The sequence below is a fragment of the Eschrichtius robustus genome, chromosome 7, assembly GCF_028021215.1.
Source record: "Eschrichtius robustus isolate mEscRob2 chromosome 7, mEscRob2.pri, whole genome shotgun sequence".
Classification (NCBI taxonomy): Eukaryota; Metazoa; Chordata; class Mammalia; order Artiodactyla; family Eschrichtiidae; genus Eschrichtius; species Eschrichtius robustus.
The window spans coordinates 2,326,289-2,470,467 of NC_090830.1; the positions used below are offsets into that span (position 1 = coordinate 2,326,289).

General features: G+C 38.2%; 1 protein-coding gene, 1 long non-coding RNA gene and 1 pseudogene across 2 annotated transcripts; 1 reads left to right on the forward strand and 2 right to left on the reverse strand.

Moving 5' to 3' along the window:
- Nucleotides 1-15,590: 15,590 nt before the first annotated feature.
- Nucleotides 15,591-39,572, reverse strand: LOC137767847 (uncharacterized). Its single transcript, XR_011074571.1, has 4 exons — nucleotides 39,495-39,572; nucleotides 22,841-22,961; nucleotides 17,218-17,312; nucleotides 15,591-15,714 (listed from the first exon to the last, which is right to left on the reverse strand). It is a non-coding gene; the product is annotated as an uncharacterized lncRNA (long non-coding RNA).
- Nucleotides 39,573-52,717: 13,145 nt separating this feature from the next.
- Nucleotides 52,718-97,068, forward strand: TMEM26 (transmembrane protein 26). Its single transcript, XM_068548826.1, has 6 exons — nucleotides 52,718-52,914; nucleotides 71,018-71,096; nucleotides 75,218-75,331; nucleotides 77,001-77,221; nucleotides 93,702-93,778; nucleotides 96,554-97,068. The coding sequence occupies exons 1-6, from the start codon at nucleotides 52,724-52,726 to the stop codon at nucleotides 96,976-96,978; spliced, it is 1,107 nt and encodes a 368-aa protein (XP_068404927.1). The 5' UTR covers nucleotides 52,718-52,723; the 3' UTR covers nucleotides 96,979-97,068.
- A 15,136-nt stretch (nucleotides 97,069-112,204) lies between these two features.
- On the reverse strand, nucleotides 112,205-115,877 carry LOC137767656 (macrophage migration inhibitory factor pseudogene; annotated as a pseudogene).
- Nucleotides 115,878-144,179: the final 28,302 nt, after the last annotated feature.

Genomic DNA, 144,179 nt, shown 5'->3' on the forward strand with positions numbered 1-144,179 from the left:
TAAATTTTGTCACATGCATTTTTAAAATCCAGTCACTCATTATATTTTTCTCTTGTATGCTGTTAATTTAGGGAATTGACTTTAATGAATTTTAAAAAAATATTGAACAACCTTGTTTTCCTATGATAAAATTCCTTAATTATAACACTTTCCATTTTACATATCACTGACTTCAATTTGCTACCATTTTGTTAATGGTTTTTGCTTTTATATAATAAGCAATTGTGGCCTGAAGTTTCCTTGCAAAACCTTTATTTGGTTTTGGAAGCAGGATTATACTTGTCTCATAAACTGGGTTGGAAAAAATGATTGTATAGATTGTTATTTTTTCTTCCCTAAATGTTTGACATTCACCAGCACAACATCTAGCCGGAAGTTTATTTTGTAAGAAAAAATTGTACTTACACAATTTAAAGAGATATAGGGCTACTTATTAATAGATATCAGGCTTTAACAGACTATTGGAAAGCTTATGTTTGTCTAAGAAATTGTCTATTTTATCTAAACTGCTGAATGTGTTGTAATTAAGTTTTTCATACTACTTTATTTTTAATATTTTTACTGTCTATAGTGATGTGTCATCTTTAATTTCTGATACCAGTCATTTTTATCCTTGCTCTTATTTTCCTGATCAGTCTGGATAGGAATTTGTCAATTTCATTGGTCTTTACAGACCTTAAGACTTTGTGCTTCATGTTTTTTTATTTCTCTTCTGTTTTTAATTTCCTTCATTTCTGTTTTTATATTTTTATTCCACTGCATCTGTTTCTTTTGGATTTAACTTTCCCTACCTTTTCTAGTTATAACGTGGAAGGTTAAATATTTCTTCTGACATCTTTATACAGGCATACCTCATTTTATTGCACTTCTCAGACATTGCATTTTTCCCAAATTTAAGGTTTGTGGTGACCTACATCGAGCAAGTCCCTTGGTACCATTTTTCCAACAACATTTGCTCACTTCATGTCTTTGTGTCACATTTTGGTAATTCTTGCAATATTTTAAACTTTTTCATTATCATTATATTTGTTCTGGTGGTCTGTGATCAGTTACCTTTCATGTTACTACCATGAATCACTGAAGGCTCAGATGATGGTTAGCAGTTTTTAGCAAGAAAATATTTTTAATTAAGGTACGTAAATATATATATATATATATTTTTTTAGAAATATTATTATTTTTTAATTAATTTATTTATTTCATTTTTGGCTGTGTTAGGTCTTCGTTTCTGTGCGAGGGCTTTCTCTAGTTGTGGCAAGCAAGCGGGGGCCACTCTTCATCGCAGTGCGCGGGCCTCTCACTATCGCGGCCTCTCTTGTTGCGGAGCACAGGCTCCAGACGCGCAGGCTCAGTAATTGTGGCTTACGGGCCCAGTTGCTCCGCGGCATGTGGGATCTTCCCAGACCAGGGCTCGAACCCGTGTCCCCTGCATTGGCAGGCAGATTCTCAACCACTGCGCCACCAGGGAAGCCCCGTAAATATATTTTTTAGGCATAATGCTACTGTACTATGTAATAGTCTATAGTATATTGTAAACCTAAGTTTTATATGTACTGGGAAACCACAAAATTCACGTGACTCACTTTATAGTGATATTTGCTTTATCATGATGGTCTGGAACCAAACTTGCAATTTCTCTGAGGTATGCCTGTACTGTGTTATTTCTGTCTGGCTGCTTTGGGATTTCTTCTTTATCTTTCAGTTTTCGAAAAGTTAATTATTATATGTCTTGGCATGGATTTTTTTGGGGGTTGAATTCTACTTTAGGTTTGCTTAGCTTCTTGAATCTGTATGTTTATGTGGGTTATTGTCTCACAGGTCCCTGAGACTCTTTTTATTTTATTTTCACCCTATTTCCTCATTGTTCAGACTGGGTAAATTCTATTGATCTGTCTTCAGGTTCACTGATTCTACTTTCTATCATTCCCATTCTATTATTGTGTGTATAGTGAGTTTTTTTTCATGTCACATAATTTTCAGTTCTCTAATTTCCATTTGGTTCTTTTTTAAAAAATAAATTTCTATTTCCATGCTGAGATTTTAGTTTTTCATTTGTTTCAAGAGAATCTATAACTTCTCATTGAAGCATTTTTATGGTGGTTGCTTTGCAATCCTTGTCAAATTGTTCTGGCATCTGGTTCATCTTATGCTGGTATCTGTTGGTTGCTTTTCTAAATTGTACTGTGATTTTTCTGGCTCTTGATATGATGCACAATTTTCGATTGTACCCTAGACATTTTGGGTATTATATTATGAGACTGGTTCCTGTTTAATCACCTTTTATGTGAAGGTCATGCCCCTGTTAAAGTATACCTCAAGGTCTGGGTGATTGTATATGTTCAGCTTCTTGCAAAGTCTAGTCTACTCCACTGTGGCAAAAGTAAGCACCCACTCACACTGCTCTGTTGCTGCAGGATGTGGTTGGAAGCTTGGCTCCACACTATGCCCTACTGACACGAGGGGAAGGAGCATGAGGGGTAAGTGGACTGTCAACTAACTGCCCCACCTCATACCACTCTATTCTACCTCCTGGATGCTAGGTGTATGTGGGGGCTCAGGTCCTCACTAAGTCTTGCTGACGCCAGGGGTAGGGTGAGAGTGGAGCACTTATGAGCTCCAACTGGCATCTCACTGTCAGTCTCTTTGATGTCGAGTAGAGGTGGATGCTCAGCTCCCAGTGGGCTCCAGTACCCTGGCGGGGAAATTGGAGCATTGCCCTCTTCATCAGGCAGAGGATGGATAATCATCTCCCTGCTGAGTCCCTCAGACATCCAACAATGACGGAGGGATCTGAGTGCTGCCTGCTTTTGTCTGGGCAAGGGACTGGGGTAGAAGATCAACTTCCCACTCCATGGCTGAAACTGCAGGGGTGCAAGGTGTGACTTTTTCCCCTGGGTGTTTGGCTGGAGTAAGGAGGGTATTGCCAAGAAGATTTCTAATGTTAGGCTACATGTTTTCTGGCCCCTTGGCTTGGGGAGAGCAAGCTCTTCCAGAAGCTCTTTTGGTCTGTGCCTGTTGCAGTTTCTGCAGTGCCCTGTCTGGGATATATGGGCAGTAATAAGGAGACATGGGGAACTCACCACCATGTTATTCCTCAAGTCTCGGGGTCCCTTTGCAGCCAGACTTCTTTACACCTTTCAGAGAAGAAAGATTTAAAATTTGTAGAAATCACAATCAACCTTTCTTATCTTTTACTTCACATATTGCACATGAACTTGGTCAGGGATTCATTTGGCTGCCAAACCTTCCTCGTCAAATCAGACCCGAGAAGATCAAGGGCAGACCAGGTTTAAGTCATCGTTAATCTGTTAGAAGAAAGTGAGGGAAGAAACCTTTCCCCTGAGTAACCAAGGCAGAATTTTTAAATATGTCTTTAGATGATAAATGATAAGTGAGAATATTTGATCTACAGACAAGTGTAATATTTCCTCTAGATTTATATCTCCCACGTAGCACAACCACATTCAGTTCATGAACACGTCTAATGATAAATATCCCTTCTAGGTTAATTTTTCTATATCTAAAATAGTGGCCCAGTGGGAAGTGATGATCAATCCATTCCCCGATGGCTTCAGGTAGGAAAATTACTGAGTTCATCATCAATCTCACCCTTTAGTCCTCCAGGGAAGATTATCTTTGTAGAACACTGTAAAGCTAAATAAATTTAAAAGATTATCAAAGAGAGATTATAAATCTAAGCAGAAGTTCTCAATTCTGGGCACCCATTAGAATCACTTGGGGAATTAGAAAAAATAATACTAATGGGTTTGCATTGCCCCAGATCAATTAAATAAGAATATTTTGAGTGGGGCCTGGACATCAGTATTTTTTAAAGCTGTCTAGGTGATTCTAATGTGCATCAAGATTGAAAATAACTCATATAGGCAGGGGCTGTTTTCCTTGACAAGGGAATTTATATGTTATTACAAATTGCACTTACCATACCAGATAAAACACACTGAATAGATGTTCTGGTTATATGAGACAGGCAGCTCAAAAGCAGTCCCTTTAAAATTGTTCCTCCCAGCTTTGCTAGTGGCTTATTCTGCTACCAGAAAGTCCTTTCAAACCAGGAATAAGAATGGACAATGCTCTAAAAATATTTTTCCCCAACAGGTAAAGAATCAAATACCGTGATTCTGGAGAGATGGTTGCTCTAAAGTTTAGATCTCTTGTACAGAAGTTGTGTTATTATATAGTTATTATATAGTTATTATATCAGGCTCAATCCATTGGATTCCTTAATTTTGGGACCCACAACATGCTGATTTACATAACAGAAACTTTACCTTTCAAGAAGTACCTGCAAGTGAGCCTACCAGGCATAAAGCATTGAAACTGTTGGATTTACTGTGAGTGGGCATTCCCTGAATCCACTGCTCCTGGTGGGTAGTTCATCTTGGACCTGGCAAACCAATCTCATTTTGTCTATGGAGAACATTTCTAAGCAAGAGTTTTCATTTTTGAAACTTCAGGGTTTCTGGGATGGTTACCTATACGGGTGAGTTAGTCACGCCTGGAAAATGATGAAGGACTCTTACGCAGGGGAGTAGTGTTGGGCTGAGAGGGATGACAGCAAGAATGTACCTTTCCTTAATCTGGAAAGGGAGAAGGGAGGGTGCCAGTTCCTGAAGCTAGGTACTGGTCCAAAGGTTATATAATCATGTGTCAGGGCTTTCATAGGAAAAAGCAGGCCTCTGCATTGGTAGAATCTTGTAAGGAGACATGACAGAAGTTTCTGGATGAGATGAATATTAGTATTAGGGTAGAGGCATTAGAGGCTGTTTAAATCACCTTTCAGAGAAGGCAACTCCTATGGGTCATTAACTTATTCTCCCTTAGGGATATAGACAAAGGATTGGCAAGCAGCAGACAAAGCTATCTCCTTTTCCTAAGAGAGATAAGCCTGTTGACTCTGATAAAACGGATCTCTCGTCCTTAAGTTCTGATAGTCTGTGTTTCCTTGAGTGGTCTATCATGGACCCTGATAAATTAAGAGGGCCTCCACAACTGATCTCATTTACAAAATTCTACTAGGATTTTACTCTGTTCAGGTTCTCCTTAATAACTATTAATACAGATGAGGTACCTGCAGCAATTGGCTCTGGTGTCAAGGTATTTTTGAGAATATCATGTTTCTTTTGATTTGGGGTTTAAGACTTGGGATTTTCTATTTACACAGGTCATTTTTTTTCCTGGCTTAAAAAACAATGGTAAGGCTCAAGAGTGGCACAGGATTACCCAACCTAGCTTCTAGAACCTACAGGTCATTTGGTAACTAGTCAGCATACACATAAGTAACCCAAATGGTTAAACTTAGTTGTGCACATAGGTGCAAGCAAAAGATTCCTTGGCACCTGTGCCACCCTTAGATTTCAGGGGAGGAGTGGCAGCTGTCTTAATATTCTAGAGATAGCGTCGGTTCAGTTAACAAAAATTTATTAAATGCCTCTGCATGCTAACATATATAGAAATGGATAAAAGACGGTCTCTGTCCTTTAGAAATTTACAGCTGACCATTATCTTTCTATTTTCAGCCAAACTTGACTGTGAAGAGCACCTGCAGCTTCACAAAGTGCTAAAAGGAAGTTTAACTTCTGCTTCATAGTTTACCAACAATTACATATTTACTATTAAAGCCTTTCTATATAAAGAACCCTACAAACATTCAAATTATATGAAGAAGGCTCACCTTACCAAGTGCATAATTATAACTGGTGGCTCTTTAAGTCTTAGCAAGCAGCCACCCACATTTTCAATATTTATCAGCCACCTCTGACATGCTGTGTCCAAAAGGAGCAACAGACCCATTGTCTAAATCTATAAGGAGCTACATCACACAAGCAGCACATAAAGCTTGCTGCATGATTGATGTGATCTCCAAAAATATCAAGTGATAGTAAGCTAAAAATAAAAGTTCATGATGGGTACATATAATGCTTGAAAATAGTTGATTCATTCTCACTGAATGATAGTTCCAACATTACAATGAAGATGTGTATTAGATGTTAAAGCAGAAATTGAAGGGAAAGAAACTTCATTTGGACTTCATAAACAAATGACTGGTGAAGGAATGTCAGCTGCATTACATTACTACTTTCCATATTGGCTAACTAAATGATGTGCTCATTAGCTTATTGGGTTAATAAATGAGAGGCTAAAAAATGTACACGCTCTTACAAGTGAAATATTTACACAGAGCCAAAGGAAGACTGACTAATTTGAGTTAGATTTAAACCCTCTGTCTTTTGTAATGATTAATACCATGAGACAATGAAAGAGTAATCAGCTTGTAATTCTGACTCACCAAGAGAACTTGGGAAATTCTCTTAACCCATGGGCCTGCATCTCCTCATCTGTAAAAGGTAAGAAGAAACTGATTCTTGGGGCTCTACCTAGTTCCATGATTCTGTGCCATCAGATAAAAATTCTAAGGGGTTTATATTCCTAACTGAATCTTACATATAATAAAATTGGTCTGGTGTTTTCAAAGTAGTCTTGTAGGATCAAGGTCATTTAAGGACTGAAGTATATCCTAGGCTGAGAAACATTCCAGGGCCAAGACCCATGATATAGCTGCAGCAATTAAATTGCTGAGCTCTCCACGAAAAATGGGGTTGATGATATATTATCATGGGATATAATAATGTAAATGAAAATGCTTTGCAAACTATATAAATGTCGAGTGTTAGACATTATTATCTTCTCCATTTATTGAGGGACCAACTTACAGAACTGACTTCAACAAGGCCATATAATAAGTCAGGGACAATTTGGAAGAAAATACTTTTACTCTGACATTCCTTCCTTTCCTTCATCCCACCAATATTTATGGAGCTGTTTCTAAGTTTAAAGTACCAGTGGGGAAATTAAAGAGGTGTCTAGGACACTACTATTTTCAACAAGTTTGCAATCCAGTAAATACGCATGAAACAGCAGCATCTGTTTTTCTTTAATGATTTTATGTATAGAAGATGATTTTTCTTCACCAGGTTTTAAGCTCTTTGAAGTCCCCCAAAGACTTTTATTTCCTTGGACTACCTTCACTATGTTCAGTGGACTATGGGGCATATTGATCCTAAAAATAGTCTTTGATGGGAAAATAAAAAATCACCTCTGTGATAGGATTTAGACCCTCTAAGGGGCTAAACAATATAAGTTCTTACCATTATTTATGTTTGACGCTTTCTCTAGTGCAACTCAAAAAGACATCTAGACACTTCGGATTCTATAACTTTAGACTGATACTGGACCACTAACAACCAAAAATAATAATACAAAAAATAACAACCAACTTTTACTAATAATGTGCTAATAATTACTAGGACTAATAACGTGCCAGGCACTGTGGTCTGTGTTTATATTCACTATCTTATTTATTGTCCACAATAATCTTATTAAGTTGGAACTTTTTTATTACTCCCATTTTACAGGTGAACAGACCAAGGTTTAGAGATGATAACCCAAATCACATGGATAGTGAGGGTCAGAACTAGACACCGAATCTGGTCAGTATAGCTGCCAATACCCAAAGGGGGGCACCATTTCTGGAAGCTGAATCTACCTGATTTACCACACTAAAAAATATCTAGAATTTTAAATCAGTCTAGACCAGTGTTCTCAATGGAGGACAATTTTGCCACCCAGGGAGTATGTGACAGTGTCTGGAGACATCTGTGGATGTCATGACTTCACATGTGCTGATGTCATGACTTCACATGTGCTATAGAAACCAGAGATGATACTGAACGTCCTTCAGATCAGAGCACCACCCCCCTGACCCCCAACAAAGAATGATCTGGTCCAAAATGTCAATAGAAAAATCCCGACCTAGACCTGTCTTTCCATGCCAGGGCGGTTCTGAGGTCAATCAGGGACTCCCTTCTAATGGTTCAGGCAGTCATCGCGAAACATGACCTAAAAGGCCAGCACAGGAGCTCAGGGAAACGTAAAGAGGCAGCACATGTTCCCAGAGCTTCTATGAAAGGCAACACGATGTGGAATATTTTTTTCCCAGAAGGTAGGAAGAGCATTCTCCTTTGATACGTATTATTTTTTGGTGAAATCTGAAATTTGTAAAGGTCTCATTTATAGTTCATCTCTCCCCAACTACCCTCCACACTTTTCATTAATTTAGAACAATGTCCTATTGTTTTTTAAAATATAAAATCTAGCTGAAGATTATATTCAGCTGCAACTAACACAATACTGTAAATAAACTACTTCAATTAAAAAAAATTTTTTTTAACTTAGTGTTTATTCATTTTTAGTACTTTTTTTTAACATCTTTATTGGAGTATAATTGCTTTACAATGGTGTGTTAGTTTCTGCTTTATAACAAAGTGAATCAGCTATACATATACATATATCCCCATATCTCCTCCCTCTTTCGTCTCTCTCCCACCCTCCCTATCCCACCCCTCTCGGTGGTCACAAAGCACCGAGCTGATCTCCCTGTGCTATGTGGCTGCTTCCCACTAGATATCTATTTTACATTTGGTAGTGTATGTATGTCCATGCCACTGTCTCACTTCATCCCAGCTTACCCTTCCCCCTCCCCGTGTCCTCATGTCCATTCTCTACGTCGGCGTCTTTATTCCTGTCCTGCCCCTAGGTTCTTCAGAACCTTTTTTTTTTTTTTTTAGATTCCATGTATGTGTTAGCATACAGAATTTGTTTTTCTCTTTCTGACTTACTTCACTCTCTATGACAGACTCTAGGTCCATCCACCTCACTACAAATAATTTCGTTTCTTTTTATGTCTGAGTAATATTCCATTGTATATATGTGCCACATCTTCTTTATCCATTCATCCGATGATGGACACTTAGGTTGCTTCCAGGTCCTGGCTATTGTAAATAGCGCTGCAATGACCATTGTGGTACATGACTCTTTTTGAATTATGGTTTTCTCAGGGTATATGCCCAGTAGTGGGATTGCTGGGTCATACGGTAGTTCTATTTTTAGTTTTTTAAGGAACCTCCATACTGTTCTCCATGGTGGCTGTATCAATTTACATTCCCACCAACAGTGCAAGAGTGTTCCCTTTTCTCCACACCCTCTCCAGCATTTGTTGTTTGTAGATGTTTTGATGATGGCCATTCTGACTGGTGTGAGGTGATACCTCATTATAGTTTTGATCTGCATTTCTCTAATGATTAGTGATGTTGAACATCCTTTCATGTGTTTGTTGGCAATCTGTATATCTTCTTTGGAGAAACGTCTGTTTAGGTCTTCTGTGCATTTTTGGATTGGGTTGTTTGTTTTTTTGATATTGAGCTGCATGAGCTGCTTGTAAATTTTGGAGATTAATCCTTTGTCAGTTGCTTCATTTGCAAATATTTTCTCCCATTCTGAGGGTTGTCTTTTCATCTTGTTTATGGTTTCCTTTGCTGTGCAGAAGCTTTTAAGTTTCATTAGGTCCCATTTATTTTTGTTTTTATTTCCATTTCTCTAAGAGGTGGGTCAAAAAGGATCTTGCTGTGATTTATGTCATAGAGTGTTCTGCCTATGTTTTCCTCTAAGAGTTTTATAGTGTCTGGCCTTACATTTAGGTCTTTAATCCATTTTGAGTTTATTTTTGTGTATGGTGTTAGGGAGTGTTCTGATTTCATTCTTTTACATGTAGCTGTCCAGTTTTCCCAGCACCACTTATTGAAGAGGCTGTCTTTTCTCCATTGTATATTCTTGCCTCCTTTATCAAAAATAAGGTGGCCCAACTACTGAGCCTGCGCGTCTGGAGCCTGTGCTCCACAACAGGAGAGGCCGCGATAGTGAGAGGCCCGCGCACTGCGATGAAGAGTGTCCCCCGCTTGCCGCAACTGGAGAAAGCCCTCGTACAGAAATGAAGACCCAACACAGCCAAAAATAAATAAATAAATAATTATAAAAGTGTGTGCATTAAAAAAAATAAATAAATAAGGTGACCATATGTGCGTGGGTTTGTCTCTGGGCTTTCTATCCTCTTCCATTGATCTATATTTCTGTTTTTGTGCCAGTACCATACTGTCTTGATTACTGTAGCTTTGTAGTATAGTCTGAAATCTGGGAGCCTGATTCCTCCACCTCCGTTTTTCTTTCTCAAGATTGCTTTGGCTATTCGGGGTCTTTTGTACTTCCATACAAATTGTGCAATTTTTTGTTCTAGTTCTGTGAATAATGCCATTGGTAGTTTGATAGGGATTACACTGAATCTGTAGATTGCTTTGAGTAGTATAGTCATTTTCACAATGTTGATTCTTCCAATCCAAGAACATGGTATATCTCTCCATCTGTTTGTATCATCTTTAATTTCTTTTATCAGTGTCTTACAGTTTTCTGCATACAGGTCTTTTGTGTCCTTAGGTAGGTTTATTCCTAGGTATTTTATTCTTTTTGTTGCAATGGTAAATGAGAGTGTTTCCTTACTTTCTCTTTCAGATTTTTCATCATTAGTGTATAGGAATGCAAGATTTCTGTGCATTAATTTTGTATCCTGCTACTTTACCAAATTCATTGATCAGCTCTAGTAGTTTTCTGGTAGCATCTTTAGGATTCTCTATGTATAGTATCATGTCATCTGCAAACAGTGACAGTTTTACTTTTTAAAGTATATAGTTGAAGTCTTGCCTATATTTGAGACTCTTTCCATCTAACAGTTATATGGCTTTATCTATGAGTAGCTAAGATAAATAGCTATGGCAATTTCATGGTAGTTAAAGTCACATTTCTTGATAATCTCTAGATTTTCAGGGACCATTAGAGATCCCTGTGTGAATCTTGAAATAATGAAAAGTACATTTTAGCAAATATTTTAGGTATTCTACTATTGCTGCATTGATTTAGAAACACATTTCTAAATCAATTTTTTTCCCTGCAATTTTAACTTGTAATAAAATGAGTCTTAACAAAAGTGCCCTTTGCAATCTAAATGCTTAGTTTGAGAAACAGTGGGCCAAATTGAGAATTAATTAACATTTTGAAGCCATAAGTGCTATATTGCTTAATCCTAAATTGTACTTCAAATAGGGATCGATTTCTACACCAGAGCAAAAAAAACCCTATTTTCTCTTTCCATGCTTTTTTTTTAAATAAAAAATATGGATGGCATATCTTTAGACAATAAGATTAAATAATGCAATCATTAAATGTTTTTGATGAGGCCATAATAATATCCTATTACAGAATCCATGTTCTCGAAGTCATCTTTAAAACTTGGAGAAAACAATCATTACTGAATAAGGAAGACAGAAAACCAACCAATACTGAACACATTAGTATAATTTAGTATTCATAAAACTGATAACAGACATCTATTTCTAAAAATCCTTAAAGCACAGGTAATAATGGAGCCAGTCAGCAATCTGCCACTTGCAATTAATCACTCTCTTCATATTCACAACATTCAATTCTTCTTGCTATTTGAGAGAGTAATGATTAATTGATAAAAGTTTAACAAGTGCACTAATAGCAGGTGCTCCTAATTGCAAAGTCTTCAGAATGATTCTCCCCAAACCTACTTTATGTTAATTTGTACAGCATGAGTCATAACACTTTATGATTTTACTTTTAAAACGACTTTTCTTTTAGTCACCCTAATTTAATTAAGAATTTTAACTAGTTACATGTATCAAGAACACCAATGAATTTTAAATTTGTGAGTTTGATTACCATAAGAGATTAACAAGAGGACTCATAAAAATGCACGGCTGCCAATTAGAAGCACCAACACTGTGTAAATTAGAATTTGTTAATTGGTTTAGCAAATGTAAATTCGATTTTTTGAAATTTTATGAACTGAAAAATTGATTATATTTTTGTGAGCCTCCAGAAATATCTTATTAGTAATGGTATTTGTTTCAGCAGTTCCTGAGATTATGCTTGTATTTTAGCCATAAATATTTCTATTTCATTTATTTCAAAAATATCTGATTATAGAATTCATTTTTCATCCACACATGTTTGCCCCTCACCATCTACGCTATTAAATGAATATTTAAGTACACATTTTGCTTTCATCTGTCACTCCTCTCAGCAAGACAGATAACATATGCATTCAAGGTAAGGTTTGTTATTTTGTACTATAATACTAAAGTGCATGTAATTAATTTAGTTTCCTTAAACACTATGTGTTTATGACAAAACCTACAGATGCTTTTATAAAGATGAATACTGAAACAGCATTTCAGGTGTGCAGATTAATACTGTTTGCCTCTAGGAAACAGACCCAGGAATCTTGTATTTTATGATTATAAGAGAAGCAGAAGCTGCACGTCAGTATGCACTGTGGAATGGCAGGGTCTCTCAGCAATGTAAGATTAAAATCCATTCTCGGCGACAAACAGACACAGTCTGAGCACTAACCTCCCATCAGTTACTCCCAGGCTGAATTGCAGTCAAGAAAACTGAGGGCAGAATTGAGGACAGGCCTAAAATAGTCTTATGGCAGAGTCTACATACTGTAAGCGAGGAGCTGGGGAAACAGTGCATTGGATTGTTCTGTGAACTCAGCACTCCATTTTCCAGATAATGTGACTCGTTTGATAGTAACCACAAACACCCTCACTCGGCCCCTTAACTACTCCTACCCCTCCCAGAACTGTTTTTGAAAATCACAATGCATGATAATCTCTCCTGAAGGCTCCAAATTTAGCAGAAAATTATTTGGGTGTTCAAAACCTCTCGCATTGATGCATTATCCTAAATTAGTGTAATTAGATTATTCTATCCATGATTAGCTCCCGAAGGGGATAAAACACAGGATGAGCCCAGAGGGAAAAGGAATCACGAACTCAGTGCCTTCCCCTTTGATCAATGTGGGTAGGAAAGGACTTGACATTTACAGAGAACACGCCTCATGCATATAGTTCCTCATCATCTTTAAGCAGGAACTGGGACCCACACAGCCAGATACGGGAACCAAGTAGCAGAAGGAAGGCATGTGACCTGGGAGGGCTCCTGCAGGAACTCAGGGTTAAAAGAGATGGAGTCCCTAGAAGTCAGCTGGGTCACAGGGAGCCGAGCATTCCCGACCGCCAAGAAACAGGGTGGCTTTGATTTTTCACCCAGATCCCTTCCTCCTTGTTACACTCACCCTTCCCCAACATGATCTTCATGTTATACTAGTTTAAACGAAAGAAAAAGTGGAAAACCACCTCAATTTCCAAAAACCAAAGATTGTTTAATAAATTTAGATATTAGGGGAATATTATGCCACTATTAAAATAATAATGAAGACATAAATATAGAGAGAGAGACATGGAAATATGTTCACTACTTCTTAATTCATTGGTTCACCGAATATTGTTGCATGCTTGTTATGTGTCAGGCTCTGATCTAAGTGTTTCAGCAGTAAAGAAAACAGTGAGAGGTTCAAAAAGTTAAAAACTAAACAAATACATAGTGTAATTTCAGGAATGATAATTGCTATGAAGAAATATAAGGCAGGGTAAGGAATGGGGGGAGTATGTGGGAATGACATTTGAATAGATAAAGAGATAAGACCATTCCCAGCAGAGGGAAAAGTCAGTGTGAAAGCTCAGAACTGGGAGTAAGAAGGCCAGACACATGGGGGGAAAGAAAGCCTAAGGCTGAAAAGGAAGCAAAATGAGAGGTGGGACAAAGAATAAAGATTGCAATGGTGGCAGCAAACTGGAGATGCTCTAGCGCCCTCATTTAGCTATCCTTTCCCAGGATGGTTCCAAGAAAGCAACCATTGTCTGCCCCGAGCTTGTGGTAGTTCTGGGTGTAAGAAGGCATCTCTGGACGGTGTGCTCTACACGTGTTAATAACCAGGGGTGTCAAATGCGTTTGTCTCCTACCCAGTGGAGAGAGTGCAAGGACGTCTGCACCCTAAATATGTGCAATTAAAAATAAAACACTATACAGGCCAGACAGATACACCCGTGGGCTGTACGAGGCCTTTGGGCTGGAAGTTTTTTCCCCCATTTTAAACCCATTTAGTGAACATTCCAAGACTGACTGTGCTGGAGAAATTGGGAAAACGTGTGTTGCAGTCTAAGGAAACTCCTTGAGTGGGAGACTTTCTCTGGGAGCAGCCCAACTTTCTGATTCATTGCCCTTTTCCCTCTTTTCTAGATGTACCCTGGGACATCTTCTCTAGTAACAGAAGTCCTCTGTAAGTTTCACCACTTTGAAGCTCCCCTCATAATGTGGTATGGGTAAACTTTATGGTCTGCTCCTAGCCAATCCAGGGACTCAACTCTCAACTCTCCAGTTGAGGTATTCTGGGAGAGTCCTGGGCAAAACCATGCCACTTGAAGCTACAATTTCTTAAGCTATTAATAAGGAGAATAATATTTATCTTTTCCACAGGGCAGGGTGATGGTTGATTAATAAATGCTTAAAGGATGCTTTGAAGATTACAAGTGTCAGCTATTACAGTGATTATTATTAGCTGATCCTACAATCCAGAATTAAAATGAGCACCAGGTTACAGCTGACTCTTTCATCTTCTGTACATACGTTCTATCCACTGGAGGAATTAAATTTAAGCCCAGCATAATTAATTAATGTTTATAAAGCATGTTTTTAGTCTCAACTGCTCTAAGTGCCAAGCGCGGTTATAAGAAACACCACAGCTTTGGTTTGAACCTTGTAGTAATGTTACATTCTGATTGACTTCATTTACATCACAGATCAAGTACTCAGGGGCTCATTTCTACTTTCTGTGCAGTGCCCGGCAGCCTGCTGGCATATCATAACTATCCAATAAAAGCAGTAATAAAGTTGTAATCTCCTTTCCTTTTCTCTTGATTTGCCTTCACATATTAAAAAAAAAGTAGACTAGACAGGAAGAAAGATGCTCTCTTATTTTTGGCAAAAGATGACTCAAAATCTTTGCTAATGGGAATATGGAATCTTCTTTCTCCTGCTTACCAATCAGGAAAATGAAAATTATTTACTCTGGGATGTCTGGCTGTAGCACTCTTAAATCATTTATAGTCCACTAAGTGCTTTGAATAATGGAGGAGCTAGGAGGGCCCCTGATTTAATTTGATCTCCTGTGTTTCTTTAGTATCTTTGTGCTTTCTTACATTTAGGGGAATAGCACGGAAGAGAGAGTTAAGAATGATTTTTTTTAAAGAAAGCTATTAAAAGCTTTTACAAGCTTTAATAAAACCTCTCTGCATGCAGGAAGGCCAAATCTCCAGGGATTTGGAAAAAGGCACCCTCAAAGTTAAACATTTGAAGAGCAAACTAAATTCATGACTTTAACATCACTTCCTTTCTTCTCTCACCCTTATCCTCCTTGTAAGATACAACACTGGGTCAGCACATTCTTTAACCCAAAATCTCCAACAGACTGCAGTATCAAATTATAACAGCACATATTTGTCTGACATTTTAGTTTATAAAATTCATATGTATTGGTTTTCTATTGCTGCCATAACAAATGACCATAAATGTAGTGGCTTAAAACAGCAACTTATTATTTCATAGTTCTGTAGGTCAAAAGTATAGGCACAGGTTGAATTAGCTGGTTCTCTGCATCAAGTTTCACAAGGCTGAAATCAAGGTACCTGTAGGGCTGTAGTCTTTTCTTGAGGCTCTGGGGATGTATTCACTTCCAAGCTCATTCACTGTTGCTGGCAGAATTCAGTTCCATGTGGTTGTAGGACTGTGGTACCCATTTCTCTGAAGCTGTTGGCCAGGGATTATTCTCTAGTTTCACTGGCCACCCACACTCCTACACTGACGGCTTGCTTTCTCCATCTGCGAAGACAGAAATGGTAGATCAACGCCTTTTCAAGCTATGAATCTTTCTGTTCTCCCCTTCTGCCTCATTGCTTGTCTGCTTCCCACCTGAGAAAATTCTCCTCTTTTAAGGGCTCAAGTGATTAGATTGGGCACAGCTGGATAATCCAGAATCTCACCATATCAAGGTCTGTAACCTTCATTATATCTCAAAGTCGTTTTTGCCATGTAACATAACATATTCACAGATTCCAGGGATCAAGGCATGGACATCTTTGGGGATAGGACATCTTTCTGCCTATTATTTCATGGAATTATTGTACTAGGCAAGGAGAACACTATTATCCCAGTGTTACAGATGAAGAAATGCAGGATCTCAGTAGTATAAGTGATTTAACCCAGGTCACAGAGCAAGTAGATGGCAGAATCCAAGGGTAATGACTAAAGTCCTTCTGTTATTTTCAGTTATTCTTCGCTTTCAATAAATATTTAAAGGGTGCTTTTTAAGAGTCAGGTTTTGCACTAAGCCTGGGAATAAAGGGGTGAAAACTGAAATTTCTGCATTCAAGAGGTTCACAATCTTCCAGGCTAAACTGACAAATATACAAGCCATTTTAATGCAGTTTGTAAAGGCTTAATAAAGAACACAGAAAGAGCACAATCTCAGGGAAGGAAATGAGTGGGCATTAGGAAAGACTTCCTGAAAGAGGTGATCCTTGAAAAGGCTTTTCAAGAACAAGTAGGAGATCATCAATTAGATATCCAGGGTTTAGTGGGAAAAGCAGGTGCAAAGTCTTTGTGGCAAGAAAGTCTAGGTCTCCTTTAAGAACCGGCAAATGGGATAAAGGGCACAGGTGAAGAAGAATTAACAGAGAAGCTGTAAGGGTGGGTAGTACTACATTGTGAAAAACTTAAAAAAAATACTCCCCTTCCCACCATGGTAAGGAACAGTTGAAGCATTTGAGCCAGGTTTGACCTAATCTAATGAACATTTTAGAAAGGTATAAAATGAGGAGATTCAATTAAATGGAAGCTGAGATGCTGAACAACAGTGACCATCATATTCAAGGCACTTGTTAATATTTTGAGGTTTAAAAATACAAATTATACATTTGTCCTTACATTTTTTCATCTTATGTCAGAACTCTTTCGGTTGCAAGGAGCAGAAAGCCAATTCAAACTAACTTTGGCCAAAGAAGGAGAATCTATTGATAATCACAGGGATAAATGGTTTCAAGGCAAGCTGGATGCAGGAGCTCAAATTATGTCATTAAGGGTCTATCTCTACCTCTGACTTCTGACCTTCTCTTATTGGACTCATTTCAGAGAGCTTTCTTTCATGTTGTACCAAAGATGACCGGCACCAACTCTAGGTTTACATGGACTTCACAAGTAATAATCCCAGAGAAAAGAGCATGTCGTGTCTCCCAGCATCCTTATGATTCAGAAAAAGGGTTTGGTTTACCCATGCCCAGCCACGGACCACTCTGTTCACAGGGATAGGGTAACTCAATAGCTTACCCGAGTTATACATCCACCTCTGTAGTAGAAAAAGTGGAGCCATCCTCATGTGTTGGAGTGGGGCTATTTTTTGAAATAGGGAAATGATAGATTTTCTGAAATAGAGAATGGTAGGTGAATATAGCAGATCTCCATTACACCAGTGCATACAAATCACCTGAGGATCTTGTTAAAATGCAGATTATGATTCAGTAATGTTGGGGTAAGATCTGAAATTCTGTATTTTTAATGAGCTCCCAGGTAATACTGCTGCTGCTGCTGCGTGGACCACATTTTGAGCAGCAAAGCACTCTACTATCTATTGAGGGAGCCAAGGTCAGCATGTGGAAAGATAACCATAATGATAAAAAGTACAAATGGTAATTCAAGATGACGACAGAAGGCATGTGGAAAAAGGGAATGTCACACAAACTGTAAAGGCCATAGGTAACTTAGGATTTCCAAGAAGAGAGAGTTTCCTTAAGCTACATCAGCAGTTTTCAAACCATGGTCTGCAGTTTGACATGGGACCTTTTCAAGAGGTCCATGAGGTCAAAACTGTTTTTTAATGATAATCCTAAGATGTTATTTGACTGTTTCCTGTTAGCACATGTAGTAATGATGCAAAAAGCAATGATGAATCAAACATATGGCACCTTGGCATGAATCAAGACAGGGGCATCAAATTGTATAGTAGTCACAGTATTTATCCTGACCGTGTTCTCATGAAAAGAAAAGAAAATGGCACTTTCACTTAAGAATGACCTCAATGAAGCAGTAAAAATTATTAATTTTTATGAAAGCCCAAGCCCGGATTTTATTCAGTCTTTTTAATACTTTGTGTGGTAAAATGGGAATTATACATAAAACAGTTCTGCTGCATCCCAAAGTATAATGGTGTCAGGAGGAAAAGCACTTGTGTGATTGAGTTATAAGCTGAAGTAGCCACTTTTTTTAAATGGAAAATATTTATTACTTGAAAAAGTGACTAGCAGATAAACTATGTTTATTCTAACTTGGGTATCTGAACATTTTCTATAAAATGAACAAGTAAACCTACTTCAAGAAAACAAATGATAGCATTCATTTTTAATGATAAAGTTTGAGCTCTCAAACAAAATTAGAACTTCTGAAAATGTTTAACAGTCACCATGAGCTTCACAGCATCTCAATTTTTAAAGGCTTTTCTGATGAGAATGAAGCTATATTAATAAATGTGATTTTTTTCCACATTGCTGTGTCATCATCTGGGTGGTTTACATAATTCAGTGACTCAAATTTTCCAGATGGCCAATGCATAATGTTACCAAACTATGCATGGTTAAAACACCCAATGAAAGTGCAAGACAGACCTATAGATTTAACTATAACATGTAGAAAAATATCATTGATATGGTTTCAGATTCCATATTGCAATAAACCTGTAACAAACCACCACTTGTTAGGTTTGAGTGTAGTATCAAAGAAGAATATCCAGAAATGTCAAAAAAAAAGCTATTAAAATATTCTTCCCATTTCAAAACATATAGTATATCTGGGAGGGCCAGATTGTTTTCTTGTACTTCAACCAAACGTATATTGCAGCAGACTGAATGTAGTAGGTGACATAAAAACTCAGCTATATTCTCTGAAATCAGACATTAGAGGCATTTGTAAAAATGTGAAACAAAGTCACTCTTGTCACTAATGATTTTATTTATTTATAGCTTTGGAAAATATAGTTATTTTTTCCTAAAAGTATGTCATTTATTTTAGCATGCATTTTGATTTAATGTTATTTTTAATGGCATAAAAATAGAACTTAAAAAAAATTTCCATTTCAAGTGCTCTAATTCTGTAAATATTTATTGATATAATCCACGTAAAAAAAGCTCTTGGGGTACTTAATAGTTTTTGAGAGTGTAAAGTGGTCCTGAGACTAAAAAGCTTGAGAATTACTAAGCCAGGCTTATCAGAAAAACTTAAGATTGCTAGTTTTTTACTGCCATTTAATTATGGGTATATTATAATAGAGCAAAAGCATGAATCCTCACTCTTAGAATAAGCTTCTGTCATCTAGTTGGGCAGAAGCTTAGGTAATTTCTTAGATATGGTATTTGGAATAGAGTCTATGCTTTTAGAATCTATCAGACAAAAAATAAAACAACCTCCCCAGAACACCCTTAAGTAAATGTAGTTGGTCTTATTTAAATGCCACTGAATACAATGCGGCATTAATGTTTGCCCCTTTGTTTAAAATGTGATTCTTCAAAACAAAATTTAGAGATCAAGTCTCTCACATTTTTGAAATAAATGCTATTTGGCAGGGCTTCCATTTGTCCTAGTCTTTCTATGGCTTTTTGGGATGTCAAAACACCCTTAAACAGCTCTTTAGGGTTAGAAGTTCTCTTTTTTTTTGGCACTTTGCCTTCCCTTCTAATGCTACTAAAGGTTGGATGATTAGAAAGTTGACCGATAGATATATTCCACCCAAGGTTATCACCTCGAGATGAGGTTATGAAACTCCTTATATGGACGGCCATATTCCCTCTACCTGAAAATAAAGCTTTAGAAAAATAAAACTTTAGGGCTCTGTACAACAAGGTTTGTACCACTTATTATATTCCAAGTAATTTTCTAGATGCTTTACAAATGTTGACCCATTTAAATCTTGTAACAAGGGCCAATGAAATTGAAGGACATAGAGGTTAAGTTACTCATTCAAGGTCACACAGCTGTTGCATGGTAGAGAGTCCAGACAGTCTGACTCCAGACGCGTGTCATTAACCAGGATAGTATGCTGAAATAGTGCTTTAATTGGGGATAATTTTAAAAATAATATTTCAAATGAAGAGTTGCTTGATTTGGGTGGACATAATCTTAATTAAATTTACTTGTGCTTTGGACAAATAGGCTTATGCTTATAAAACTTCTGAGAAGAGATTCAGGAGCAACTGAAGGCACAGGGGATAGAAGTTGCAATGATTTGGAGCTGCCAGAAATCTAGTTATGCTGCTTAAACTCTGCCAGTAAAATACCCAAGAATGGCAGGAGTATGAGAACCCTGGTTCTCTGGTACTAGTGACAAATGCCTTTGAAATTTCATGCTTTCTTTTGTAAATGTTCTTGAATTCTGCAAACTATAGTACTATATTTTAATACAAAAATCATGTTTTAAATGACTCCTCATTGAAAATAAATGATACTCCAAGAAGACCCAGTTACTACAATTCTTTGTTGCTTGAAGTGGTTCCTACCATACTGTCCCAATCTTAGAGAAGCCTGGCTCCATAGAATACTTCTGGAAGGCCCTGGAGGATTATCTCCTTTTTGTATCTCTTCTTCATGCACTATTGTCCAGGGACTCTATACAAGTCCGAACTTGGTTACATAGCTCTAAAATAAAATGACAGTAAGAGAGTGCGGGGAGCGGGGTGGGGGTGGGGGACTCTGTAAGCTCGATAAGTTTGGCAAAGCCATTGAATGGTCCCCCTTTCATTGCTCCTTTTAATTTAAACCCGTAGTTATGGAGTCAAATATCTAAAGAGACAAGGCAGGCAACAAGAATGAATGAACCAAGCCAGGTAGGAAATGTTGGGGACTCGGGCACACGTGCTATTTAACGTGGGCTGCACCACATACCTCCAGCCCAGTAAGAATGGGTCCAGATTTGCCAGGTATCCTGATTTTTTAAAAATTAGAGACATAAGGATTTCTATTATTATCTAAAATATTTTTAATTTTAGTAAATAATTCCATTTTATAAAATATGTGGCCAACCAAAAGAGTTTCAGGCCTATGCTGTACATTCTTGTTTAATGTACAACATTGAAAATATTAAAAATATTTTATTAAATTTCTATTATTTCTATAAAACTATTTTTAACACTTTATTAAATTTCTATTACTTCTAAATTTCTAGTATTTCTATTATCTATTAAACTTCTATTATTATCTACAATAAAATATTTTTAATTTTAGTAAATAATTCCATCTTATAATATACGTGGCCAACCAAAAGAGTTTCAGACCTTTGGCCTATGCTGTACATTCCTCCCAGAAACCCCATAAATGTGCAGCATTCACAGTGCACAATTGTTTACGTCTTTGGTTGGAAGATGGACACTCTCTGGCAGTGTGTGTTTCAGGGACAGTGTGAGAAGAGAAACTTTTGTCCTCTGATCATATTAAAGTTTTTGTTTCTGACTACTTACAAGTCCCAAGAGGGAGAATTAAGATGACTCTTCTTAAACAGGATAAAGAATGACCTCTTTATCACGTTTATGGTATTATCCTCTGAGGATCACACATTTCTTTTGCTCTTTCTTTAGTGTAAAGGGGGAACAACTGTTTCCCGTCCTCTGAAAAAGTCTTCTTGTATTTTGAAATAGCTATTAAGGCTCTCCTTGCTCACATCTTTGCTCTCTTCAGACAAAATAACCCCACATCCTTCAACATTTCCTCAAGGATTTCTTTTCTTCTTACATTTTAATTATTTTCATTATAAACCTCTGGACCCTCTCCAAGTCTCCCATATCTTGCTTGTAATGTGGTCACAGTGGAATGACTCGTCCTCATAAAATCTCAGCCAAAACTAAGTACAGATAGAAGATTATTTGCAGTTACTGCATGTTATGTCTTTGTGTGACTGTCAAATGGCATTGCATTTCTGACCGATACGTTAACCTGTAATCTGCTCCAAGCCCCGTATCATTTTCAAAGTTTTTATGCATAGCCAGTTTTCTTCTTATTCTCATGACATAATTTGTGACATTTACTGCCTTATCGTTCATCCTATGTAATTTTCTTTCTGTTTACTCTTTTCTCTATACCCAAAGTGCTGGAACTTTAATGCCAACATCTACATAGTGCCCAGTACACAACAGGTCCTTAAGATATGTTTACTGAGTGAAATAACTCAAATACGATTTAGGCAATATTCCCACTAAAAAAATTTTATTGAATCTAGTAGAAGTTTCTGGTACCTTTTTCCAAACTTGACTAAAGATCTGGATTCTCTTTAGAGAAAGATCTGTATATAAGTCTTGGCTCCTGATTCTTAATACCTATTTGACTTGGATAAGTTATTTAAATTCCTTAAGCCTTTGTGTCTAACCTATAAAATATGCATAACAGTATCTATCTCAAGTTATTGTGACATTTATATGAGACATTGCATGTAAAATAATTGGAAGTGTTCTTAGTATATAATAAATCCCCCCCAAGATGCTAGATTAAGAAAAATATACTGTCCCAAACAGAGTTCTATATCTGAATAAGTTAAAGAGGAGATTATTTCATCTCCAGTTTTCTCTTCTAAAAGGTCTTATGCTGGAAGTTATTTCTGGACTCTAAGAATCCTTGTTCATGGTATTCTCTCTTGAGACTTCACTTTCTCATCTTTCTGCTCAAATTGAACCCAAGCGTAAATGTTTAGTCCCAGTAAAATACTCACTACACAATGTTAGCATCTCAAAATCATCAGTAGTTTTAGCTTCATCTTTTCCTATATCTTCATGAGCTAAAAATCTAAATGGAAGATAAGAGTCCACTGACACAAAAAGGAAATGTATAACTGCTATTGAAATACTTTAAAGAAGAATAAAAAATTTGAGCATTCAAAGAAGACGCCTGGTCCCAATGCAAGGAAAGAAGCAGGTCTTACCCAGACTGTGCTCCAAAGAAGGTGCTGGGTAAGTGTCTCTTGGCGGATGGTGGTGGTGATGGTAGTGGTGGTGTTGAAGTCGTGGACAAGTTCCCATGTCACAGAAAACAGGGTGTAGCCACTAGAGGAACAACAGAGTGTTAAGTATCCCAGTGAGTATCAGACTACGGCAAATCTTTAGGAATGACAGGAGAAGCAAGAGGAGATGACAGTACAGAAGTGATTCACAGCAACAGGAACGTAACAAACCGTCAGACTTCATGGATGTTAAAATTCACAGTTCTAAAATGGTCACCAACTTAACTCCTGAGGTGTGTGTCTCAGCAGAAATTGTAGTTTAAAGTGAAGATTTACAGTTTCTTTAGCAGGAGGTGAGCTGCTCAGGAACAAAACTTTTATAAGGCTTATTAGTTGTCAACAAATAATAGCATTTAGGAATGTCATCCGTTAGCAAAAGTGGCTATAAGGTGATAACTCACATAAAGTTTATATTAAGCTTAGGATTCATTAGAATAATTTTTGTAATCCAGATGACCTTGCAAGCAATTTTCATTTTTAGCCACTACAGTGAATCATTTCATTTCCTACTCAGAACTACTTCAAAATTATAATGTGTCCCAAGGACACACTGAACTTTATTTTTATACCTTCTCCGTGAAAAAGGTTGTTGACAATGAGATAAATAAAATCATAAGATCCTATAATCATCACTACTACTATTAGGCTCACTGATTAGGATAAATCAAATAATGAAAAGATTACATTTTTTCATATTGAGGAATACAACACCTTTGAAATTATAATATATTACTAGCCTAAACATTTGTGCCAATTTGTTGTCTATATTGACTTGGGATGACTGAATATAAAATGCCTCAAAAAATAGTGAAACTAACACAGGTCTAGGAATCAAATGAAAGAATTTTGTATTAGTTGTATCATTTGTTACCTCTATACCATTTGTTAGGCAAAAACGTTGAGCCTCATTTTTCCCTTTAGTTAAATGGGAATGACTTCACAGTGCTATTTACTAGTACAAAGGTGATAATGAAGTTCACTTAAGACTCACAAGGGTTGAATGCACACATGTAAGGCTCAGCTACTACTACTATAGCTACTAATACTACTTTTACTACTATTACTGCTATGACAATGGCTACCACCACTGCTAACAGCATTATTCTTTCTTGGATTTGCTTCAAGCAGCTATTTCTCATCCTGGGTTTGCATATGATTAATATATATATATATATATATAAACTACGTATGTACATTCCTCTCACACCTATATAATTAAAAACAATGAAAGATCATGGAGAATGTGGTAATACACTTTTATGTATTTATTTTTAATAAAATTAATACATATCCATTACAAAAAATGCCAAAAAATAATATAGCGTTTTAATGTAAATAGTAAAGTATTTGAAGAAACAGAAGAATGACTGTCTTGTATAATTCTCTCCCAATTCCATTCCCCATTTGAGTCTGTTTCTTCAGTCTGCTGCTTTCAAGGCTAGCTGTTTTAGGAATAGAATATATACATTTTGAATGTAAACTGTTCCATACGAGGTAAGTTTCTACACAAGTAAGTTAGCAGGTAAGGGCCTTCAAATACTTTGCCTTTTAGTAAAAAGACAAAACTAACTTAAAATATTGTCATTGACAGACAGATTTTGAGTGCCTGTTAGACACGGTGCAGAGTACTGGATACACTGACAAGTACAAATTCTCAGCTCTACTTTTTGCTAAGCTTCTTGCAGACTGTTTTTCTCTTCTATCTATGTTGACCATTATAGCATTCCTCTTTTTATTTTTAATAGATTTTACGATTATCTTACAGTTCCAACTTTGTAATTTATTTCCTCTGGAATGTGTTCCTTATTACATATATGAAGTCAATTCAATTACAGCAATCAAATGTACCTAATTTTATTGCAGGTTTCCCGAAGATAGTGATTTCCATCCATCTTAAATGGAGTAGCTGGAGATCTGAGAAACAAGGTAAGGTAGACAGGGCTATAAATGAGCCTGCCAAAGATTATCCAAGGATTATCCAAGTGGAGATGATACACCGAGGTAAAATCTGGTTGCTGATACTGACAGGACTAAAGCTATGTTTGGTCTGCACAGGCAGGGGTCATCAAAGAGTAGGGCATCAAGAAGACATAAAACATGCTTTCACTTAAAATTATAGCTTAAGCATTTCTCCATGTAAATTTAAATGACTATATGATAATCATGGAGGTACCATTTACCACTGTTGTGTTACAGTGTTTCTAATGTTGCATTATAAATAATGGCTATGTGGAACGCATAAAGATCTCTACATATTTGTGCTCATTTCATTAGAGCAGAGTCCCTGAGGTAAAAATTTAAGTCAAAGAATATGAAGAATGTAATGACTACATACAGTATTGCCTAACTGACAGACTCACAACAGTTTCACTTACAGCATGGATGCTTGAGGGGACCCATCTCGCTGATTCCTCCACCTCCCCTCCGACTCCTCACCCCTGGTTTGGTTAATACCCAAAATATATAAAGATCCAATACAAATCAATAGCAAAACAACAAATAAACACCCCCCCCCCGACAACAATATGATTTAAAATGGGCAGAGGAGGAACTGAATAGAAGACATACAAACGGCAGGTACAGGAAAATGTGCTCCATATCACCAAACATCAGGGTCCATGGTGCATGAAAAGGCACATGAAAAGATACTCAACATCACTAATCATCTGGGACATTCAAATTAAAACCACAATGAGATATCACTTCACAGCTGTTAGAGTCGTGATAACAGCCACTGTCTAGGATTGGGAAAAAGAAAACCCTTTTGCCCTGTTGGTGGGAATGTACATTGGTGGTTCCTCAAAAATTTTAAAAAGAACTACCATATGATCCAGGAATCCACCTTCTGGATATATATCCAAAGGAAATGAAAACAGGATACCAAAGATATATTTATACTGCTGTGTTCGTTGCAGCATTATTCACAGTCGCCAAGGTATAGAAACAACCTAAGTGCCCGTCAACAGACAAATGGATAAAGAAGTTGTATATATATGTACAATGGAGTATTAACCAGCCATGAGAAAGAAGGACATCCTACCATCTGCCACAACATGAATGAACCTTGAGGGCATCATGTTAAGTGAAAAAATTCAGAGAAAGAAAAAGACTGTATAATATCACTTATACGTAGATTTTAAGAAAGCCAAAACCCATAGAAACAGAGACTACAGTGGTAGTTACCAGGGGCTAGGGGGTGGAGGAAAAGGTAAGATGTTGGTCAAAGGGTACAAACTTCCAATTATAAGATAAATGAGTTCTGAGGATCAAATGTACAGCATAGTGACTACAGTTAATAATACTGTATTAGATATTTGCTAAGAGAGTAAATCTTAAATGTTCCCATCACAAAAAAGAAATGGTAATTATGTGACATGATACAGGTATTAGCTAATGCTATGGTGATAATCATTTTGCAATATATAAATGTATCAAATCAATATGCTATATGTCAATTATATCTCAATAAAGCTAGAAAAAATATTTCTATTTTTTCTCTTGTGAATTGCTGATTAATATGGAAAACCTTACACAAACCTTAATAGTTTGTTTGACGTTTTATATAGAAATTATCTCAACCCATTGTCATACTTGTATAACATTGCTTCCAGATTTTTTTTGGCCTTTTAATTTGGATTATGTTTTCTTTCATTTATAGAATAAAAAGTATTTTATGAAATCAAATTAATGGCCATTTCCTTTATTGTTTGTTTTATTTCCATTAAACAATGCAATTAATCACAGGTAATAATGCAAGGTCACTTAAATAACTCTAAACTAATACTACTACCATCACCAGCACCACCACTACCATTTTAGTTTGGAGTATACCAAATAAAAAGTGAAAATCTGTCTTCATCCAACATCTCCCCTCATCCAAACCCAAAGCAGAGATAACAGCCAGCAGTTTGATGTTTATCCTTCATAGCTTTTCTTTTACATGAATTTACAATCTCCTTTGCCCTCATCCTTCTCATCCTATCAGCCAATGAGCTCAGTAGATGCAACTTTCAAAATACATTTTGAATTCTCCATTTCTTTTTGTTTTCTTTTCTGGTCTGAGTCATCATCCTCTCTTGCAACAGCCTAATAATTGGTCTCCCAACTTCCACTCCATCTTCCCAACAATCCATTAACTTCATAGTTGCCCACAATGATCGCTGAAAAAATATGCTTTCCTTCAAAGCCATTGAGTGGTTTTCCATTACAATTGGGTTAAAATATACATCTTTAATCAGCTTAAAATGCCCTGCAGGGATTGGCTCCTGTCGGTTGCTCCAGTCTCCTGCTTTGACTCTTTTCGCCTTACAGCACTATTTTTATTTTTCAGGTCCTTGGAGCTCTTTCTCAACTCAAGCCACATACTGTTCCCTCTCCTTGGGGTACTCTTCCCTCCCTATTGTCTATGCCTGACTAACTCCTACTCATTCTTCGTGTTCAATATTACTCCTTCTGATTTGTCTTCCCACAGTTTCCCCAATCTAAATAGTATTTCTCTTTTTGCACTTTTCATTTTTCCTAATAATATGAACACCAAGTATTAATAATCATTTGTCTACTTAGTTACCTAATATTTGTCTCTGCCAGTAGACCAGAAGCTCCATGAGAGGTTCTAGTCACTTAGTGGAAAGGAAATATTATCCAGGATTAATTAATTAATTAATAATAATTATTAATTAATTAATATTAATTAATTATTTATAATTAATAATTATTATTTATAATTATTAATAATTAATTATTAATTAATTCTTTAATTAAAAAGTTGAATGAATTAAATCAAAGATACACATTTAAAAATTTTCATAGTAAATATCAGATTATCTTTCAAAAGCTGTAACAATTTAGGTTTCCACCAACAGTATATGAAGGTACTCTTTTATCCCCATGCCCTCATCAATAAACTCTTTCCACCAATATGACAAGCAAAAGATTGTATCTCACTGATGTTTAAATTTGCTTCCTTGATTATTAGTAAAACTGAAAATTTTTAATCCATCTTGGATTTATTTTAATGCATGATATAAGAATTAATTTATTTTGCCGATCCTGTTGTCTGAGTGCCATTTATTGAATAATTTTTCCCTTCCTCTTTGGTTTGTTATGCCATTAATCTTTATCATATTTTTGTGATGTCAATGGCCTTATAATATAATAAATTCTTGTTTGTAGTAGGATCTGTGTCTGAGATATCTATTCTCCTCTATTCATTTGTCTCTTTATTGTTGCACCAGTGCCATGCTGATTAAATTAACATAACTTAAAAACAATCATCCTCATTAATCTTCTTTTTCAAATGTAAAAAGGATCCTGATACTCTAAATGATGTCTAAAATGGTTTTGTCAAGTCAAAAATTACCGACTGAGATTTTGATTTGAAATTCACCTTAGGTAGGTTTCCTTGGGGATACAGACATTATGATGGAGATCTGCATGCAGGTAGTTTATTGAGAATGCTTGTGGGAATAACACCTGTGAGAGAGGGAAGGCTGCAGAGGAGAAGTCCAGCTATGATGAAGTTACAACAGAGGCTCCAGACGATCCCATCAGAGGCTATAGGGCTAGGATGATTCTTCCGGATTGACCAGAATTAAAACAAAGGGGCTACATTAACCAGGCAATAGATACAGGTTGAGGGAGGTCTAATGCGCAAAGGCCAAGGCCAGTTCTTAGAGAAGGACTCAGCTGTGAGCTGTCAGGCATCAACACTCAACCTCTGGAAGTGACAGTCTTGATCCTGAATGGGGGTATGGGCGGTGCACCCACAGCGTCCACTGCACAAGCTTCACAATACTGCTTCCTTTTCCAGGGAAATGATTAGCCTTTCCTTTTATTCAATTTTTTTACATCTTAAATAACTTTTTGAGGCTAAAAATACAAAAGAAGACAATTGGAAAAATTGACTAACTTTTCTGTACAATGACTGCTAGTCAAAAAATAAACTCAGTAGACTGGAATAATGAGCCCAAATCAACAAGGGAACTTAACAGAAATAAACAACCATCTTTTATTCAACATTAGCTAAAAGTATAACGTGGCCATTAAAAAAGACCAATTCTTTCCTTTGCTTCACTTAGGTTTTCTAAACTCTTTGCATCCCCCTTGGGTGACGAAGTAAACGTTAAGAGCTTCCTCTCTTTCTTTTTCCTGCTAAGTCTGCTTGTTTTGATGTAGCTAACAACAAACACCCAGCATTTGCCTGCACAAATATCTGCTGAACATCTCTTTCATCTCAGTATATTCATTATCTTTCTCCCTCCAACCCAGTCCTCCCTTGTGTTTTCTTGGGGCATCTCCAACTGTTCTCCCTCATAGCCTAGTTTCAGTTTGTGGTCAGGATTTACCACGTCTACCTGCCTCTTGTTTTTATTCTCAATGATACGGACAAAGTTCACATCAATGTCATTTGTTGCCCGGACTAATGTTGTAAATTTCTAATTGATTTCTATATCTGCAATTATTCCTGTCTATAACCAATTATGTCAGCGACAACACCATCATCGCCACCTACGCTCAAACTCATTGATGCTTTGCTATCATTCGTAGAACAATAAAATCTAAGTGTGTTAATATGGAATTCAAAGCTCTGTGCACTCTTGACCTCACCTAGAATTTTGTTCTACAGCCCCGCTTTATTGTACCACTTGCATTCTCATTCTTCTTGTTGGTACTCCTTTTCTATGTATCGTTATCCATCTATAAATATAATTCTCCCTCTGTCCCTCTCTAAAGACAGTATATTTATCTTCAAGACTCAGCTCAAATGCTACCTCAGGGAAGTAGTCTTACATTTCCACAGCAGAAATTAATTGTGCATCCTTCTATTTTCCATAGTGGTTTGTTTATGCCACTTTTAACATGCATATTGCTTTATTTATGTTTATAAATATATTTATAATATATTTTATGTGTGTGTGTTTTCCTAACTAGACTGTGTTTTAGAAGGCAGATGTTTATTCATCTCTGTATGCTTCACAAAGCCTAGCCTAGTACGAATCTTCACTGTGCAAAATATATGATTGTGGAATATAATTCTGATGTTTAAAACAACAGGGATGCAGTTCTTTCATTCATTTGGTCCTCACTGGACTGCTTCTAGAGCTAAATTGTCCAATATGGTCACCACTAGCAAAATGAGGCTATTTAAATGAATCAAAATGATATGAAATGAAAAATTCAGTTCCTTGGGCACACCAGCCACATTTCTCACACACTACAGCCACATGTGACGAACGGCTATTGGACTGCACGGCTATGGAACATTTCCACCATCACAGAGAGAGAGTGCTGTTGGACAGCACTGCTCCAGCACGTATGCAACAGAAAGCTTTCAGCTGTAAGTAACAGAATATACAACTTGTCTTAATTTGGGTTCCTCGAAAACAGACCCTAGACAAGGTCTTAGACACATGTGATTTATTTAGAAGGTGATCCCAAGGTCAAGGAAAGCAAATTTGAGGGGGAAAAAAAAGTGAGACAGGAGGCCTCCCTGGTGGCGCAGTGGTTAAGAATCCGCCTGCCAATGCAGGGGACACGGGTTCGAGCCCTGGTCCGGGAAGATCCCACATGCCCCGGAGCAACTAAGCCCGTGCGCCACAACTACTGAGCCTGCGCTCTAGAGCCTGTGAGCCACAGCTACTGAAGCCCACGCACCTACAGCCTGTGCTCCGCAACAAGAGAAGCCACCGCAATGAGAAGCCCTCGCACCGCAACGAAGAGAAGCCCCCGCTCACAGCAACTACAGAAAGCCCATGCGCAGCAATGGAAGACCCAACGCAGCCAATAAATAAATAAATAAATAAAATAAATCTATAAAAGAAAAAAGTGAGACAAGGAAGGGAGACAACCCAGCAAAAGGTGAGTTAATAAGTGGGTTTCTGCTGTGGGCAACCTGGACTCTGTTGGAGCCCTTCGAGAAACCGTGTGGAATGCATTTCAGAAATGGGCCACCAGAGTGGGGGGAGATTTAACCCCCCAGCTCCACTAAATCCCATTCCCTATTGATTGAGGCTCAGGGGGAAGGGACTTAAAATTCCTCCTCACCTACCACGTTTAGCACAGGACCTTCAAGAAGAGAAGAGGTTCAGGCACCTGAGGTGGAAAACTATCAGAGTGCTGGCTACGAGCAGATCATCTCAGGTGGGCAAAAGGGATGGGCAGGGGCTTCAAAAGACAGTGCTACACTCCTAAATAGGGCTTAGGCAATAACAAAAATGGATTGCCCTACATAAAAATGGCTGCAACATGGAAAAATGAACACTTGTTAATTCAGTGGCTTCATGATAAAGGAGCCCTGGGTTGGTGGTTCTACAATAATCTTGGCTTTCCTCCTAGCATCATTTCAGGTCGTCTGCAGCACATCCAAACATCACCCCATGGGCGGGAATGGGTGAAGCCTGGTCTCAGATCTTTTCTAAAGAGTGAAGAGGACTTTTCTAAAGGCTCTCCTGAAGACTTCCTCTTGATGTTAGTGGCCAAGATTGCATCACATGAAGGTGGCAGGGTAATAAAATTGCCATGATTGACTTAAACTAATCAACATTCACCTCTTGGGTCTGGGGGTGGGGCTGCCTTTCTTGAGCAACTACTACTACACCCTCCAATATCTGAACAAAATAGGCCTCTGCTGGCAAAGAGAAGGCGCAATTGGAATGGAGATGTGTATGGGCTACGTGAGCAGGAGTCTGTCACAGGCATAGGTACCAAGTTTTGAGAAGGATATTAACAAACTCAAAGGAATCTGGAAGAAAAGGACCAGGATTTCCAGGGCTGGAAAATGCATCATATTTTGAGTAGAAAATGGAACGAGGTAAATCCAGATCTTGACGTCATTAAACAACCGAATTAATCAACCCTTGAATTTTCCTCTGTAATATACAGAATAGAAAACTTAAAGGGTATTATGATAACTATCATTATTGAAGAAATACCATTGGCTAGTAGATCAAGTTTAATTCTGATGTACCAGGGGATATAGCTTGAATCAGTGTGGGAGTTGTATATTTTTTTCATATATTTTACAGTCTTTTCCCTTTAGCAATTAGAGCTGTTCATAATAATATGATAAAGTAGTAATATCCTCACCAATATTTAAATTGAGCAAAAGTTGAGTGATATTAACAATGTACATTCCAATAATGCTTTATGTTTCTAAGTATAATTTCATTTGACTACTCTTAAAATGCTATAAGGTGGTAGTGTGTAGATACTATTACTTCTATTTTCCTATGGAAGGAATGAAGTTCAGCAAGCTTAATGATTGCTCAAATCGTGCAGCTAATAAATGGCGTAGATGTGACACACTCAGATTTTCTGACTCAGAAGTATTGACAACTTCTAAAACTTTATAACTGTTAGGCTATTTAAAAAGTCTTATGTAATTAAAAATAATTTCGTAATAGACCTGGATTTGACTCTCGTTCTGCTTTATTTCTTATAACTAGCATTATTTTCCCAGGAATGCCCATCATTAACCACTCCATTTCTCTCTTCCCTTGATAACTTAAACTTACATTTCTTATAGCCCCTGCTGCTATACTTTCATGTCTTACAGATTCTGCCTGTCTTCTCCTTTAGCTGAAGATGCTTTATTTGGTATTACTCATTATGTAGATTTTTCCCCCTTTCCCAGTATTCTATGGGGTCCAGTTTGTGAACAGATAAAAACACAGCTAGGGGAAGTGCCCTTGTTTCTCTCCTTGATCAATCTGAATTTTCTTTCTTTCATGGAGTGGTCTGGTTTATTTCATGATTCGTTGGAACATAATAAACCCTCTCTTTCCCTTCCTTTGTATGACATATGAAGGATTAGAACTGCTGTTCCAGTTACCCTGTCCTCTGTTCTTAACTTCCTTACTGGGTGGAGGTCAGTGCCTCTGTACAGCCAGCACTCCTTGAGTTCTCTTCAAATCAATTAGGGAAGTCTAATCTGAGTTGTGGGATCTTTTGATTTAGTTCTGGATGTTGCTTTATGGCTCTAATTTTTATATTAGTGCAAACATACTATTTCTCTAGTTCTTGAGTTGGAATTTTTTAACAATCACCAGAGCTTCAAACTTTGCAGGACTTGAAGCAGCTATAGGTACAGGAAAAAAAAAAAAAACTTCCCATCTCCAATATGCTTGATGCAGGGGTTCCTTCAACTTCTTACAGGGGTTACTTTTGAGCTAAGAAGAGTGATTGTTATACTGTACTGGTGATTTTGATATGTGTTATTTGGGGACTAATCCAAAGAGTACCTAAGAACCTTTAACTCCAGGTATATAGCAAAAAACACATGAAAAGATATAGATTAAGTAAATGACTTTCCAATTACTGCAGTGATGCTTGCTTGTTTCTTTTTTTTTTTAATTTTTTTTATTGCATTTTTATTTATTTATTTATTTATTTATTTATTTTAATTTTTTTTTTTTTTATATTTATTTTTGGCTGTGTTGGGTCTTCGTTTCTGTGCGAGGGCTTTCTCTAGTTGCGGCAAGTGGGGGCCACTCTTCATCGCGGTGCGCGGGCCTCTCACTGTCGTGGCCTCTCTCGTTGTGGAGCACAGGCTCCAGACGCGCAGGCTCAGTACTTGTGGCGCACGGGCCTAGTTGCTCCGCGGCATGTGGGATCTTCCCAGACCAGGGCTCGAACCCGTGTCCCCTGCATTGGCAGGCAGATTCTCAACCACTGCGCCACCAGGGAAGCCCTCTTGCTTGTTTCTTAATGTTCACTTTGATCTGCTATTTTCTACTAACTGGTGCTTTATTTTACAGTAGCAGTAACAAAAATAATAGTAAATAACAATAACAGTTACTGAGAGTTTACTATGTCTGAGGCATGATTCTAAACATTTTACATGTATTAGCACAAAAACTTGGTTAACAGAGTACCACTGGTATCCTCATTTTACATATTTGAAAACTGAGGCACAGAAAGATTAAGTAATTGTCCTAAGTCACACAGCTCTAAATGGTGAAGCCAAGACTGCCAGTCAGCCAATCTAGCTCCAGAAAACCGTACACTTATTCACTATACTATTATATTATTATTATTAACTGTACTCACCATGTTGGAATTTTTAGAGGTATGGCAGGAAAGCACAAAAGAAACTTGCGTCCTAGACTGTATTAATGCGTTTTTTATTCCCTTCAAACAAACTCCTGCTGTTTCAACTTGCATGTTTATGCATTGGCCAACTTTATTTCATTTTTATTAATTTCTACACTTTGCTACCTACCTAAAGTGTGTATGTGTATATGTACATATATTAAAATAAATTGTTAAAGGAGATATTCTTGCATAAGTCCTCTGTTTAGACCTCTAAAATCTTTGAGGTTAGAGAGTGTGCCTTGTGAATTTTCTGAAAGGTTGACTTGACCTGTCTTTGAAGGAAGCCCAAACCAGGAAGTAAGAGAGAGTGAGAGGAACAAAAGGAGGATTCTCAGTAGTTGTATGGACAATGAAAGCAAGTGAATAAGTGAGATAAACGGTTTAAAACACAAGTACTAAAAAAAAAATAGTTTACATAGTACCAATATTCTTATCTAGGGAGAAAAAATTGGGAATGTTAGGAAATAAAAGCTAGTCTAATGGGATTAGAAATTTAGGATTAATTTTTATAAATCAGAGAAAAAAGAAAAATTAAATTTCTACAAAGAGCTATAGATATATGCAGGAAAGAAATTGGAATCATTACTATGGAGCTTCAGAAAAATGAAGGAGAAAGGAAGGAAAAGTCAAGGAGATGGATAGGAAAAAAATGTGACAAAGCAGTGAAAAAAAAAAACAAGAAAGAAAAATACTGAGGGTGCCATATGATCCAGCAATCCCACTACTGGGCATATACCCAGAGAAAACCGTAATTCAAAAAGACACATGCACCCCAATGTTCATTGCAGCACTATTTACAATAGCCAGGTCATGGAAGCAACCTAAATGCCCATCGACAGACGAATGGATAAAGAAGAGGTGGTACATATATACAATGGAATATTACTCAGCCATAAAAAGGAACGAAATTGAGTCATTTGTTGAGATGTGGATGGATCTAGAGACTGTCATACAGAGTGAAGTAAGTCAGAAAGAGAAAAACAAATATCGTATATTAACGCATGTATGTGGAACCTAGAAAAATGGTACAGATGAACCAGTTTGCAGGGCAGAAGTTGAGACACAGATGTAGAGAACAAACATATGGACACCAAGGGGGGAAAACCGCGGTGGGGTTGGGATGGTGGTGTGCTGAATTGGGCGATTGGGATTGACATGTATACAATGATGTGTATAAAATTGATGACTGATTAAAAAATAATAATAATAATAAAAAAAAATTGAGGGTGCAATATTTACAAAGACACTCCCGTGATTTTTAATGACTAAAAGCCACAGATACGTAAAATGTGAGAGAAAGGCAGAGTTGAGTCATTCCCACAGCTGGCTGCTGAAGGAAAGGCTGCAATGTTTCTTTATTATGACAATTGACCGGCCAGATAAATGATGATTCAGTAAGTTACAGGTGTGGGAAATGGAGTGGAAACGTACAAGGGACTCAGCAAACTGTAAACCTGCATTGGCTTTATCAGTGGACTCGTGTTGAGTCCATCTACTTGATGAACATCCTTATCAGCCAGCAAATATAAATGACTTATGGGAATAATATTTCAAGGACTAATGACACAGCTATATCTAGCATTCTTCTAAGATCTGGCTTATTAAATATTAAATATCAAAGCTGTAAATTATAGTAGCAGCTTTATATAACTAAATTAAATTCAAACAAAACCTAATTTCCTTAATCATTGGCTGTAATCCTCCAGGAACATATGCTATTAACTCAACTACAAATGGCACTGAAATTGTATGACTTAGTTATTTGATATCAAATTCTAATCCAGGGCACACTGCTCTGTAAATCTCCTATAGGGATTTTAATACTTCTACAATTATATTGGCTTTTTACAGAGTAATCTTTTCATACTCTTATTTCTCAGTCCTTTATCCCATTTCTTTTTATTTTTTCTCTTTTTTTCTCTCAGAGCATACTCTAGGTCAATTTTTCAAAACAAACTTCTGTGGAATTAAAAAAAATTATCCCAAATGATCACCAGAGTTAATATAACCTAAGATTCTGCACAGAGAAATAATTAAACTTAACTGGGAGTATTTATAGATCCAATTAACTGTCTATGGCCATGTATGTCGGGGCAAACCCAAAATAGTAAAAAAAAAATAAAAAAAAAGTGATCCATATAATTCGGCTCATTGTCTCCATGGCCAAATGTTTACCTTGGAGTTTGCTCAGTGATGTAGTGCACTGTGTCTACTGTAATTACGAACAAATGGCTTAAGTGAATTTATTTTGTGCTCTTCTTGGACAAATGTTACCCATTTTTTGAATAGTCCATTATGGTCACAGACTAAATAATACATGATTAAGAATCTAAAATTGCTTAAAGTAAAAGATTTTGAGAAGGAGAGAAGAATTAGTTCATACTATGGGGATGTACACAGCAGTACACAGATGAGAATCCTGGCAAAAGTAGATGCCTGGGAGGTTTGGGCTTCTGTTCATAAGCAGTGATGTGATGCATGGGGCGATTGGTCTTGACAGACACTTAGAAGAAGGAGAGTAATTAGTTCAGGTTTTAACCCTAGATGTCAGCCTTCCTCAGCGTGAGGATGGGGCAGTCCAGGACTGCCTTGAATCCAACAAGATGGTAATTCAAGATAGTGGGCGTCAGCAAGAGGAGATGGTTGCCTTCCCAGAGAGCAAGAGGTCATAACTATTCCCCTCTGCATCTAAAGGCTGAAAATTCTTAAATGTTATTTTCTCCAGCTCAGACTTTCCCAGCCTTAAGGTTTTTCCAGACTCATTTTTGCTTGCCTATCTATATCTTCACTTGGATGCCTAATAGGAAGATCAACATGAAGTCGGCTCCTCTGACAGTCAGGGTCTCGTCATGGGATATCTGGCATCCTTGAAGGTTAACTTTTGTCTAAGCAGGCAAGTTTAATGAGAAAACAGTTTACAGAGGTGTGGGTAGAATTAATGGAGCCAATACATGATGCTGAAGTACCCAAGGACTGGTAACATTGGGAAGCTGTTATCTCCTTTAAGCCTGCATGTAGGGACAAGGGCAAGGAGCCCAGAGAAAGATTTGAGCCACAGAACAGAGTCTATTTGATTGAAGCAGTAATCCCAGAAGGCAGTCACTGGCAGAAATGAGGTTAGACAGGAAGGGATAAGAAGGAATAAATTCTCCTATTTTTCTTTTCTCCTGTCTCCTGCTGTTACCTCACATATATACCCATCTATGGAATACACACATTATCTATCTATCTATTGGGGTGGCCAAAAAGTTCGCCTGGGTGGCCTATAGGGTGACCTATCTATCACTTGGGTTTTTCTGTAACATCTTACGGAAAAACCTGAACGAACTTTTTGGGCAACCCAATACCTATCTATCTATCTATCTATCTATCTATCTATCTATCTATCTATCTATCTATCTATCTACCTATCTATCTATATTGATCTCTTATCCATATAAATCATAGAGACAAATTCCTCATTCATATATATTTATATAAGCATGTATATATGTATGTATAAGTCAACTTTGGTCTATATTTTAAGTAAACATAAGAATCAATGTCTGTACTGGTTACTGTAGATATCTAGGCTGGTTGATCTTTACATGCGGCAACTGGCTTTGAACTCTTACTTCTAATAGGGTCCCTCCAATGCCTAACAGCGGAGTGCCCAAAGGCTGAGTCCTCAACCCTCAACTCTTTCTCCTTATGTTCTATTCTCAGAATTCAACTACTGCCTTTATGCTACTGTGGGATCTGACCTCAAGGCAAGTCATAATTCATAGGAACAGTATTTGATTAGGAGTGCAGAATTTAAAATGAGGTCTCTCTTTTGCTATGAAAAGGTATAGAATTAAAAATTAAATGGACTCACTTTTGCCCTTTCTTGATGAAAACTGAAGCAACCCAAACAAAATAAACAAAAAAGAGAAAGGGAGCAGGTGGTCCCTCAAGCTAGCAGTGAACGTCTAAATTACCTTCTTAACACCAGCCTTGGTTTGCTCTGGAATCATGAGTAAGTCTTGATCGAGTGTGGTTTAAGTCATACGTAACTCAAATGTTCCCAGGTCTCTTCAGCTTGTGGCTCTCCAGCTTATAGTAAAGTCACCAAAGGAGTCTTTCCTCAAGTCTCCGAGAGCCGATGGCTGTCAGGCATGATGGATACTCCCTCCGCCCTGTCTGAGGGTCAGTGCTCTTGAGACAGACGATCATCTCCACAGGTGCCAGGACTGCACTCAGAGCTTCACTGCCACTTGCCTCGGACTCTCTGGTTCTCTTCTTTCAGACAGCAGGAAAACGCCTTTCCTTTCTCACCCCTGTGCTTACAGGGCATGTCCCACGGTGGAGTGGCTTGGCTCCCTCGTGACAGCCGGTTGTAATACTCACCCAAAGCATAGAGGTGACTCAGGGCTGCAGGACTTACCCAACAGCCTCACAGCACCCAGGACCTCTCCTTCCTCCCCTCCTTGGGCTGCTCACCTGAGTCTGACCCACAGAGGCAGAATCCTTCATCCAGCTTGGTAAGTGATTTCTCTCAGGGGCCCTCCTACGCTTTGTCTCCGAATTTAAACTCACGACCTCCAACCCCAAGCCGCATCAGGCTACATCCCTGCTGTGGATGAAATTCAAGTCCTTTGAGACTTAGGGGTCCCACAGAAGCCTGGAGCGTGGCTAGGTCTACGAGTTTGGAATGTACAGAGTTGGGGGTGACTGTGGAAAAGAAAGAATGAACAGCCTCTTTCTTTCTGAAGTCAGGAGAGCAAGTTTCAGCAGCTCTGTACAGCGTGGGGCTGGGAGGGGGTGGGGCAGGGGCAGGGGGATAGAGAGGGAGTTGGAGGTGTGCGGGAAAGGGAACATGCTGGCACACTCCGTGCCAGCGTGTCTAAGCCTCAGCTCTGCCCTCAGGATTCCTTGATAGGTTTCTGTGGCCAGCCACGCCGACGTTTCATTCCTTGTAATCACTTTTTAGCTTATTCCATTAAGGATATTTTCATCTGTGACTAAATTTTTCAGCTCTTAGTAGTTTGAGAAAATGGTAAAACTTGTCTTGAATGCCCTTGACTCAAAATTGGATTTGGTTGATTCATAAGAGACTATTTGTGAAACTTAATCTTGAGTTTCTTATAAAAAGTACCACTGTCTATTAACCTACTCCCGACTGTTTCATCATTCATCACTCATTTTACCAACCCATCTCAGGGAATTTGTTGTTGCTGTTAGAAGGGCATCAATTTGACAGGAGTTAGTAACTTAGCAGGAGCTGTGTTGAGATACGATTTTTCTTAAGGCTCTATGGGAAACAAAGGCAGCATTGGTATAATTGTTGGATCTTGGGCTTGTTAAAAAATTCCTTTTTTTCCCCCCTACATTGGGGACTTTTAAAAAATGCAGCAGTAAGAATTGCAGTCAATTTCATGCTCAATACAAAATGTTATGAACTGAAAAGTTCTGGAGGTTTCAAAGAAAAGGAACACACGGCACGTTTTAAAGGCATAAAGCTTACCTATTCCATTAGGTAACTTGGAGAGTATACCTTCAGCCATTGCTGCAAAGTCTCCACAATTTCCTGAAGAAAGTTACTCCTCTTCAAACCACAACTGCTGTTCAATAAAAAGAAAAGATGCCGTAGTCATGGTATTTGCGCAATATTTCTGCGTTATCAACTTCTGACTCAGAAAGGAAAACAAAAAACAAGAAACCCTTTAGTTTCCCCAAGGAAAGTCTGTACCAATCTATTAAATGAATCTATCATTGCGCCTACTGGAGAGTTTAGAAATAGTGTCAGAGAAAAATTGTTCTGCTTTTATTTACAGCTTCATAGGTCATCTCCAAAAGCTATGAAGGCGGTACGGTGAAAAACTGAAACAGTGAGGGATGCCGTAGACCCCACTCTGCTTGGCTTTTCTTTAGGACTTACAGCATAAAGGTGGTAATATTAACATTGAAAATATTTCAAGAGCTCTCTTCAACTTTGTCAAAAAAGTAGTTTTGCCCAAAGAATGAAAACCAACTCCTTACAAATATAGGGGCCTTGCAACAAATTAGGGTCCTAGAAGTTGTGTGATTAAAAAACACACACATACACAGAGACACCAGACACTGTGTTTGTTAGTCTAGTTTATCTTCTAGGCATGCGTCGATTGCAAACTCCTTAGACCTAAATCAAATCTTCTACAACTCAGCAGGTAGCACAATGTCAAGACATCAGGATAACCAGGCCATGGCACCTGCTAGCCCTGCCGACAGCCAAAGCTGACAAGTGAAAAAGCGTACACTCTCCCCAGTGAGGGAGGAGTAACCTCCAGGTAAGCCTATATGTATAGTTGGGTTTCTGCTAGAACCTCCAAATAAACTTTTTAAAGTCAATGTTTTTTGTCATTACAACCCTAAAGATTCAGAGGAAGAAGTCCCCTAGCCCCACCCCGGAACCTAGGTCACTCGCTAGCATACTACCTGCATCTTTTCCCCATTGTGTCGCAAAGGCTCAGCATACGGTAAGCTTTCCATAAAATGGACTGACCTTCTCCTCTCTTTCCCAGTCATCCCCCTACTATTAGCAACTTTGCCATGCTGCCCCTGAAACAGCATGGGAAGATTCAGCAATTTATAATTTATAATCCAGCCCTCAAAATATCAGGAAGGGTATTTTGGGTCTACGCCCAGCCTAGAAGTTTAACAGAATGGATTAGCACATGCAGACAATTATTGGACTGATATACTTTGAATAAATTCCCTCTTCTGTGATAGTAACAAACGTCCTCAGGTAGGGCTGTGGTCATTACATTAGTCAGCTCAGGACAATATACCACATACTGGGCGGTTTAAACAACAGCCATTTATTTTCTCATAGTTCTGGAGGCTGAAAGTCTAAGATCAAGGTGTCTGCAGGGTTGGTTTCTAGCGAGGCCTCTCTTCCTGGCTTGTGGATGGACACCTTCTTGCTACGTCCTCATATGGGCTTTCCTCTGTGCATGCACAGCTTGAGCGAGAGACCTCTAGTGTCTCTTCCTCTTCTTATAAGGACACCTGTTCTATCAGATTAAGGCCCTACCCTTATGACCTCATTTAACCCTAATCACCTTCTTAAAAGCCCTATTTCCAAACAGTTACATTGGAGCTTAGGGCTTCAGTATACAAATTTTGAGGGAACACAATTCAGTCCGTAACATTCCACCCTCATGGTACTTAAGTTATGACTTATCAGTGAGAAGAGTAAATATCACTCAAGGGTTTTCCGTCCTCTTCTGGGAAAAGGCTTAGTGTGTTTTGGCTGTACATAGGACAATTGTGTCATGTTATGTATAAGGATGACATTGTTATTTACCTTATTTGGAGATTAAATATGGCTTAAGGAGAAGTATATAGATGACAAGTTGACAAGAGGTGGACTTGTGATGATTAATTTTGTGTGTCAACTTGACTGGACCATGGGGTGCCCAGATACTTGGTCAAACATTATTCTGGGTTTTTCTGTGCAGGTGTTTGGGGTTCAGATTAACATTTAAGTGGGCAGACTGAGTACAGCAGACTGCCCTCCATAATGTGGATGAGCCTCATCTAAGCAGCTGAAGGCACGCATAGAACAAAAGGCTGACGCTTCTACAAAAAAGAGAGAATTCTCCTGCTTGAGAGCCTTCAGAGTGGAACCTCTGTTCTTCCTGGTTCTACAGCAGGCTGCCATTCTTCAGACTCCAACTGGGACACGGACTCTGCAGATTTTGGACGTGCCAGCCTCCATAAGCACATGAGTCAATTCTTTATAAGTAATACATACATACACACATAATACGCACATACATAAATCCTTTTTTTCCTGGAGAACTCTGACTAATAGTCATTCATGCATTTCAAAGGCTGGCTATCGCCCACTTGTCACTTAATCATGTATACACACATTTATTGTAAATGTTTCCCGTGTAGTCATGTTCAGCTTTTGTTGTTGCAAAATTTAGGAATCAGACAATCCTAGCCAGAGTTCCCACAGTTCTATGACTCCTAATTTGAGTCAGAAATTTGAGTGGTTACAAAATATTCAGATGACTGCAAAATATTTCCTTAATTCTCTAACTTACCAGCTGCATGAACTACGATGAATTATCTGCTCTGGAGTCCAGTTCCTCATTTGGCAATGGGGATAAAAATACATCCCCTTTCTATACCGTGAGATCACTTTAGAATCTCATGGGATGACTCGTAAAAGCTCTTCTAAAGCTACAAAGAGTCATCACATCACTGGGTGTATTACTATTACTGCATGACACGCATATGCATTTGTAACTGTGGGTTTATTTTGAATTAAAAATTCCCAAACCTTAGGAAACAGGTCTTATCTCTTATCATGACAAACACCTTAGGTTAAATGAAGGATGGTTACCAGGTGTCTCATGTGCTGCTACCCTCCCTGCCCACTGCCCTGGCCAGCATCCAAAGTCTACCGGGGATGCACTTTACCACTGAGCTTGGGAAGAGCTTTAGAATTCTTCTAATGCCTTGTATTCCTGGCAGCCACTACCAGTGGACCTGAGTAGGCACACAGGTGGATACCTTGTTGTCATCTCTGAATTAGTTATTAATTAATCAATTCTGTGGGCCCTATGGACCTGCCAAAGGAATGTCTAGATTACTGTTAATTTATAAAATGCAACATAGAGCTATGGAAGAGTGAGGAACATGTGTCCAACCTTAATTGCTGCATTTAGCAGCCATCAACTTTGCAGCTGTGTCCCACAGCCTCTGTGACCTTTGTGTTCGGAAATACAGACATGTCTGCTCTCCTCTGCAAATTTCTTTACAAATTCTGCAGGTCGTGGGAGCTGTCTTTGTAGAAGAGAGTTTTTTTGAAAGGGAACAAGAAATCAGAGACACTGTGGCAAGAGAAGAAAATAGGCTAAGTTATCCACCTTCCTCACCAACCCTTACTCGCCTTCCTCCCCAACTAGAGGCACAACTAGTCCTTCTGGGGCTATTTTCCCAATTCTTCTTCAGATTACACAGAAAAAAGCAGAGTTCTCTGATTAAAGTTAGCCTAAGGTTTTATGTTTCTTTTTTCACTGAGTCATACAAAAGACACAAAACACATTCAGCTCAATCAAAATCTAACCAATCATATAGCGTTATTAAACATAGCGTCGACCGAAAGAAAATATGAACTCCTTGCCCAGGAAAGATGAATGCCAAGAACAGAGTAATTTTCTGGCTTTGTCTTTCATATCTATAAATTTTATTTTTGTGCAAGTCACTACGTTCCTGAATAGCTGTTGATGTTAAACATTGGGGGAAATTTACAAATGGGCAGTGAAATGCATTAGGGATTACCAGACCTTAGCTAGCCACACTCCGTGAGAACCTTACCCACATCTGTTTTTGACCTCCAGAGTACATAAAACACTTTCTTTTCTCTTCTCTTATTCAATCTCCTTATTTTTGTGGCCAAGTATATATTGGATGCAAAAACTTTTCAGACCAAAACTTGGCATGTGAACTCTTGATTTGGCTGCAGTTGGGTTACTACCAATTTGCAAAATAAAGTATGAATAATAATCCAAGCTGTAAGAGTGCAAGTAAAGTAAATCTTTACCATCTTATCAGGGAATATAAATCATTCTGGCACATACGTCAACCTTAATTTCTGTGTAAAAGTTCCAGATGTAGTTATGATTCTATTTTATAAACATAACCAACTTGTTAGGAATAATGAGAGCGAAAGACCCCATGGATCTCATGAATGGCCCTTCCTCATGAACACAATCTGAGCCCAGAGCCTTGGAATTCGATTGAGTTCACTTGACAATGTTGCCTCTATACAGGTTTTCCTGGTCTCTTTGTTCCTGTCCCTTACTCAATTAAACGCCTTTTCCCTCTACTTATTTTCTGCCATGTATATGCCTCCTCTTGACCTACAAACAATAGATTAGCCTTCTGGGGTGCAATCAGGGCCAAAAAGGGAATTTTTTTTAGAACACATATCTGCAGTAATGATTTAGGATACCAACCTCCACTACTTTTTGTATTTCAAAGTAGGCTTCAACATGAAACTCTTGCTATGGGTTTTCAAACCTAAGCTCTTGGTCATATCAGACTCCCACTGCAGCTCTGCCTGCCTGGCACCTGGGCATCACCACGTCTCTGTCCACTGTGTGCAGGTCTTGCGTAGACTGGTCAGACCACCTAGGATTCTCAGCCACAGTCAAAGTTGGCTCTCCTTTATTAGGTACCACTCACCGTGGTCCAGGTGCATTACCTTCTCCAGTGCCCCAACAGCCTGTTAGAGCAGAACTCTTAGAATGAGGAAAGGGAGGCCTAGATTCACGTACTTGCCTGTAGTTACATAGTTAGGTCACTCGGTACCTAAGCCCTTCACCGGGAGCTGCTTCTTCCCCGGCCATATTAGAAGCATCAATTCTGACCATTCCTCCCATTTCTGCAATCCTTGGTCACTGAACAAAAGGTATTGCCACTCCATCTCCTCTCCTTGGTGTTTTTTTTTTTTATCCCCTACTGTTCTTCAATTCTGTACCCCTGAACAATCCCAACACCCCAGGTGCATTCTCCTGGCACCCCATCGAGCTTCTGCCTTCAGCTAAGTGTCACCCTCTGTCAAAGTCAATGTCATCTGGGTTGAAGGTCTTCTGCCTCTCTTAACCCTCCATACATCTCCTTTCTTTACTCAGAAGCTTGACACATGGATTGGTTTTCTTTTCTAACAAATTTAGTTTTAAGAGACTGTGACTTTCTCTTATCCTTACAGGAACATCGGCTTTCATGTCGCCTTTGTTTTCTTCCAGTCTGCTGACTTCCTCCTTTCCCTGTTTGCCCTGTAACCTTTACAGCTGAGGTCCGAACAGCAAGTATTCACCATCCCTGGTTCTCTTAGATCCCCACACTCTGCTCACCCTGTCTGGGAAAACTGAACCCCAGATGAAGGCTACAACCTACTTTCTCTGTACCCTCTCTACAGCTGGACAGTTGAAGGCTGCCAGAGGAAGCTGCATATTCCTGCATGTTGGTGCTAATGCTAGCTTGGAATGTTCATTAACCCTTTACTTGCCTTTGACTAGAGTCCCCTCTCTTCTCCCTCAGATACAGGCCCAAGGCTTTACCACAGTCCTAAAGATCCCCACCCAGCGCCCTCCCCTCACGGTCAGCACGCGGCCTCACACCCTACTTCACTGTGACGACACGTCCTCGACCCTGATCTCTGTCAACTTCCCGTCTCCTTTCAGATTTTGCCTTATCTAAACCCACATGTTTCCTTCCTTCCTTGCAACCTCAGAGGACAAGAGGTCTCTTCTCTTCTCCCTTCCCCCTCTCTCTCCATTTGGCTAACTCCTCCCTCCTCTGTTAAGGCATCTCAGATGGTCACTCTTCCAAGACGGGCTCCATCGAGCTGGTCCCACAGTTGGGTCAGGTGACTCCCGTCTACCCTCGTGCTTCTGACGTGCTAGTGTAAAGCTGCTTAGGTGTTTGCTGCCTGGACCAGGCTGGGAGGTCCCCAAGGTCAAAGACCTGACCCTGCTCACCTTTAAATCCTCAATATAGTGCAGGCCTGTCACCTAAAAGGGACACAGTTTTACTGATATGTTTTTGTTATCAACTTCCTTCCTTAACTGAGCTGGATGTGTTTCCGTAACAGTCTAGACAAAAAAAAAAAAAAAAAAAAAAACAATCCCCCCCCCCCCCGTAAAAAACCCACCAGACTAACAGACTCAATAAGGACGTCCTATGCTTTTACATCTCATTTCTATTAAAAAGAAAGATTTTATAGATAATGCAGTATATAACATATATTATGTGTGTATATATATATATTTATACATATACACATACATATTCATAATTTTTCTATTACTTTATGTGCAATAAAAAATATCTTTTGTTTTCCATTCTTAACTCTATTATAAACTTTAAATAAGTCACCTGCCCATTCTGGGCCTCAGTTTGCAAAGTGAGGAGGCCGGACTTGGTAAACTCAGTGAACTCTTCAGTAATGAGATGATTGTTTGATGACAATGATAATCAAGCAGAGACTCTAGGCCTGGGCAACAGCAGAAAAATAATTGACTCTGCTATTCGAAAAGTATCTTCAAATTATCACATAATAATTCCCTTACCTGACATTTCTAAAGTGAGCTTTTGAATTTATAAGCTGCTTTCAAATTAAATGAAATAATCAGATAAATTCTTATATTAGTATATCAATTTCCTTTTTGAAAATACACTTTTAAATTTTATAATAATTTTAGATTTACGTAAAGTTTGCAAAGATAGTGCAGACAGTTCCTGTATACCCCTCATCTGGTTTCCCTCTTGTTAAAATCTTACATTACTACCAACCAAACTCTAGACCTCATTTGGACTTCACTAGTTTTCCACTGTCCTTTTTCTGTTCCAGGATCTCAATGAGGACACCACATTCATTCATCATGTCTCATTAATTTCCTCTGGGCTGTGAGAGTTTCTCAGTCTTTGCTTGTTTGTCATGACCTTGATGGTTTCGAGAAGTACTGGTAGGGTATCCTGCAAAATGTCCCTCAATTTGAGTTTGTCTGATGTTTTTCTCATGGTTAGACTGGGGTTATGGCTTTTGGGGAGGAAGACCACAGAGATACAGTGCTATTCTCATCGCATCATATCAAGGGAATGTATACCAACATGACTTGTCACTGTAACGTGAACCTTAACCTCAGTGTCCTTTTATGGAGCTATTTCATATTCGGTACCTCATGTGACTCTTTTAAGGATCACGGCGTATGCAAGCCTGGCATCCCCAGCTCCATTTTACAAAGGAAGACCCTGAGTTGGGGGTTGGAGCCAAGGCATTATGACTGTCACCCTATCAATCTCTCCCTAGCCCCCTGACAATCCCTTCTAAGTCACACCTAAAAGAAGCATTTATAAGAAGCGTCTTACGATGCTTTCCTGTACACACTCATTTTAGTGCTCCTGTGGTTAAGAATTTTCATGATTAAATGCTACATGGTATCTTCACGACTATAGCTATAATCCTAGGCTTACCTGGACAAATCCAAAATGGATCAACACGTCCAATCAACCAGTCAAGTAACCAACTAATCATTATTTAAATTCACATTTGGAGTGAACTTTCTTTTTTCAAACGGATTACTTGGTGTTTGATAGTCATACTTTATTTTCTGAAGGATTCAAGCCTTCTTACCAGACCCCAAAAATCTTTAAAAGAAAGTTGTTTCTTCATCTGTAAAACAGGCTTGTGATTTACATAGAGATACAATATTTCGGGTGTGTATTTCAATATGATAGGAAAGGGGCCTGATAACTGTCCCTCTGGAGACACTCGTAACAATAATAATCATTGGTATTATAATGATAGCAATAATAATAATAGCTAACATATTTAGCTCTTACTATGAGGCAGAATCTGTGCTAAATGATAATCTCATTTCATCATCAAAATCTATGGGCTAAGTGCTGCTTAACCCATAGATTTACATCCTCATTTTGCAAATGAGAAAACTGAGGCTCAGAGAGATAAAGAAACACCAAAGTTTACACAGGTCATATTCTTGAAGCATTTACTTTGCTAGGGCTGCCATAATAAAATACCACAGACTGGCTTAAAGAACAGATATTTGGGACTTCCCTGGTGGTCCAGGGGTTAAGACTCCATGCTCCCAATGCAGGGGGCCCGGGTTTAATCCCTGGTCAGGGAACTAGATCCCACATGCCGCAACTAAAATACCCCGCATGCCTCAGTGAATATCCTGCACGTGGAAACGAAGATCTCACATGCCCCAACTAAGACCTGGCACAGCCAAATAAATTTTAAAAAAATTAAAACTAAAAAAAATAAAAATAAAAAAGAACAGATATTTACTTTCTCACAGTCCTAGATCACAGAGAGCAGTTTGCTTCTGTCTGAGGCCTCTCTCCTTGGCTTGCAGGCGGCTGCCTTCTCGCTGAATCCTCACATGGCCTTTCCTCTGTGCATGTGCACTCCTGCCATCTCTGTGAACCCAAATTTCCTCTTTTTATAAGGACACCATTCAAATTGGATTAGGACCCACCTTAATGGCTACATTTTAATTTAATCACCTCTTTAAAGATCTTATCTTGAAATCCACTTACATTCTGAGTTACAGTACTAGGGGTTGGGACTTTAACATATGGATACTGGGAGAACATAATTCAGCCCGTAACAGCAGTCGTGACTCAAACCCAAGCTGCATGACTCCCAAGCCAAAATCTTAACTATTTAGCTATCCTGGGAGATGAATCTTACACCTTCAGGGTAGCAAAACCACCAGCATTTTTAGACTTACTTATCATCACAGCCAATCATGCAGTGTTTCCACTGATCTGTGATCTCCCTCCACGTGATAGAATGAAGCACTGAGCTCATACCAATAACATTTACTACTTTATTACTTACCCCATCATTTACAAGCAGCTGGCCTTAGAAGAGGACTCAGCTATGCTACCAGCTGGGGAATAACATATTTCTGTTTTGGGGTGTTGCTTATTCAGCCCTCACTCGTATCTTCATTTATTTATTCAACAAATATTTACTGAGTGTTTGCTATAAGTTGGGCATTTTTCTAAGCACTTTAGAAATATCAGTCAATTTAATCCTCATAATACATGAAGGTATTATCATTATTCTTATCTTACAGATGAGAAACCGGGGCTCAGAGGTTAAGCAACTTGCCAATCACTTAAGAGGTGGTGACAAGGCTTGAAGAAGGCAACTGGAAGGCAGCCTCACTCCAGACCCTTTGCCTATACTTCAGATTTCTCTTCCTTGCTAGCTGTTAAAGTGTCTGAAGATTGATAATTACCTCTGACTTTTCCTTTTTTTAAAATAAGAGTAATTATTACAGTTATTAGTAACTTAGCAAAGATCTGTTTTCCCTCTACTATTATATATAATGTGAAATAGTTGCAATTAGAGTTCCTATTTAATCCTTATGTTTCAGAACAGTAAATAAATCTGTGAGTTTTCTGGTTCAAATTTGTGATCTAGCAGCTAAGACTTCACCTTTGAAATAAAAGAAAAGATTTTTAAAGCTAGAAAGGATGCAATTAAAACAGTGCTAGAAAGCATGGGGGGACAGACCAAGTATTTTGAAGAATTTCAGGAAGCTAGAATACAGATAGGATAGGGTCAATGGAGAAAGCAGAGCAGAAGAAAACAGCCTAAGAGAAAAGAGGTGAGCACAGATCTTTCCATGAGAGCTCCTAAGAAGCTAAAGTCATACCAGCGAGCGTAAAGAGTAGCTGTGCTCAAGGTATTTATTCAATAACTATATTCAGACCGTCTATATGGGGGACCATCGCTACTCCTTACCTAGAGCCCTCAATGATCTCGAGTTAAAATCTGAGAAATGTTCTTTAAAGAAAGAGGGGGGTGGGCTGGGTGAGACTCCTAGTAAGGGTGTAAAGAGAATCAGAACACTCTTGGGGGTGGATTTGGCTCTTGCAGCAGCCAGGGCTGGGGGACGGGGTAGAGGAGAGAAGTCAAGGCACCTCTACCAAGGCCTGAGTGAGACGCACTGAGCACTAGCTCTCAGAGGCTCAGGGGAACCCTCCTTACACTGACACCACTGCCTGCTTCTGTGTGTGTGCGTGTGTGTGTCAGAGTGATGTCTGAACAGGATCAAAATGGGGCTATGGGAGAAATGAACATTATGAGGAGGTTGTGGCTTCTGAGACCAACCTGAAACGTTGATGGCTCTGGATGCAGACATGACTTTGGATTGCATCACTATTGGGAAGCCATAGGTGGGACCATAATTGCATGCACACTATTTGGATAGTATCAGGCAGGGACATCTCTAGCACTGTAGGTGGAGGAGATTTTTTTAATTGCTCAATGCTTTTTTCTTTTTAAAAGATTATTGGACTATTGGTATGAAGGTTTCAAAATATTTTTCACAGCTTCCAGTTTTCTAAAACGGGTTTAGGAGAAAATTAAAAAGAACTAACCTTAAAGTTCTCGTTAATGACAGTTTTGTTTTTCAGATCCAGAGACAACAGAACCTATACTGAATCTAAACCTTCAAAACAGAGAAAAGCAAAGATGTGGGGAAGATGTCAGATTGACCTCCTTTCTTTTTTGCTCACCTCTTCCCCTGGAGAGCCCTTCTCAGGAGACCTGAGAAAGAGAAAAGCAACCCCCTAAAGCAGGCAACTGGTCTGGCACTGTCAGCCAGGTCTCGGTCTCCTCCTGGTGAGCACAAAAATTTCACAGCACGTCCACATCAAGCAAGGCCACTCTGTGAGCGTGATGGATCAAGACGAAAGTAGGACCACTCTACAATCATGTCTGAACACAGACAAAACATGAACATTGTCCAAACCACAAAGATGACCAAACATTCCCCACCTATCTAAATTAGCTTTAAGACAATTGTAGAATTATTAACCCTACTTCCTGATAGCATCCAATTTATTTAGAGTGAAGCCCCACCTTCTTCAGCCCTCTTTAAAATCACCTAACACAAGCCCAGTCCTTTCTAGTAAGTCTTTTCTAACCTTTCTGACAGCTTCTTAGTGAGACACCCCACAGTTCTCCATGGAGTGTGTACTCCCTCCCTAAAAACGTAATAAAAGCAACTTGTTCAGCAATAGACGTGTTCCTGGTGGTGTCGGATTTTGACAGGTCTTAGGAATGTCATGTTTCTCTCTGCACTTTTATTATTACTTGTCTCAGATCATCAAAGAGAAGCTCCCTTGGACTAAGTTTCCTGGTCCAGGCAGTAATTGCCAAGGTTTACCAAGCTCTTAGGACCTGCCAGGAGCTTTATATGAACTAACTCATTTTACGCTCACAATGGCCCTACGAGTTGAGAGGCTCAGTACCCCGTTTATACATGAGGAAACTGAGGCACAAAGGTTACACACAACTAAGTGGCTGAGGCAGGAGTCCAGGACAGCCAGTTGACCCAGCGCTAGGGCTCCAATGTCCACACCACGCTGCTTCCCGCTGTACAGAATCACTGCTGTACAGTCACTGGTCACTGTGCCATCAGCCTACACTGAAGGGCACTATCATAAACAGCCCCAGGATATCACTGCTAGGCTTCCTGTAAGATATGGAAGAATGCAGACCCACAGGAAAAAAAAAAAAAATCTCCTTAATCACAGCACCAGAAATAACTGAGTTTCTTTTAAGTAACCGGATTTTTTTCACCTAACGAAGACAGTAATTGTATAATTCAGAGATTTCAACCTAATTTAAGACAGGTATGGGATGATTTTAAACTGCATAAACCTAAGCAAGAAAGATATTCTCTCTGAGTTTTACTTTCAATTTTACTAATGTGGTCAAGAGAGCATTCTTGCTTGGTAGTAAGGGGACTAGCATTCTTTTTTTTTTTTTGGCCGCATCACGAGGCATGGCGGATCTCAGTTCCCTCATCAGGGATGGGACAGAGCCCCCTGCAGTGGAAGCGCAGAGTCTTAACCACTGGACCGCCAGGAAAGTCCCAGGACTAGCATTTCTTTATTTTCCCAGAAAGAGGGAAGCTGAGGCACAGAGGCTTGGGAGGTGATAATTAATCTCTAGCAAGATCTCAATAACTTAGCTTCATTTTATTCTATTTATTTTTGGTAATTACCTTCCATTTATAGCCTACTACACTGATTTTCCATTTACAAGTGATAAAAAGATTTCTTTAGAAATTTCAGTAAAAATTTGAGTTCGTTTAAGGAAAAATGTTAATAGTGGTACAGGTGGTAGGAGACCAAACAAGGAAACAAAAATCATGAAGGTGCTTTCGGAAACGCTGACTTCAGTTTCCTCCTTGCCTTGGAGGCTGGCAAGTCGGAGTTTACTTCATGAGTCACTGATGTCAAGGGTACAGTTCCCTGCTCCATGAATTTCTCCGTCTGACCTACACCCAGCTTTACCTTCTGTCTCCTCCTCACTGTCCCCTCTGCCCTCGTCTTGCCACCCTGTTTCCTTTCAGAAAAAATAGTGTGGTGGGGGGAGACTTAATAAGGACTATCTCTTTGCTTTAATAACACCTTGTCCAAACAGTGGAAGTGACCTGGGCTACCCATCCGCTAAGGGAGGGGCAGGGAGCTCTGGGAAAGCCCAGGGCGCCTCATTTCCTCTAGTCCTGGGAAGTTTTAATTCTTCAAACTGGGCTGGAACCGTTATTTCTAAACCTGCCTGCGCAGCAGATTCTCCGGCTCTCCTGCATCCCATCTCAGAGTCACCATGAGAGCCTGTTCCTGCAAGAAGTGTGAGTGAATTAAAGCACTTCAGTGGAAAAGTAAGGGAACCCCCCCAGCCCCCGACGTCCCCCTCCCCCTTTCTGGCTATGCAGCCCCTCGACCTTCAGTCCGCCTCTCTCTTCCCAATTCCTCGGAGCGGCGAGGTTCTCGAGGACCCCACGGAGGCCGGGCAGCGGGGGTCGAGGGCAGGGACGGAGAGACGCCTCCCCACTCCCCGGATTGGGCGGGGGATGGGCAAGCGCGGGAGAATAAGGCCTGGGAGCCCGAGCGGCGCAGCCCCAGACTCCCCGGAAAGCCCGAAAAGCTGGGTGCAGCATCGCCTCTCTTTCAAGAGTTCTCAGGAAGTTTGGGGGAGGGGCGCTCCGCTCGCTCCTGTTCGCGGGAGGGCGAGGGAGGGCGACAGCAGCGGCAGGTCTCGGAGCCGTCACGTCCCGCCCTCGGGCGGGCTCGGGTGCTCCCGGCGGCGGGGTCTGCGGGGCGCGGGGCGCGGAGCGCGGGCAGAGCGCGCCGGGCGGCATGGAGGGACTGGTCCTGCTCAACGCCCTGGCCACCCGGCTGCTCTTCGTGCTGCACTCGCTGGTTGGAGTCTGGCGAGTGACCGAGGTGAAGAAGGAGCCGTGGTACTGGCTGCTGGCGCTGCTCAACCTCTTGCTTTTTCTGGAGACGGCGCTGACCCTCAAATTCAAGCGCGGCAGAGGCTACAAATGGTGAGCGCCCCCTGGGTGAGGGAGGGCACGCCGAGTCCCCGGGTGCTGTCCCCTGCGGCACCCTCAGGCGGCCCAAGAGCCCGTCGCCCCGACGATTCGTTACTGGGATGCGGACCCCCTTTGTCCTCGCTGGGAGCGTCTAAGGAGCGCGGGATGCTTGGGCGTCGCTGGGACACAACGGAGTGCCCGAGGGTCCCAGGGCAACACGGGGAAGGCTCCAGTTGCAGCCACGCGCCACCCAACCCCAGGTCTGGCAACTTGAAAGATGGGAAAAAAGAAGGGAAGCGCTTGCATGCTCTGCAGAAAGGGCTCCAAAGTGGGAGAGTAGTGGGGCGAGGGGGGTGTCATGTGCTCCGAGTTCTGAATTTGGGGGGTGGGTGTGCACGGCTTAGCCTGAGTTCATGCAGTTATGGGAATGCCCTTCGCCGGGCATCAGCGACTTGTGTGAGGGCTTGCGCACATCGGGCAGCGCTGGGGGCAGCGCTTCCCGGGGTGAGAAGCCACTCGCAGCACGTCTGTGGTTTCAGCCGCTTCGCTGCACACCAGCCCCGGCATGGCACTAGCTTCAGGTGTCCTCCGGGCTTGGTTGCTTCCGAGCCTTGGTTAACGGTCAGCCCATCTTGTCAAAGATGGGTTACGATGCTGGTGAAGGTACTAGCAGGCAGTGGTTCAGCCTTCACCTCAACGTGCCAAACTGCAGACTCTGCCGTGATGTTTTATTTCCTCGCCAAAGACTTGGATGGCAATCAAAGAATTGAGAAAAAGATTCCCTGCCATTTACAAAGAGACTCTACCTCTGTGGCTCCACTCCCAGGAAATTTTCATCCCAAACTTATCCGAGTTAGGCCTCTTTCTGTATTATTTTCTAAAACAATGAGTCTGTGTTTTCATATATGCCATATTTAAGAAGAATACCTACTGCTGTGAGATAGAGGAAAAATACTGTTAGCCAATTCAAGAATTATATACATGATGGCATATTAAGAAAAAATAAAAGAAAAAACCCCTCTGGACAGTTTTACATATTAAACTACAAAAGGCTGTGTATTTCACGACAATCCAAGGGCGAGAATGTGTTGTTTCTTAAAATCATGTGAGTCTTGCTTAAATTTTCCACTGTCGAAAAATTTGTAGAATTATCAATGAAGAAATTATTCAAGTAGAATCTTAATTTAATACAACAAGGATTGGAGGAATGTCACTGCCCCTCCCCCCATTAACAGCTTATTAAGCAAGAGAGATCTGAGGTACTTTCCAGTATGCCTTTCGGAAATCTCAAAGAAAAATAGTATTAGTTCCCCAAATAAGTGTTAGGGTTAAAGAAACAAAAGGGAGAAAAGTGTTCACCCAGCAAGCAGATCACATGAGATTGATGTAGTTTTTACTGAGTAGCTTTAACATGCTAGGGTAAAAAATATCTTCAGTAACATGAGGATGAAGTCTGAGGCTTAAATATGTTCCATGGAAAGTAGTCCTGCCACCAGCCATCATCAGAGCTCCCGGGAGAAATGTCAACCTCAGAAGACGGACCAGCTCACCTGGCCCTGAAATATCCTCCTTCTTCTCCAAGAGTGAGGGCTTAGCTCACATTAAGTCAAAATTGCATGCCAGTTGTGTAGAAATACTGTAGGCAATGGAACCTTCATGTCCGTATCACCATTGACTGCTGATTGACTCAGACTGACATGTAACTTAAAACTGAGAGAGGAAAAAAGATTAGGCCAAAGACTGGTGATGGTCAATATGGCAAATTAAACAGGAAACTGGGGACATGTTTGTATATAGAGCATGGATTCAAAATCAGACAGATAATGGAGTAAAAATCTGGGCTTTCCTACTTACTTGCTGTGAGGCACTGAATAAGTTACTTAACCTTTTTGAGTCTCAGTTTCCACATCTATAAATACTTATCTCATAGGTTGTTGTGAATTAAATGAAATAATATATGTTGATGATCAATGAATACAAAAGAAATGGTCTTTTCTAGATACTAGAGTTTTTCCTATTTTTCTTCTTATTAAAAAATATTCTGTGTCCAGTGGACATCTTTTCTGTCTGTAAAAGTCAAAAAACTTTACTTGAGAGACTGGCCAATAAACCATTGGTTCAGAGCCAGAAAGCAGAAAATAATTCTCATCTTTATTTCAGAACAGGCCCATGATGTATATTGTATATTATAGCACTAATTGAAAAAAAATTTTGCTGGCTCAATATCAAGACTATATTTGAGAGTTAGCAAAAAAAAAAAAAAAAAAAAAAAAATCCTTGATAGACTTGGCTATTATAAAATTTCAGGAACAAATGAGTCTTTGTAAAATGATCTAAACAGAAATGTGATTAGTAATTCTTTGTTCTACTGATGTTACCAAATAAAACCGAGTCTACAAATATCGTCATTTTCGTGATGGACAAAGGTCACATGCTGTTCTTTCATAAGTTTGAGAAAAAAATCAGAAAGTGGAATGCTAAAAATGTATAGAAAATTATCCCGGATATAACATGGTGACACTTAAAAAGGGTTTGATTTGGGACATACTTCATTTCTGGATTGAAGTTTTCTGAGTAAGGCAAAGCATAATTTTTTGTTGTTTTTGAACATCAAAAAAAGTTGTCATTAGAAAATCAAGGCTGATGGAATAAAAAAAAGATAAAGTAAAAATGATGGCAGTATCTGTACCTCTAAGTAGGAAAATGTTACTACAGAGATCTTTGTGTAGATCTACATAATATAAAGATATATGTATCTTTTTTTTTGGCTGAGTTGGGTCTTTGTTGCTGCGCGTGGGCTTTCTCTAGTTGCGGCGAGCGGGGGCTACTCTTCGTTGTGGTGGGCGGGTTTCTCAGTGTGGTGGCTTCTCTTGTTGCAGAGCATGGGCTCTAGGTGTGCGGGCTTCAGTAGTTGCAGCATACGGACTCAGTAGTTGCAGCATGCAGGCCCTAGAGTGCATGGGCTTCAGTAGTTGTGGAGCATGGGCTCTAGAGCACAGGCTCAGTAGTTGTGGCGCACGGGCTTAGTTGCTCCGTGGCATGTGGGATCTTCCTGGACCAGGGATCAAACCAGTGTCCCCTGCATTGGCAGGTGGATTCTTAACCACTGTACCACCAAGGAAGTCCCTATATATGCATCTTTCGATCCACTGGTCTTACATTTTTGACTCTACTCTATAGAACCAAAAGTACCCATATGCAAAGACACACATACAAAAATACTAATTTTCATCTTGTTAGTGGAAAATAAAGCTAAAAGCAACCTGATTATTCACCAATAGATTGGTTGAAAAATTGTAATATACCCATACTATAGAATATTTTGCTGGTATTAAAAATAATGAGCTAGATTTTATCTATTGACTTTGAGGGATGTCCATGATATGTTGTCAGGAGAATAAAGTTACAGACTTATGTATATTATGGCCTCAATTTAAAAAGAAAACAGACTTGTCAAAGAACCACCCTTTGTATCAATTGAATACATTGTCTATTTACTAGTCAAGAAGAAGAAGGAGGGGGGAGAGGAGGAGGAGGAGAGGGAGGTGGGGAGGAAGGAGAAGAGAATGAGAAGAAGAAGAAGAAAAAAAAGGAGACGAGAAAGAAGGAGGAGGAGGAGGAGGAAGAGGGACAACCCTCTCACACTGAAAATCAATCAATCAATCAATCAAGGCCTGAATGGTGGACTAAACTCTGTTTACACATGAAGTGAAAATTTCTTTTCTGGAACATCAGATCCATGAAACTCCTTTAGACTGCTCCGGGCTAGTTTGAACATTGTTCTTTTTATTAAAATTTGCACCTGGCCCCAAATAAATCAAATCTATAGAAATCACGGTGCAATAAACAGAGCTATAGAGGAAAATGTGAAAAAAATTTCTTGAAACGTAGCAAACATATTACACGTGTCCAAAGAATGTTTCTTTAGCTATTCTTTGGATAGGAAAAATGGAACTAGAGCTGCTGAGCTCAGCGGTCCAGGGACAGGCAACATTACGTCAACACTAAGAACCTGCCAGTTGGAGGAGCTTAATTTGTTGGAATCCTATAGGATAAAGAGGGTAAGCCAACGACACATTCCTTGTGAAGTCCAACAGATGTGTGCTGGTGGAATTTGGCCCTTTTCCCCTAGTATTTATTAATTTCATCTGCTATTCACTTACATTTCATTAAGATGAAAATTAGTATCACTGCTTTATTTTTTCTTGATTTTGTTTTCTATTGTCTGGGCAACAGTCCAAAGGATCTGTGAATTACCATTTAGGTACAGTCAAACAGAAGATAAGCTTTCCAGTTGCTTTCTAGCTAATGCTGATAAAATATTCCTCAGGAGATAGAAAAACGATCAAGACTGTGACAAATTTGAAGCCTGTTCACTTAAGAGCAGGTGGTATCTGAGAATAAGTAGAAATCTAAGTTGAAGTTATTGATAAAACTGTAGAATTGTAAGCACTGAGCTTTCTTCATCAAAATTTCAAGAATACAAGGTCAATATCATCGAGTTAATAAAACACCTCACTTATATGGTCACCTTTCTGCATTGTCTCTTTCCCTTTTCTTTTTTTTTTTTTTTAATACATTTATTTATTTATTTTTGGCTGTGTTGGGTCTTCATTGCTGCACGCAGGCTTTCTCTAGTTGCGGCGAGCGGGGGGCTACTCTTCGTTGCGGTGCGCAGGCTTCTTATTGCGGTGGCTTCTCTTGTTGTGGAGCACGGGCTCTAGGCGCACGGGCTCAGTAGTTGTGGCTCCGGCGCTCTAGAGCGCAGGCTCAGTAGTTGTGGCGCGTGGGCTTAGTTGCTCCGCGGCACGTGGGATCTTCCCGGAACAGGGCTCGAACCCGTGTCCCCTGCATTGGCAGGCGGATTCTTAACCACTGCATCACCAGGGAAGTCCCCTCCCTTCTCTTTTATTAAGTTGACTCAGACAACTACTTGTTGACCTGCCTACTAAGTAAGCATGACACATGCTAGACACTGTGAAGAAACAGAAAACAGACACATTTGAGATTTTAAAATAAAACGTAGCATTTCAATGCAGTGTTCAAATGTGTGGGAATAAGAATAATTATGAGTATTTAGCATTTTGTGATGTTCGGGCTCTTTCAAGTGTTTTACAGAACTTCCCACTTGATCCTGACGGCAGCTGTAGTTATTTTCTGTTTCTGTTTTCTCCCATTTTTAGGTGAGGAAGCTGAGGCACAGAGCTGTTAAACCATTTTAAGATCATTGAGTTGGTGATTGGGAAAGCAGGGATGTTAAGACTCTAACAATTTAGAGGAGAAAAGGATGTGAGAAGGAGTGATGGGGCAGGGTGGGGACGTGGGCAGGGGATGGTGAGTGGGGAGGGAGAGGGGGCTTTACAGCACTTGAGCTGGAGCAGGAAAAGCAGATATGAGAGAGAAGAGTGCCAAGGCTGGGTAAGTAAAGGACGTCCTGAGGGAGGTGAGTGTGGGGAAACGATAACAGATTTCTCTGGAGGAAACACAGGGCCTTATCATTCTTCATTCAGCAGAAATACCTGGAACATCTCAAGTGTGTTAGATGTTTTTTTTTAGTGCCAAGAATACGGAGGTGAATAAAGCAGGTAAAATCCTGCCCTGAAAGAACTCGTATCTTAGTCAAGGGATCTTAGTCAAGGGAAAATAAAGGAGTAAATAATAAACAAGTGTGCTGAGGGGGAACTGGATAAAGGCAGTCAAAAGGTACAATCTTCCAGTTATAAGATAAGTAAGTACGAGGGATGTAATGTACAACATGATTAATATAATTAACACTGCTGTATGTTATAGATGAACGTTACTGAGAGTAAATCCTAAGAATTCTCATCACAAGGAAAAAATATTTCTTCCTGTTTCTTTTATTTTGTATCTGTATGAGATGGAGGTTCACTAAATTTACTGTGATAATCATTTCATGATGTATGTAAGTCAAATCATTAATGCTGTACACCTTAAACTCACACAGTGCTGTATGTCAATTGCACCTCAGTGAAACTGGAAGAAAAAAACCAGGTGTGCTGATGAGTAACAATAAGCAGGTGAACAAATGAGTGATCAGAACTATGAAGGCCTAAGTGGGATGGGTTATAGAGGGATGGAGGACCGGGGGAAGGTTCCACTGGGTGGAAAGAGAGATGTCTAGCTGCGGAGGCGACACGTGAGCTGAGTCTGGTAGAGAGAGAAGGAGCCAGGCAAGGGGAGAGCCAGGGAGACGATGAAAGAAGTGAGAGGAAGAAGAGCTATGCGTGCTTTGGGACACTTCTGACATCCTCCCAGAAGACAGAGAAATACTGACTTTCTCTTCTAGTCTTCATTGTCTCTTCTCCCCATGTCCCCTGCCTCCAAGTGAGAAATTCCTTCTAAATTTTATATTTTACCATATCCCATTTTAGAACATTGAAGTATAGTTGATTTATAATGTTTTAGGCGTACAGCAAAGTGATCCAGTTATACACACATACATACATACATACGTACACATATATGTGTATATATATATAGTCTTTTTCAGATTCTTTTCCATTATAGGTTATTACAAGATATTGAATAGAGTTCCCTGCGCTATACAGTAGGTCCTTGTTGTTTATCTATTTTATACACAATAGTGTGTATCTGTTACCATATCTCATTTGAAACATCATGTGTTTGAAAATGTCTGGCTGGCCCCCAACTAAAAACAGGAAAGATAAGTTAAGCATCAAAAGAGATTCCATCCTAAATTGATTGCAAATTCAAACCAATTGTGTAAAAAAACTCAGTGAAATCTGATTTGATTAATCAATTGTATTTAGACGGTTCAACAGCAGAAATGAAAAACCTAGACTTGACAGGTATCATATGAAGTCTGATCTTGAACAAGTTTTGAGCAGTGTAGAAGAGCTCTGTAGGATTATAATGCTGTAGTATTTGATAATATGTATCTTCCTCTACCAAAACTGCTTACAAAAACGCCACAGAGGACGTTGGGAAATAAAAGCACTCTTCTCCTGATCTTGTTGGGTATCAGACAGGATAAAATGAAGGCATTTAGAAGGAGACCCTATGATTTCCATATGGCCAGCGTGGGCACCGGAAATCCTCTCAGCAGATAAACTGTTTCTCTTCTTATTCACATTTGCTGTCCAGATTTCCTGATATCTCTCCTTAACTTTTTAGTTATTCCAATAACACTTTCCACTGTGCACTGGACTTATCAGCACTGCCTGCAGTGTACATCCAGAGCTTTATAATATTCATTACCTTCACATGTGTTTGTGTGTATGCGTTTTCTATCCTGAGCCTTGAGCTCAACGCAAAAGGGTGACTTAAATTTGCATCCTTTTTGTAGGCATACGCTGAATGTTACCAGCAAATGACTTTGCTTTTAGTGATCCGAGCCATGAAGTTTAGGAGGAAGAGTCTTAACCTATCTTGAGTTAGTACTATGCTTCGCTCCCAAGAAGAAGTCATATTTTCTTCCTTTATTTCACAATGAACTTGGGATCAAATCAATAATTATGGCTGCATTTAGAATGGGGACCCCCAGGAAATTGAACCATTGAATGATGCCCATGTCTTTCTCCACCAGTATGTTCAAGTGAGACATTTAAAAGTGAAAATTAAGGCTATAATATTTTGTAACTTCGTGTACTTGACTGGGAGAAAAAACAAAGTACAAATTAGTGTGGGCAGCTCCTATGAGTCAGCGTATATGTGTATATCCCTAGTTCTAAATTTCAAGCATTTCTCCTTCTCATAGCAGTGACATTATTATGCATACAGCATCAGGACGAATCTCAATAGCCTCACTTTTACAACAATGGAAAATTCACCTTTACACAGAGGCTTATTTTCCCCATGTGCATTTCCCTCCCTACTCCGGAAGTTCCTCTAAAGTACCAATATCAGGCGTGTTAGACCTGGAGTGTATAAATCATTTTGTTAAAGAAAACCCGTGGTTTTTAAAAAATAAAATAGTTTTTTTTAATATGCAGGTATGAAAAAATGAACTTTCTTTGAAAGTCACATTAATGATTGTTAACAGTCCACAATTTTAATATAAAATGCCAAGGTGGGCTTCCCTGGTGGCGCAGTGGTTAAGAATCCGCCTGCCAATGCAGGGGACACGGGTTCAAGCCCTGGTCCGGGAAGATCCCACATGCCGCGGAGCAACTAAGCCCGTGCGCCACAACTACTGAGCCTGCACTCTAGAGCCCGCGAGCCACAACTGCTAAGCCCGCGTGCTACAACTGCTGAAGCCCGTGCGCCTAGAGCCCGTGCTCCACAACAAGAGAAGCCACCGCAACGAGAAGCCTGTGCACCGCAACAAGGAGTAGCTAGCTCCCGCTCGCCGCAACTAGAGAAAGCCTGCGCGCAGCAACAAAGACCCAATGCAGCCAAAAAGTAAATAAATAATTAAATAATTAAAAAACGAAAAAAAGCCAAGGTGGGGCTGATTTCATTTCTTTTTTCTGAATATAAACTTACCACCCATAGTTGTTCAGGGAGAGGGGTTATATTTTATCTTTGGGTTGTCTGACCTCCAAGAGGTAGCTGGTGTATGACTGACTTAATGTTGTATGCTTATTAGAATAAAAATTAGTAATTCTTAGAAAGAAAAGAAGTCCCCTCTATGATGGATGCCTCTGACAGCCTTGGTTGGGTCCTACAAGAGCCCTTGGCTATCTTATTTCCCTGATTGAGCCTCCTATTCCACACACCTATTTTATTATTAGGAGTAATAGCCTCTTAATAAATTGGCTGTGCCATTTTCTGACAGTCTGCTAATAATGGGGATGAGGATGATGATGGAAGTGATGGTGATGGTGATAATGCAGGTGGTAACAGTTATTCATTATTGAGTACTGACGATGCTCTTAGCCTGCTTTACATCCGTTATCTCGTGTAATCCTCACGATGACCCGATGAATCCGTTTTCATCTTTATTACTATTTTATGATGAGGACGCTGCCGCGTAGCAAGGCTAGATCACTTACCTAAGGTCACGACTAGTCATAATAAATCACAAAAACAAGTCCTAGCATATGGTGAGCCCTCACTTTTATCGAGCCTGGCTTTTGCACTGAATGGATTACCTCGTTCACTCCTCACAATAGCCCTTGTGCTGCTATTCTAGCTCCTACTTGCAAAGGAGGAAGCCAGACTCAGAGGAGTATTCCCATGCTCGGATTCAACTCCATCAGCCTGTTTGCTGTGCTCTGCACTCAGTAACCAAAGTGGGTTTTGCCTGTGGACAGTACAACTACATACATTTTTGGGGTCAAGGATTCCCTACAGTAGAGAAAGGGTCAAAGTATTTACTCTGTTTCAAAACTGGGCAGGTAAATCTCTGGGCAGGTGACTTGCTAATGAGTACTAGGATGGTTTTGCTTAGAATGCAGAAAATTTCAGACTGCACATGGCCATGACTCAGAGACACCTGCACAAGCAGACATCCCTGTAAAATCAAAGCAGATGCAAAAGAAAACGGAAGAGGGGAAAAATTCTAGAGTGTCTTCATTTTTGGTCCTGAAGTGAAGAACCAATCTCTTCCACAGAACAGAAATAAATGCCATTGTCTTTTATAGAGTGAAATAAATTAAAGTATTATATAAATAACATCCATAATGCATTTAATCCTCTGAGAGACCATTAAAATTCCTGTAGTCATTAGTGCTTAAGTTCGCGTGTTCATTAAACAATCATTTATAACAGTGGGTGCTATGATGGTGTTCTTGAAGGAATATAAAACATACGCAGTTATATGAGGACAAGACAAAACAATACCCTGAGAACCAAATAATTTTCCACAAATTAAGTCCAAGAGTGCAGAAAGGCTTCAGAATAAAGATACGGTCTGTATGGTAGACTTGTTGGACATGGAAAATTTCTCAGGTATGTGCTTTATGTCCTAGCCTTTAAAGTGGCTGGTGGTTTTACAAGAGTGGAGAGAAGAGAGAAAGGCTCTTCAGGTTGAGGGAATATCATGATGGTAATACACAGGGTTTCAGTTGGAACCAGTTCATTTATGAAGATGTCACGATTTTCTTTGCCTCAGAAATTCTATGAGAAAAACGGTAATGCAGATCCTAAAATCGATGCATATTTTGTCCCTATAGCTCGTTTAGTCATCCTGAAGCATTTTGCTGAGGTTTGAATGTGAGCAACTTCAATTTTAACAGAGTTTGTTCTTGCTTTAGATATCCTCTTGGAAATTCTTAAGTGAAGTGAAGCATGTAATACTAATTTTGCTAGTGGTTGATATTATAATTTGAGAATGTTACCTTATTGAAAAAACAATCAGCAACAATGAACAAAGAAAGTTATAATTAAGAGCCCTAGTATTCAGCTTCAGAAGTATTGTCCTTTTTACAAAACCCAGATGTGGGCATCCTTCAAGGGCTTTGGAAATCTAAAGACTGATTCCACTGTCATGGGTATTCCTAACCCATTTGAAGTTCCTCCCTGTCTCTTCTGTTCTCGTTCTTAGTCTGCTCGTCCATAAGATCCTGGACAAAACAAACCCATCATCTGATCTTGGTACCTACTGAAACATACACACTCCATATTCAACTTTCCATTTGTGGGGAGTTCTCACCAGCTTACGGCCATTTGGTTGTGGCCTCCCCTCCCCCTGCTCCTCCCTTATGGGCAGGCACCGGCAAAGGGCTCTAGGAGGGAGGTGACAGATTAGTGATTTCCCAGGCATTTGGGGGTCGTGTGTTCTAGAGGAGCGCTGGGTGCATTTTGAGGGGTGGCAGAGAGGTGGGTGCTATCTGGAGGCTGTCGTATTGGCCACCCTTACCCCCTGTGCTAACAGAAAGCCCTCCTGAGCAGCCCAGATGGAAACCGTGGCTGTTAAGGCCCACTTCAAGAAACCGGTCTACAAGTAAGGAGGCCAGACAGTCCTTAAGTTGTTAGACACGGTTTAGGGGCTCATGAAAGGATATCTTGACCTAGTTTCTTGATTTCTATGAAAGTAAGCCTATTAATATAAAGTGCTCCAGAAATTTTGAAGACCCTTGAGGCTGTTTAACGTGAGATTTTGAAACCTGGGTCTGGTATATCCTGACAACTCCACGCTGCCTTTGTAGAGTAGGAAATACTGAGAAGTGAAATATAAATAAAATCGCAGTTCGCATCAAAGTAATTTTGGAACATTATTTTTGCTCCATTTAAATATTACCTATCTCCAGATTTATGCGTGTAATCGTAAGATTAGAGTCCTCAGTGTTTGCAGAGAGAAAAGCTACACAGGGTAGTGGGTGATATTATGGTTAATTTTTCTTCTATTTGCCTACTTCTATTGTTGTATGTTTCTAAAGTGAATAAATGTCACTTTTTCAATAAGAAAACAATAATAAATATCATTTTGGGGGAAGAGGAAAATGGAATCCTAATTCTAGACTAATGGTGAGTTGAAGTAGATATCCATTGCAGGGCTAAATTGCTAAATGTCATGACATAATCGTTTTGTGAAAAACACTGTCATGTTGAAATGACAACTTTGTATGACAAATGATATTTTATATTTGGATGAACTGAACTGAAAATAAAGCAGTGTGTATAGCTCTTTAAGAGCGCAGAGCAGTGTCTCGCATGTAGCAAGACCCACAAACACATCAGTGAACAAATAAGTAGGTAAACAAATAGAGAAAAGCATCCTTTAAGATGGTGCTCCTGCTGTGTATTTAGAGAGACTTGGTGTGTTGGCTACGGGCTGCGAGATAAAAAACAAACAAACAAATAAGCAAACATTTCTGTGGAGAAACATTATCTTTAGGAAGGCTTGAATTTACAAAAGCTAGCTGAGCAAAGGGAAAGCAATTTGGCATTGAAGTATTAATGTTGGGCATCTTCTGTATTGTGATAGGGTAGTGATAATTGGAACTGTAATAAATCTGAGTTTCCAAGGGCAGATAGCTCATCAGTAATCAGGTATTATCAATTTTGTAAAAATATCCCACCTGGACATGTCTTATTCAGTTAATCACACATTTATCAGTTTTTGTCAGTCTATGAATAATGTAACATAATTTTATAAACAAGCAACCAGAAACCTGATTTATTTCTGAGATGGCTAGACCCCTCTCTGGTATTAGTGCTCGTGGTTGGCATCTACTTACTCTTGATACAATTAAGACATGAAAACTGGAGCAAAGTGATTTGTAGCCCCTAAGAAAGGGCATGCAATTTGGTTAATTACCCAGAAAAAGGTGGGATCAGGCTTAGTTTTTACTTTTTAGAATTCACATTCTCCTTGGTTCCAAAAATGAACTGCACTGACAATGACCTATCAAGAATATGACAAACCTTCAAAATAATAAGTAACAGCTAAATGTCATCTTGAAATATTAAAATACTTCATAGTGGCAAAAAATACCAAATTCATACAAGAACAGAATAATTAGTTTCCTTCAGGAAAACTTCCGATAAGAATCAATTTATGATGATATTTCAAAAAGAGATATCCAGTCAAACCAGCAACAGAGTGTCAAGAAAGTCGGAATTATAAATCAACTAGGACCTTATGAAATCACTAACTGTTTGGGGGAGCCCACCATGTGCCAAGCGCTGTGGAAGGAGCTGAGGGCATAATGTTGAGCAGACCAGACACAGCTCTGTGCTTGTACTGGGTTGGCCAAAACGTTCGTTCATTTAGCAAATACGTTGTTCAACAAAGGTCTTCATGAAGATGAAAAATGTCCTTTATTTTTACTTAAAACCGAACTTTTTGGCCAATCCAGTATTACTCAGAATTGCTGGGAGACAATTAGTGACCACAGATACACATGCATGTATATACATATACATATATATATATATATAGTTATAAAATTTGAAACTGTATGGGGTGAAAGTGAAGAGTGCTACATATAGGGCAAGCGTAACAAGGAGATCTAATTTAGGCTGGAAGGACAAGGAAGGTTTTTCTGTGGAGTCCTATAGAGCTGACATGAATTTTGAGGAGATAATCAGGTGAAAACTGAGGGAGAGAGGTATTTCAAGGGGGAGAAATACACGTGTGAAGCCCTGAGTTAGGAACTCACTTAGCTTTTTTCCAGAACTGAAAGAAAACACCATTATAGGAGCACAGTGAGGAAGAATGAGAGCAACAGAGACCAAGAGGCAGGCAGGGCCCTGATGGTACAGCATTTTATAAGTCACGATGAGCAAACAGCCCACGCCAACCATGACTGTGTGACAGCGACTGCCTTAACCTTGAACGTGAAGTTAGACATAATGATGTCCACAGCATTGCAAACAACTTCCCTTGATTCAAGGAGTCTTAAGTAGGTTTGGTTTTGAGAACCATAGTTTAAAAATGGGATTGATGTTATTTGAAGAAACAATCTTCTAACCAGGTATCCTGTGGGTCAGCTTTAAGTGTAGGTGCTGAATATGTGGCCATGAGTGTATCTGCAGAGCTGAGCCGGGGTGAGGCAGCAACTCACATGTATTGAGCATGTACAGTATCAAGCTCATAACGCTGTCTTATTTAATCCTCACAACCACCCTATGAGGTGGATATTATTATACCCATTTCCATAGACAAGGACATTGAGTCTCAGGAAAGGTAGCGACTTTCCAAAGATGAATGAATGGAAGAGGCAAGATTCAAGTTTGGGTCTCTCAAGTTCACGAAAATTCTACCACAGTGTCACAGTTCCTCAAGGGACACAACAAGAGGAGCATACTTGCTACCAGACCCGCTGAGATGGGAATAAAATGTCCTTGTAGATGCCAGCAGCCTCCATTCACTTCATTTGCTCAATCCTCCCTTTATTTATAAATTCAGGCATTCAAGCATTTAAGTATTTGCTCAATAAACATTAATTAAAGACTTAAAAAGACACCTGAGACCACTGAGGAGGGGAAAAAATGAAGGAGAGGGAAGAGGGAAGGGACATAAAGATATATACGACTCAGGATCTGTCTTCAAGGAACTTATATTAGGAAAGCGAAGTCATATATACACATAACAAGAAAACAGTGGAGAATGTGTTGGGTCACAAGAGAAATACAAGTTAAGATTAATTGCTGCCATTAATTCCTATATTTCGAAATACAGGAAGGATGTTGATGGGTAGAGATGTAAGAGGAGGGCTTTCCAAAACAGGTCGTCATAATTTGAAGGGACGTTTGCTCCAAAAAACCATGTCAGAACCTCTCTTCTCAGACGCACCAAGCTGAAGGGGCAATAGAGCCCTTTGTTCTTAACAGGGGCCCATGGTCCAATAAAACATATGCGACATATGGTTGAAATGTCTTCTTCATGTCCCAAATAAAACCTGTCATACATGTTTTAATACTTCTCTAGATGACAGAGAATTTTATTTTCTCCATAATTAAAAAAAAAAAGAAATTTCAGTTGTACAACTACTACAGCCTGCTACTGGAGAGAGAGAGAGAGAGAGAGAGAGAGAGAGAGAGAGAGAGAGGAAGTAGGGAAGGAAGCTCCTGATTGTCATTTGCTATTGACCACTTTGCAGACTAGGCATTTCGTTGGTAATTCTACCTGGAAGCCTTTGGAAATTCCAGCAAATCCTCTTCGGTGTAGGGTTAAGAGGGTGGGAAATAGGGGGAGAGAGACTATGGACTCATATGCTCTTGAGCTGAATATGATTAATTCTCGGGCGTTCCATGTGATTCCCTCTTCCCACCCCCTTTTCACTTACATCAAATAGGTCTGATGAAGAGGGGCTGAAGTGAGGGAAACTATCCAAAACATTTTGTTTCGTTTCATTTTAAATACACAGCAGGTTGAAACTACTGAGTTGCTCAGCTTGATAGGATGTGGTAAAGGAAGAGGAAGGGGAAGGAGAGATAAGATGAGATAAGGGAGGCTTTGAATGTCAGATAGGGAATTTAGATTTTCTGTAGTAAGCAGCACAGAAAATCCTGGATTTGGAAGTTTTTTGTTTTCTAATATAACTAGATTCCTAGTTAGAGGAAATATGTTGAAACAGGATAGTATTTTTTTCCAGTTATAGAAATAAATCTTATGCATAGAAGATGTTAAGGGTTATTGGTTTTTTTTATTCTTAACCTCTTTCAAGAGCTGTTATGTTCAGTCTATAGCTTCCCTAGATTATTATTGTAACAGTATTGTTAGGGGAGTTAGCCCCAAAATTAATTCCAAGAGAGTCAACAAAACTGCAGTCCAGCCAACGTCTGATGTATCCAAACAGACATTTACATATTCCGACTGTCCCTCCAACCAGAATTCATTTCCTTTCCCAATTTCACAAAGGAAATATTCTCTCTTGATATTTCCCTTGATATGGAAGGTCAAAGCATTAAGTGTTCCTTTTCTTTTTGAAAGCATGTTCAACATGGGGGCTTTTGATATCTTGCTGCAGCCCAGCCATCGTCTAAATCAGATTTTAATAATATCATGACCCATACCCCTTTGTTTCAAAATTATTTTTTGCAGGAATTCAAAGGTAGGGTAGTGTCCATTTAAATACTGATTTTTTTTTTAACATCTTTATTGGAGTATAATTGCTTTACAATGGTGTGTTAGTTTCTGCTTTATAACAAAAGTGAATCAGCTATACATACTAAGTACTGATTTTTTTAAAAGACTCTCTTTCTTTTGCCCTTTCTCCCTTCTTCTCCTCAGAGGTTGAAAGGAGATATTAATGAAAGGGTTAACAGCCTTTAAAAAGTCCATTCTAAAAATTTTCCTGCATTCAGGTTTGTTCACTTTTTCCCCCACTGGATTATAAGAGTATGAATTTCGTAGCATTTCACCTCAAACAAATCTATTTTTGAGCAATTAACATTTCTGTTTTTCAGGTCATTTTAAACCATCACATATGTGTACTAAAAGTATTTTAATAAAATTATATTGACTTACAATTTTGACTTTAAGATGATTCATAAAGCAAGATTCCAATCTAAATTAAATGCAATCGGAAGAAATAAATTTGGAAAGTATGTAATTTTCATCTTCTTTCAAATTTTTAAGGACATGTTTTCATTGCACAATGTTCCATAATTATACTAGTAGTAGCTACTTGTTATTGAATGCCCAACTCTGCCAGGCGCTGCTTTATAGAAAGTACAGTTGACCCTTGAACAGTATGGGTTGGAACTGTGCAAGTCCACTTATATACATATTATTTTCAATAAATACATACTATAGTACTACATGTCCCATGTTGCTTGAATCTGCGGATGTGGAACTGTGGATACAGAGGACCGACTACAGAGTTATATGTGGATTTTCAACTGTGCAGAAAGTCAGTGATCCTAACCTCCATGTTGTTCAAGGGTCAACTGTGTAATAAAAATTCCTGTGAGATAAATGTGACAGCTGCGGACTGAACTGTGTTCCCCCCAGATTCATATGTTGAAGCCCTAACCCCCAATGTAACTGTATTTAGAGACAGAGCTTTTAGGAAGTCAGTAAGGTTAAATGAGGTTCATAAGGGTAGGGTCCTAAAATAATAAGATTAGTGGCCTCATAAGAAGAGAAGAGAGGGACTTCCCTGGTGGCGCAGTGATTAAGGATCTGCCTGCCAATGCAGGGGACACGGGTTCGAGCCCTGGTCCGGGAAGATTCCACATGCCACGGAGCAACTAAGCCGGTGCACCACAACTACTGAGCCTGCGCTCTAGAGCCCGCGAGCCACAACTACTGAGCCCGCATGCCACAACTACTGAAGCCCACGCTCCTACAGCCCATGCTCTGCAACAAGAGAAGCCACTGCCATGAGAAGCCCGCACACCGCAACGAAGAGTGGCCCCCGCTCATAGCAAGTAGAGAAAGCCCGCGTGCAGCAACGAAGACCCAATGCAGCCAAAAGATAAATTAAAAAAAAAAAAAGAAAGAAGAGGAGAGAGAGAGAAATCTCTTTCTCTCCTTGTGATGTGTATGCACTTAGAAAAAGGACATGTGAGGATCTGGAACTTCTGACCTCCAGAACTGTGAGAAAATAAATTTCTGTTGTTGAAGGCACGCAGTCTGTGGCATTTTGTTATGGCAGCCTAAGCTAATGTATGACTGTTCCCATTTTGTGGATTAGGAAACAAACAGAAGTCAGTGGCAACACTAGCATTTGAACCTGATGTGTCTGACTACAAACAAAAGCACTCTCTTTGAATTGCCCTCTGAATTTTGAGTCTGAAAATAATTAATATAGACAGCTCTTTAAAAAAATACCAAACCCTTCATCTGTTGTTTGTTCGTATAGGCATACCTTGGAGATACTGCAGGTTCAGTTCCAGACCACTGCAATAAAGCAAGTCACATGAATTTTTTGGTTTCCCGGTGCATTTAAAAGTTACGTTTACACTATACTGTAGTCTTTTAAGTGTGCATTGTCTTAAAAATCAATGCACATATCCTTAATTAAAAAATGCTTCATTGTTAAAAAATGCTAACTATCATCTGAGCCTTCACTGAGTCTTGGAAGTAACGTCAATGATCACTGATCACACATCACCATAACAAATATAATAATAATGAAAAAGTTTGAAAGACACAAAGTGAGCAAATACTGTTGGAGAAATTGCGCTGATAGACTTCCTTCACGCAGAGTAGCCACCAACCTTCCCTTTGTAAAAAACACAATATCTGTGAAGTGCAATAAAGCAAAGCGTAATAAAATGAGATGTGCCTGTATTTTTATTTGCACTAGGTTTAGCAGAAACACACAAAGCCAGTTGATTTCATTCAGTCCGTATCATCTGATTTTTGTCTTTTTGTACGTTATTATTTGAGCTCTCAGAATTTCAGGTTAATGTTGAAAAATGTAGCCAATCTTCCTGAAAGTACAACGTTCAAAAATCCAAGATTTACTATTGCTGTATTTGCTTTCTGTAAAATGTATTAAATACAAAATATCCAGTTTTGTGCCTGAAACTAATTGGCACTATCCCATTAAACTATATTAAAATTAACAGCTATTAATTGGATTAGAAATTCAGTGAGAATGAGAGCTGCTACTGCCTTTTACAGTTACTTTGTTTCTCTATAATCCATATGGCAGGAATCACATAATGCTTTTTCCCCCTTAGAAGTAGACACTTGAGATAAAATGATCTGACTCAGTGTGGTCAGGGTATGTGCACTTGTTTTTAAAAAATTTTGTAAAAGCTGAGCTATCTTTTTTTTCCTCTTTCACAGGTTTTCACCAGCCATATTTTTATATCTGATTAGCATTGTTCCATCATTATGGCTTCTTGAAATGCACCATGAGACCCAGGTATGTCCTTTTGGAAAGTAGGGAAGTGGAACGCTCAGCACTAAAGTACGTTCATATTATAATCCAATTTCTGTCAGAAATGCACTTTTCTAAGGAACTGGAGTTATCAAGATTTGAATAAGTAAGAGGCCTCAGCAAAAAGGAAGTGAATCCACGATCTGTAAAACCCCATGAAAATGTTGCATTCATTTAAGATTTAAGACTATATCATTCATTAACAATTTGGGTTAGAGATCTTGTTCTTAAGACTTCCCCTCCAATATGCTACAGTTCACATGGGGATATACAATTTCGGTTTTAACCCTTGCAGCTTCAACGAGTTATTGTGCTAAGAACGCGCAGGGCTCAGTCATCTAACATCCTATAAAATGACATTTTTAGGAACAACAAAAACAAAAAAGAAACCCCATCATCTGTACTCAGCTATACAAATACAATCAAACTTGGAGGGGCTATTTGAAATAGTCTGTCTTAAAATACAGGCTTTGCAGGTTACAGGAGATTCACTTTTGAGGGTCCTATGAACTGTCTTAGTAAAATAGGAATTTCACCCTAGGGACCCGAAATAAGGGTAAAGGAGAGGAGCCAGGGGACCCACCGTCAGGAAGGGTGGGCTCTCTGTATTAAGACCACACTGACCTAGAAAGCAAACAGTGGCTTCCAGTAAGAGTCCCTAAGCTATATTAGGGAGATACAGAGGGAGGTACTGATTTTTAAGTGAGTTGCTTCTTGCCTGGGCAACCCGAGGTAGCAGGCTCTAGGCTGGATTCGGTCATTGATTGTTGTAAATGCTCTTGTACAACACTGGGAGGGCCAGCTGGCGAAGTCCATCGGACTGCAGCCTGGACTTCACATCTTCAGGGTGCAGTTTACAGGTTCATATGTTTTACAGTAGTTATAATATTATTTTAGGACGTTTACTGGTAAAATCTGTGAGACTGTTTCACAGATTTCTTTGCTACAGTTGGTCATTTTATAGCAAAGTTAAGCCTCTGATATATGTTTCAGATATTCAAACCTTATCTGGAAAATGCTCGCTCCAAATTTTAGGCACACAGAGGGGAATTTAGTTCTGTAGACTATTTCTGAATTCCACAAGCATGTACCAATGATGTAGGCATGAAGAAAACATCTGTCTGCCTAAATCTCCTGTTTAAAAAACACTGAAGTCAAAGACTCTCTCTATGTTTGTAGCAAAAGTATTTTTGTCACAGTAGATTGGTTGGTTCAAGTGATCATAGCTTTTAAAAACTGTACCATAAGGATTAGGGGACTGTTTGAATTTCCTTACTACTTACTGCTTTCAGAGGTATGAAAATAAGCTCTGGTGATTTGAATCATTTTTTTCCTTCACATCTATTTCTATGACGTGGCTATCATCCACGATAACAATTCATTTCCCCAAATGCTTTTATAACATAAATGCGTTGCACAGTTAATTGATATACAGGTCCAATCCTATTACAACAAATAGCATGCAACCAAAAGCTCTCTTTTTAAGAAAAAAAAGATTTTTGAGCCCTGGGCAGTACCTCTCCAATTTTCATACTACAAAAGAAATTGGACCTTTAGTAGTAATGGATTTGACTCATTTTGACACTGAGAATTAAAACAAATGCCCAGTAATTGAACTGGGCAGGGTGGGCAGAGACAGAAGTAGAAAAAAGTGAGAGGGAGACAAAAAAGTATTGGAATTGCGTTTAAAGAAATAAGAAATGGCAGAATAAAGGGAGGTACAGAAAATCTTAGTCCATTCATGTAGGAAATTTTCGTTATGATAATAATCACTTTTTTCATATAGTCCCTTTATTTCGAAGTATTTTCGGATACATTTTCTCATTTATACACCCAGCAACTCCTTAAGTTAGACATGGTATATGGATTTCTATTTTACAGAAGAGGACCCTGAGACTAAGAAGGGTTAAGTAATTTTCCCAAGGCCACACAGCTAATCAACCACAGTTCAGAGGACCCTGAGACTAAGAAGGGTTAAGTAATTTTCCCAAGGCCACACAGCTAATCAACCACAGTCTTGACCCCTAGTGCATTAAACCACACTGCCTTTCTCAATTATGTGTTCTATGTTTTACAGGAATTTGTGTCAAAATCATCTGGATTTTTCATGACGGGAAAGGATAATTGAATTTCCTTTCACATTTTCCCTTTACTCTACACCCTAAATGCCCTATGACTTGGCATTAGAAAAACATCCTGACCTATTTCATGAAAACATTTCTCCTAGATGGTCAATTCTGTACCTTCATTTCTGAATCTGGCTGGGTCTACCTGAATGGAAAAAAAATGCTTATGACAACAATTATGACCTTAACTCTTAGTCAAGTCTATTTATGAAGTGGCACAATTAAAGCAATGGAAATTTTCTGGTCTTGATGGTGTCACAGTCTGGTTGACCCAACGGAGTATTTTTGAAGCTATTAAAAGTTCTAAGACATAGCCAATGAAAAAGTGACTTGTTGGCACCCAGATCATCCACATAAGTCACTTATACAATGCTGAATGTAAACAATATTACCATAAAAACAGTACAAGTCAGGTTAGGTCTTAGGAGTCAAACCCACTGTTCTTTGCAGTCCTAAGGCAGCTGCCACTTAAAGGAAAGTCACATCAATTTATAATAAATAGAGTTCTAAGAATAAAGAGGGACTCAGGTCTTTATACCATAACATGAACTACAAAACTATTTGCTATCAAGTTATCTTACGCTGCAGTATAGATGATGATTTTTTTAAAAATAACAAGATGTCTATGGATTTTTAGTGATAAGAATGTAAAAAAACATATCAGGGTCACCATTTTTAATATACAATCTGCTTTCATGCCTGTAAAAGAAGTGGTCAAATTTGTTTCCTATTGCACATTAGGTTCTTAGATAGAGTCACAAAACTCGTCTGCAATGAGGATTTGTTGCTTGGTTCAAAGATTTAATTTGTTATCTTTATTATCTTTTCTCAGAGCCTTAGCTGTACAAAAAAAAAAAAGGGTACAAACAACTGCATTTTTGTTTTTAGAGTTATGGAACATGGTCATTTTTCTTAATTATTCTTGTCATTTCACCTGTAACACTAGTTGTTTTGATGGAAGGGAGGTAAAAAATAGCTTCTTGACAGACTTTCTTTTCTCCTTTTCCAAGTAGCTCATAGAATGATTGATGAAGTATCCAGAATAATTAAGAAAAATATACTTCTCACAGTGTTAGCATTTAAAAAGTAATAATTTCTCTCTAAATCCAAATGTGTGATCATGTGTGTGTGTGTTTGTGTATGTGTTTCAAAAGTATGTTTGCTCTGCAGATGTTTTAAAAAAAAATCAACTTTTTTTTTTTTTTTTACCCATTTGTGAAATAATCATTGGCTACAGTTACATTTTCAAGTGCCACCCCACCCCATTCCTCTCTTATGTACTTTTTTCTTCCTTTCTGTACCTCAGATTCCCAGCATCTGGCTAGATAAAAATCACCTACAGTTCACTTGTAGAAATTTGCATGCAAAATGAAAGAACAAGAAGGGGAAAAAATGCCATTTATTTTAGGGCTATTGCTAAATTTTCTATAAACCTAAACTGACTTCTAAAGTGACACAAGATGTATATGTTGGTGCGTGAATATGTTAATTTATTATTATTTTCGGGGGGGTTGTTACAGTGCTTAACAGGCATGATTCAAAGTAACTGAATTATCTATATTAGCAAAATGGTATTTTAGATAAAGAGGCTCTGGACAAGAAACAAAATCTTAGCATGAATGCTTTGACCAGGATCATACATGCTTTCATTGGTTGTTGGTTTGTTTTATAATTGTTCCAGGGTTCAAGGAAGGGATCACAGTGATCAATCCATAAATTCTACAGCTCTCCACAATGAACTCAGAGCATCTACATCCTCATAGACTTGTGGAAAAATAAGACATGTACAGTTAACTCTTTTCTCATATTAACTGAAAAGTGGTTTTCTACCTCAAGCCTATATTCTGATTTTCAGAAATGTTTATGCATACTATAGAAATGTCACATATTTGCTCATAATCTCTTAGACACATTGAAGCCATCTTAAACTCTACCTACTGTGATATTTTTTGACATATTGCCTTTTAAAACACTTCTTAGTATTGCAGTAGCCAATCTGAAGGAATGTCAAAGAACACCAGCACCAAAGAAGACTTCAATCAAACTCTGTTGTCAACTGAACAAACCAACAGAGCGGATGATCTCATTGAGACGGTGAGAGCTTTCTCACTGTATATTAAAGGATCTAGCAGATCACCTTTTCACTTGGTGAGGATAACATACTCTATACCTTTCAGCTCATTCTTTCCTAGGGAAATTTGCCAATTGTTTGGCTCAGGAATTCACAAGATAATTTGTATTCAAAAATATTATTCAACATATTTAACTTGCATAATAGGCATATATGTCTTACATACATTAATAAATATATTTAACCTGCAGTATTAAGGAACCTTTAACACTTAGATCAGACAATCTATGTACAAAGAGAGATACATACATTTGTGAAGGAATGATATAATGGAAAGATTGGGATCTGCCCTATATATTTTTTAGGTGTTTATGTTAATAAATCAGGGAAGGTTTCCAGCCAAAATAGAATCACTTGTTTGTTCTTCTCATGCTTGATATTTGGCAAACTAACCATGACCTATTAGAAAATGATATACTGGAGAGACTCAAGGCCAAGGCCCCTACCACTGAACCATGTTGTCAACAATAAGACAGGCTACTGATTCTGTGAGGTTTAATAGAACTACTTCAAGCTTCAATCACAGCTTACCCATATCACTTTGAACAAATCAATCTCACTGTCTCTCAGTTTATCATCTGACAATTGAAAATATTAACCCTGCTAGTATGCTTCCTCCAAGAATTAAATAAAATGTGTGAGAAGTCTCACAGAAGATATACAAAGAAGTGTGCAAATGAAAGGTTATTGATCTTCATTCATGGCTTCAATAAGGTTAGCATCCTGCCTTGTCTTTTATCCTCCCTTAACCTTTACACTTGACATCAGCACGTGATCAAGAGGGGTAAATAAATTTTGCACAAATATAGTTAAGTCACTTGTATACATCAGTTGGAATCACTATCCAATCCACTTGAGATCTACACCCTTGTAGTCTTTAGAAGATCATAACTGATAGGGCCAATAATATACTTTAAAAGTTATTTAGAAGTTAAGTGGGCAAGAGATGGCATCCAGAATACATGAATGGGATGTAAATTTTTCTCGGAGTCCAAGAATAAGGGCAGAATAAAATTTGGTTGCTAGCTTATGAATTTTTGAATAATATGTTAAATGTTCAGAATAAAAATAACCTTATAGTTATTCTCTTTCTTTACTTTTAGGTAATGAATAAACACTATTTTATATTTTCTCCTTTGATATAGTGTTTTATAGCAATAAAAATCAGAAGAGAAGATTTGTACCATGCTAAAAATATTACCAGATTAGTAAATTCCGATTTGAAATCTATAAAAGAAAAATACAGGAATTTTTGAATTTTAATATGGAATTTTTAAAATGTTGCTATGTGTTATACTGGTTACAGAGACTGATGAAATGATAAATTATCTATAAAACACTGCAAAACTGGTTTTTAAAATATCATATAGTACAATGCCCCTAGTAAGCGAAAGGTTTAAATTACTTTCAGTTATAAGGTTGCCCCATTTTAAGGACCACATTAGCTTTTTTTTTTTTTTTAGAGTGTTCAGTTGAAAAGAGTTTTACTTTCTTTATTAAGTGAAGAATCATTTTCTGAAAATGACCTTCCACAAAAGCTAACTCTTGATTGACAGCCATGGTGAAGAAGGCCTCTCTCTCTAAGGTGGTAGCTCATAATCCTTCTGTCTATATGACACTTCTGTTAAACAGGCCAAAGTTTTTGTAAATAACTTATCTACAGTATGCGAGAAAGTTTGGACTTTGGGACTCCATCAGACATTCCTGCTAATGCTAATAATTGGAAGATGGCTTCTACCCATTGGAGGCGGGATTACTCGGGATCAACTCTCTCAACTTCTCCTTATGTTTGTGGGGACAGCTGCTGACATACTGGAATTTACAAGTGAGACCCTGGAAGAAGCAAATGTGAGGTAAGAAGGCCCTGCAATGAAAAGACCTTCTTTTCAAGGTCAGACCCACACACCTGTCTTTTTGTTCTATTATTTATATTCTGCATGAATACGGATTTTCAGTAGATCATATATCCAGTGATAGAACCATAGAATTTGCTGCTGTTCAGGTACATGTTAGGTACCAGCCCCCTAACACACACACACACACACAGACATATACATATGTATATATATATATACACATATGCATGTATACATACATGTATATACATATATATGTATATACCATATATATATATAAACTTTATATATGAATATGTAAAGGATGTTGCTGCTAGAGAAAAGGGGCAAATAATATTACCCATGGGTAAGAACAGAGAAGCTCTGCCTGTTTGCCTGACCACAGATTAGGTGAAGCCGTGGTTATCCGAAAACCTTCTGGGGGTGGAATGACCATCCCTAGCTTCTCTTTCACATGCTGAAGTGTCCAGGAATGTAGCCAATCATAAGAGTCTCTTCTAGAGCAGAGCAAAGCTACCATTCCAGGGAAGAACCTAGAGGTGACATGGAGAAATCACTCCTCTAGCCAGTTGGGGAATTTATATTCCCTGACGTGAATGCAGAATGGGGCAGATTAGGTTTTATTTTACTAAATTTTATTTTTAGTCAGTTTTGTTCGAAGTGCCCAAAGGCTATCTGGTGTAGATGCCTATAAATTAAAACTTACTGAGTTGGTACTTTTATTTTTGCCACAAGCAAATAAACTCAGAATTCCTGATCACAGCTGCTTATGGAACTACTTTCCTACCTTTAGGGATTTAAGTCTCAGTGCCTAAATGTACTTTCAGCTTTGGTCGTTTTGCACTATGCTATAAAAACAAATTGCAATGAGGCTGGCTTTTAATTCTACACTTTATGCTGTGTTTCTCAAACAACGAAACATAAAGCTGAGCAAAATACACTAACTTACTGAGTAAACTTAATACCCCAATTGTAGTACAAAGTGTATCTGTAATCATAGCTTACCTTCACATGATCATTTCCTGTTCCATTTCTCCTAAGTTTTCTTATACCGTAAGTAGATGTAGAATTTTAGAAAGAATCCAATCTAAGTTGACCCATTGTCCTCGAAATGTTGACTTTAGCTTTGTAGCTTTAATACCAAATATTTGGTCAGTGCTTCACATTGTATAACACATTTTCAGATACGTTAGAATACTTACAGTACAATGAGGTTACAAGAAAATCATGAAGAGGGCTTCCCTGGTGGCTCAGTGGTTAAGAATCTGCCTGCCAATGCAGGGGACACGGGTTCCAGCCCTGGTCCGGGAAGATCCCACATGCCGCGGAACAACTAAGCCCATGCGCCACAACTGCTGAGCCTGCACTCTAGAGCCCGCGAGCCACAACTACTGAGCCCGTGTGCCACAACTACTGAAGCCCACGTGCCTAGAGCCCATACTCCACAACAAGAGAAGCCACTGCAATGAGAAGCCAGCACACCGCAACCAAGAGTAGCCCCCACTCGCTGAAACTAGGGAAAGCCCATGTGCAGCAACGAAGAACCAATGCAGACAAAAATAAATATAAATAAATAAATAAATAAATAAATAAATAAATAAATAAATAAATAAATTTATTAAAAAAAAAAAAAGAAAATCATGACCGAGCACATAAGAACGATAAATAACTATAGGCACAGTGATATGGACATGACAATATAAGGATGACTAATTCTACCTAAATAGAAGTAGACACATAAATGCCAAATATCTAGTGAGATGCATGGGAAATAGGGTAGGAGAGGGGGTGCAGGAGGAATATGTTTTGAGGGGCTGGTTATAAAAATGTGAGAAATGCCAAACTCAGCTACCTTAATGGCCTGTTTATGAGGCCCATCCACAAGTGACACCAAGAGGCATTTTATAGATCAGCGTTTCCCAACAGATGTTGAATATTAAATAAGTTAATGATTAAAGTGTCAATCACCCGGGGGGGAAATACCTTGAAAATTACAAGGGATCATTCATGCACCAACTCTTGACTGATCATCTAGTGTGGGCCAGGCAGTGTGCTTGTGCTAGTGCTAGTGCTAGTGGAGATTGGGGAGCAAATGGTGAGCAAGTGATGAAATAAAGGACATACAATCCTATCCCAACCCAGGTAATTTCAGTTCAGCAATTTCTTCACCCACCAATACATTAATCTGAGTGTTTTATGAATCTTTTTTTCTCATTTTAAACTTATACCATGTCCTGAGAATAGAACTGAATAAACTCTGCCCAGGTTATTGTTTTTAAGTTTCTTTTCAGGTTTCATGATCTCAGATGAAATCATTTTATTTTTAATATAACTGCATTGTGTCAGTGACCTTCTGTGGTCTCCACTAGACTTCTACATGTCTCCATCATGACCCAAAGACTCCAAAATCAAGGCCCAGAGAGAACTGAGAGTTTTTAATTCCCTTCTAAGGCCCACCTTCCAAGTTCTGATTTCATCTCAGGCCCCATCTATACTGCAAGAATTAACACTGCAAATTTCCATCTCTTCAAAGGAAATATTAAACCCTTCTCACTGCAGTGTAGCTTTCCTCTTTGGCCTCAAAAAGACAATCATGAAGCATAAATTTAATATACATGTAAAAGATGTTTACATGTAATATAGCAAAGGGGCTTACTTCATTATAACCTACTTAGCATCACTTATTATTAAAACATTTTCTTTTCCTTTTTATTTTATTCCATAATTTGAGCTGATAGGTTTAGGAGAAAACCTGCAATAATGTCTACATCACAATGATGTCTACATCTTTCTCCTGCATCCTGGTTAATACCTCAAATCCAGTTTTGTTTTGTTTTGTTTTCTTTTAACCTAAATCAACTTCCTTCCGCATGCCCACATGAAGTTCATCTTCCTAATTCTTATGAATTTACATGCACTTGTGAGATATGGCAAATTTTTTGTAACAGCTTCACTTTACACACCATATAATTCATCTATTGTAATTCTACGGTTCAATGATATTTAATAAATTTATAGATTTGTGTAACTATCACCAGAATCCAGATTCCTTGTGTCTGTTTGCAGTCAATTCTCACTGCCACTGCCAACCCTAGGCAACCACTGATATGCTTTATGTCTCTATAGAAATTCCTTTTCTAGAAATTTCATGCAAATGGGATTGTAAAGTATGTGGTCTTTGTGTCTGGTCTTTTCACGTAGCGTAATGTTTTTTTGGTTCATTCCCATTGTTGCATGTGTGGGTAGTTAGCTCCTTTTTAATTGCTGAATAGTATCCCATGCATATACCACATTTTATTTATCTATTCAGTAGTTAATATACATGTGTATTTCAATTTTTCTTGCTATTGAGAATGATATGGCTATGAACACTCAGTTACGAGCCTTTGTATGGATCTGTTTTCATTTCTCTTGTATAGATACCTAAAAGTAGAATGACTGGGTTTTATGTTAAGAAAACTGCCAAACTGTTTTCCAAAGTGGCTATACCTTTTTGTATTCCAATCAGCAATGTGTGAGAGTTCCATTTTCTCAACATCCTTACCAACACATTTTTTTTTCAGTCTTTTTGATTATAACCATTCTAGTGGGCTCACAGTAGCATCATATTGTGGTTTTAATTTGCAATTCCCTAATGACTAATGACGTGTAGCATCTTTCCATGTGCTGATTAGCTATTCATATATCTTCCTTGGTGAAGTATCTGTTCAAATTTTTGCCCATTTTTCATTGGATTAATTTTTATTGAGTTGTAAGAGTTCTTTACATATTCTGGATACAAGTCTGGTATTAGATACATAATGTAAATATTTTCTCCCAGTATATAATTTTTCATTTTTTTAATGTTGTCATTTGAATAACAATTTTTTAAATTTTGATAAAATCCCATGTATCATTTTTTCTTCTATGTAGTGCTTTGGGAATCATAGATTCTAAGAAATATTTTCCTCATCAAAAATTAGAAATATTTTCCTCTGTAACGTTTTCACTTAATTTTTGTGTAGCATGAGGTAAGGGTCTAAGTTCATGTTTTGTCTTGTTTCATTTTGTGTTTGGGCATTATCCCAGCAGTATTTCTTGTCCCAGCTAGGACCAACTGTCTCAGCACCTTTTGTTGAAAAGACTATCCTTTCCCTATTAAATTGCCTTGGTATCTTTGTCAAAAATCAATTGACCACGTATGTAAGGAGTTTTTCTGGACTTTCTATTGTGTTTCACTGCTCTGTGTGTCTATCTTATGCCAGTACTATGTTTTTGAGATTACTGGAATTTTATGGTAAGTTTTGAAGCTGGATACTGGAAGCCCTCTAACATTATTCTTTTTTCAAAAATTGCTCTGATTTTTCTAGATCCTTTGCATTTCCATGTAAGTTTTATAATTAGCTTGTCAAATTTTACCAAAAAAATCCTGCTGGAGTTTTGATAAGGATTAAATTAAATCTATTAAACCTAAGCATCAATTTGTGAAGAAGTGGCATCTTAATAATATTAAGTCTTTCAATTCATGAACATAAACTATCTCATCTTTTATTCAGATGTTCCTTAATTTCTCACAGCAATGTTTTGTAATTTCCAATGTACAGGTCTTGCACCACTTTTCCTAAATTTATTCCTAAATATTTTTCTTTTTGATAGAATCATTTTCTTAATTTCTTAATATCATTTTCATGTTTTTTATTACCACTATGTAGAAATACAGTTGACTTTTGTGTGACAATCTTGTACCCAGAAACCATGCTAAACTTGTTTATTAGTTCTGTAGACTCCTTAGGGCTTTCTACATATGGGATAATGTCATTTGAAAGCAAAGATATTTTTGATTCTTTCTAATCTGTACGCCTTTTATTTCTTTTTCTTGCCTATTGCACCAGCTAGAATTTCTTGTGCAATGTTCAACAGAAGTGTAAGAGTGGACCTTTCAATCTCAAAGGATAAGCATTCTGTCTTTCACTATTAAGGATGATGTTAGCTATAGGTTTTGCACAGATATTTTTAATAGATGCCCTTGATCAAGTTGGAGGAAATCCCTGTCTAGGTTACTGAGAGTTCTTTCTTTTCTCTCTCTCTCTCTTCTTCTATGGACACTGAATGTTGTTAAATGTTTTTCTGTTTTTCTTATGATCACTGTGTGGTGGCTATCTTTTATTCTATTAATATGGTGTATTACATTAACTAATTTTCAGATGTTAAATCAACCTTGACTTCCTGGGATAAATATCACTTGGTTGTGGTGTATAATCCTTTCTATATGTTGCTGAATTTGGTTTGCTAACATTTTGTTAATAATTTTTACATCTATACTCATAGAGCATATTGATTTTTAGTAATATTTTCAAATGATATTTTTCCTGGCTTTGGTATCAGGGTAATATCCTTCAATGAATACCTCAGGAAGCATTCCTTCTTTATTTTCTGAAAGACTTTGTATAAGACTGGTGTTATTTCTTCTTTAAATATTTGATAGAATTCACTTAGGAAGCTATCTAAGCCTAGGTTTTTCTTTATGGGAAGATATTACTAATTCAATATCATTATTTCTTATAAGTCTATTCAGTTATTCTATTTCCTCTTGGGTCAGTTTTGATTATATTTTTCTTTCTAGGAATTCTTACATTTTATCTAATTTTATTTTTTATATAAAGTTGTCCATAATATTATTCCTTTATACTTGTGTCAATTTCTATAGGGTCACTTATTATGCCCCCTCCCCCTTTTCATTCTGAGTTTGGTCATTTGTGTCTCCTCTATTTTTTCTTAGACTTCTCAATTTAGTCAGTCTTTTAAAATAACTGATTTTCGGTTTCATTGATTTTCTCTATTATTCTGTTTTATATTTCATTGGTTTGTGTTCTAATGTTTAATTTTTCCTTCCTTCTGCTTGCTTTGGATTTAATTTGCACTTCTTTTTTCTAGTTTCCTAATATGGAAGCTAATTGATTTGAAACCTTTCTTCTTTTCTAATATGGTATTCAAAGTTATAAGTTTCCTTCTAAGCACTGCTTTATCTGCATCTCATAAGCTTTGATATGTTATCTTTTTGTTTAATACAGTTCAAATTATTTTCCAGTTTCTCCTGTGAGTTCTCCTTTGACCTATGAATTGTTTAGAAGTAAGCTGTTTAATTTCCATATGGGGATTGCCCAAATTTCTCCCTGTGTTTTCTATTTTAATTCTGTTGTAGTCTGAGAATATACAAAATTATTTTAACTCTTTTAAAATATTGAGACTTATGGCCTAGCATATGGCCTATCCTGGAGAATGTTCCATGTGGGCTTGAAAAGAATGTGTTGTTTGGTTGAGTGTTCTGTAAATGTAAATTATGTCAAGTTGGCTGATAGGGTTGTTCAAGTCTTCTATATCCTTACTGATTTTCTGTCTAGTTGTTCTATCAATTATTGAGAGTGAGGCATTGAAATCTTCAACTCTAATTGTTGAATTGTCTATTTCTTTTTCAGTATTGTCAGTTTTTGCTTCATGTATTTTGAGGCTCTGTTTTTAGATGTGCACACATCAATTTTTTTAAACTTCTTCCTCATGTAGTAACCGTTTTTCATCATGAAATGCCACTTTTTCTCTAGTGATATTTCTTGTCTGAAAGTTTATTTTGTCTCATATGAATCTAGGCACTCTTATGATGACTATTGACATGGGATATCTTTTTCAAACTCTGTATCTTTACATCTAAACTGTATTCCTTATATACCACATATAGTTGGATCTTGCATTTTCCTCTCAGTTAGACAATCTTTGTCTTTTAATTGGAGTGTATATTAATTTCCCAGGGCTGCCATTACCAAATACCACAAACTGAGTGGCTCAATACAACAGAAATTTATACTCTCTTAGTCCTCACGGCCGAAAGTCCAAATCAATGTGCCAGAAGGGTTGGTTTCTGTTAGAGGCTCTGAGGGAGAATCTCTTCCCTCTTGTGGCTGTCTTGTGGCTTCTGGTGGTTGCTGGCAGTTCTGGTGTCCCTCAGCTTGTAGACACGTCACTCCAATCTCTGCCTCTGTCTTCACATGGCATTCTCCCCAGTGTGTCTGCCAGTGTCTCCAATTTTTCCCCTTCTTATAGGGACACCAGTCACTGGATTAGGACACAGGTTAATCTATTATGACCTTCTCTTACCTTGACTACTTCTGCAAAGACCCTACTTCCAAATAAGATCACATTCTGAAGTCTACGCAGACATGAATTTGGGGGGACAATTTCCAAGCTTTTGCAATGTGTTTAATCCATTAATATTTAATGTAATTATTGATTTGGTTGAATTATTTATTTATTTATTTATTTATTTAGTTAGTTAGTTAGTTAGTTATGGCTGCATTGGGTCTTCATTGCTGTGTGTGGGTTTTCTCTACTTGCGGCGAGCGGGGGCTACTCTTTGCTGTGGTGCGTGGGCTTCTCATTGCAGTGGCTTCTCTTGTTGTGGAGCATGGGCTCTAGGTGCGCGTGCTTCAGTAGTTGTGTCATGCAGGCTCAGTAGTTGTGGCGCGCAGGCTTAGTTGCTCCACGGCATGTGGGATCTTCCTGGACCAGGGCTTGAACCCATGTCCCCTGCATTGGCAGGAGGATTCTTAACCACTGCGCCACCAGGGAAGTCCTGATTTGGTTGAATTTATATCTGCCATTTTGCTATTTGTTTTTCTGTATGTCTCATTTCCTTTTTGCTCTTGTGTTAATTATTTACTGCTTTAAAAATATTTTTAATGAACAATTTTAATTCCTCTATTGATTTGTGTATTGTTTTATTACAGTGGTTACTGTAGGGAATACAATGTGATTTTAGATCTTCACACTCTTATTACAAGTTAATAGCTCCATTCCCTCCCCCTCTTTTTTACAATTATTGTCATATACATTACATCTTTATATGTTATAAGCCAAACAGTACAGTTTTATAATTATTGTTTTATAGACTTGTGTTTTTTTAAAGAAATTAAGAGAAGAAAAGATATGACTGTATATTTATATGTTCTCTTATATTTACTTACATATTTGAAGATGCTCTTTATTCCTTCTTGTGGATTTGAGTTACTTTCTGGTGTCATTTTCTTTCAGCCTGAAAGACTTCCTTTATTGTTTCATCTAAGGCAAATGTGCTAGCAACAAATTCTCCTAATCTTTGTGGAGAAATGTGTGTATTTTTCCTTCGTGTTTGGAAAAATAGTTTTGTTGTATGAAGAATTCTTGCTCCATAGTTTTTACTTCAGCATTTTATACGTATCATTCTGCTTTCTTCTAGCCTTCATTATTTCTGATGAGATGTTAGCCATTGTTTTGTCATTACCCTGTACAAATGAGTCGTTTTTCTTTTGCTGTTTCCAAGAGTTTCTCTTTCTCTTTGACTTTCAGTAGTTTGTGATGTGTCTAGGTGTGGATCTCTTTGTCTTAAACTTACTACAACTTTGTTGATCTAGGATCTGTAAATTAATGTTTTTCCTCAAATTGAGGAATTTTCAGCCATCATTTCTTCAAACACTTTTTCTGACCCATTGTCTTTTCTTCCTTCTGGGACTGCTATTACAAATAGAAATGCTTAATTGCGTTCCACAGGTCTCTGAGACTCTGTTCATTTTTCTCCTATCTGTTTTACCTACTAGTCTTCAGACTGGATAGTTTTCACTGATTTATTTTCCAGCTCACTGATTCTTCTACTATCTCAAATCCATATGTAGAGTCAAACTGTACAGTTCACCTATTGAATTTTTCATTTCGGTTCCCATATTTTCAAATCTAGAATTTCTGTTTAATTCTCTTTTTATTTTATATTTCTTATTTCAGTTATTTATTTGTTGAGTCCCTGTCATCATATTTTTCTTTAGTTTATGGAACATCGTTTTCTTTCATTCTTGAAAATATTTAAGACAGTTGCTTTGATGTCTTTATCTGCTAAATCCAGTATCTGGACCCCATTAGAATCAGTTTCTATTGATTAATTGATCGTTGTTGTTTTCTCCTGAGCATGGGTCATGCATTCCTGTTTCTTTGTATGTCTCATACTTTTTTGCTGAAAACTGAACATTTTGTATTATGTTTTGTAGCAATATATTATCCTCAGGCTTCCCCACATGCCTCAGGAGTCTTTTTGTCATCTTTGCTGTCTCGATAAATTGCCTGAACTTAATCTGAGGACTCTATCTTCCCTTGGATTGCAGTCACTGATGTTTCTGCTCGGACTTGTTTATTTTTGTTTGTTTGTTTTTTTAATTCTTATTTTTGTCTTTAGCATGGCTATTAGGGTCACACCTATAATTACACTGTTTAATGGTCAGCCAATGATTTGAGCAGGGTTTGTGATCAAACACTCTGAGCCCTTTTGACTTCCACCCTCTGCTGATGGATCTGTGTATGAGCTGGATCGCACATTCAAGTTCAGAAAGTTTTCATATATAACCAGTTTTAAATTTCTACTGGGCCTTCTTGGATCGTCCCTGCACATGTCTGGCATACTTGGAGACATTATGTAGCCCTCCTATGGCTCTCTTATTTTTGGAATCTCTCCATTAAATTTTAAGTCAGTCTGCCCCTCACCCACCTGGGACCGCAACCTCAAAGTAGGAAAGCCATGGGCTTCCCCATTCATTTCCAACTAAATGTGTTACTTATACTGACCACACCTTTAACCATGGATTTCACACTCCACTCCAAATTAAGTCAGCATACTCTGGTCACAAGGGGCCTCTGGTTTTCATTGCTAAGCTCTCCCTGGTAAAACCACCACTCTGACTGACCAAGGCAGCCTTAACATTCCCCTCAGCTTGATTAAACCTTAAAAAAGTTTATTCCTGAATATAAGCCTCTGCTCCCCCTTTCCTCAGAGCATTGATTTTAGAAAACTTGCAACTGTAAATTCTTTTTATGTCCCTTTGAGATGCAAGTCTTCTCTTAGACTCTTTCCAGCTTTACAGCACAGGAATATCTTTCTCAAGGATGTGAGAGCCATCCCTTTGAAATGTGATCATCAAGAAAGGTAACACCCCTATCTCCTAGTCTCTCTGGGACGACAGGAACCTAACTTATATCAGTGCCAATTAGCAAACATAGATGGCCTAATCACATTGACCAACTTCCCTCTCTACCAACCTCTAGTACTGTTCCACTAGCTCACCCCAGTGTTTAAAAACTCTTCTGCTTTTTGTTTCAGTGGGGGTGAATTCAGTCTCTCTCCCTTACTGTAGACTTCAATAAAGCCTTCATTACCTATTTAACTGTCTGGTGCAGTTTTTCCTTCACACAGCAAAGCTGGAGGTTTAAGGGAACATCCCATGGGCAAAATGCCTTAGACGCTCACTGTTCTTAACTGAAGTTCTATCAGGTTTTCGTGAATAAATGTTACTCAATTTGTTATTTGCCTTTGGTTTATTTCCAGAGATCTGAAGTGGTTGTTTTTGACAATTTGTCCAGTGTTATGTATGTTTGCTGGGGAGAGGATTTGCTGACCATTTCATTCTGCTACAGCCACCCTCCAACATTTTAACAAGTCTGAATTTCAGTGTAATTGCCAGGAAGAGTTAAGTAGTTACTTACACCTTTGGAGATCACTCTCTGTAGTCTTTTTTTGAACACAGATCATTTACTAAAAAGAAAAAACACACTTGGTAAAATGTTCCCCTAGCATTACTGCTACTTCACTGTGAGTATCTGACCAAACAAAGGAGAGTTTGTCTATGTTTACACTGTGTGTTCTTTTAGTTTAGCTCTTTTTGCTTGATGAAGCATTTCTTCCAGGTTAGCTTAATAGCTCATTTGCTTTCTTTCTTTCCTTTTCTCTCTCTCTCCTTAATTTTTTCGCTCCTCTGAAGAGGTTTGTTGGATGCTTTTTAAAAAGCTAGAGCAACTCTATCCACTGATTATCTCTTATTTATAGGAGTATTTACACTTTCAAAAAGAAACAGTTAAGCAAATTAGCAATGCATGAGAACACACCCTCACACCATGCACAAAAATAAACTCAGACTGGCTTAAAAACTTAAATATAAGACAAGACACCATAAAACTCCTAGAGAACATAGACAAAAAATAAATCTTACCAATGTTTTCTTAGGTCAGTCTCCCAAGGCAACGGAAATAAAAACAAAAATAAACAAATGGGATCTATTCAAACTTACAAGCTTTTTCACAGCAAAGGAAACCATAAACAAAATGAAAAGACAACCTATGGAATGGGAGAAAATATTTGCAAACGATGTGACTGACAAGGGCTTAATTTCCAAAATATACAAACAGCCGATACAACTCAACAACAAAAAAACAACCCAATCAAAAAGTGGGCAGAAGATCTAAATAAACATTTCCCCAAAGAAGACATACAGATGGCCAATATGCACATGAAAAGATGCTCAACATGGCTAATTATTAGAGAAATGCAAATCTAAACTACAATGAGGTACCACCTCACACTGGTCAGAATGGCCATCATTAAAAAGTCTACAAGTAACAAATGCTGGAGAGGGTATGGAGAAAAGGGAACCCTCCTACACTATTGGTGGGAATGTAAGGTGGTGTAGCCACTATGGAAAACAGTCTGGAGGTTCCTCAGAAAACTAAAAACAGAATTACCATATGATCCAGCAATCCCTCTCCTGGGCATGTATCTGGACAAAACTATAAACCAAACAGATACATGCGCCCCTATGTTCATATCAGCACTATTCACAATAGCCAAGACATGGAAACAACCTGAATGTCCAGAGACAGATGAATGGATAAAGAAGATGTGGTACAAATGTACACTGGAATACTACTCAGCCATAAAAAAAGAACGAAATAATGCCATTTGCAGCAACATGGATGCAACTAGAGATTATCATACTAAGTGAAGTAAGTCAGAAAGAGAAACAAATACCATATGGTATCACTTATATGTGGAATCTAAAATATGACACAAATGAACCTATCTATGAAGCAGAAACAGACTCACAGACATAGAGAACAGACTTATGGTTGCCAAGGTGGGGGGGGGGGCGGGGTGGGATGGACAGGGCATTTGGGATTAGTAGATGCAAACTATTATATACAGAAGGGATGGACAAAAGGTTCTACTGTATAGCACAGGGAACTATATTCAATGTCCTGGGATAAACCGTAATGGAAAAGAATATAAAAAAGAATGTATATTTATGTATAACTGAGTCATTTTGCTGTACAGCAGAAATTAACACATTTAAAATCAACTATACTTTAATTTAAAAATTAGCAATTTATGACTTTATTTTTACTTTTCACCCAATAGTTGTGGTGCACTGATTTACCAAATGCCAGTCTTTTATCCTCCTAGTTTTCCAAGCAGAGAAGTGATACTCACATCTATAATTATACTTCAAATGATCTTTTGTCTCTGTATGAATAGAGCCCATTGTCTGCTTACATGCTTCTCAGTTGACATTTATGAAGACAGATTACACATGAGAAAATGGGGCAAGACAAGTTGGGGAGACAATTACACAATAGAGACAATGCTGGAGAAATTCACTCTAAAATTCCTTCACAAATTTGGAGTGTTTGCCATTTAAGCTCAGTGACTTATTTATATTCCAGCGTTTAACCTTCCTGGGTAAATTTTACTGTCTGAATTAATAATACAAATTTGTCTGCTCCAAAGATTTTCTGGCCATCTTTTCCAAAGTTATTTTTGATAACTTTAGTAATATGTTTCTCAACACCCACATTCTCCCATATTGTGTGTGTTCAGATAATAATACTTGTGAATGCAAAAGACATATATTTGGTATTAGAGGGTTAGAGTTTGACTTACTTAGGGCTAAGGTCAGTCTATTATTTATCCCTGTTTTGTATAATAATAAAATTAAAACACAAAGAGTTTAAGAAATATGTTCACATAATAAAAATAAAAATACTATTACTACTACTAACAGTAGTAGTGGATAATATTTATTTATCTCTTGCTGTGTTCCAAGCACTGTTCTAAGGGTTTTAGTTGTGATAAGTTATTTAGCCTTTACAACACCACCATGAGGTAGATACTGTCATTACCACGATATTATAAGCTGAACAATGGCAGGCAAGAGAAGATGCAAAAGTCTCAAGGTTACGTGGTAAAAAATAAGAATACTTAACTTGTGGTAGTCTACCATGCTTAGTCTTTATCCAGTGCTGTTCTAAGAGCTTTATATGTTTAACATATTTAAACAATATATTTAATAAAAATTATCATACAAAATCCAATAGCTATTATTACTGTCATCCTCACGTTGAAGGAGGGTAAACTAAAGCACATAGGTATTAAATTACTTGTTCATATTCGTGTAGCTGGTAAATGATTAGTCTGGGACTGGAAACCCACATCCTATCTGTCTGGTGAGGGTTAGAGCTGGTATTTAAACTCTGGCAACCTAGCACCAGAGCTCATGCTTTACCACTTCTTTCTGCTGCCTTGCAGACAAATTGCACATGAGTTTTTCGTAGAATTACTGAAGTTTGAGATGAGAAGAAACTTCAAAAGTGACCATCTATTGAGAAACCTATTTTACATCTGTTACAAAATCCTCTCCAAAATTTTCTCAAGTTTTTGTCCAGACTTTCTTTGAAAACTTTCACTAATAGAGAATATACTAACCCCAGGGGCAACGTGTTCTATTTTGAATTAATATTATTAGAAAGTACTTTCCTCTATTGTGATGAAATTTGGATTCTTACAGGTGCAACTCAAATCCTCTGAACCTGAATTGGCCCTCTGAAGTCATAAGAAATAAGTTTAATTCCTTCTCCACATGATAACCCTTTAAATGTATGAAATAAAGTTTTAAAGCAATCTTCTCTAGTTTTTAGTTCCTTGAACTATGCCATGTCTAACATGGCTCTGAGTCCTCTCACCACCCTAGTCTCTCTTTTGGACCAAAAATGTTTTCAGTGTTCCTCCTAAAACATGAAGAACAACACATAATATGTCAGATACACTCTGAATATTGTAGAATAGAGCAGGGCTAAAACTTTCCATTTCCTTCGTGGAAACACTATCGTGGAAAGGTTAAAAAGATGGATGCTGAAATCACTGGCCAAATAGGGATAATAAGTGTACGTACTTTGTCGAGCTGGTATGAGGATTAAGTGTGATCGCAGAGTTAAACACTTGGAAAACTGCCTGGCACATAGTATGAGCTCAGAAACTGCAGGTAAGATTATTTAAAAATTCAGGCACTTATTGAAGGTCTACTATATATAGACATTGACTTTGCAAAGAGGGAAAAGTTATAGACTGCATTCCCTAGGCATTTTGTTTTTAAGGAATTCCTTTATTTTTACTATCTATTTATCTATTTATTTATTTATTTATTTATTTATTTATTTATTTATTTATTTATTTTTGGCTGTGTTGGGTCTTCGTTTCTGTGCGAGGGCTTTCTCTAGTTGCGGCAAGCGGGGGCCACTCTTCGTCGCGGTGCGCGGGCCTCTCACTATCGCGGCCTCTCTTGTTGCGGAGCACAGGCTCCAGACGCGCAGGCTCAGTAGTTGTGGCTCACGGGCCTAGTTGCTCCGCGGAATGTGGGATCTTCCCAGACCAGGGATCGAACCCGTGTCCCCTGCATTGGCAGGCAGACTCTCAACCACTGCGCCACCAGGGAAGCCCCCCTAGGCATTTTCACTTAAAATTCTAGACTTCAAACTTCTCGGGAAGCGACCTATGATTGCATTTGATTTTGGAAAATCATAAATCATGTCACACTGTGGACTCATAATTAGATAACAGGAAGGGAAAATCCTTGAGCCTTTTTAATGGCTGCTGCTGTGAAGTGCTACCTCTTCCATCCTATTCTAGGTCATCCAGTTACATCCTGTCAAGATCTTTGGGGATCCTGATTATGTCTTCTGGGGTACTGGTTTCTCATCCAGCCCCTAATGTCATATGTTCATATGAGAAGCCTTCCATCAATGTCGGCAACCAACTCAGTGATGAAATGTGAAGTAGAACAGAATCAAAGCAGAGCCTGCAGCGACCCTTGGAGAGCTCCCTTTACAAATCCCTGAGTCATTTACACAGTTAGGAATCCACCTAACTGTACTCACACTCAGAACATTTCTTAATCTTGCTAATAAGAACACCCTATGGGAGGCTTTTTTCGTGAGCTTTGTTTAAATCCAGTGTCTATTATTATGTATGTATCATTACCTGTTTAGTAATCCTAACTCTATTTTTAAAAAAAGGTGGGGGGGAGAGAGAAAATAATCCTAGCTGAGTGCTGTTGTTCTCAGGTAACCTGTGCTGATTCCTAGTAATTACTGTCTTCTTCAATAAGGGCTCTCAGAAATCTTTCAAATAATCAGTTATATAATCTAACTAGGGATTAATAGTAAATGTGCCTTTATAGTTGAAGATCTACTTCTGCTTCATTTTGAAAGTTAAGACTCCATTTTTTTGTCACCAACCTTGTCTTTACCATTAACTGCCAGGACAGATAATGATGGCTTAGAAATCTCATTTACAAATTCTCTCAGAGTTTGTAAGATCTAATTTTTCAGGGCCTCAATACTCGAAGAATTTAAAGATATCCCTTTCAATCACCTCATTGAGTTTGGTTTCAATTACTCTTCCCTGATGTTTTTCTATCCCTCTCCATTCTGGAAATCCCTCTTGACAGAGAAGTTGGCAACAAAATCTGTTATTACGCCACTAACCTCAAATTGATAATTTCCTTTGGGTTTTTGCTGTAAAAAAGTGACTTTGAGACTTCTTTCAGATCCTTTGCATTTTTGTAACCTCTCTTCTTTCTGACTTTAGTCTTCAAGATCATTTTCCTAGGTCTATGACATTTGTATTTCTTCCAAGTACAGATCCTTCGTTTATTCGTTCAGCAATTCCTTCCACAAGTATTTGTTGAGTGACTGTTATTGGCCAGGCACTGTTATAGGCACTGGGGAAATCCAATGGTGAATGAAACAATCACATTCTTTGATTTACATCCTAGTGTCCAATGTATATCTTTGATTATTGGATTTATCTCCCTACTTTGTTGTCAACTGAGGATAGCTTTCTTTTACATGCTAAGCTCTTAATTGTTGAGCCTCATCTAGCCCTTTTGAGATGTACTTTTAAGCTAGAGTCTTGGGATCTTGGAACAATTTTCACTTTCCCTCCTTGAAGTTTCTTGAAATCAGTCCTCTGAATTTCCAGGTTAATGTCTAACTTTTGTCCTAGCATTTCCCTCCCATAATATTTCCATGATTCTGTAAAACTAAATACAGCAATATAGGACCAAGAGGCTTTGCCATAATTCACACAGATGTTGGCACATGTGGAAGTTGGGTTTTAAGTCCCAGAATTTTTTAAACGTCTTTTTCATTATTCCATTTTAATCATGAATGAATTTTTCATGGATATCTTACATTACCAAGATATTCTGACAACTCTCAAGAGGTTTATTAGGATATAGTCAAATATGAGAACAAAAAGAGACAAGATTCTTCTGCATGTGTTCGTATTTTTCATCACTAATTTAAAATTTTGTCTGCATTCTAGGAATAGCCCTGCTCTGGTCTATGCCATCCTTGTTATATGGACCTGGAGCATGCTGCAATTTCCACTTGACCTGGCAGGTAAGTGTCTGATGTTTGCTCAAAGAAACAGAAAATTACAGCTCTTGATTATGAACTGCAGTGAAGCTAAGGAAGCATTTGAGAGGATTATCATTTTTTTTTTATCACTTCGATATCTCAGTGTTAGTTCCAGTTCAGTTTAGAAGAAAACTAGGTTGAAACTTAGGAAAGCCATGATCCACTCTGGTACATGGTGAGCCTGACACAGTTAAGTCAATAAGAGCACAGCTTTATGTTCATTTCATACAGTGGTTCCATCACTTGCAATTTGTAAAAGCTTCTGCAAATTAGTTAACACATCAGCGCCTCAGTTTTTCATCCATGCAATGGGGATGATAATTATTGTAGCGAGGATTGAGGGTCCTTGTGATGACAAAAATAAGACATAGGTTGTAGTGATTGTGCTTCAGCACACTTACTGGCATATAAATGTTACCTCCTGATTTTTTAAGGGGCCATTTTCATTCCTTTGTCACACCCTTGTATTAGAACTTCAGAGGGAATAAGAGCAGTTTCAGGGCCACATGGGAAATTGGATTTTTCCTCAGTATTGGCTCTTATACTCCCATTGGGCTTATTTTAATAAAGACATAAACCCTCAAGACTTTGCAAGAAGTAAACGGTTTTCTGGGCATTTCATACTGATGATCTAGAGCTGCATTATCCAGTACAGTACCCACTAGCCACATGTGGCTATTTAGATTAAAATTAATTAAAATTAAATAAAATTTAAAGTTCAGTTCCTCAGTCACACTAGCCTGCTCCGTGGCTGCATATGGCTATGATGTCAGACAGCACAGATACAGAACGTTTTTCCTAACACAGATGGTTCTATTGGACTGCATTGACCTGGAGTTATCCCATAACTTCTGGGAGCCCTGGAATTTTGATTTGGAAATTCTCCTGGATGCCACTTTACTCTGAAGAAATTCTAGGATTGAATAGTTACGTTTTCCTGAAGTCTGACTCCTTTCTTATGGTACCCTACCTGACGGCCTCAGGGTTAGAATTAATCTTTGTACAGAGATATTTAATTTTTTTCTGCGTCATCTTTTTTTTGTCCACTTTGATAGGCCCAGAGGTTTTAGAGGCCATTTTAGACCTCAGCATCCACTTTGCAAAACAAAATTGTCAACAGAAGGAAAGAGTGGCTGTGGCTTTTTGGAAATGCCCCAAACCTAATTACTAGTTAATAATTGCAAACAAATGTATGCCAATAACACACACACACACACACACACACACACACACACACAGATTTTGTCGTAATGTGCCCCAGAAGGTACTCTATACCATTAATCAGCTGGTGTCCTCTGAGAGAATATTAGGCACCTTCAGTTTAGATGTCGAATAATACTTTTAGGAGGTCCTCTGGGAGCCATTTCCCGACCCTAACTTCTTAGGAACGGTGACTATTGATCTTACGTTGGTTTTTCTTTTGTCATTCCCTCCGCTGGTCCTCACCCTCCCATATCTTGTGGTTTACCGCCTTGCTTAGCAAATTTTTATTTAAGAAAGAAATTCTGTAAACTTTCAGGGGTGATAATGTTATGCAGCTGTTTGAAAAACAAAGACCAAATGTTACTTCTGACTAAATCACTATTGTATTTTCCAACAAACGGTACATTATGTGCGCCCATATCAAAGCAGCTTCATAATATTTGCAGGCTCCAGTAGACGAAGGCATTCTTTGTTTGAAAACTCCAAATGGAAGTCTTCATTATTATAAAAGGATTATTTTCTGCCCTTGACCCTGAATTAAATTTACATTTTAGAAATTAAAACAAAAAAGGTTCATTTGTTGATTGGACCTCCTTTTGTTCAACTGGAAAATCAGTAATTATATCCAGCCTTTCTTGTAAACTGTGAAACAAAACCATAAGGAATTAGACAAAATAAAATAACAATGGCATTTATTTGGGCTTTTTTTCCCCACCCCTGTTAGAGAAATATGTTTTACGTGACTTCAGTTTGAATTTGAAGATAAGTGCTTGAATTTTCACAACACAATTTACATAGAGGGCCAAGTGAGTCAACCGGTAAATAGGCAGGTACCAAACAGAGGATGCAGACAGCTCTGGGCCACCGACACTCTTGTTTCACCTCCCAAATTTAGCAGCCAGGTAAGTCATGAATTATCCTCAGGGAAAGACAGTGAGAAAGGAGAGGTGCCAGGGGTGTTAGTCTGATGGAAACAAAAACAGTCAGGGAATAGGGGCCCCTCTCCTCAAAGATGTCATTGTTCTCCAGTTTTCAAAGGAGGAAACTGAGGCCCAGGCAGCCTAAGTAACTTGGCCTGCATCTCGCTGTTAGAAAATGAGGAAGCCAGGAGAGGAAGGCAGGCTCCCTGACTTGAGGCTCAGAGCGCCCTGCTGGGCTGCCTTCGGACTCTGCAGACTTCAAAGACAGACAGGGCGGCTTCCTCTGCCCTTTATCCTTTCTAGCCTGGTTAATTGTGCTTTCCCTAGTGTGAGTGAGGACTTGAAGGTGAGCTGATTTTTTTTTTTACGTGGATGGAAACTAGAGGCTGGCTTTTTCTCATGTGTTTCATTGGACTTCTAACAGATGCTCTATTTTGAATATAACATGACCACGGATGTAAAATGGCAGGGTGGTTTCACTTGTTTCCCTCCAGAATGAAATTACAGAATCACTCCCCATTGTGAACGAGCGTGTGACCCCCATGGTTGATGACTTGTCCCCGCTTCACTCTGTCTTACTTTTCCGCATTTCAGAGAGCTACGGTAACTGGTCTCGTCTCTCTTGCGTTTTCAGTACAGCATGTTGTGTGCCCTGTGTCTATGACAACAAGGGGGTTCCCCAGCCGGTTCTTTTGCCAATACAGTGCCGACCTGTGGAACATTGGAATCAGCATCTTCATACAAGACGGTCCCTTCCTTGTTGTGCGACTCATACTGATGACCTATTTCAAAGTGATCAACCAGATGCTGGTGTTCTTTGCTGCCAAGAACTTCCTGGTGGTGGTGTTACAGCTCTACCGCCTGGTGGCGTTGGCCTTGGTTGTCCATGCTTCCTTGCGAAGTCAGCAAGAACGCCTGAAAGGAGAGCACAGACGCCCAGGTGTTCCAGCTGAGAGTGGGGTCTCACCTGGGGCCCGGGCAGGTGGTTCGAAGGAGGGCTTGGCTCTTCCTTTACAGGCCTTGCCGGTCACCTGCAACGACTCTCCCCTGACCCCATAGTTAGTCACCGAGAGCAGCGTGCCGCCAGAAGGCTTGACTTTCCGGTTCCTACAGACAGAATCTTCTCTCTCTCTCTCTCTCTTTTTTTAACCTTGGCGTATAATAATTTTCAAAAGAACAACATAAAAAGTGATCTTAAACCAAAGCCCCTCGAGGAACTTCTTTTTCAACGGAATGAAAAGAACTTTGATTAGTGGCTGTCGCTACAACGTCTGTGTGATGGCATCAGATGCTACAGTTGTTCAACCTCTAAGTGATTTGTTTGTCTTGAACTGTTTGAAAAGCTGTGGACAGGGTTACAGTGACACATGCCCTCAAGACATTTAATGCAGACAAACTGTCCCGGCTGTTACCTGAGAATAGAGAAGCTTTGAACTTTGGCTCTATTGTCAGACTACCTCATCTGATCTTTTCTGCAATGTCCCTCTGACATCAAAAAATGTACATTCAGTGAATGCAGAATAAATGAAGGGAAAAGTGCCTTTAAAATTACCTCACTGCGGGCTGGAAGCAGTGAAAATCTCTGCCCAGCTGCCATAGCATCAAGAGCCCTATTCATCGCTGCACAGACCTTCCCAGGAAAAATCATTTTTCTGGGCTGCTGTAGTCTTCTGTCATGGCGCATATGCTCTTACGGGAAGTGTTACTGCTTTGGCTTGGGTGCTGCAAAATTCACAGCAAGCCATTCTGGTTACGGATCTATTGGTTGGGAGGCAGGAAATACTTGTAATGCTAGCAAAGTCACAATTTCCATTCTAAACATGATTTGCAGTATTCGTTAGCATTTTCCTTAACTCCACTTTACCATTTTCTATATTGCCAAGTCGAATTGCGTGGGTTGATGCAAGAAAGCACTGCAGCAGTGACTAAAGGTGTTTCAGGCCCTTTAAGTGTTACCATAGTCGCTGGTGTCTGCCAGCTGTCAAGGTAGCTCCTCTGAACTGCCACATCTGGAGCCGGCCTTTGGTCTCAGGGAAGATGTTGGTGATGGAGACTTGCATTAGCCCTACTCACGGCCAACAGCCCTGGATTAGTGATGGGGATCAGAAAATGCCCCAGCATCGTGGAAATCAGGAAATGCGCTTTTCTTCCCTGCATTACGACCACATTTCCCCAGTATTGAAATAGCCATACGTCCCCCTTTATATGCCTCTGTACTTTCCAGATGGAGGCGATTCAGAACCTTTTAAAATGATTTTTTGCTTTTAAAGACACAGTGTGAAAATCTACCTGGCTTTATAGCAGTAATTATGTAAAGTAAACAGCTCCAAAACTGTTCCTTTAGGGTTCAAAGCATAATTCCTCCTTGCTATTATGCTCAGGAAGTGAAAGGGACATTAAAGATAAGGCAGGGTATGACCTTAAATTGGGTGTGACCTACCGACAACCAGTTGGACAATTTCAACTATAGATCTGTGTGAGAGGATATCTGTTCAAACCATTTAATAAAGAGTTGCATAGGCAAACTCTGTTTTTATACAGAATTATTAATATTTTCCAATTAATAGCTTCTCCAGTGCCTGATAATGTTTCTATTTCTTTCTTTTTCTTCCTTGTGCTTCTCATTTTAACAATACGATGATTGTAAAATTACACGTGAAGCTAAAGGAATACATTTATAATTTTTCATAATAATTTTATGAAAGTTAAGATCAGGAAATTATATTTATATAAACAACTTGACAACTTTTAAGGGCATGCTATTTAAAACGCTTAGCAATTGAAAGCAAAATAATAACTGCTATTTATAAAGACGCCTCAGCAGAATCTGTTTTTATGTTGACTGTCTTATGTTGAATGTTTTCCTCCACAACATGTATGTGCTGCTTATTATTGCAGATTTGCTCCTGGGCATACTTTTTATGTTCCAATTTTTTTCTTCCAGCCAAACAAATATTGGGCCTCTAAAAATAGATAAAGTATAAAGTAGTATGGCTGTTAACAAGGATATTTTTTAAATGCTTTCGTATCCGAGACTGGGCTTGGTTCTGTGAATGAGTTTCTAGTATTTAAGTATTTTGTAATTAGCACTCCTCCAAAGGCCTGGGAAATAGAAAGTTCAGAGTCTAGCTTTATTATAGTGCCAGGAAGGCAAAGAGTGTCCAAGACCATCTCAGCAAGTACTGGTGGCAAAATAGACACGCGCTTTGCAAGGTTTTCCAGGAAAATCTGCTAAGGGCAGCATTTGTTAACCCCACTGCCAGTACTGCCACTCTCTGGGACCCTTTTTATAGCTGAAAAAAAAATCTATATTCATTTAGTTTATTGAAAAATAAAACCTAAGTCCAGGTTGTATGCCTAGGACCCCTGATGAAAGGCTCAAAATCGATTCAGTTAATTGTATGTTTTTATTGTAGATTGCTAAATATTGTAATGTTTGAAAACACCCAAGTGTTTGCTATAAAGTGCCCTGGACAGCAGTTACTTCCCAGAGGCTGACATTCTGGGACTAGCTTCTATTTTACCTGTAATAACGTAACGGACTTAGATCATCTATAGAATGTGATGCGGGCCATACCTCTCTTCCAGCCTCCACAGACACAGAACATGCATATCCCCAACCACTGAAGAAAGTGGCTTATTTGCGGTTGCTGGTGCTATTGTTATTATTATTGTTACTGTTGTTATTTAATTGCTTGATTAAAGCTCAATCAAATGTGCTTCCTAAAAACCTATCATTCCATTTGTGAGAAAACACAGTGTGCATGTTTTAGTGATGCTGTGTAGAAACACATCTCATAACCATCTTGTGGGCCTTCTTTACCTACTAGAGGAGTCTCCAAGGACATGACTTGACATTGCAAGATTAGTGAACCGTCTTTCTCTTTGACTATTCTGTTAATTTTTACTTAAACTGGAACAGATAACATAAGAAAATGGAAATTTCTATTGGCCAATAACATTCTTTCTAATCTTCCAAAATGCAGATTGTTACACGAATTCATCAAGTGGCTCTGTTGTAGTTCTGCTAACATGTAGTAGCACTTCAGGCCTTTTAAGACCAAAAAGATGTGGCCAATAACTATCAAGATTCACTATCATAATATTAATTGTTAACTTGTTATTTCATAGACTTTTCAAAGCCCTGGGAAGGCATGCATTTCAGTGCACGTTTTAGGATTTCCGTACAGGTTTCAGAGACCAACACTGACTCTTATTATCTTTGGCATTTGATCTCAATGACTCAATCACCTCTCCTGTTAAAAGAGAGAAAGGATTGCATAGGGCCACTGCCCACCTTCACTCTACTCCAGTGCCAGGAATGTGACATACATGCTGACGTACATCTAGAGCCTCAGAGATGTAAATGAAAAATCAAACCGTCTAGAATTAGAAGAACAGAAGAGACTGTTACTTTTTTTCCCCTAATTTCAGACTTCGCTTTTTACTTAATGGACATCCTGATCCACTCTCAGAAACATCTGATTTGGGGTTAAACTAGGCAGCTGGACGATGTTTATGGCTTTGAGGCTTAAATAACTTTCCATAGGATGGGAGTAACTCTAAACAATGTTTGAATAATCAACTCCTGCAGTCTTATATTTCATGGGCGTCCATCCTCTGAATCTTTCTTACAGAAGTATTGTTTAAGAAAATTTTCTCTGAATTATTTATATTTATACTATTTTGCTATGAATGACATTTGTATTATATTATATACATTAAATAGTTTGTGTACAACTTTATCTTAATGTCTGTTTTTTGCCTGCATTTCCTGTCTTTGTTCTCTACTGTAATTCAGTTTATTTATTTTTTAAGCTCTGGTTTGAAAAGAAAACTGATCTACTTAGAATATGACTAAAGTGGCATTTCAAACTAGTGAGGAAAGACTGACCAATTTTATAAATGATGTTGGGATATTCGGCGAACCATCTGGAAAAAATGAAGTTAGATTTTTATCTCATGCAATACATAGAGATAAATTCCAGATGAATCGAAGATCTACGTGTAAAAGTGAGAACTATAAAATATTAGAAGAAAATATGGAATGTGTCTTTAGCATTTGGGGAGTGGGAAATATCTTCCAAATCAAGATATAAACCCCAGAAGCTATCAAAGAAAAGAATGACAGATTTTCTTATGTAAAGATTTAAAATTTCTAAATGGCAAAAGGTATCAGGAATACACCACTATGATCTACTTTTCTGGAGAAAGGTGTCAGTGCACTCAGACAAGAGAAATGAGAGGTAAAGACATTAGGAAGGAGGAGCCAAATTTATCATTTACTCCTAGAAGACTGAGTCTTGAATATGCAGGAAAAGCATAGAAAAACCTGAGAAACTATTACAAATAATCTGAAATCACACAATAATCAATAGCTTTTCTATACACAAACCAACATCAAATAGAATATATATCTGAATAAGAGATTTCCATTATAATATGAACTAGCATCATAAACTACATAGGAATAAACTGAATAAGAAATGTGCAAGATTCGTGTGAAGAAAACTTTAAAATGATTTTGAGGACCATCAACGAATAATTTAACAAACAGAAAGACATATTCTATTGGGGAGTGGTAAGAAGCCTTGATATTTTAAAAATTATCAATTTCTCCTAAGCTGATCTATAAATTTAATACCATCTCCATAATGAATCAATAAGATTTTAATTTTTAATGACTACACAAGCTGATTCTACAGATATTATGATTAAATAAGCATGAAAGAATAGCCGGAAAATACTAAAAGGAAGAAAAAAATTAGAGTGCTTTCAGCATATTTAAACATATTAAAGAGCTACAATAAGCAAGAGAATCTGATTCTGTCAAGACGAAAAATGGAACAGAATAAGGTCAAGAAATAAATTGAAATACATAAGGATTTTGACACATGGTAAATCATGGGGCTGGGGTTGATAGACTATTATAAGTGGTTTCAGGTCTGAAAAATATCAGACTGGATCCCTACTTCAATCCTTGTATCCAAAACATTTCCAGATGGATCAAAGAATTAAACACTAAAAATAAAAAACACAGAGAACTTTGCTTTTACAATTGCAATGGTGAGAATGTTTTCAAAGCAAGATATAAAACTAGTAACCGTAGATGATTCATATATTTCAACCTGTAAAACTAAAAATTTTACATCTTAAAAATACTGTAAGTGAATTCAAAAGTTGAACAACAAACATGGTAAATATTTTTGCAACAAATGTAACAAAGCATTAGTTTTCAGAGCAAACGGTACTTACAAATAAGAAGAAAAAAAATACCCACAGGAAAAAGGAGCAAAAGAGGTTACATATATGATTTACTGCAAAAGATATAGTTAAGAAAATGGAAATCAAACCACAATGAAATACCATTTTTCAAATCCAGACTAAACCACAAGATACCATTTTTCAACTAGCAGGTTGGCAAAGATTCAAAAAACTTTTAGAATGCTGTATTAGAGGGGATCAAGGGAAGCAGGCATACTTATTCATTGGTGGTGAGGATGTAAATTGGAACAATCCTTTGGAAGACAATTTGGCAATATCAGTCAGAATTAAAGATACATTTATCATTTGACCCAGCAATTCAACTTCTAAGAATGTATCCTGCAGATAAATGTGTGCAAAAGTATGTATACAAGCCTGTTCAGAGCAGTATTTTCTCAGTATTTTCTACAATAGCAGCATAGTCTCCATCAATAGGGTCATTATTAAATTACGGAACATCTATACTCCATAATACTATGTAGCTTTTAAAGAGACTGAAGTAGGTCCATAAATGCTGTTAAGGAACAATCACTTAGATACTTTATTACATCAAAGTAAAGGAGAAAACCATGAGGTGAGCTCTTTTTATAAATGTTATACGTGCCTTGTCCGGTGGCTAGAAATAGAGGAAATGATGCTTGAATTTCCAATGATCATGGACAGCCCCACATTTTTTTTTACCTTAATGCTTTCTATAATTTGAAAGTTTTAAGTATGCATTACTTTTGTAGTTTTAAAGACAATTATTAACAAAAAGAAATCTCACCAACTTATAGAGCCTGCTGCTATGTACGGACACTCTGATATCATTTTGCAAATAAAGGAAAAGCACACCGTTCTTTTTCACCCAAGAAGATAAAAGACTTTGGCATTATAACTAAGGATGCTTTAGATAAATCAAAGGTTTAAAACATATCAAATTCTGCTTGCCTTACAAAGTGTTAAACCTTAGGAAATGAAATAATGAATAGATCTAAAAGAACCTGGAAAAATCAAACTGACCAAAATGATTCACTGGGTCTTGATGAACACCATGGAGACCACTTTACAAGAGCCAGTCTGACACTTTCACACTCCACAGAGTGTGAAAACCATAGAGGAAGACAAACCATAGCGGAATTTCACATTGAATTACACAGTCAAGCTGATTTCCCCAGGAGAGAGAGAGAACTAAAGGAACCCTGAAAGAGAAAACTTCAGAAAGAATCTGTGCATCTGTTTCCCAGTCAATATTTACAGCCCATCTAATTTGTTTATGTAAACTTTTTAGATTTTTGCCAAATATTTACTAAATTTATAATTGATTGTGATAAGTGATCAAATGGATCATATGCAAATCTGATCAAATTAGTGAGGAAAACAAAAATTCCTAAACCAACTATATGTCAGATATCATATAGTCTTTGTATCTAAACTAAGAATTTCGGGCAAGGAAAATTGGATCTGCAAGACAAAATATGTTTTCTCTGTGGAAGGTGTTGTTCAGTTTCTACCAAGCGCGTAGCTGGAGAATTCAGATGGTTGTGGTTCTGGGATCTTGGGGGTTGTTTCTACCTTCTGGCAACGAGTGTTCTTCCCTAGTATTCAAGGGCTCCCATATGACCTGAGTGACAGCTAACAGCTGGGTCAAAAGCTATAATTATCTCATCAGCTCTCTTGGTTTCAACTAACGCCTACCAATACCTAGTTATTGGCCTCTAACGTCAACCTCTTTCCTGGACTCCGTGCCTGGATTTGCATCTCCCTCCGCCCCCCGATATCCTGCAAGCATCGTGCACTCAGTATACATGGAGTACAAGTTGTACCACACTTACCACGCAATATGCCCCCCTCCCTGGGTTCCATATAATGGCTAGTAGCACCACTAGCCTCTCAGGCACCCATGTTAAAACCAGAGATATCCTTGACCCTTGGTTCTTCTTGCTTATCCTTCCTACCTAAGTGATCTCCAAATTCTTTCAGTTATGTTGCTTATCATTCCTTTCCATTTTTAACCTGCCCTCTCTATTTCAACTGCTACCATCCTAATTTAGTGTCTCATCATTTCTTGCCTCACTGACTGCAGTCATTTCCCAACTGGTCATTCAACCTCCTGGTTTAATCCCCCATAATAATATCCCAAACTGAATTCAGAGCTGTTCTAAAATGCACAATTTATCATATGTCTCTTCTATTTAACACTTTGGTGATGCCTTGCTTTCAACAAAACCAAGCATAAAGTCCCAAGGAAATCATTTAAGACCTTTCAGAAGCTGGCCCTAACCTGACTTTTCAGTCTTTTTTCCCATCAATCACTGCACTCACACACACACACACACACACACACACACACACACACACACACACACACACACCTGCCACCATAACATACTACTCATGCCCCCCTAAACTTGCCATTATCCTTTACATTGCTATGCATTTGTGCACCATGCTATTTCTTTTTTTCAGCGATGCTCTCCATTGCCAGCACTCCATTACTGACACCTTGGTCCACTCACTCCTCACTTCTCACGGGCAGCCCATTTCCCCATCCCGAGTTCATGGTTAGGGGAGGAAGAACAATCCCATCAGCCAAGATTATTCTGTACCCTAAGGGCACCCAGGAAAGTGAGCACAGACCTGCTCTGGGAGCAGAGACATCCCCCAGTCCTGGGTCACTGATTTCTGGGGTTTCCTCTGAAGCAGCAGAGCTGATGAGGACACCAGGTACGACAACATGGACGCAGAGCGATGGGATGTGTCACTTGTCATGATTGCGAAGAAGAATCTACAGGAGAAGCGATGGGTCAGTGGTCCCCAGAAGTTTTCCCCTCTTCTTCTCAGATCTGGCTGAACTAGTCAGTTTCTCCTGTATTTACTAATCTAACAGCTTCTATTTATATTGCCTCAGTGATGTCTTCCCCTGCTCCTTATGAAGAGTCCCCCTTCTAGCAGTATTTCTCACCTAGTGATCGCCAACCATGGCAGAAACCCACAAAAGCTTCAGAAGGCTTAGCTCAAAGATCACATTTGCCTGCTTCCCAGATTGAGTGACTCTCCTCCTTTACTGTGTATTTACAGCACTTTGTACTTGTGTCTGTCCCAGTGGTTACAATAATATATGCAATGATTCGTTTATGTGTCTATGAGCTGTCCGAGGAGGGCACTGGCCATGTCTTAGACTCTATTATAATAACCACGCAGATCCAGACACACTGAAAGTTTGTCTGTTCCCAGAACTCACCAAGCTTCTTTCTGTCTTGGGGACTTCGTTCCCTCTGGTGCTTTTTCCTGGGACAACTCCTGCTCCCACCTCCCATTTTCCCAGAGCCGGCTCCTTCTTTTCATGTGGATTCCAGCTTAAGTGCAAGGTCCTCAGAGAGGCCATCACTTTTTCCCTTTGCCACTAATCTCCATCACAACTATCTTTACTTTATTCCTAGCATTTATCATTAGTGGAAATTATCTCTACTTTATATGTTTATTTGTTTACTGTCTATCCTACCTATAATGAAAATGTAAAGGTCAAGGGTACCTATCTTGTTCATCTCTGTGTCCCAAGCGGGTAGCACATAGTAGCTGTTCAAAAACTATTGTTGAGTACATTATTTTTCTGTGCTTATTTATACCTATAATTTTTTATAAAACTAAACTACATATTTACGTGTATATTCTGCTTTGTTCATTTAATATCATTTCTTGGGGTTTTCCTAATGTTAATTATTCTTTGAGAATATAATGCCCAGCTACTCTTTTGTGTGAATGTAGAAAAAGTTCTAAACACCATTCTTTTAGATTCCACATAAAAGTGATATCACTGTCTTTTTCACAGAGAACTCTACTCAGTACTCTGTAATGAGCTATATGCGAACAGAATCTAAAAGAGTGGATATATGTATATGTATAACTGATTCACTTTGCTGTACAGGAGAAACTAACATAGCATTGTAAACCAACTATACTCCAATAAAGTTAATTTTAAAAAAAGACCTCATCACCAAATACCAAGGCTTTCCCAGCCATCCTCCTCCTCAGCACTCTGCTTTGGGTGCCTGGAATCCCTTTTCTTTGTGGCCACCACCATGGTGATACGAAAATCCTCACCTCTTGGTTCTCATCTTCTCTCACTATTGGTTCCTTCTAACCGTGGGTCTGCCTACCCCTTCACTTTCTAAATGTACAAGTTCCATCTCGTCCATCTGGGCTAGTCTCTCCCTTTGCAATTCCACTCCCATCAATGATCCCTTACGTCTAGAGCACCAGCTGTTCTCCAAGCGGCTCCTCCACGTTTCCATGGTGATGGTCTCCTGGCACTCCCAGCCCACCATGTCCAAAACTGGATTCAAAACGTGTCCTCTCCCAAATCTGCTCCTTTTCTTGAACGCTCAATGCCTACAAAACCACCGTCCTTCCAGTTGTTTTGGCTCAAGCTAAGTTGTCATCTTTGACTGACTCTACTCATTCACACATTTGCTGAATCTTATTTCATTTTTTTTTGCATGCTGAATATAATTTTGTTGCTTTTCTCTGATTACACAAGTCATATGTGTTCAATGCAATGATTTCAAACATATAGAAAAGAGGGTAAAAATCACATGGGATCCCACCTTACTGCAATGTTCATCATTAATAATAATCATTCTTTCATGAATCTTTTACTTCAGATAGAAAAACGATAGACAAATAGATAGATGACAGCTAGCTAGCTAGCTAGCTAGGTAGATAGATGAGTTCATAGAAATAGGATAATATATTAATTAAATCTTTAAAGGTAAAAAAACATCAAAAGAGTTGCAAAAACTGTGGGTTAATCTAAATTTGTATGATGAATAATGTCAGCTCTCAATCCTGTCAGTATTACCTTTATGAAGGCATATATAACATCATGTGGACAAATGAAGAGTGTCTGTTTTAGGGTTTTTGTGAATTTGAAGCCTGGACCAAATGGTGCCCCTGCGGAAGTTCTGGAATTGGGACCTTGTTTTATTCATCTTTCTATGCTCCATGGAGACTCTCATGGTATACGTAGAATAATATTTTGCTCTATGAATGATCAATGGCCTCAACAAATATCTTTTAATACCTACCACATACAAGCCACTGCTAGCTATGCGAGAGATACACAAATGAATAAGACATCGCCCTTGCTTTTGAGGAAATTTATATCTATGGTTTTTAAAAAAAAAATGTTTATAAACTCCATAAACTTCGCTCCCTACCACCTGTCTTCAAGCCTCTGAAGAGCTCATTTTGGTTCTCTCTGGGTTTTGTGCAGGACCTGAAGTTTCCAGCCTTGTTCCCAACATACACTTTGACATATAAGAGGGGATGCAAAAAAAAAAAAAAAAGGAGATCTGAGAGGGCTGATTTAAAAGAAATGAAAGTTGTTTATTTTTTGAAAACACGTTTTGTAGGTGATGGCTCTTGATCACTGTGGGACGGCCACTGTAGGATCCCTCAAACATTGCAAGATCTCATCCTGGACCTGTAATCATTTTGGCTATAATCTGCTGTCTTCTTTTCAAAGGATGCAGCTATTCTGGAGAGGCTTCTGTCTGAACTCAGCCATATTTCTAGGCTCAAAGTGGTGGGACACTGCTCATGTGAAAGCACCGTGGAAGACTTGAAAGCACGATATGGACCTTCAGAATAATCTAAAGTGTGTTCCCAGTACATGTCCAGGACAGAAGATGCTCATTTGTCACATGTGAGGGAGCAGTGAAATTTATTTTTACAGATTCACTGGGCTGAAAGGAAGACTACGTGGGCCCATCACATTCTAGCAATTTCCATCACAGCAAAAACAATCTTAGAAGGAAGACATACTTGATCTCTACTTGAAGATTACAACCGCTTTCATTAACTCTTTGCAAGCACTTTTCAAAAAATTTAAGATTATACTTCAGCAATATATGGCATTAAAGCATTAGAGAAAAAGCTAGGTGAAAATGTCAGTCATATCTAAGAGCAGATGTCCACCATTTCTCTCTGGGGAAGCAGCCCATTAAGCTGTATGCTGCTGAATCAGATGTGACAAAAAAGTTCATTCAGGGCTTCCCTGGTGGCGCAGCGGTTGAGAGTTTGCCTGCCAATGCAGGGGACACGGGTTCGAGCCCTGGTCTGGGAGGATCCCACATGCCACGGAGCAGCTGGGCCCGTGAGCCACAATTGCTGAGCCTGAGCGTCTGGAGCCTGTGCTCCACAACAAGAGGCCACGATAGTGAGAGGCCCGCGCACCATGATGAAGAGTGGCCCCCGCTTGCCACAACTGGAGAAAGCCCTTGCGCAGAAACGAAGACCCAACACAGCCATAAAAATAAATTAATTAATTAATTAAAAACTTTAAAAAAAAAAAAAAAAAGTTCATTCAGCCCGGTTTATTTTGCCTTGAGAGTCAGAAGCATGAGTGGCAATGGCTGGTCTTTCTGGAGCTGCTGTTTCTTCCACTTTCGAGACTGTTGAGTCGGACCTGACTGAGCTCACAGACATCTCAGGTTCTGCTGCACATATGCGCCTCTTCACAGCCTGAGTGCCGGTGATCTATAGCATCCTGGTAATTTTTGTTTTAAAACTGCACACCTACCTGCCCAGATGTAAAATCAGCACCAAGAAGAATCAGCTTCCCCTCGAATCTGTGTGTCCTGTGCTCTTCCACAGAAGACGAAACACCACAGTGCTGATCCGGGGTGCATGTTATATGGGGCATGACACCTCTGGGGGTGACAGCCACATTCATCAAAGCTCCAGTCCCTCGAAAGGGATAATGTGCAGGAGCTGTGTGAGCAGCTATTAGAGAATTCATCCTTGCCTTATGGCTTTTCTAAAACTTAATAAAAATCCTCTTTTCAATCAGAATCTTCCAAAGAATACAGACCTCATTTCTCCAACTTCTTGGAGAAGCCAAAGCAAACATCAACTACTATAATTTCTATTTTTCAGTTTCAAGGGCCTCAAAGATGCTCTTTCACGTAGTGTCATGCTGTTGATCTCCTTTCAGATTTGCCTACACAAGGATTTTACTCAGGACAGAGTCGGCTCTTTATTTGTACTTTGAGTCACATACCTTTGGAGCCTTTGAGCTTGAAGGGATGTTAGATCTCCTTACCTCTTTGAAGGCGAAGAGATGAAAGCTGGAAGAAGAGAAGGGGCGTCCTAGTTTTACTCTAGTGAATGGCACAATCAAGACCGAAATGACCTGTGCACAAAAGCAAAAAACATACAACAGAACAAAAATTAAACATGTTTAGTTTTCTGCCAATAACATAGTATCTATAATACCCTTAAGATAATCTTCCTTGCTCAACATTTTAGAGTTTATGCAATGCTTTCACATAAATTGTTTTAATCCTCACAACCACTCTGGATGCAAGTTTTTTTTTCTTAAACAAATGAGGAAATGAGCACTCAGGGTGGCCAAAAGACTGGCAAAGATCATGTCTTTGGGTCTGAACAGGGGCTCAAGTCCAAAGGTTCAGATCCCCAGGCAGGAATGCATTATGAAATGATTCTACCCATCAGCGAGCAGCAATTTAAACATCTAAATAGATTTGCTTTTTCCCATTGGTCTGAAATTTTCCAAACTTAGCTTTGACCAGCAAAATTGTCCTGCCGTACCCAGAAGTGGATCCAAAGCCGCTTCCATAAGATGACAACAATATCTGTCAGAATAATCAGAATGGGATTAAATTACCACTCTATTTCTCTGGGCCTTAAACTGGTTTGTCCCCAACAGCTTCGATCCTCAGGAATATTAAAGTAATTTGACAGCTTCTTCCCAAAGAGAGATTTATATTGTGCAGATTTGTTCAAAGAAAACTCTTGCCATTGTTTCTGTGGTACTGGGATTAATTATGCCAGACTGTTTTCGTTTATTGTCTCCTTTTCTATACTTAATGGAGCTAGGAAAAATAAAACTCATTTTTCTTCCTTCCCACGTTGAAACCCCTACAATATTTTCTTAGGCAAATTAATAAAAGACACCGTTACAGGGAAGATGTGGGATTCTTCTACAGAAGACCTTCTGAGTTTCCCTGACACAGACTTCTTCCCTTCCCTTCCAAGCTCTTCCTCTTTCATAGAAGCACTTTAAGTCATGGGGGTCAGGAGTCTGCAGCAAGTAAACGTGAAACGAAAACACTAAGTTTCCTTTTTCTTCTTTCTCTGATTTCTTCATCTGCATAAATTAAAACCTATTCTAGACTGGCTTCTTTGCTTTGGCACGAAAATAAGTTCTTCAAGTGCTCATGAAGTGCCCAGTCACCTCATCCTGGGCCTTCTGCTTCCTTAACTTTTTGTTCCTCAACTTCTCAGGCATATCTCTTGTCAGACCAGTATAATTTTTTTCTGTAAAACCTGAATTGGTAACCTTGGAAAGTCTGAATTGCATCCAAAAGGAATTCATTACTGAGTGGCGGTGACTTTGACTTTCATGAAAATGAATGCTCCGAAACCATCAGCTTTGGAAAATAATTCATTACACTTCTTTTTTTTTTTTTTTTTTTTGGTGGTGGGGTGGATAAAAGTGCCTTTCATAAAAGTACCTCTTGTATGAGTATCCTGTGTGACCTATCTCTTATGAAAGAAAATGTTAGGACAGTCAGCTATTTGGAAACATTGTACATGCAAGCTTTTATGCTGACTTTCACTGAGAACAAGATGAATCATGAATACTTAAAATTATTTCCCCATGGTCCTGCTTAAATCCTAGTTTAACTGTTTCAGAGTATGCACCTGGGGGAAGCCGTATGCAATATGGGTTTGGGAGTTGGAGCTTCCAAGAACTGTCCAGCTCTGTGGCCGGTGGGAATGCTGATCCCTGGAATTTTCATCTCAGTCCCCTCTTGTCTCATGATTTGGGCAGATACATTCAGGTCTCTCTTTCTCTTGAGACCAAAGAATACATACCACTAGCCCGAGTATTTTGTAGGTTGGCAAAAGTTATGAGATTTTTCCTTAACTTAGAAAAATTACATAAAAGAACAGAGTAAAAGATTCATACATCGAAGACCCAGATTTTTAAAATTTAATATTATATATTTGCTTCAGAAATTTTTCATATTAAATACATAAATAAAATAGAAATTAAGGAAAAATCTGCTTTGTACGTCTACTCAATGGTATTCTTTCTCCCTCCCTAGAGGCACACACTCCCATCAATTTGGGATATATTCTCCCAGACCATGTTTTTACATCTTTACTACCCACCTTAAAACATTTTATACTATTTGAGGCAGACGATTCTGTTTGCCCACCTCACCATTGTCATTCCCCTCTTCCCTTCTATCAGGACCCTGCTCTTGTTCAGGAAGCAGTGAGCGAGAAGTCTATTCATTCACCCCCTCCCAGGCTCTGGTGCAGCTAAAGAGTGGAGGGGTGGGTAGGGAACGATGTGACCTAGATTTGACCAAGGAGGTAGAAGCAGAAGTTTAGAAGATGAGGCTTCTGTAAAAACCATCATTTTCTTGGTAAGAAGGGGTATATTCAGATTAGGTTCAGATTCATCTTCTACCCTTTGTCTCTACGGACCTGACGCATGGATGCATTGTGTGGTGTGGAAGCCCTCAGTTTGTCGTCTTGAGGATGAAAGAGAGAAAGATAGAATGAGCTTTGGGGAAGGAACCCTGGTTGCAGGTTTGAGGACCCCTAAAAACAATTTTCAAGCTCTCCACCAGAGATGGACTAATTAAACATATTTACATGTTATATACCCTGTCCCCTTTCTGGACCACCAGACCTGGTTAATTGTACAAGTGGCCCATCCCTTGCTTTGTGGGACCTGACTGATGGCTTCTTGGAGCCACCATCATCTGGATCACCTTCAGCTGAACTCTTACAGGACAAAATTATAAACCTCTATTTGGTTAAGCCACTGTCATTAAATTTCTTCGAATGCGACCAAACACAATCCTAACTGCTGATATATTGTTGTTGTTGTTGTTGTTGTTTCAGTCTCCACACCGTTTATTTCTCCGTCCCGGTAGGTGGGGTCGCTGGGGCGGGGCGGGCAGAAAACCGCGCGCAGGCTGCAGGCCGCGGGCAGGGGAGTCCGGGGCGCGACACTCAGGCGAAGGTGGAGCCGTCCCAGCCCACGTTGGCCGCGTTCACGTCGTAGTAGTTGATGTAGATCCTGACCGGGCTGACGCGCAGGCGTCACAGCAGCTTGCTGTGGGAGCGGTTCTGCGCGCCGCCGACCTTGCCGATGCTGTGCAGGCTGGAGAGCGCGCGCGGCTCGCTGCAGCCCCCGAAGGCCGTGAGCTGGTCCGGCACCACGTGCACCGCGATGTACGGCGCGGGCTTGCCCGTGGCCTGCGCCAGCTGCTGGGTGAGCTCGGAGAGGAGCCCGTCCGGCACAGAGGCGCGGGGCACGTTGGTGTTCACCAGGAATATCGGCGTGACGGCGAGGGACGGCGAGGACAGGGATACAGGAACCAACCGACTCCTGATACATTGTTTTTAAGATTTTTAAAATGGTGGTATCCTAACAAGCTGTTTTACAACTTGTTTTTTTTTACTCAAATTACGTTTGACCTCTATCCACTCTGATACATATCTAGTTCACTTACTTTTAAATTTATTTTCTCTACTCATTTCTTTTTGATGGCCCTTTAGATTGTCTCTTAACTTTTCACCACTACCAAAATATTGTTCTGCACAGCCCCGCAGGCTCACACACACAAGAGTTTCTCTAGGATGTGTGCTAGATGTGGACTCTGACAGATCTTTCTGAGATTCTTAATTTGGGTCTAAGTTACTTTTTGAAAATAGAACTATTTGTACATTTAGAGGCAAGTGGGCAGTGGCAGTCTCCAGGGCTCTTTAAACTACACCATGTCACATTTCCTAATTTTCTTACCATATTTGTTAGGCTTCTGACAAATTGAAAACTAAAATCTGGGGGGGAAATGCAGAAACAGCAGCAACTAAGTAAGAAAGATTTTTGATTTCCACCAGTTCTCTAACCATTCCTTCTGTTATTCCCTTTTTGGCCATGAAACTCTATACCAGGAGTTTTCAACCACGGTACTATGGACATTTAGGGCTAGGTCACTTTTTGCTGTGGGACCTGTCCTGTGTATTCTGGGATGTTTAGCAGCCTCTCTGGCCTCTACTCACTAGATGCCATGAGCACACCCCCTCCAGTTGCGACAACCAAAATGACTCCAGACATTGCCGAATGCACCCTGAACATGATACAAATTAAAACTGATATTTACTATCAAAGTTATTTAGCATTAGGGAGTGGGGGGGGGGGATGTCAAAATCACCCAGTTGAGAACCACCGCTCTACAGTCGCTAATCTTATGGTATTTAGGACCAATATGAACAGAGAATCCCACGGAGGCATTGGCAGACCATGTGATTTTTTTTAAAATGGCCATTTTAAGCCCATTTAAGAAGGCTACTATGGATTCAGTTTCAGTAAACCAATATTTCCAACACTTAAGTTGGGGAAATTAATTTTGGATATTTATAAAAACCTTTGTAAAATAAAAATATAAGAAATAATAACAATAATAATAATAGCATTTATACTGTATTAGGAATTTTCCTAAACATGTTACTATGCCTGCTTGTTTAATCCTCACAACCTAGCTGTGATATAGGTACTATTTTATACCCCTTTCACAGATGAAAACACTGAGGTACAAGAAGGTTAAGACTTGTTCTTCATAGAGATTCTTTTTAATTCTCACAATAAGCCTTCAAGGTACACACAATTACTGCCATTTTGCAGATGAATAAATTGAAACAGAGATTAACAAACCTATTAAGCAACTATCCCACAGTATTAAACTCTGAGGTAATATTCAATGTGGATTAATGTGTTTATACCCATGAACATGGTATAAATGAAAATTGATATTTACTATCAGAGTTATTTATTATTCAGCATTAGAGATATGAATCCCTTAAGATGAATTTAATTACCTCTTTTGTAAATACAGAAAAATTAGATTTTATAATTTGTAATAGAAAATTATATTTATGTCTAAGTTTAAAATTTTCAACTTTCTCCTTGTTTCTCTTCCTCCCTAAGCCCCACATTCTTTTCAGTAAGGATTTAGGTAAGGCAGCTAACCAGATGTATAAAGCTAACTAAACATAATAAAACGTGTTATAGTAATATAAAGTGAATTCAGAAATCACGAGAACACACTTCCTATATGGACTTACACACTGCTATGGGAAGCCTACAAATGAGAATTCTGCTCTCTCACTGCCATTATGAAAAGGGAAATGTGGTCAATTACGTAGTTCCCAGGGCCCATTAAATAAAAAACAAACCCATTACTCAGAAGTACCACAGTGGTTGGTACTAAGATCAGACAGGAATTTCTCCCATTGCACCTGACAAAGTTACACCGTACGCAGTGTTCGGAACAGCAGCCTCTACAGCATGCAAACAATAAATGCAGTGAGGAGTTTCATAAGTCTGGGTGGGCTGCAAGCCCAATTCAGGGAAAGCGTGATTATCACTTGTGAGTTGTCCTTTTTATCCTGACTGCAATTGGATTCTCTGATGAACATTTCGGAAGTCATCAAAATATCATCAAACTATACAAGAATTTTAAACATCACCCTGATCTTATTGGTTTTTGCTGATTCTTTGGGCTCTCCATTAATCTCCATTTGACACTGCCTTTATAAATCAACAGACATATTTACATATTTTAAAATATACTTTCTTTTTTAGATTTTCAAAAATTCATGGTTGTACCTGTTCTCCAAAACTACTGTAGTGAGCCACCGTAGGGTCACTGTGGTTTATGCTACTAACTTAATAGTGAGTTATGTAACTTTATTCCCCCAGCCTGCTCAGTTGCTTATATTCTGTAAGGCTCAGGGCACTTTATAAATTAATAATTTTTAAAAAGCCTACAATAATATTTGCACAGGTCTATTAGCAACCAGAACAATGGTGAGGATTATAATGGTTTTTCTTGCATTACATCTTTAAAAGAAGATTCAGCAGAGTAGGTCGAAGTGAAAATAGCTGAAACTTCTAGTTCCTATTGTAATTCAGAAAGTACTGATATTTATTATTATTATTAATAATATTATTATCATCATTATCATTACAAATAGTGAAAGTAGGGATGAATAAATAAAGCCTGCCCTAGGGGCAGCCTGAAGCTATCCAGCAAGTTACTGTGCTTCAGAATTATGAGAATTTTTATCCATCATCAATAAAAAATGAGCATAGCAGTTATTATGGCAGTTTCCACAGTCAAGACTGTTTCTGCTATTACATCTCTTAGTAAAAGGGGTAATGCGCTCTCCATTGTACGATGTCAACTCATCCACCTTTTTGCCATTAAAGTATAGTGTACAACCTTTTACGTGGATTCTTCCGTAGTGAAGTCACATTTCCATGCAACTGGGGCAAGGACACAATGGGGCTAAATTAACTGTGGGCAGAAAGTAAAGTAAATTACATTTTTTATAAACCAATAGGGGTACTGAGCTGCCTCCATTCTTTTTTTGGAAAGGAATGAAGTTGAAATAAATTTGATAAAATAAATATTTTACAGAGCAGGCCTAGGTTCACCAGTGGTGGAATTATGCCAGACCAGTGCCCTCGATGCTCCACTGGGCACACTCCCCGGCAACACAAAAGAAGCACGTACTTCTCTACCCCTACGCTCTCCAGCACCATGGATACGAATAGCAGCCTGCGCAGCTGCCTGGAGTTGCAGCCATCTTTCCAGCAACATGGTAGTTGGCGTTGGGCTCTCAGAATACCAGAGTTCCCATCCCTATATGCTAATTTTTTCTCCCCCAAGCCCTTTTAATTTTATTTTGTCTTTAAAAAAAAAATTTATTTATTTATTTAGGCTGCGCCAGGTCACAGTTGTGGCACGCGGGATCTTCGGTGCGGCATGCGGACTCTTATTTGCAGCATGCACACGGGATCCAGTTCCCCGACCAGGGATCGAAGCCAGGCCCCCTGCATTGGGAGCGCGGAGTCTTACCCACTGGACTACCAGGGAAGTCCCTATTTTGTCTTTCTTTTTTAAGCCTAACTACTCTTGCTTATGATTATCAAAGGGATATAGTAGCTTCATGGGTAACTCGCTGAAGAGTATGTGTGGAGAAGTCTGAGAAGCACGAGATTTGGAAGAGAAGACCCCACTTCAAGTCCAGCCTCTACTTTCCTTTGATGTGTTAATTTGGGAAAATGCCTTTCCCACTTCTTAACAGATATTTTTAAGGATATATGACCAGCTCAAAATGATTGCCACTTCTCTGGGAAACTATGTCCATCCTGTCTGCATACTCCTCACCCACCACGAACTAGACCTTACCCATCAGATTTTCTCCCCCAACAGGGTTGATAAAACGTAAGCTACGGAAAGCTTCATTCTGTCATGTGGACAACAGAGCAGAAAAAGTTAATCTGCAGGTAGCAAATAATGTGATAGAAAGGAAGAGAAGAGGCAATACAGGAAAGGGAGACTGAGTCTTGTGTATTCTTAAGCCATCCTAGGAAAGAAGCCAGAATCACCTTGGCAGTGTTCCCATCCCACCACCTCCACTGAGACCCTACTTGACATCTGGCTGCACACCTACACTCTGGTTCTGTGAGACCCCCTAAGTCATGACACTTGGAGCGCTTTCTATTGTTTTTTTAGATTTTGTGGGTCTTTGTTCCCTGCAACCGCAAGAATTCTAAAGACACTCTTGAAGTCTTGGTTTTTCTTTTTCTACCACAGAAATAAGAATTCCTGACCCACTATTATCATGGGCTCACTGGGAGGGGCAAGTGAGTTGATGGACAAGGACGTTCTTTGTTAATCATTTTCAAGCTCATTCATTTTCTCAACGCATGTTTACCTGGCATCCGCTATGTCCAATGCTCTGGATGTGAGTATAAAGCACAGAGAAAAAGAAATTATTACCAAATAGAATTTATGTTCTAAGGGAGGGAAACAGACAGTAAATTTTTTTTTTATAAAGCTAGTAAATATATTGTATGATAAACACAGATAATAAATACAGATGATAAATACAGATAACAAAAGGAAGTAAAAATGTAGTGTAAAGGTAGCAGGGAGTGATGGAGGTGAAGGAGTTGTTATTTTAGGTGGATTGGTTAAAGAAAGCCTCAATAATGCAATAACACCTGAGGCATGATGCAAATTAGGGAGTGAGATAGGGGGACGTCTGGAGAACAGCATTCTAACAGAGGGAAGGTCAATGCAAAAGCTCTGAGGCAGGAGTGGGCATGTTGTGTTTGAGGAACAGGAAGAAGAGTGACACCACAGAAAAGGAGATCCTCCAGTGGCTGATATCCTACGGTAACAACTTTGAATTTTACTGTGGATGAGATGGGAAGCTATTGGAAGCTTTTGAGCAGAGATAAGATGTGATTTGACTTCCATTTGAAAAGGAATATTGAGATGTTGTGTTAAGAATAGACAATAGAGGGGAAAGGTAAAGCCAGGAAACCTGCTGGGCAGCCAATGAGTGGTCCAGGTGAGAGATTTTGGTGGCTTGGGTAAGAATGGTGGCTGTAGAGGGACAAGGAAGTGCCGGATTCTCATTTAATTTGAAGGTAGAAGCTATCAGGGTTGCTGATGGTTTAGAGATGGTTTTGAGAGAAGACAGGAGTAGAGAAGGAGTAAAGATTTTGGGTCAGAGAGAAAGATGAAGCTGTTGTTGATGAGATGGCAGATGGTTGCAGGATCATAAGTTATTGAAGTAGGGAAAATGAAAAGTTTCATTTTTGGATATGGGAAATTTCAAACGACTATTAGACATGCAAGTAGAAAAATCAAGTAATAATTTGTATATGCAAGTTTGGAGGTCAGGAGAGAGCTCAAGACTAGAGATCTGGTTTATGTTCCTGCCTTTCTATTCCCCTTTCCCCTCCATAGAAACATCCCACTTGGACCTGCTAGAAGATTGATATTTTCAGTCAGTGGGATTAAGAAGTAAGGCGATTACAGACAGTATGATACTTTAAGATCAAAGTGTTTGTAAGGGAAGCAAGAGAATTTTTTAAAACCCCAGTTGACTTTCTTGGCTTTCTGTAATTAATTTGGGTCAACATATCTTTTATCTTTGAAAAAAATACCATCAGCAGCAAAACATATCTATAAATATATTTATTGGAAACACTGGGGATTCTGAGTCAGAAAACAAATATAGAGATCACTATAATAATAATTAACAAATTATTCTTTGATGCGTGAACTGTTGGATGAGCATGTCAGTCATTGAACATTTATCAAGCACTGACTCTGTGCTGCTGAGAACAGCCTAAGAGTGTAAGTAACACTAATAAAACTCAGTCCCTGCCTTAAGGGGCTTAGAGCAGAGAGCCTGAAATCTGGCATAATCCCAAGGTCAACTCAGAGCAAACGGTAAATTTGCAAAATCTGTCTTTGGTCCTCTTCTACCACCGTATTCAGAATTTAACTTATCCTACAGCACATCCACTTTCCAAACCAATCTGTAAACCAGAGAGATGGTATCCCACCGTATACCCTGGAAATACATGCAAATAAAAAGAACCCATATTTGAGATGTGAAATAAAGCCGAGAACCACGAAGGCAGCACAGTTTGGTGTAAAGAGCGCAAGGATAGAGCCAACTTCTTAATCCTACTCAGCATGTCACTTACCAACTGGGGCATATACGATAAATTCACTGATATGGAACACTTCAATGCCTCACTGATGCGAGACAGCAATTATCCTCCACTAAAGCCTTCAGGATTTCTATCTCCAATCTTTCAAACCTTCTTCATTGTCTTACATAGCTTTATTTTTCAGTCCTCATTTTAGTGGGGTTTACCTACCCAACTCCAAAATATTTTATTGTGTAATTATCACACATGGCACTCATGAGCCCAGTAAACATTAACTGGGCACCTACTGTGCTACAAACTGGTGACACGAAGAATGAGATGCACAACTTCTTTTCAAGCAGAGAGGAAAAAACCACATAAACACAATGCGTTACAAAAACTGCAAAGGTGGATCTTTGCATGAGATATTATGAGAGCCCTGAAAAAGGCACTTATCAACCCAAGAAGGTCAGCAAAGCCTTGCTCGGGGAGTTTTATTTTCATTTTATTTTTATTTTTTGGCAGCGCCACACAGCATGTGGGATGCGGGATGTTAGTTCCCCGACCAGGGATCGAACCCTCGGCTCCTGCAGTGGACGTGAGGAATCTTAACCACCGGACCTCCAGGGAAGTCCCTAACCTTGCTTAGGGAGATTTAGAATTCAAGTGGGAGTTCACCAGGCCAAGGGACAAGCAGGCCGTGGGTAGGAAGAGAGACCATTCCTGCAGGTGGAGAAATAAGACCCAACAACGAGTCAGTTGCATGAGATTAAGTGCTGTTGGAATATAAACTTCAAGACAGAGTCATGAGAGCTGCAACTGGAGGGCAAAGTTAGGGTCAGATTATGGGGGCGTCTGATGTCCAAACTTAATTCTGCTTTTGCTAGGGAGCCATTCTTCCCTAAGCTAGCTCAAATCCTTCTCTCTTTTTTTGGAGATGGGGGAGGTGTAGGTGGGCCGAGCATGTTAAACAACTGAGAATGAAATAAATGACTTTATACAACTGTAGAGGTTTCTTCTTTTACGTTTTTCTGATGCCTGGGGAGAAATGATGCAAAAGGCAGGAAAATAAATATTATGGAGATTAATTAATCAGAATATTGCTTGCTATATTTAAAATTCATCAAAAATAATGATACAGGCTACAAGCATCTTTTAAATGATTATTACCGATTACAATCAGAAAGCATAATTATTTAGTCAATGACCTCTGGAGTCCCTTATAACAGTTGTAAGATTACAAAATTACGACCTTGTTTTTTAGCTTGTGTCTGCAGAATTGCCAGAGGGGAAGTATCTCTAAAGAAGGAATTAAGAACTCAGTCTCAGCTTGTGGTGCAATATCTCTGTTCTCAGAGCTCACTTCATAGCAAACAATGAGGATATTTACCAGCGGTTTCTCAGAAATGATTTCAGATTTCAAGAAAGTGCATTATAGAAACTCAAGAGCTTAGCCAGATAGAAGATTACAAGAAAGATACAAATGATATAAAAATATTAATTTAAGTAATACAGCAAACTAAGCTCACTATAAGCTTAGTTTATAAGCTTATAGTAAGCTTACTATCCTTATATAAGGATATACATGTAAATATACAAACTATACCTCATTAGTGCTTTTTATGACGTGTGTCTGACTCTACGACTAAAAATATTATTCACTAATACACATATTTTTGATCCAGTGCACTTTCATTTTAAAAATCATTCCCCAAATCCTATAATTACTGAGAATGCTGACCAGTGCTATTTGAAAATTCTTTGTAATCCAGGTTACTTATCATCATGTTGGATAAAAATAGGCAAATGACATCTGCTCCCTTTTAAGAAATAGAGGTCCTGGCTTCATCTAACCTAATTAACTGGTTAGAGTAGCCATCCATAAAAACAGAAGCTAGCACTTCAGGGCCCATTAGCATCACCCCATGAAGCTGTTCTCCTTAGCTGGCTGATTTCTCTCTTTCCAAGCCTAAGGATCCTGACCCTGAATTTGTGGTAGGTCCCATTCAAGTTTCCTTTTACCTTTAATTCTGTAAGTGACTAGAGCAGGATGCTAATGAGGTTAAACAAGGGGCTGAAGTCCTAGGCAGAGTTTTTTGTTATTATTGTTCTTTGAGTTCATACCTTGACCCAGTCAGTTCCACCAAAATTAAGATGACAGGCGGTCAGTTGTGTTTATATCAATATGTTCTCTCCTAGAAAGCACACTCTAACTTAAAAAAAAAAAAAAAATCAAACACTGAATTTTAAACATTTGTTTCATAGAACACTAATTCTCAAAAAAAGGAAAGTATTCCTTAAAAAGCAAAGGAAGGGAGGCTCCAAGGCTAACACCTACATGTTTCATGTTGACCTTGCATTTCAAGGTCAACACTTGAAGTGCTGCATGGATGGCTCGCTCAGGAAGACTCCCAACTATGAGCACATGAAAGGTTCTGAGACTTTCAGCAGTAAAGGAACTGTTTCCCTTCATCTGAACAGAGTTATCAAGCCTATCTGATCACGGAAGGTTTGTTTTTCTTGTAAAATATGTTAATATTTCATGGAATTCCACAATGTCGGAAATGAGAGATATTAAATCGGAATTTTGGAGTCCGTAGTGTTCAAAACTGATTCATTTTATACATCTACAACAAATCCCATTTGACAGATAATCTGAGGGTCACAGATATCATTCCAAGGTTGCCTGGCTCCTGTTGCAGAACTGCTAGGTGGCAATAAGGTTTCCTTATTTCCATTCCAAGTCATCTCATTGTTACCAAGAATTCTTGGTTACTTGCCTGAAGACATTCTCCACTAATTTATCTGGGGGCATAACACACATCCTACCAGACTTGGAGTAGGAGCATATTTATAATTTTCAATCTAATAACAAATTTCCAAACATGTGCAAAATGGGGCAGAGTCTACATTTTTACCACATGTACAGTTCCAAAACCACAGCAATAAGAGGTAAAATATAATACTAGGCATTACAACTGTCATAATAAGGCTCATCAAGATAAACTCTTAAAGAGATGAGAGATAGAAGAAAAGGAAAATGGTAAACAAGACTGAATCCATGAGTCCACATTCAGGTTGTAGCAGCTACTGATGGGAAATTAAGAGTTCTAGATGATATTAGGAGCAAAGCCAGACTCACTACCTGAAAATAGGGGCCAGGGTGTTCTCCTGCTCATGAAAAAATAAAGCTGGGAGAAAAAAAGACCCCAACTACTGCTGACTTGCTACCTGGAACTAGGGCATTGTAGGGATGAGGGAAGGCAATGACAATGACACAGTCTGAAATGAAAGAATAATTAATAATTCCTATTTACCAAGAGCAAGAATCTATAAAACATAAAATAAATATATATATAAATAAAACATAAGTACATTAATACATTCATAAATAAAACAAGCCCGGGGAAGATGAAACAGACTGAATCACAGACTCTGGAAGTGAAAAATATAGTCATTGAAATTAAAGAAAAAAATGCAATACTCATTAGGTGAAACAATTCTAAAGATGAAGCAACACGGTAGAAAAGAGAGAATTAATGAATTATACGATTATACTGAAGAATTAACAAAGAATTCATCACAAAGAGCAAAATAAATTTCTAAGGGATAAGGAAAAGCATCAAAGAAATATGGATGAGTGATTTGAGAGGCTCCAGAATCAGAGAGCAGAAGAAATGGTGAACGAACAATATCTGAACAGATGTAACTGGCAATTTCCCAAAAGTGAAGAAAGACAAAAATGTTCATAACAAATTACTGAATTCTGAGGAGTGTGCAAGATAAACCATAAAGCTAGAACTGAAACATTGAAGACATTCAAAATAATCCTAAAAGCTGGAATCAAAACCTTATCTGAAGAAAAATGGCACTTAGTCAGGAGATTTCTCTTTAGCAATAAGAAACCCCAAAAGACAATGGATTTATTTAAGGTGCTGAGGCCAATACCTATGACCTAGGATTTTATACCTAGTTAAACTAAAACAATGAAAGCAAAACGAAGACATTTTCAAATATACAAATACTAAGATTGTTAACTACCATAGATACTCAGCTTAAAAAAATTAGATTGTCATCAAGCAGAGAAGTGAACTCAGAAATTGATAAAATATGTCACTAAATTTAATTATTTATTGACTGCAAAAACAATTTACTGTTTTATATGTTTTCAGAAAGGTGAAATATAACTGAAAATAATGAGATGACAGACTAAAATGATTAGTTCACAGCTGTAGTATGATAGGTTCTGTGTTATGTATGAGAGAAGGGAAAAAATGTTGTGCAGCTGTAGAATTTGCTAGAAAATAAAATTAACCTTATATGTTTTTAAAAATTCCAGAATACCTGGTGAAATCATAATATAATTGAGCTTCTAGGCCTTGAGAAGAAAACAAAGTAGATTAAAATTTTTATTAATTCAAAAGAAAATAGTAGAAGGACTTCCCTGGTGGTCCAGTGGGTAAGACTCCACACTCCCAATGCAGGGGCCCGGGTTCGATACCTGGTCAGTGAACTAGATCCCACATGCCGCAACTAAGAGTCCGCATGCCACAGCTAAGAAGTCCATATGCCGCAACTAAGAAGCCTACATGCCGCAACTAAGAATCCGCATGTCTCAACTAAAGATCCCACATGCCTCAATGAAGATCCCGTGTGCCGTAACTAAGACATGGCACAGCCTAAATAAAGAAAATAGGAGAAAAAAGGAACAAAGGAAAAGAATGTGAACAGAAAATACATAATGAGATGTGATAAGAATAAGACTAAACAGACGAATAAATATAATAAATGTAATAGATTTAACATTTAACAAAGCTAACAATGAACAAAAGACTATGATTTATTAATTAGGTTTAGAAAACAAAATCCATCTAAGACAAAACTACCCTGAGAAATTTAAAATATAAATATGGGTATCTCATAAATTATAAATCATACTGTGTCATCCTACCTTTTTTTTAACTTAACCTTATGTTTTTGGTATTTATTAATCTTGATATGTATAGCTGTAGTTCATTTTTCTAGAAAGTTTTATACTTAATCAAAGTTTTCAATTTTTTAAAACTTTATAGTGTTCTCTTGTGATTTTAAAAATTGATATATCTGTGGTTGTGTTTCCTTAGTTCATGATATTTAAAAATATTTTTGTTTTTCTTGATCACCTGGAAGTGTCACTATTTTACTAGTTCACTAAACAAACATATTTAGTTTTGTTGATCTTTTCTTTTGCTTCTTTGGCTCATTTTACATTAATTTCTTATCTTACTTTTGAAATGTTCTTCTCCCTAATGAACAGTTTGTTTTTTGTTAATTTTCTAGCTTCTTGCATTGAAAGCGAAACTCGGTTATTTTCAAATATTCTTGTTATTTTAACTAAAGGCATTTAAGCCTATGAATTTATTCAAATTATAATCTTAGATATTATATATTTTATTTTTTAATACTTTTATTTTTCAACTCAAAATATTTTTAAATTTCTCTTAGAAATTTAGAAGAACCATCTTAAATTTCTAAATTTTCTAATATTAATTATCAATTTGTTGTTGAATTAGTAATTCAATTTTATATTAGAGAGTGTGGAATGTATGAACTCAATTTTAATAAATGTTTACTGTGTACTTGAATGAAAGTATACTTGCTATTTCTTTGATGTAAAGTTCTTTCTCTCTCTCTCTGTCTTCCCCACCCAACCCCTGCCCTGCTATTTGTAAATGTCTCACTCAAAACATCTATATCTATCTTAACTACTTTACTTTTGGCTGTTTGACCTATGGAGTTTCTTACAAGCTTGAGTTGAAATATCTCATCGTGATTGTGAACAATCTGTCAGTTTCTGCTTTATACAAGATGACATTTTTAGTAGCACACAAACTCATGATTCCTATGTATCCCTTATGAATTATTCTTTTTTTATTACTTTTTGTTCTTACTAAGTCCTTCTTGCCTTAAGTTCTGTTTTATCTGATACTAATAATTCCCTGCCTGTTAACTTCTGATTAATGTTTATTTGACATCTTATATAAATATAAACTTATATACACAAATATAAATTTGAAAGTGCACAGAAAAACATCATATATTGTTTTATGGATCCACACATATACAGAAATAGTCAAAAACAGTCAGAGAGAATGCTGTTGCTGATAATAGCAGACTAGCAATTTAGATAAATACACCCATAAGGAAAATCTGTATGTATGTTTGCATGTATTCTGGAAGAGGCAGTTGAGAAGCTGTGGGTGAAAGAAAAAAATCAAAAGGAAAAGTAGAATTTTTAATGTATTTTGAATTGATGATAGTGAAAAGACTACATATCAAAGCTTGTTTGCTGCAGCTAAAGTCATGTCAGAGGGACATTTTTAGCATTAAATATGTTTATCAGAAAAGAAGAAAAACTAAACAACCATGAGCTAAGCACTCATCTCAAGAATTTAGGAAAGTAAATTAAATTCATAGAAAGCACAGGAAAGGAAAAAATAAAAGCAGAAACTTTAATGAAACTAGAAAAAAGGAAAACACTCTTCGAATCATTATTTGAGGCCAAGAAAACTGTGATTTTTGAAAAAAAAAAAACTAAGACATCAAAAGAGAAAAATTACAGGCCAATTTTACTTAAGAAGATAGATGCAAAAATACTGAGTAAAATATCAGCAAATAGAATCTAGCAATTTATAAATGGAGTAGCACAACGCAACGAAACTGAGTTATTCTAGGAATGAAGGTCGTTTAACATGAGAACGTTAGAAGTGAAGTCACCACATGTATAGCCTAAAAAAGAAGATAGTATGATCATCTCAACTGATGCAGAAAATTTATTTAATAACATTTATTATTTGTGGTAGGCTGAACGTACATATCTTACTCCCCAGAACCTATGAATACAATGCCTTAAATTGTAAAAGGGACCTTGTAGATGTAATTAGTTTAAGGATCTTAATATGGGCATATTATCCTGGATTATCAGGATTGGGCCAATGTAATCACAAGAATCCTTACAAAAGGGGGGCAGGAAGGTCAGTGTCAGAGAAAAAAATGTGACAACAAAAACAGAAGTTGGCATAATGCAAGGTAATGAACAAAGGAGTGTGGACAACCTCTAGATCCTGAAAAAGGCAAGGAAACATATTCTCTCATAGAGCCTTGAAAAGCAATGCACCCCTGCTGACTCATTTTTGGGCTTCTGACCTCCAGGACTGTAAGATAATACATCTGTACTGTTTTAAGCCACTAAGTTTACGGCAATTTGTTACAACAGCAATAGGAAACTAATATATTATCATTTATGGTTAAGAAACCTTAGCAATCAGGAAAAGCAGGGAATTTTTTTAATCTTAAAAGGGAAACTACAAAAAGTACAGTGTGAACATCATCCTTAAAGGTGGAATGTTGGAAGATTTCTCTCTGAAATCAGAAATGAGACAAGGATGCCCAATATGACTTTTTCTATTAAACATTGTACTGGATATCCTACCCAATGCCATAAGGCAAGAAAAATAAATGATAAAAGGATTGTAAAGAAAGAAAGAAAACCACCATCATTTGCACATCTCATGATTATATATTTTAAGATCCAAAAGAATCTATAATAAATTTTAGAATAAAGAAGTTAATTTAATTTAGCAAACTGAGGAAACAAGTCTCCTTGAAGATCTGGCTAATCCCAAAGTCATTACAGTAAAAGCAACAGATGAGTCTGGAACATTTTGTTATGTTGAAAAGACAAAAGTGCTCCCAAAATGAAGAAGACATGTCAAAATTATACAGAACCAACTTGAAGACGCTCCCCACTGGCCATACTAGGGGCAAATTTACCCTCAAAATGAATAATGACAGTCATTACCATTGAATAAAATAATAATCCTTGACTTCATGCTGAAAGGAAATAAACAAATATATAAAGGAGAACTGAAAGTTTTTTTAACAGTACAATGATTATATAATTAATTCAGGCAAGAATCATAAATGAATGTTTAAATTATTGGGTGAATATTTGGAAAGAAACAGAATATTTACTTAATCTCAAAGTATCTCTCCTTAGTTAACTTAATTAAAAATAGAAATAAATGGTAAAGAGAAATAAATGGTAAGCGTAAAGTGGACCACAGCTGGCGGACACCATCTTAGTCAAGTGATCAGAGGTAACATCACTAAAATGGAAAAAACTTACAGTATGTGCCTTCTGATGTAATGCACTGGGAAGGAGAGATTAGATAGATAGATAGATTAGACAGATAGATAGATAATACATAAATACTTATGTCTGTCTGTGTGTGTGTCTGGGAAATACTAAAAACTGGTAAATCTGGGTGAAGAGTAAATGGGAATTATTTGTACTAATTTAATGAAATATGTGAAATATTTGTACATGGAAAATTTGGAAAAATTTAGAAAAATTAAAGACCTAAATAAATGAAGAAGTATAACATAATCATGAATTAGAATACTCAATACTGTAAAATTTTAAATTATCTTCAAGTATACCAATTTGTTCCATACATTTCCAAACAAAATTCTAGCAGATTTTTTCTGTGGAAATTAATAGGGATAGTCTAAAATGTACATATAAATACAAGTGCTGAGAATAACCAAAACACTCACGAAGAGTGAGTTCTCTCATCCTTTTCTCTTCTACAAGAAGCAATAAATGTGAGGGAAATTTCTACATCAGGTATCAAGGCTACAAGATTACAAGGTATAAAGCTACAGTAGCTAACTAAACAGTCTGGTATTAATACAAAGATGGACAAATGGTTCATAATAAAGAAAGCAAATCCTCTTGTCTATGATTTATGTTAAACACACACTGAATAGCACTGGGTAAATAATGGCCTTTTTATTAAATGTTTCTGAATCAACTGGATATCCATATGGGGGAAAAAAAATGAAACTATACCCCTACCACACCCTGTATACAAAAATCAATTCTAAGTAGTTTGAAGAACTTAATATGTGAAAGGAAAAGCAATAAAGGTTCTAGAAGAAAACATGGGAGAATATCTTCATGACTATGGGGTGGGGAAATATTTCTTAAATAAGATTTTTAAAAGGCATATCCATAAGGGAAAACACTATAAGACATACACATTAAAATTAAGAACTTCTATTTATCAAATAAAATATTATATGAATGAAAAGGCAAGTTGGGAATATATTTCTAACATACATAAATCGACAAACAGCTCATGCACATAATAGAGAGTTCCTACAAACTAATAAGAGAAGAAACAGACAACTCAGTTGAACACTGGGCAAGATGCTTGAATAGGCACTTCACCCGAATGGGCCAATAAACGTAGAAGAAAAATGTTTAATCTCATTCATCATCAGGAAAATGCAAATAAAAATCATGGTAACAGTTTATATTTATCAAAATGGCTAAAAGTTAAAAGGCTGATAATGCCAAGCTTTGCAAGGATGCAGAGCGATGGCAACTCTCAAACCCTGCTGGTGGGAGTGAGATCATTAGAGTCACTTTGGAAACTATTTGGTATCATTCATTAATTCTACAATTTCCTTCTTTGATATATGGCCAATAAAAATCTATGGAGATGAACGCCCATAGCAATATTTATTAGTATTTGGAAACTAGGCACAATCCAAATGGCATTAGCAATAGAGTGATTAAATCAATTCTGGTATACTAATACAACTGAATACTATACAGCAATGAAAATGAACAATTAAAGCCACATGCAAGAACAAGATGAATCTCACAAACACCACTTTGAGCAAAAGAAACCAAGTTGAAGGAGATATACATTTTGATTCCTAATATATCAAGTTCAAAACCAGGTAAAACTGATCTATGGTTGTAGAAGAAAGAATACTCGTTACTTTTTGAGAAGGGTAGGGGGATAGTGGTTACAGGAGGTACAAGTTTGGGTGGGGAGGGGCTTGAAAATGTTCTATTTTCTAAACTAGTGTTTGCATGAGCCTTTTTACTTTATGAAAATTAATTGAGCTGTACACTTAACATTTATACACTTCTTCTTTAACATGTATTTAAAATTCAACTAACGAGTAAAAATTGTTTTAATGCATGGGAATAACAAATAGCAAAATCATAACAGTGGTTACTTCTGGAGAAAGAGGGTGGAAATTAAGACTTGGGAGGGGTTGATGGTGGGGCTGGGAAGAGTTCAACTCTATGTTTTATTTCATTTTAAAAGAATATATATATAATGCAAACATAGCAAAGAATTAAGATGTAATTAAGCTGAGGGTTTGTTACATAGCTGTTTGTTATACTACCATTAATCTGTATATATTTCTGTAAATTCAAAATCCTTCCCACACCAACAAAAACCAATCAGTGAGGTTATCCTAAGTAGTATGTTGGTCGATTCAAGAGACACTTCCAGGATCATGCCATGATGATCTCCAAATTGCTCTCAGAGACTAAAAGTGTAGCATTTCACAGTGCTCTTTATTAAGCCTTGGGAGAAACTTCTCCCTGGCGTGAGTACTGGGAATGTTAGGGTTTTCCTTCCTTTGAGGGAAATAATAGACATCTGGAATTATCATATAATTGGTTTATTTTAACTTTTGTATTATTAATTAGAAACCTCAGAGCCAAGTTTGGGGTCCGTTCCTTATAGAATGAGTTTTTAGTATTAATCTAAATCTTAGACTAATTTTACATATTTCAACATTAATTACTGTTTGTCCCTATCTACTTTTAAATTTAATCTTGACTCACTTGTTAAAGCCCCCCTGGAATTTGACAAGTTAAAAATTATTAAACACAGGGTTGAATTTGACCCAATAATTTTTTTTTTCGGCACGTGCTTTAAATTTATTAATTTATGTATTTATTTATGGCTGTGTTGGGTCTTCGTTTCTGTGCGAGGGCTTTCTCCAGTTGCGGCAGGCGGGGGCCACTCTTCATCGCGGTGCGCGGGCCTCTCACTATCGCGGCCTCTCCTGTTGCGGAGCACAGGCTCCAGACGCGCAGGCTCAGTAGTTGTGGCTCACGGGCCTAGTTGCTCCGCGGCATGTGGGATCCTCCCAGACCAGGGCTCGAACCCGCGTCCCCTGCATTGGCAGGCAGACTCTCAACCACTGCGCCACCAGGGGAGCCCCGACCCAATAATTTTTTAAATGTCCTTTTCATCATGTATCTTCTGTGTTTGTATCCATGAAGAGATTTGCAGGACAGAAGAACTGGTTGAAGAGCAAGTGGCTCAAATGATATACGATTCTGTAGCCTAATATACTATTCTGTTCTCTGTACGGAAATGTGAAATCTTGGTGACTTTTCCTAGGATAAGCACCTTTATGAACTCTTCATGGGACCCACAAGCCCTTCCACATGGAGAAAATTTACATATTCACATGTAGTTCATAGGGAAGGCAAAACTAGTTTTGTGACTCTCTTTGCTGAATATCTTGTATTGATGTCATATTTGCAGTTTTATTACATTTGTGTTATATTTTATTTTGTTAAGATTATTTTATTTTAGTTTATAATTAAAAGATACTCTGGTTTATCCTGTTCCCCCATATTCCTTTCATCTACATACACACATGCAAACACACAGACATGCGTGCGCACACACACACATCTTTTAAATAATCATGGATGATTTGTAAACTACTTCTCACCCCATTTTCCATTTCAGTCTCATTAAAACTTCCAAAGTCTACCCTTGAGTTCAAGCTTTCTCAAAAGATCAGTGCAGACTTAACTTACCATTGGGTTTTGTTGATCCATCCTTCAGGAAGCTAATTTAAATCTCTCCCCACTAGGTAATATGGAAAGTCACTACCCTATGTCAATATTTGCTTTAAGTTCTTTCCCACTTGATGGAGTTCATGAAACATGTAAAGCATTTTCCTGGCTCTTCAAGAGTGGGTTATATATGTATGTAAAAATAGAAAGGAAACGAGTGTAAACTTTTCCAAAAGGACTTTCTGAAATAAATGATCATTTTACTATTTTTCTCAGATAAAATTAGTCACTTGAAAGAAATACAACACTCATATTTAATGCAAAGTATTGAGATGAGAGAATGAAATATATCTATATTTATAATTCATCATAACATTTTATATTCAATTTTCACTTTGCCAAAATGCATCCATCACTGTATTTAGAAAAATAGGGGAATTCTTAATTCTTCACGAATGTAAGTCTGAAGGGGAGGAATTCCCTCTGGCTGCAGTTTTATTTCAATACAAGTTGTATCTTCAATTCTCTGATGCGGGCAAATACCCCAAAGAAAACGTTTAAATGTTACAATGTCCTCTTACTATTTAAAATATAAGAAGTAACTTCCTAGACTTAGAAACACAGCTACAATAGCAACCTCCCACCTCTGAGCACATCAACTGTAAGTCCCGACTGTAGGATGACAGGAGTTGGCCAGTGAAAGAATAACATTTCTGAGAGTTCATTTTACCCTTGACTCACTTTTGCATGAAATGATAGCATCTTTTGCGGGCTGGCCTCAATGCCTCTCTCTGTAAATTACTTACCATATCATCAGTCTTGATTCAATAGACTATAATATATAGGTGCTCTTTTATTGGCAAGAACTTAGGACATTTTTACAATGGAAAATAATGCTCCCCAGCAGGAACACTTAGAAGAATTAAGAGTTATGGGACTCAAGGAGAAACCGACCACTACATCTCTTGAAAATTCCCTTCCCATATCTTCTTTTCTAGATCTCCCAAGTACCGCCTTCTAATTCTTCTGCCAAAGAAGACTAAAGTTGTAAAAATAATTTCAACTCAACCTTCTTTGATTCAATTCACATAATTAATTTAACAGTAGCTCAAGGTTTCTTCTTTTCCTTAAACCACTCTTTTTTTTCCTAATTGCCTGATTTTCTAATAGGAACTGGAATCTTGTCTGTCCTCTCAGAGCCTGATTTAATCTACATCATAATACTGGGAGACTAGAAAACTGGATTGCATATTAAGCTTATTCTATTCTATTTTAAAGCTTCTTGAATTTGGTTCCTCTTGGATATTAAATTTCTTTAGTAGCTGAGAAACCATGGAAATGATAGTACAGAATGCTTTGATATAATCAAGAAGGATTTGTGTCTCCATCTTTAGCCATTATAAAGCATTTCTCTCTGAAATAAAATAAATAAATAAATAAAATAAATAAAATAAATAAATAAATAAAATTATCTGGAGCACAATTCTGAGTTTTTAAAAAAATTTAATTGCTGTGTTTAGTTTAGATGTTGTTTAAAAGGTTCAAAATAAAAAGTGGGCTCAACCTTTAAGGAAACTGTGGCATAAACCCAGGTACACACACACACACACACACACACACACACACACATACATACATACACACACACAGGCAAATCCAAATAGAGGTTTGACGAAGAGCCATTTAGTGCAAATGAACTCTTAATAAGGTATAAATATGAATTCAGTTTGGAAAGAAAAAACAGTAGTGTGGTTCCCGAAGGAAAATCTTCACTATTGGAAAAAGATCATCATGTAAGCGTCACACTGCTACCCAAGGTGCTTAGCCTCAGCCTCTATTTTCCTTTTTTGTTTTTCCTCTTGCCAAGAAGGGAAAAGAAAACAAGCAGAGACCAAGTAAGAAATAAACAAGGCCGGGGAACGTAAAATCGTAAGAGAAATGAAGAAAGGTAGAATCCCCAAAACCGGAAAATGAGACAAGATGTTAAGGCAAATATGAGTTACTCAATATCTCCATGCTAGCAAGCTCAACTCCAGGCAGGCAATACATTGCCTGGAGCTATGAATAAAATGTGTGATTCTAAAGAAGATAAAGTTAAAACTTTTCATTTCATACATGAAAAACAAGGCTGAATTTACTAAAAAGGCACCAATGACAGAAAAATCTTTCACAGGTCCAATCAGTTTATTACAAGAGAAAACTGGGAGTCAGAGGAATTCAGTGACATGTCCAAGTTTATACATCTTGCTGATGATGGGACCAGCACTAGAACTAACATCTCCTGGAATTTCCACTGGCACCCTTAATACTGAATACCTCAAAGGTTGTGTGTCTTTAAATTTTTCATTAATTTGCACTCATTCCACATCTATTTGCTCAGCATTTCCTGTGTGCCAGGAACTACGTCCAGTCCTAAGGACACAAAACAGAGAAGTAGTATACAAAAGGTACAGTCTTTGTACTCAGGGGGCTTATAGTTTTGGAAGGAAAGCAACATCGGACCATTAATTATGAAATGAATTAGAGCTGAAATGAGTGCTATAAAGAAGTGGAGGATAATACAAAAATTCTGGAAGTATCGGCTATTTATTTAGGACTTTTAGTTCTACTGCTCTGCCAAAATCTCTCATGAAGGTCATTAAGACATATTTCTTTCCTCATTTTACCTGAACTCTCTTCAATTTCTGACGTTGCTAACAGTTTCTTCCTTCTTGAAGCTCCCTGCTCCCTTGACAGGACCTTTGTTTTGGGCGGCGTTTCATCTGCCTTCCAAACAAAGTAATACAAGGGGTTTTGGGATGCAGGCCGAGTTAGAGAATGACTGCAGGAGAGGCTTGTGGTTGCAAACCTTGGACAACACAGGAGCTAAAACACAGCTCTGGGGCTGAGGCTTCAATGGAGTCAAATGGTTGGCATAAACAACTTGGGGAACATGAGTATAGGTCAGGTGGACCCAGTGTGAATTTTCCCAAAGAGCTTCATTTTTCTAGAATTATCTAAAAATGCATATAATTTTTCTTATAGTACAAGAATTCCCAAAGCAAAAGTGAATGCAAAATAACCAGTTAATTAAGGGATGTGATTTGCATTACATAGACTGCTATTAGACATGAAAAGAGGATAATTTAATACTAAAAATATTAAACATATATATTTCCATTTCCCCCTAAATCAGATTGCCCTGCAGCCCTTCTGCCATTATAATTACAAGAAAGAAGGGCAAATAATACCTCATGAAAGAATAAGATATGATGTAATGGAAATCCCTTCCAGTTATGGAAGGAGAAAAAGAGGAAAAGGAAGGATAACAAGTCTAGGGGAAATGTCCTATCCTTTTCAGAGTTGAAACAACCTACCAGGTGAGAAGAGTAGAAACACCAGACAGGCTATGTGTGCGTGTATTTGTATGTAGGGTGGATGGGAGCGTAATAAGAAAAAAAAAAAAACAACCTGTTAGAATCTTCAGAGATGGAAGGAGAATATGAGAATATCCAAGTAGATGTTTTGTTTTCCCAGCACAGCCAACAAGGCTCAGGGGTGACAATATGGCATAGAAGGAGGGAGATGAGGGATGGGCTGCAGGGTGTCCTGCTGCCTTTGTATCCCTACATGTGGTACATAACAGATTCAGAAATTTCTGAGGGCCTCTCCTCATCCAGAAAGCTGAGTTGCAAACTTGCTGGTCTGCCAGGAAGCTTTCTGTAATGAGAGGCAAAGTGTCCCCAGCATGGAAACTGTGGGGTGGACATCATTAACTAAGGGTGAGACGAAGGGAAGTGGCTGAGAATGAGAGGATCTGCACGCCAGCAAAGGTAGAAGTGGGTAAATACGGAATGACCACATGACTCAGCAATTCCATTCCTAGGTGTAGACCCAAAAGAATTTTTAAAAAATCTTCAAATAGAAACATGGACATGATTATTTATAGCAGCTCTATTCACAATAGCCGAAAAGTGGAAACAACCCAAACTTCCATTAAGAGATGAATGGATAAACAAAAAGCAATATATCCACAAAACAGAATATTATTCAGCCGTTAACAAGGAATGAAGCGTTGATACATGTAATGACATGGATGAACTTTGAAAACATGATGCACAAAAGGTCACATGTTGTATGATTCCATTCACACGAAACACACAGAACAGACAAATTCATAGAGACACAAAGTATATTGGTGGCTGTCAGGAGGTGGGGGTAAGAGGGAATGGGGAGAACTGCTTATTAAGTACATGGATTCCATTTGGTGTGACAAAAAAACTTCAGGAACTAGAGTGTTTGCAGAGTCTTGTAAGTGTACTTAATGACACTTACTTGTATATTTAAACGGTTACAATGATAAATTTTATGATATGTGTATTTTACCACCACCCCCACCATCATCATCATCACCATCATCACAGAAGTAGGGCCTTGTCAGCAAGGAGTGATGGCTAACTCCCCAGTGGAACACTCAACAAGCTTTATACATTCCGAAGAATATGAATTTCACTAACATTATGACTTCACTAAACAAGCTCTTCATTTTTGGACACCAGAGCTGGATACCCACAGGTGGTCAGTGGAGATCCAGAAAAGACTATGAGGACCCTGGGCCCCAACTATCTCACCATGAGGATAGAAGAGTAGCCCTGGAAACCAGAAGCTGCCTTGGGGAGAGAGAGGAAAGAGTTAGATTGGATAGGACTTGAACTTCGAGTTGCCTTAATAATTTCTGAAACAAGACTATTCCGACCAAAAGAAATTATTTGAAACTGGAAGGGCCCGAGGTACTGTAATTTGCAAGTTTTGAAGTATTTTTTTCTGCCATCATCAGGCATGGTGCCTCAGCGTGAGATGAAAATAGTTAAAGAAAATGAAAAGATCATTCTTTTGCTGCATATTTGAGAACAGTGGGTGTATTTCAGGTTCTAATGAGATGGAAATCAGAAGCAACCAATGCAAAATGCAGTTGTGTTTATACCCATCTCTTTTGTTTGAGTGACTTTATGATTTGTTTATCTTAACAGTGATGATGAGAGTAATGGAAAAGTAAGAAGTTCTGTATCAGCGATGGTGCTTGTGGTGAGAGAAGATGTTGCTCTTGGGCAGAAGTCTACGTGATGTCAACACTCCGTGATGCTCAGGTATTACAGTTCCACACTTACATGACGATAAAAACCACCATCACTGTAAAACTCCTACAGGATGAAGACTCATGTTATAGAGAGTCTGAAACTCTCGAGCATGGAATCCCCACTTTCCCATTGAAATAACTGTTCTCATAAGGCACTTTTTGACAATGTGAGACTTCCAGTAGCTCAATTATCATGTCCCAGCACAGAGGTCTTTCTCAGAGTTCTCAAAATAGCTTGATTACTATTTTTAAAAATTGGGGTATTTTATGTACACGTGTACAGATTTTAAGTTTTCCTTAAAATGTTGGTAGAGCTTCCTCTTCGGCTTGAGTCACCACGTGGCAACAATGAGAACTGAGTCTCCGGCTGCCCTTATTGTCTCAACAACGAGTTTCACTTCACTCACTTTACATATCTTGATCCGTGGACATTGGCGGTCACACTCCCTGCTGTAGCCAAATGTGTGTTATTATAGCCAACGAAGATGCATATGCTGCTGAATCGTATCATTTGGCTTCAGTGGCAAAATCCCAGAAATTTTCTATCTCTGGATGACAAACCATCAACTCCCTAGCTCCAAAGGACTGAAGTCACAGCAAGTGTACCATCACCCTTAAAGCAGAACTCTTTACTAGTCAAGAAAGCATTATGTAAATTCGACTGTAAAGTGCAAAGTGGTCTGCATATAGAAGGCACGGTTATAGTGTGGTCATTAATAAGCATCCTGGAGTTTATCCAAAGTAGCTAGAAGACTGCGTGATGGTGAGGATAACTTTGGTACAGAGAATACAGCCCACGAGACCCTAGATTAGCTAAAAACCAAACTAGGAAAACTAAAAAAGCCTGAAGACATTCATTTTAAACAAGTAGCATTTGAAATCTCTACATCTGTATTAGAGAGCATGCAACCTTCCCAGCACACAGGTAAGTTAAAGCATTAATTCTGAAATACAGATTTTTAATTTTAGTACATGAATCTGTGTTTCTCAATAGCTGTAGGTACTTTTAGGAACGTGATGTCTTTAGTCCTTCTGGCATCTCTGCTGATTTTGTAGTTTAACTCTCATTTTCACACAAGGTAAAAATGAAACAGAGATTAAGTAACTGGTTGAAGGTCACACAGTGACTCGATTCAGAGAAAAAATGAACTGTGTCTCTTGATTCCCACACCAGTTTTATATTGTGACCTAATTCTTCCCAGGTACCAAGACTCAGTGAAATAAGCTTTTCATTTTTCATTTAATAGAAATTGATTAAATAATGTTTTAAGATTGTCATTGAACTTTTATTATTTTAATTGCATAGCTATCAATATTTATGTTGAGATTCATCAAAGACTATTCTTGATGTGATGTAAGAACTGATTTTCTTTCAGACAACTGATCACTCAGAATTTTGAATGTGGAATTCTTTTAGAACTGTTCTTTGATTTCTTAATAGGATTATGGTTAATCTCTTGATGAATGATAATGCTTTCTTTATTCTTGGCTTTATGTTTTTTAATAGTTCATTTTGTTATACTCTCTGATTACATGTTTTCTTCGGCTCTGTCAATAAGTACAAATATTGAACAGCCTAAGAATCTCTTTTATTGGCCTGCTGTCTCCCTGAAAAGTGTTAGAAATAAAATGAGAAGATAAAAACCGTTTGCTATTTGGTATAAAATAAACTCACCGTGGGAGATAAAGAGAGACAATTTGCAAGATTTACTTGAAAAAAATCTACTTTCCTAGACATTTTTGTCCAGGGATAGGTATGTAATCATTTACGATCTCTGTGTCCTGTACATAAATTACAAATTTCTGGTAAGAAACAAAAATGGGACAGTGGGAAACACTGTAATTGAGACAGCGATAAAAACTGAAATTTGGGGCTGTGGCTTCCCTTTGTTTCAGCTGAGACACAGCTGAGGTTTTCTGCTAAGTGTAGTGGAAAATAAGGGAAAGGAATTATCGCCAAAAAAGTAAACACAATGATGGCTGAATATATATATTAGATTATTTCCCAAGGAGCTTTTGTGTGAGAGCCTGTCTGATAGTGCACTTCAATACATTTACATCTTGGAATTTTAAAGGGTCTGTCTATCAGTGTGCTTTCTGAATGGGTTTTCAATTGCACAAATGGTCTCTATCACATGAAAAGCAATACTGTTTTTTGAAAGGCAATGCACTTATTGTGCTACTCACATGGGACTATCAGTGCCTATTGGCTACCAACAATTACCTTTGAAATGAAAAATATTGTTTGTATCAAAGAACTGTTTGAGTCTAAAGAAAAAGCTTTGCAGCCTGCCAATCATCCCCATATCCTGAGGATTATATTGTTGGGAGTTTTATACAATTTACATGCAGAACCTGAAAATGACTCCAGTGAGTTATATAACCCCATGGGGTGTTTTCACCCTGGTTAGGTTGCATTTCCTGACACTGTTGACATCAGATTCTTTTTGTGGCAGTAGGAAACAATGTCCGTCTATTTTTTGACATCTGGAGTCTGTCCGGCAATTGTTATCATCAGTCACTACTTGGAATGCCTCTTGCCTCCTGATTTCAGAATATCACCTTTATCAGTTCAGCTGGGGATTAAGGAAAACAGTTATTATAAACATCTCCCTGGATTACTGGTTTGGCAAAGCAGCAAACAGAATAATGAGTGTCACCTAGATTACCAGAATAATTTACCAAGGCTACTAAATTTCCAGTAACCAAAACAAGTTCAGGGATCTTTGTAAATCAGTATTTTAGAACTAATTTTTTAGCCAAGGTTTTTTGAAAAGCTTTATCACTCATTTTTAAATCATGGAGCGGAGCCAGGCTGTCATTCCAAAATTCATTCCTTGCTCAAAAAAATGCATCTATAATTTCTTTATAGTGTGTGGATGCCATGGCAGGAAACTTCTCTGGAGACAGAAGACATGCCAGTGTCATTAAACAATCCATATGTCTGCCTAATGCATGAGAGTGAGTTATTGTAAAGCTTGATATAAACAGATATGTTATTTGATAAATATATAATAGGGTATTTAGTGAAGGTTTAAGTGTTACCAGACACTCATGGGGTCTCCCTAGGCATATTTCCAAAGAAACTGCAGCCTTAGCCTTGTCTGAAATTAATTCTGATTATTAACAGAAAGAGATTTTTTACTTTAATCAAAAACACACAGACTTTATATTTCAAATACTAAAAGGCAAAAACAGGTAAAGGAGAAAAGGATTAAGGAGATGTTATAAGAGAATATTATTGCTCTCACTTATAAATTAAAGCATACTGGAGTTATAAATATTCACTAACAGAAGGAATCACACCATGAGTAATACCTCTCTGTGTGTATGCATGTGTGTGTGTGTGTGTGTGCAGATGTATTTATTTATATTTTGTATATATATAATCATGACCACAAGTGTGTATGTGTGTGTGTGTGTGTATATATAACACAGAATATATATTATATATATACTTTTAGTAGATATACTTACTATATATATAGTATAGCATATATGTAGTAGAGATATATAGTAGTTATTTTATATTTAGTTTTATTATTATTGTATCAGATTCCCAAATTATCAAGAGACCACAGAGCAAGCATAAAAATCCCCCAAACCCTTTACTCTTGGAAACTTCCCCTTATTTTCACATAAATCCCAAACCACAAACTGGTGAAGTCAAATCAATGAATATTTACTCACTGGCTGTTTGAGTGTTTAGGCTTTTGCTGTGTGCTATGACTAGTAGAAGTACAAAATGGTATTAGAATGAGAAATTTTCAAGCCATTCACTTAATTTTCCTGTGTCACAGAAAAAGATTCCCATTATTTGTAGTTTGCAGTGGAGCACCTGGCCGCCAGCGAGAGTTAAGCATCATTTGAGAGCCACTGTGTTAAGCAGTTGAATTCTGCGGATTCTTAAGCGGAGAGGAGATAAAGTGATGAAAGCAGATCTTTCTGGCAGCAAGCGGGCGTGGATGCTGCAGACCTTGGGCGGCTGCGAGAGAAAGAGAAGGTGGCTGGTAGGTCAAGTGCGAGTCAAGGTCTGAAGCAGAATCATCCAGGAGAGTAGGAGTCAGCAACAGGTAGGTTAACTCTGAATCAGCATGTACGTAACAGGAACAGAGTCTGTCCTACTCTCTTTCCTTATTGACTTCTATTTTTTATTTATCTACGCTTGACCATCCTAATTCCTGAAAGAAATTAAGGTGTCTACAAAAGCCATGAGGTCAAAACAATTTCTGGGGCAGAGGTGAATGAAAAAACTGGGAACATTTGAGCTCTGTGTTCAAAGTGATAATAGGCAGGGAAATTTGGTTTGGGGTCAGGGTATTGGTAACCAGGTAGGTGGCAAGAGTAGGAAGAACAGAAATGGACAAGAAAAACCACTGAGGTTATTAATCTGGCATTTAGAAACCTATACAAAGAGGCTGGACCCAAAGGTGACAAGAAAGAAGACTGGACTGCAAGAATGTGACAACTCTCACTCTGATCTCTTCTTGGCAAGAAGGAAGTCTGAAGCTTAAGCAATGTGATGGCTCAGTCCAGAATATTTGATATGCTTCCTGTTATGTCTTGAACAAAACCCCAAGCCTGTTGGGACTTGCAGGAGAGAGAGAGAGAGAAGTACCTGAAAGAAGCGGAGAAGAAGAGGGATGTGAATAAAGGTATTCCTAGGAGGAAGATAGACGGGTACAGGAAGAGATTGAAGTCAAGGATACAGGTATGAAATGATAAGAGTATAAACTAAGGGGAGAGCAGTAGGAATGGAGTGGAAAGGAAAAAGGAATCTCAATGAGAACGCGATATTGGCACTGAAATATAACTCTATTAATCTAGAAACGGCAGGTACATGTCTATTCCATCTTTTGCTTTCTTTCAACACCCTTAACTTGTATTCTTACTAGGGTTGTCCTAGAAGTACTTGTTCTGTTCCTTTCTCTTCTGTCACTTTGTTCTCTTGTCCTGTTGTTGCTTAGGACCTTCTGTGACAATCTCAGAGCTGCTGGCATTTTAACATCAGAATACCCAAGTTGTGATGTCTATATATCACAAATGCTAGGATTATATTACAAAATGATAGTTTTCAAGATCCTAACCATGAATCAATGTTTTACGTGTCTTCACATGTGGTGACATTAGAAAGAAAAACAATACAGCTTTGCTTTTATTGATAGGAAGGAAATGTTTTATGGTAGTACCGTTTCTTTATTCTCCATCAATGTTGCTTCTTCCTGGTGGCCCACAGAACTTGTTTCTATGTTTTTCTATATATACATCATAATTTGAATGAAACCAGAACATTCTAAGCTAATTAAAAGAAATACAAGCTATTTCATGTTTAGAGTCATCTCAGAAATCTAAATTGAAGATATTTTCCCATTCTTTTCCACCCCACTCTCTCACTTTCTTTCTTTCTCTTGGAATTTACTGATTTCTTACAGTTTTCCAGGCCCTCTGTGAGGTATTGGGGAAATTTTACTAAAACCACCTAGTATCTTCTCCCTTGGAATGTACAATATACAACTCAATATAAGTGCTATCAAAGGACCAATAGAGGGTGCTAAACTGGCGAGTCTAGGAGTGGACGGTATCAAGATAGATTTTCCTGGAAAAAGGGTTGCTTCAGTTAAGGGTAGTAGATTATAATTTAATAAAGTTGGTGTGTCGGGAGAAAGAGAAGCCTGGAAGACTGTGCTGGGGAGAAAAAACATCATGTATGATGTGTGAAAGTAAATTTATTAAAAGAACTGAAAAAAATTCAAACAGAACCAGACTGTTGACTGTGAATATTAGGGGAACTGGCAAGTGAAACTGGAGAGAGAAGCAAGGGCCAACACTATACCAGGAATGTAAGGATGGTTTGATCTCTGAAAGTGGATTAATGTAATACACAATTTTTAACAGAATAAAAAAGAAAATTCAGTATGTTCATATCAACAGTTGCAGAAAAAAGAATTCGATAAAAGTAAACGCTGATTCAAAAATTTCCATGCAAACTGGGACCAGAAGGACACTTCCTTAACTTTATGAGTTTCTCCCAGTAAACCTAAAGAAACAGCTTATTTAATACTAAAACATAAGAAACATCTCCTTTAAAGTCAGAAACAATGTACTTTCTATCACCACTTTTCTTTTACATTATAATGGCAGTTGTAGCCAAGTAAATAAAAACAAAAAGTAAATAAGATATAAGTAGGGGCCATGCTTTGCTTAGGAAATTTCCTTTTCAGCTAATAAATAAATTATTGGATTGTGAAGAGTTAATCTAACTTTTATACAAACTGAGACACTGATTAAAGCAAATAATTTCAACCCACCAAACACTCCAGTTGATGATATAACTTAAATGTAGCAAGAGCTTTGTGTCAGTGAATTACTACCTAAGTAAATGGTCCATGTTTGTCTGTCCTTAGTATCTTTTACTAACCAACTGTCTTCAATTTCCTTGCCAGTTACATTTCAATTGTCACTTGATGTGTGCAAGCAAACTGTAAGGACTGTGGGAACATGCCCTGTCAGGGTTATTTTTTTGTAATGTGCCCAGAATCTGGTTGAAAATTATGATAACCACAAGATTTTATTTTAAAAGAGTCTTCTAGGAGTTGCAAAAGAAATTTTTTAACAATGTCCTCCTTTAGTTGCAAAAAAAACCAAAACCAAAACAAAACAAACCCAAAACATACTAAATGACAGTTTTGAATATTAACAACTATCTTGACTATGTAAATACCACAAAGGATATTTCTCTAGGCATCACTGGCTCTTTGGCCTCTAATTACTTTTCTTCACCTTGTTAACTCTGTTTGCTGGCATCTGTCATAGTGAGGCCAAACTTCACCGGAGACATTGTAAATCTTAATGTCACAGGTACTATACATTTTACATAAATAATCTTCGGCTTATAAAAATTATGTTATGGGAACAAATGTAGTGTTATATGAAATCCACGGGTTTATGCATTTCAACTCCGTGCTATACTGTTTATAAAATCTGTAACCTAAGTAATATTTACTTAATGTCCTTAAGGCTTAGTTTATCTGTGCAATGTGCATGATAACACCTATTTTACAAGAATCTGGTAAGGATTAAATGAGATAAGTATGGTCGAGTCCACAGTGACTGCTACTTGGGGCTGAGTAAATGATAGTCCCTTCCCTTTATTCTTCCTGTCTAAAGTATCAAATAGTAACTCATGCCATAGCATCAAACCCTTAGCATGCTTTCCAACCTTCAAACTACTCATCGACTTAGAGGGAATAGATATAATACCCTAACCCAGGGGCACAATTAGAAAGGCAAGCTCCAAAGATACAATTTTAGTGAGGTTAGGGACCATGTCTTTTTTATTCATTATTGTGTCCTCACAGGAGAACATATTGCCTGTTATATAGTGGAGGCTTCATAGAAATTTACTGAATAAGTCAATGAATGAATGAACAAACTACCAGGGATCTTGAATATCATCCAGTACAGTCACCTTATATTTTTTATTGAGATAAAATTCACATAATATAAAATTCACCACTTTAACGATGTTAAAGTGTACAATTCGGTAGCTTTTAGTACATTCACAGTGTTGTACAACCAACACCACATCGTTTTCATCACCACCACTGCCCACCTCCGCCAAAATACCCTGTACCCACTGAACAGTCACTTCCCACCCCCCTCAGTCCCTGTCAGTCTCTAACCTGCTTTTTGCCTCTATTAGCCACCTTATTTTTAAATGAAGGGAAGCTCGGGTCCAGAGACATCACGTCACTTCCCAAGTTACACAGTCAGTAAACCTCACAGCTGGGGCATCAATTCAAGTTTGATTTCCTTTCTAGAGCATCATTGTGCATTGCTTCACATACAGGTCATTTGAGCAGCTTCTACATTAAGAAGTGTCACTCACTTTTGCCCTCTTTTTCAGGGATGCATAAGACAATAATTCATCCTGATTTTCTTTCTCCGCTTAAGTGAGTGATTGAAGGAAGGCTCTCCATTTTCCAGAATGTGTTTCAAGACTAACTAACACATTGTCTCAGGCACTGTTCTAAGTGCATTACAGACATCTAACTCATTTCATCCTCACTACACCTACAAGATAGAGACAGATATCCCATTTTTCAGGTGAGGAAATGGCAGTACAAAGAATTTAAATGACTCATGCATGATCACACAGCTAATAAATTCATAATCCAACTATGTTAATAGGATTTAATTTTTCAAATGGGAGGATTTGGAAATAACACAGATTTAGGGAATGTGGAAATCAACAATTAATCAGTGTTGTACACCGCAGTATTGCTCAGGGCTTTTAATGATTCAATTGCCTTTAATGGATTAAGAGTCTTTAATTGATTAACCATGAATTCGTGAGAGGAGAATACAGGATATAATATTTCTCAAACATATTTGAGCAAAGGAATCTTTAAAACCAACTTACTGAGTTATATTTTACATGCGGTAAGTAAACTCCTTTTGGAGCCACCACCATAATCAAGGTAGGGAGGCATTCCATCACCCCCTCCCAGAGGATTTCCCCATGTCTGGCCTCAGACAACTACAGGTACTTATGGACTCTTTTGGAGAAGCAGAAACCAGAGACTCTCGCAGACAATAATTCTCTTGGTTATGTGGTAGCTGTGACATGGAAGGAAAAAAATAGAGCTGGGAGCACC

Bases quoted from the DNA above. Each gene is read 5' to 3' on its own strand.
- TMEM26 (XM_068548826.1), top strand. From the start codon at position 52,724: ATGGAGGGACTGGTCCTGCTCAACGCCCTGGCCACCCGGCTGCTCTTC. The intron at 52,915-71,017 runs GTGAGCGCCCCC...CCTCTTTCACAG, and splicing joins CGCGGCAGAGGCTACAAATG to GTTTTCACCAGCCATATTTT. The intron at 75,332-77,000 runs GTGAGAGCTTTC...TCTGTTAAACAG, and splicing joins CGGATGATCTCATTGAGACG to GCCAAAGTTTTTGTAAATAA.